This window comes from Mobula hypostoma, chromosome 6 (assembly GCF_963921235.1).
Source record: "Mobula hypostoma chromosome 6, sMobHyp1.1, whole genome shotgun sequence".
NCBI classification, from domain to species: domain Eukaryota; kingdom Metazoa; phylum Chordata; class Chondrichthyes; order Myliobatiformes; family Myliobatidae; genus Mobula; species Mobula hypostoma.
This window is the reverse complement of record NC_086102.1, coordinates 110,066,247-110,203,035: the sequence shown is the minus strand read 5'-3', so window position 1 is coordinate 110,203,035 and position 136,789 is coordinate 110,066,247. Positions and strand designations below refer to the sequence as shown.

Sequence of the window (136,789 nt, the reverse complement as noted above, 5' to 3'; positions counted from 1 at the left end):
TGCCCTCATCCAGCTCTGGAAGCCTTGTCAAATGAGATGAAGACTACAGTTGTCTATCAATGCACAAATGTGGGAAGGCCTCCACATTGTCTTGTGGTAGTGAAAAAGATTGCCAAGGAAGTCAATGGCAGGAGGGAGGCCAAGGACAGGGATGTTGTGTTGCAAAAGGTTAATGGCCTAGCATGTATGGGTAAGCAAAAAATTCTCGAGGAACTCAGCAGCATCTATGGAGGGGAATAATTAATCGACGTTTCAGGTCAAAATCCTTCATTAGGACTGGAAAGGAACCGGGAAGAAGCCAGAATAACAATGCGAAGGGAGGAAGAGGGCAGGTGATTGGTGAGGCTAGATGAGGAAGAAGGCGGGAGGGTTAATCGTCCCTAATACACCCATCCATCTTCCCCACCTCACCTGGATCCTCTCCTTACTTGCTGAGATCCTCATACATTTAGCAGGTGATGTAATTTGCAAGCATAGATAAACACTACAGGGCATAACTTTAAGGTGCAAAAGGGAAAGTTTAAAGGAGATGTGTGGATGTCTGGAATGGTCTAACAAGCTGTTCCAACTCCTGTACTTGATACCTTGGTTCATGAAGGCCAATGTGCCAAAAGCTTTCTTTACAACCCTATCAACCTGTGATGCCACTTGCAATGAATTACAGACCTGTATTCCCAGATCGCTTTGTTCTACCTCACTGCTCAGCGCCCTACCACTCACTGTGTAAGACCTACCCTGGTTGGTCCTCCTAAAGTGCAAAACCTCGCACTTGTCTGCATTAAATTCCATCTGCCATTTTCATCCCATTTTTCCAGCTGATCCAGTTCCCTCTGCAAACTGTGCTAGTCTTCTTCACTGTCCACTGCGCTTCCCGTCTTGGTGTCATCCATAAGCTAGCTGATCCAGTTTACCAATATCATCACCCAGGTTGTTTATATAGAGAACAGACAACAAAAGAACCAGCACCAATCACTACTAGTCACGGGCCTCCAGTCAGAGAGGAAACCATCTACTACCACTCTCTAGCTGATAATCCAATTACTACCTCATCCTGAATACCAAGTGATTGAACCTTCTTGCCCAGCTTCCCATATGGGGTCTTGTCAAAGGCCTTGCAAAAATCCATGTAGTTGTAGACAACGACCACTGCCTTGCCTTCATCAACTTTCCTGGTAACTTCCCTGAAAAACTTTGTAAGATTGGTTAGACATGACCTACTCTTCACAAAGCCATGTTGACTATCCCTAATCAGTCCCTGCCTATCTGACTACTTATATATCTGGTCCCTGAGAATTCATTCATTCATTACGTATCATATCAGGTGGGCAATCATGGTCTTGACCATGATTGTTCTTGACAAATTTTTCTGCAGTAGTTTGCCATTGCCTTCTTCTGGACAGTGCCTTTACAAGATGGGTGACCCCAGCCATTATAAATACTTTTCAGACATCCTCTGCCTGGCATCAGTGGTCGACCAGAACTTGTGATATGCACCAGCTGCTCATACGACCGTCCACCACACGCTCCCATGGCTTCATGTGACCCTGATCAGGGGGCAAAGCAGGTGCTACACCTTGTCCAAGGGTGACCTGTAGACTGGCAGAGGGAAGGAGCATCTTTCTCCTTCTAACACCACCCCCCACAGACCCTTAAAATATCTTCCAATAGTTTAACAATGTCAGACTCATCGGCCTATAATTTTGTGGTTTAAAGCCTTTCTTGAACAATGGAGCAACATTAGCTGTCCTCTAGTCCTCCAGCACCTCACTCATGGCTAAGGACATTTTAAATACTTCCGCAATGACCAGTATACAAGAAGCAGCAATAACAATTCTTTTTCCATCCCTACCCACCATCCACACACAGACAAGCCTCCGCCCCCAGAGAGGCCTCCTGAAACCATCCCTGTTGTTGTTAAAGACTTGAGACCTGCAACATCCATCTGACAGAGATATCTCTGCAAGACGTTTCTGCTTTTGGAGAGTTTCATAAATATTTAATTTCAACATTCTGAGTCTAATCTGATAACCACCCCTTGCTCCATAAAAGGTTTGAGTTCTGCTGTGTTGATTGATGATAGAGCAATTATGACCTATTTCCTGGAGGAACGCGTCCCATACGCTTGATCCAAGATATGTTGATATCTAATAGCAATCCAGAGCAGTGGGATTTGTTTTTTCTACTTTCTAATGTTCCTCTTTTCTTACTGTCTAAGATAAACCACCACGGTGGCTAACAGCCCGCTGGCCATATTAACTCTTTGAACTCATAGAACAGTTCCGCAGATTACAGGCCCTTCCAGCCCAACGAGCCCAAAGTGCCCAATTACCCCTCATGTGATCAATCAACCTACTTGTTCTTTGGCATGTGGGAGGAAACCAGAGCACCTGGAGGAAACACGTTCGGTCACAGGGACATTGTACAAACTCGTGAGTGGCAGCAGCGGGAATTGAACCAGAGTCGCTGGCACTGCAGCAGCATCACGCCAACCGCCATGAAAAGGTACTCACAGATAATTGGAGGAGGGGGTAGGGCGGACGTGAGAGAAACACAGTTGTGTACAAGTTCTTGTAACCACAAAGTCCGCTCAGTGCTAATACTGCAAGTACCACGCCAAAGAGCAGAGAACGTGGAACATTATAGCACAGTGGAGATCCTGCAGCCCAAAATGTTGTGCTGAAATTATAAGCTACTCCAAGAACAGTCCAAACCTTCCCTCCCACACAGCGCTCCATTTTGCTATCATCCATGTGCCCATCTCAGAGTCTCTTAGATGTCCCGAATGTACCTGCCTCTACCACAACTCCTATTAAGGTGCTCCATGCACCCACCACTCCGTGTAAAAAAGACTACCTCTGATATCCTTCTATACTTTCCTCCAATCACATTAAAATTATGTCCTTTTGTATTAGCCATTTCTGCCCTGGGAAAAAGTCTCTAACTATCCACTCAATCTATATCTCTTATCATCTTATTAAAACACCTCTCACCCTCCTTCTCTCCAGAGGGAAAAGCCCTAGCTCACCCAAATTTTCCTCATAAAACATGCTCTCTAATCCAGACAGCATCCTGGCAAATTTCCAAAGGGGATCGCAGGGAGGGGGGTGGTCCTAACCAGTACTAGAAAGGTATACCTAATAAACTGATCATTGAGTGTAGATCCATAATTCCTTGAAAGTGGCATCACTGGTAGATACGGTCATAAAGAGAGCTTTTGGCACATTTGCCTTCATAAATCAAAGCACTGAGTACAGGTGTTGGAATGTTATGTTGAAATTGTATTAAACATTGATGTGGCCTAATTTGGAGTACTGTGTGCAGTTCTGGTCATCTATCTACAGAAAAGATGTCAATAAGATTGAAAGAGTGTAGAGAAAATTTACAAAGATGTTACCAGGACTTGTTACAGGGAAACATGAGGGGGATTTTCTTCACTCTTGAGGTTGGTGTGAGTGTGGAATGAACTGCCAGCAGAAGTCGTGGATGTCAGTTCAATTGTACCATTTAGGAGAAATTTACCAAATCTTAGTTATTTGTGAATACGCCGGATGCAGCAGTCAGACCAGAAGGATTTACAATTTTCAGAATGGACCGAACTACTGACTCTGATAAGGCAAAAGGAGATGAGTGTTTTACGGTCAATACTCCCATGTGGCGGTTATGTCAAATTTGAAACACATAATGATTAAGTATAGACCATTCTATTTGCCTTGGGAGTTCTCATCTGTGATCCTGACCACAGTTTATATACCACTGGCAGCAAACTAAAAGCAAGCACTCACTGTACCACAGGATGTCCCTGCAGACAAGAAACAGATCATCATGACGCATTTCAAATTATAGTCGGAGATTTCAACTAGGCCTGTGTGAAGAAAACCCTGCTCAGTTATCACCAGCATACAACCCATTGCACCAGAGGTCCCAACACACTAGACCACTGACAACACGCTGGAGGAACTCAGCAGGTCAGGCAGCATCCTTGGAAAAGATCGGTCGACATTTTGGGCCGGAACCCTTCGTCAGGACTGTAGGGGGAAGGGGCAGAGGCTGCTGCCCGACATTCTGAGTTCCTCCAGCGTGTTGTGAGTGTTGCTTTGACCCCAGCATCTGCAGATTATTTTGTGTTTACACTAGACCACTGCTACACCACGATAAGAATGCCCACCGTTCCTCATCCAGACTACATTTTAGTAAATTGGATCACTTGGCTGTTCTCCTCCTGCCTGCATTTAGCCTTTCACTCAATGTCAGCAACACCAAGGAACTGATCATCGACCAGGAGAGGCAAACTAGAGGTCCATGAGCTAGTCTTAATCCGAGGATCCAGGTGGAGAGGGTCAGCAACTTTAAATTCCTGGGTGTCACTATTTCAGGGGACCTGTCCTGGACCCAGCACATGAATGCAATCACAAAGAAAGCCCAGCAGTGCCTCCACTTCCTCAGGAGTGTGCGGAGATTCGTCATGACATCAAAAACCTTGACAAACTTCTATAGATGTGTAGTGAGAGTGTACTGACTGGCTACATCATGGCCTGGTATGGAAAATCCTACAAGAGCCAATGGATTCGGCCCAGTACATCACAGGTAAAACCCTCCCAACCATTGAGCACATCTACATGAAACGCTGTTGCAGGAAAGCGGCATCCATCATCAGAGATGCTCACCACCCAGACCATGCTCTGTTCTCATTGCAGAAGTTACAAGAGCCTCAGGAATCTCACCACCAAGTTCAAGAACAATTATTACCCTCAACCATCAGGCTCTTGAACAAAAGGGGATAACTACACCCACTTGCCCATCCACTGAGATGTTCCCGCAACCAATGATCTCACTTTAAGGACTCTTAATCTTGCTATTTCATGTTCTCGTTATTTATTGCTATTTATTTATATTTGCACATGCATAGTTTGTTGTCTTCTGCACTCTAGTTGATCTTTCCTTGATTCTGTTATAGTTACTATTCATGGATTTGTGGAATAGAAAATGTATCTCAGGGTTGTATGTGGTGACATATATGTAGTCTGATAACAAAATTTACTTTGAACTTTGGAATTTCTATAGGTACACGATGGGAGGGGTATGGAGTGCTTGGGTCCAGGTGTAGGCCGATGGGACTAGGAAGATTAGTAGTTTGGCACAGACTAGATGGGCCGAAGGGCCTGTTTCTGTGCTGTAGTACTCTATCATTCTATGACTGTAGGCTTAATATCACTGAAATATGGTGTGAAATTTCATGGCAACAATAGAGAGCAAGATATAAAAATCTATAAGATCATAAAAGGTACAGTGAGGTGGTGCTCTTGGGTTCATAGACCATTCAGAAACCTGATGATGGAGGGTAAGAAGCTGTTCCTAAAACACCGAGTGTGTTTTTTCATGATCCTGTACCTCCTGACAGCATATCCCGGATGGTATGGACACTGCCCTCTTGACCATCACCTCGATGGTGCGGAGAATTACCCATAACGGAGCTGGTTGAGTTTACAATTCTCAACAGCTCTACCCTCTCTTCACTCATGACAGCATGGCGAGGCACGGCTCAAATATCATCTATAAATTTGCCAATGACACAACTGCTGTTGGCAGAATCTCAGATGGTGACAAGGAGGTGTACGGGAGTGAGATAGATCAGCTGGCTGAGTGGTGTCACAACAATGTTGCACTCAACGTCAGTAAGGCCAGGGAGTTGGTTGTGGACTTCTGGAAGGGGAGGTGGAGGGAACACGCGGCAAGGCATCAGCCGTGGAAATGGTGTGTGATTTCAAATTCTTCAGTGTCAACATCTCTGAAGATCTACCCTGGGCCAACATATTAATGCAATCACAACAGCTGCTATTTTTCATTAGGAGCTTGAGGATATTTGGTATGTCACCAAAGGTTCTAGTACATTTCTACAGATGTACGTGGAGAGCATTCCAACTGGTTGCAACACCGTCTGGTATGAGGGCCCCACTGGAGAGGATCAGAAAAAAGCTGCAGAGGGTTGCTGATTCAACTGGCTCCCTCACAGGCACCAGCCTCCTCAGCATCAGGGACACCTTCAAAAGGTGATGCTTCACAAACGTGACACCCATCATTAACAGCCCCCATCAACCAGGCATGCACTCTTCATAATACTGTACTAGCATCAGGGAGGAGGTACTGGAGCCTGAAGACACACACACTCGTTTTAGGAACAGCTTCTTCCCCTCTGCCTTCAGATTTCCGAATGGACATGAACCCATGAACACCACCTCACTATTTTTGGCTTTCTTTTTACACTATTTACTTAATTTATACTTATAACCATATAACAATTACAGCACGGAAACAGGCCATCTCGGCCCTTCTAGTCCGTGCCGAATTCTTACTCTCACCTAGTCCCACCGACCTGCACTCAGCCCATAACCCTCCATTCCTTTCCTGTCCGTATATCTATCCAATTTGACTTTAAATGACAACATCAAACCTGCCTCGAACACTTCTGCTGGAAGCTCGTTCCACACAGCTACCACTCTGAGCAAAGAAGTTCCCCCTCATGTTACCCCTAAACTTTTGCCCCCTAACTCTCAGCTCATGTCCTCTTGTTTATATATTTACTGTATGTCTTTTTGTGAGTTAGAGTTCCTCTTTTGTATTGCACTGTACTGCTGCCACAAAACAACAAATTTCATAACATACGTCAGTGGTAATAAACCTGATTCTAATTCTCTTGCCGGTCCTGTGCATTGGGCTCTGACTGGTGAAGCAGCCGGTCAGAGTGCTCTCCACAGTACATCTGTAGAAGTTTGCTAGAATCTTCAACGATGCCTCTCAATAATAAGCAAATGCTTTCAGAGGCTGGTTAAGAGACCTTGACCTTGAACCTGCCTTGTGCAGCTGGATCCTGGACTTCCTGTCAGATCGCCAGCAGGTTGTAAGAGTGGGCTCCCTCACCTCCACCCCTCTGACTCTCAATACAGGAGCCCCTCAGGGCTGTGTACTGAGCCCCCTCCTTTACTCCGTTTACCCATGACTGTATCGCCACCCACAGCTCCAATTTGCTAATTAAATTTGCCGATGACACTACATTGATTGGCCTAATGTCAAACAATAACGGGGTGGCCTACAGGGAAGAAGTCATCACCCTGACACAGTGGTGTCAAGAAAACAACCTCTCCCTCAATGTCACAAAAACAAAGGAGCTGGTTGTGGATTACAGGAGGAATAGAGATGGGCTAACCCCTGTTGACATCAATGGATCTGGGGTTGAGAGAGGAAACAGCTTCAAGTTCCTCAGCATCCTCATCACCGAGGACCTCACATCGTAAGTATATACCAGCTGTGTGGTGAATAAGGCACAACAGCACCTCTTTCACCTCAGATGGTTGAGGAAGTTTGGTATGGGCCGCCAAATCCTAAGAACTTTCTACAGGGGCACAATTGAGAGATTCTGACTGGCTGCATCACTGCCTGGTTTTGGAACTGTACCTCTCTTAATCACAGGACTCTGCAGAGAGTGGTGCGGACAGCCCAGTGCATCTGTAGTTGTGAACTTCCCACTATTCAGGACATTTGCAAGGACAGGTGTGTAAAAAGGGCCTGTAGTATCATTAGGGACCTGAATCACCCCAACCACAAACTATTCCAGCTGCTACCATCCAGGAAGCAGTACTACAGCATAAAAGCCAGGACCAACAGGCTCCAGGACAGCTTCTTCCACCAGGCCATCAGACTGATGAACTCACACCGACTTGAGTGTATCTCTATTACATTGACTGTTCTATTTATTATAAACTATTGTAAATTACTATGATTGCACATTGCACATTGAGATGGAGACGTAACGTAAAGATTTTATTCCATATGTATGTGAAGGATGTAAGAAATAAAATAAATTCAATTCAAATCTCCTCAAACTCCGAATGAAGTTGAGCTGCTGGTGTGTAATCTTTGTGATTCCATCATTATGTTGGGCAAAGGATAGATAGTCTGAGATTTTCCAGTTTAAGGTAACCCATTTCCTTTTGTCCCGCCGTCTCCCCCTCCTTCCCGCCATCCGCCCGAGCCGTCTCCCCATCCGTCCCACCATCCGCCCAGGCCATCTCCCCATCCGTCCCACCATCCGCCCAGGTCCTCACCCCTTCATCCCGCCGACCACCCGGGGAGTCTCCCCCTTCATCCTGCCGTCTCACCCTCCATCCTGCCGACCACCCGGGCCGTCTCCCCCTCCGTCCCGCCATCCACCCGGGCCGTCTCCCACTCCGTCCCGCTGTCCACCCGGGTCTTCTCCCCCTCCGTCCCACCGTCCACCCGGGCCGTCTCCACATCCGTTCCGCTGTCCACCCGGGCCGTCTCCCCCTCCATCCCGCCGTCTCCCCCTCTGTCCCGCCGACCACCCGGGCCGTCTCCCCCTCCGTCCTGCCGACCACCCAGGCCGTGTCAGCCTCCGTCCCGCCATCCACCCGGGCTGTCTTCCCCTCCGTCCCGCCATCTCGCCGAACACCCGGGCTGTCTCCTCCTCCATCCCGCCGTCTCACCCTCCGTAGCGCCGAACACCCGGGCCAACTCCCCCTCCGTCCCGCCATCTCGCCGTCCACCCGGGCCGTCTCACCCTTCATCCCGCCGTCCACACGGGCCGTCTCCCCCTTCGTCCCACTGTCCACCTGGGGTGTCTCCCCCTTTGTCCCACCGTCCCGCCGTCCACCCGGGCATCGTTCTCCCTCCGCCCCGCCGTCCACCCGGGCAATCTCCCCTTCCGTTCCGCCGTCCACCTGGGTCTTCTCCCGCTCCATCCCACCGTCCACCCAGGCCGTCTCCCCCTCCTTCCCGCCATCCACCCGGGCCGTCTCCCACTCAGTCCCGCGGTCCACCTGGGCCGTCTCCCCCTCCGTCCCGCCGTCCACCTGGGCCGTCTCCCACTCCGTCCCGCCATCCACCCGGGCCGTCTCACCCTTCGTCCCGCCGTCCACCTGGGCCGTCTCCCCCACCGTCCCGCCGTCCGCCCGGGGTGTCTCCCACTTCGTCCCGCAGTCCACCCGGGGTGCCTCCCCCTCCGTCCCGCCGTCCACCCGGGCCGTCTCCCGATCCATCCTGCTGACCACCCAGGACGTCTGCCCCTCCATCCCGCCGTCACCCCCTCTATCCCGCCGACCACCCGGGCTGTCTCCCCCTCCGTCCCGCCGTCCACACAGGCCGTCTCCCCCTTCGTCCCACTGTCCACCCGGGGTGTCTCCCCCTTCGTCCCACCGTCCCGCCGTCCACTCGGGCTGTCTTCCCCTCCGTCCCACTGTCCCGCCGTCCACTCGGGCTGTCTCCCCCTCCGTCCCGCCATCTCGCCGTCCACACAGGCCGTCTCCCCCTCCATCCCGCCGTCTCCCCCTACGTCCCGCCAAACACCCGGGCCGTCTCCCCTTCCGTCCCGCCGTCCACCCGAGCCGCCTCCCCCTCCGGCCCGCCGTCCACCCAGGCCGTCTCCCCCTCTGTCCCGCCGTTCACCCGGATCTTCTCCCCCTCCGTCCCGCCATCCATCAAAGGGTATCTCCCCCTCCGTCCCGCCGTACACCCGGGCCGTCTCCCACTCCGTCCCGCCGTACACCCGGGCCGTCTCCCCCTCCGACACGCAGCCCATACGGGTCGTCTCCCCCTACGTCCCGCCGTCCACCCGGGCCGTCTCCCCCTCCGTCCCACCGTCTACCTGGGCCGTCTCCCCTTCCGACCCGCCATCCACCCGGGTCTTCTCCCCCTCCATCCCGCCGTCCACACAGGCCGTCTCCCACTTCGTCCCACCGTCCACCCGGGGTGTCTCCCGCTTCGTCCCGAAGTCTTCCCCTCCGTCCCGCCAAACACCTGGGCCGTCTCCCCCTCCGTCCCGCCATCCACCCGGGCCATCTCCCCCTCCGTCCCGCCGTCCACCCGGGCCGTCTCCCTCTCCATCCCCCACCGACCCGCCATCGACCAAAGGGTATCTCCCCCTCCGTCCCGCCATCCACCCGGGCTGTCTTCCCCTCCATCCCGCCATCTCGCCGAACACCCGGGCTGTCTCCTCCTCCATCCCGCCGTCTCACCCTCCGTACCGCCGAACACCCGGGCCAACTCCCCCTCCGTCCCGCCATCTCGCCGTCCATCTGGGCCGTCTCACCCTCCATCCCGCCGTCCACACGGGCCGTCTCCCCCTTCGTCCCACCGTCCACCTGGGGTGTCTCCCCCTTTGTCCCACCGTCCCGCCGTCCACCCGGGCGTCGTTCTCCCTCCGTCCCGCCGTCCACCCGGGCAATCTCCCCTTCCGTTCCGCCGTCCACCTGGGTCTTCTCCCCCTCCATCCCACCGTCCACCCAGGCCGTCTCCCCCTCCTTCCCGCCATCCACCCGGGCCGTCTCCCACTCAGTCCCGCGGTCCACCTGGGCGGTCTCCCCCTCCGTCCCGCCGTCCACCTGGGCCGTCTCCCACTCCGTCCCGCCATCCACCCGGGCCGTCTCACCCTTCGTCCCGCCGTCCACCTGGGCCGTCTCCCCCACCGTCCCGCCGTCCACCCGGGGTGTCTCCCACTTCGTCCCGCAGTCCACCCGGGGTGCCTCCCCCTCCGTCCCGCCGTCCACCCGGGCCGTCTCCCCATCCATCCTGCTGACCACCCAGGACGTCTGCCCCTCCATCCCGCCATCTCCCCCTCTATCCCGCCGAACACCCGGGCTGTCTCCCCCTCCGTCCCGCCGTCCACACAGGCCGTCTCCCCCTTCGTCCCACTGTCCACCCGGGGTGTCTCCCCCTTCGTCCCACCGTCCCGCCGTCCACTCGGGCTGTCTCCCCCTCCGTCCCGCCATCTCGCCGTCCACATGGGCCGTCTCCCCCTCCATCCCGCCGTCTCCCCCTACGTCCCGCCAAACACCCGGGCCGTCTCCCATTCCGTCCCGCCGTCCACCCGAGCCGTCTCCCCCTCCGGCCCGCCGTCCACCCAGGCCGTCTCCCATTCCGTCCCGCCGTCCACCCGAGCCGTCTCCCCCTCCGTCCCGCCATCCACCAAAGGGTATCTCCCCCTCCGTCCCGCCGTACACCCGGGCCATCTCCCACTCCGACACGCAGCCCATACGGGTCGTCTCCCCCTACGTCCCGCTGTCCACCCGGGCCGTCTCCCCCTCCGTCCCACCGTCTACCTGGGCCGTCTCCCCTTCCAACCCGCCATCCACCCGGGTCTTCTCCCCCTCCGTCCCGCCATCCACACAGGCCGTCTCCCACTTCGTCCCATCGTCCACCCGGGGTGTCTCCCGCTTCGTCCCGCCGTCTTCCCCTCCGTCCCGCCAAACACCTGGGCCGTCTCCCCCTCCGTCCTGCCATCCACCCAGATGTCTCCCCCTCCGTCCCGCCATCCACCCGGGCCATCTCCCCCTCCGTCCCCCACCGACCCACCGTCCACCCAGGGTATCTCCCCCGCCGTCCACCAGGGCCATCTCCCCCTCCGTCCCACTGTCCACCCGGGCCGTCTCCCCCTCCGACCCGCCGTCCACATGGGTCATCTCTCCCTACGTCCCGCCGTCCACCCGGGCCGTCTCCCCCTTCGTCCCGCCGTCCACCCAGGTTATCTCCCCCGCCATCCACCAGGGCCGTCTCCCCCTCCGTCCCGCCGTCCACCCGGGCCGTCTCCCCCTCCGTCCCACCGTCCACCCGGGTCTTCTCTCCCTCCGTCCCACCGTCCACCCAGGCCGTCTCCCCCTCCATCCCACCGTCCACGCGGGCCGTCTCCCCCTCCGTCCCGCCATCCACCAAAGGGTATCTCCTCCTCCGTCCCGCCGTCCACCCAGGCCGTCTCCCACTCCGTCCCGCCGTCCACCCGGGCCGTCTCCCACTCCGTCCCGCCGTCCACCCGGGCCGTCTCCCACTCCGTCCCGCCGTACACCCGGGCCGTCTCCCACTCCGTCCCGCCGTACACCCGGGCCATCTCCCCCTCCGACACGCAGCCCATACGGGTCGTCTCCCCCACGTCCCGCCGTCCACCCGGGCTGTCTCCCCCTCCGTCCCGCCGTCTACCTGGGCCGTCTCCCCTTCCGACCCGCCATCCACCCGGGTCTTCTCCCCCTCCGTCCCGCCATCCACCCAGGCCGTCTCCCCCTCCATCCCGCCATCCACCCGGGCCATCTTCCCCTCCGTCCCGCCGTCCACCCGGGCCCTCTCCCCCTCCGTCCCGCCATCCACCCAGGCCGTCTCCCCCTCCGTCCCGCCATCCACCCGGGCCATCTTCCCCTCCGTCCCGCCGTCCACCCGGGCCGACTCCCCCTCCGTCCCACCGTCCACCCGGGTCTTCTCCCCCTCCATCCCACCGTCCACGCGGGCCGTCTCCCCCACCGTCCCGCCGACCACCCAGGGTGTCTCCCACTCCGTCCCGCCGTCCACCCGGGCCGTCTCCCCATCCATCCCGCTGACCACCCAGGACGTCTGCCCCTCCATCCCACCGTCTCCCCCTCTGTCCCGCCGCCCACCCGGGCCGTCTCCCACTCCGACACGCAGCCCATAAGGGTCATCTCCCCCTACGTCCCGCCGTCCACCCGGGCCATCTCCCCCTCCGTCCCGCTGTCCACACAGGCCATCTCCCACTTCGTCCCACCGTCCACCCGGGGTGTCTCCCGCTTCGTCCCGCCGTCTTCCCCTCCGTCCCGCCAAACACCTGGGCCGTCTCCCCCTCCGTCCCGCCGTCCACCCAGGCCGTCTCCCCCTCCGTCCCCCACCGACCCACCGTCCACCCAGGGTATCTCCCCCGCCGTCCACCAGGGCCATCTCCCCCTCTGTCCCGCTGTCCACCAGGGCCATCTCCCCCTCCGTCCCGCTGTCCACCCGGGCCGTCTCTCCCTTCGTCCCGCCATCCACCCAGGTTATCTCCCCCGCCGTCCACCAGGGCCGTCTCCCCCTCTGTCCCGCCGTCCACCCGGGCCGTCTCCCCCTCCGTCCCACCGTCCACCCGGGTCTTCCCTCCCTCCGTCCCGCCGTCCACCCAGGCCGTCTCCCCCTCCATCCCACTGTCCACCCAGGACGTCTGCCCCTCCATCCTGCCGTCTCCCCCTCTGTCCCGCCGACCACCCGGGCCGTCTCCCCCTCCGTCCCGCCGTCCACACAGGCCGTCTCCCCCTTCGTCCCACCGTCCACCCGGGGTGTCTCCCCCTTCGTCCCACTGTCCCGCTGTCGACACGGGCCGTCTCCCCCTCGATCCCGCCGTCTCCCCCTCCGTCCCGCCGTCCACCCGAGCCGTCTCCCCCTCCGGCCCGCCGTCCACCCAGGCCGTCTCCCCCTCCGTCCCGCCGTTCACCCGGATCTTCTCCCCCTCCGTCCCGCCATCCACCAAAGGGCATCTCCCCCTCCGTCCCGCCGTACACCCGGGCCGTCTCCCACTCCGACACGAAGCCCATACGGGTCATCTCCCCCTACGTCCCGCCGTCCACACAGGCCGTCTCCCACTTCGTCCCACCGTCCACCCGGGGTGTCTCCCGCTTCGTCCCGCCGTCTTCCCCTCCGTCCCGCCAAACACCTGGGCCGTCTCCCCCTCCGTCCCGCCATCCACCCGGGCCATCTCACCCTCCGTCCCGCCGTCCACCCGGGCCGTCTCCCCCTCCATCCCCCACCGACCCGCCGTCCACCCAGGGTATCTCCCCCGCCGTCCACCAGGGCCGTCTCCCCCTCCGTCCCGCTGTCCACCCGGGCCGTCTCCCCCTCCGACCCGCCGTCCACATGGGTCGTCTCTCCCTACGTCCCGCCGTCCACCCGGGCCGTCTCCCCCTTTGTCCCGCCGTCCACCCAGGTTATCTCCCCCGCCGTCCACCAGGGCCGTCTCCCCCTCCGTCCCGCCGTCCACCAGGGCCGTCTCCCCCTCCGTCCCACAATCCACCCGGGTCTTCTCTCCCTCCGTCCCACCGTGCACCCGGGCCGTCTCCCCCTCCATCCCACCGTCCACCCGGGCCGTCTCCCCCACCTTCCCGCCGTCCACCCAGGGTGTCCCCCACTGTCCCGCCGACCACCCGGGCCATCTCCCACTCCGTCCCGCCGTCCACACAGGCCGTCTCCCCCTTCGTCCCACCGTCCACCCGGGGTGTCTCCCCCTTGGTCCCACCGTCCACCCGGGCCGTCTCCCACTCCGTCCCGCCGTACAGCCGGGCCGTCTCCCCCTCCGACACGCAGCCCATACGGGTCGTCTCCCCCTACGTCCCGCTGTCCAACCGGGCCGTCTCCCCCTCCGTCCCGCCGTCTACCTGGGCCGTCTCCCCTTCCGACCCGCCATCCACCCGGGTCTTCTCCCCCTCCGTCCCGCCATCCACCCCGGCCGTCTCTCCCTCCGTCCCGCCGTCCACCCGGGCCGTCTCCCCCTCCATCCCCCACCGACCCGCCGTCCACCCAGGGTATCTCCCCCGCCGTCCACCAGGGCCATCTCCCCCTCCGTCCCGCTGTCCACCCGGGCCGTCTCCCCCTCCGACCCGCCATCCACATGGGTCATCTCTGCCTACGTTCCGCCATCCACCCGGGCCATCTCCCCCTCCGTCCCACCGTCCACCCGGGTCTTCTCCCCCTCCGTCCCGCCGTCCACCCAGGCCATCTCCCCCTCCGTCCCACCGTCCACCCGGGTCTTCTCCTCCTCCGTCCCACCGTCCACCCGGGCCGTCTCCCACTCCGTCCGGCCGTACACCCGGGCCGTCTCCCCCTCCGACACGCAGTCCATACGGGTCGTCTCCTCCTACGTCCCGCCGTCCACCCGGGCCGTCTCCTCCCCTCCGTCCCGCCGTCTACCTGGGCCGTCTCCCCTTCCGACCCACCATCCACCCGGGTCTTCTACCCTTCCGTCCCGCCGTCCACACAGGCTGTCTCCCACTTCGTCCCACCGTCCAGCCGGGGTGTCTCCCGCTTCATCCCGCCGTCTTCCCCTCCATCCCGCCAAACACCTGGGCCGTCTCCCCCTCCGTCCCGCCATCCACCCAGGCCGTCTCCCCCTCCGTCCCGCCATCCACCCGGGCCGTCTCCCCCTCCGTCCCACCGTCCACCCGGGTCTTCTCTCCCTCCGTCCCACCGTCCACCCAGGCCGTCTCCCCCTCCATCCCACCGTCCACGCGGGCCGTCTCCCCCACCGTCCCGCCGTCCACCCAGGGTGTCTCCCACTCCGTCCCGCCGTCCACCTGGGCCGTCTCCCCATCCATCCCCCTGACTACCCAGGACGTCTGCCCCTCCATCCCACCGTCTCCCCCTCTGTCCCACCGACCACACGGGCCATCTCCCCCTCCGTCCCGCCGTCCACACAGGCCGTCTCCCCCTTCGTCCCACCGTCCCGCCGTCCACACGGGCCGTCTCCCCCTCGATCCCGCCGTCTCCTCCCCTCCGTCCCGCCGTCCACCTGGGCCGTCTCCCCTTCCGACCCGCCGTCCACCCGTGAAGTCTCCCGCTTCGTCCCGCCGTCCACCCGGGCCGTCTCCCCCTCCGTCCCGCCGTCCACCCGGGTTTTCTCCCCCTCCGTCCCGCCGTCCACCCAGGTCTTCTCCCCCTCCGTCCCGCCGTCCACCCGGGTCGTCTCCCCCTCCGTCCCGCCGTCCACACGGGGTGTCTCCCCCTCCGCCCCACCGTCCACCCGGGGTATCTCCCCCTTCGTCATGCAATCCCGCTGTCCACCCGGGTCGTCTCCCCCCTATGTCCCGCCGTCCACCTGGGCCGTCTCCCCCTTTCGTCCCACCGTCCAACCGGTGTGTCTCCCGCCTCATCCCGCCGTCCACTCGGGCTGTCTACCCCTCCGTCCCGCCATCTCGCCGTCCACACGGGCCGTCACCCCTTCCGGCCCGCCGTCCACCCAGGCCGTCTCCCCGCCGTCCCGCCGTTCACCCGGATCTTCTCCCCCTCCGTCCCGCCATTCACCAAAGGGTATCACCCCCTCCATCCCGCCGCCCACCCGGGCCGTCTCCCACTCCGTCCCGCCGTACACCCGGGCCGTCTCCCCCTCCGACACGCAGCCCATACGGGTCGTCTCCCCCTACGTCCCGCCATCCACCCGGGCCGTCTCCCCCTCCGTCCTGCCGTCCACACAGGCCTTCTCCCACTTCGTCCCACCGTCCACCCGGGGTGTCTCCCGCTTCGTCCTGCCGTCTTCCCCTCCGTCCCGCCGTCCACCCAGGCCGTCTACCCCTCCGTCCCCCACCGACCCACCGTCCACCCAGGGTATCTCCCCCGCCGTCCACCAGGGCCATCTCCCCCTCCGTCCCGCCGTCCACCAGGGCCATCTCCCCCTCCGTCCTGCTGTCCACCCGGGCCGTCTCCCCCTTCGTCCCGCAGTCCACCCAGGTTATCTCCCCCGCCGTCCACCAGGGCCGTCTCCCCCTCCGTCCCGCCGTCCACCCGGGCCGTCTCCCCCTCCGTCCCCCACCGACCCACCGTCCATCCAGGGTATCTCCCCCGCCGTCCACCAGGGCCATCTCCCCCTCCGTCCCGCCGTCCACCAGGGCCATCTCCCCCTCCGTCCCGCTGTCCACCCGGGCCGTCTCCCCCTTCGTCCCGCCGTCCACCCAGGTTATCTCCCCCGCCATCCACCAGGGCCGTCTCCCCCTCCGTCCCGCCGTCCACCCGGGCCGTCTCCCCCGCCGTCCCACCATCCACCCGGGACGTCTACCCCTCCATCCTGCCGTCTCCCCCTCTGTCCCGCCGACCACCCGGGCCGTCTCCCCCTCCGTCCTGCCGTCCACACAGGCCGTCTCCCCCTTCGTCCCACCGTCCACCCGGGGTGTCTCCCCCTTTGTCCCACTGTCCCGCCGTCGACACGGGCCGTCTCCCCCTCGATCCCGCCGTCTCCCCCTCCGTCCCGCCGTCCACCCGAGCCGTCTCCCCCTCCGGCCCGCCGTCCACCCAGGCCGTCTCCTCCTCCGTCCCGCCATTCACCCGGATCTTCTCCCCCTCCGTCCCGCCATCCACCAAAGGGTATATCCCCCTCCGTCCCGCCGTACACCCGGGCCGTCTCCCACTCCGACACGCAGCCCATACGGGTCGTCTCCCCCTACGTCCCGCCGTCCACCCGGGCCGTCTCCCCCTCCGTCCCGCCGTCCACACAGGCCGTCTCCCACTTCGTCCCACCGTCCACCCGGGGTGTCTCCCACTTCGTCCCGCCATCTTCCCCACGTCCCGCAAAAACACCTGGGCCGTCTCCCCCTCCGTCCCGCCGTCCACCCAGGCCGTCTCCCCCTCCATCCCGCCATCCACCCGGGCCATCTCCCCCTCCGTCCCGCCGTACACCCGGGCCGTCTCCCACTCCGACACGCAGCCCATACGGGTCGTCTCCCCCTACGTCCCGCCGTCCACCCGGGCCGTCTCCCCCTTCGTCCCGCCGTCTACCTGGGCCGTCTCCCCTTCCGACCCACCATCCACCCGGGTCTTCTCCCCCTACGTCCCGCCGTCCACACAGGCCGTCTCCCACTTCGTCCCACCGTCCACCCGGGGTGTCTCCCGCTTCGTCCCGCCGTCTTCCCCTCCGTCCCGCCAAACACCTGGGCCATCTCCCCCTCCATCCCGCCGTCCACCCAGGCCGTCTCCCCCTCCGTCCCGCCATCCACCCGGGCCATCTCACCCTCCGTCCCGCCGTCCACCCGGGCCGTCTCCCCCTCCATCCCCCACCGACCCGCCGTCCACCCAGGGTATCTCCCCCGTCGTCCACCAGGGCCGTCTCCCCCTCCGTCCCGCTGTCCACCCGGGCCGTCTCCCCCTCCGTCCCGCCGTCCACCTGGGCCGTCTCCCCCTCCGTCCCACCGTCCACCCGGGTCTTCTCTCCCTCCGTCCCACCGTCCACCCGGGCCGTCTCCCCCTCCATCCCACCGTCCACCCGGGCCGTCTCCCCCACCGTCCCGCCGTCCACCCAGGGTGTCTCCCACTCCGTCCCGCCGTCAACCCGGGCCGTCTCCCCATCCATCCCGCTGACCACCCAGGACGTCTGCCCCTCCATCCCACCGTCTCCCCCTCTGTCCCGCCGACCACCCGGGCCATCTCCCCCTCCGTCCCGCCGTCCACACAGGCCGTCTCCCCCTTCGTACCACCATCCACCCGGGGTGTCTCCCCCTTCGTCCCACCGTCCACCCGGGCCGTCTCCCACACGATCCCGCCGTACACCCGGGCCGTCTCCCACTCCGACACGCAGTCCACACGGGTCGTCTCCCCCTACGGCCCGCCGTCCACCCGGGCCGTCTCCCCCCCTCCGTCCCGCCTTCCACCAAAGGGTATCTCCTCCTCCGTCCCGCCGTCCACCCGGGCCGTCTCCCACTCGGTCACGACGTCCACCCGGGCCGTCTCCCACTCCGTCCGGCCGTACACCCGGGCCGTCTCCCCCTCCGACACGCAGTCCATACGGGTCGTCTCCTCCTACGTCCCGCCGTCCACCCGGGCCGTCTCCTCCCCTCCGTCCCGCCGTCTACCTGGGCCGTCTCCCCTTCCGACCCGCCATCCACCCGGGTCTTCTACCCCTCCGTCCCGCCGTCCACACAGGCTGTCTCCCACTTCGTCCCACCGTCCAGCCGGGGTGTCTCCCGCTTCATCCCGCCGTCTTCCCCTCCATCCCGCCAAACACCTGGGCCGTCTCCCCCTCCGTCCCGCCATCCACCCAGGCCGTCTCCCCCTCCGTCCCGCCATCCACCCGGGCCATCTCCCCCTCCGTCCCGCCATCCACCCGGGCCATCTCCCCCTCCGTCCCGCCGTCCACCCGGGCCGTCTCCCCCTCCGTCCCACCGTCCACCCGGGTCTTCTCTCCCTCCGTCCCACCGTCCACCCAGGCCGTCTCCCCCTCCATCCCACCGTCCACGCGGGCCGTCTCCCCCTCCGTCCCGCCATCCACCCGGGCCATCTCCCCCTCCGTCCCGCCGTCCACCCGGGCCGTCTCCCCCTCCGTCCCACCGTCCACCCGGGCCGTCTCCCCATCCATCCCCCTGACTACCCAGGACGTCTGCCCCTCCATCCCACCGTCTCCCCCTCTGTCCCACCGACCACACGGGCCATCTCCCCCTCCGTCCCGCCGTCCACACAGGCTGTCTCCCCCTTCGTCCCACCGTCCACCCGGGGTGTCTCCCCCTTCGTCCCACCGTCCCGCCGTCCACACGGGCCGTCTCCCCCTCGATCCCGCCGTCTCCTCCCCTCCGTCCCGCCGTCCACCTGGGCCGTCTCCCCTTCCGACCCGCCGTCCACCCGTGAAGTCTCCCGCTTCGTCCCGCCGTCCACCCGGGCCGTCTCCCCCTCCGTCCCGCCGTCCACCCGGGTTTTCTCCCCCTCCGTCCCGCCGTCCACCCAGGTCTTCTCCCCCTCCGTCCCACCGTCCACCCGGGTCGTCTCCCCCTCCGTCCCGCCGTCCACACGGGGTGTCTCCCCCTCCGCCCCACCATCCACCCGGGGTATCTCCCCCTTCGTCATGCAATCCCGCTGTCCACCCGGGTCGTCTCCCCCCTATGTCCCGCCGTCCACCTGGGCCGTCTCCCCCTTTCGTCCCACCGTCCAACCGGTGTGTCTCCCGCCTCATCCCGCCGTCCACTCGGGCTGTCTACCCCTCCGTCCAGCCATCTCGCCGTCCACACGGGCCGTCACCCCTTCCGGCCCGCCGTCCACCCAGGCCGTCTCCCCGCCGTCCCGCCGTTCACCCGGATCTTCTCCCCCTCCGTCCCGCCATTCACCAAAGGGTATCACCCCCTCCATCCCGCCGCCCACCCGGGCCGTCTCCCACTCCGTCCCGCCGTACACCCGGGCCGTCTCCCCCTCCGACACGCAGCCCATACGGGTCGTCTCCCCCTACGTCCCGCCATCCACCCAGGCCGTCTCCCCCTCCGTCCTGCCGTCCACACAGGCCTTCTCCCACTTCGTCCCACCGTCCACCCGGGGTGTCTCCCGCTTCGTCCCGCCGTCTTCCCCTCCGTCCCGCCGTCCACCCAGGCCGTCTCCCCCTCCGTCCCCCACCGACCCACCGTCCACCCAGGGTATCTCCCCCGCCGTCCACCAGGGCCATCTCCCCCTCCGTCCCGCCGTCCACCAGGGCCATCTCCCCCTCCGTCCTGCTGTCCACCCGGGCCGTCTCCCCCTTCATCCCGCAGTCCACCCAGGTTATCTCCCCCGCCGTCCACCAGGGCCGTCTCCCCCTCCGTCCCACCGTCCACCCGGGCCGTCTCCCCCTCCGTCCCCCACCGACCCACCGTCCATCCAGGGTATCTCCCCCGCCGTCCACCAGGGCCATCTCCCCCTCCGTCCCGCCATCCACCAGGGCCGTCTCCCCCTCCGTCCCGCCGTCCACCCGGGCCGTCTCCCCCGCCGTCCCACCATCCACCCGGGACGTCTGCCCCTCCATCCTGCCGTCTCCCCCTCTGTCCCGCCGACCACCCGGGCCGTCTCCCCCTCCGTCCTGCCGTCCACACAGGCCGTCTCCCCCTTCATCCCACCGTCCACCCGGGGTGTCTCCCCCTTTGTCCCACTGTCCCGCCGTCGACACGGGCCGTCTCCCCCTCGATCCCGCCGTCTCCCCCTCCGTCCCGCCGTCCACCCGAGCCGTCTCCCCCTCCGGCCCGCCGTCCACCCAGGCCGTCTCCTCCTCCGTCCCGCCGTTCACCCGGATCTTCTCCCCCTCCGTCCCGCCATCCACCAAAGGGTATATCCCCCTCCGTCCCGCCGTACACCCGGGCCGTCTCCCACTCCGACACGCAGCCCATACGGGTCGTCTCCCCCTACGTCCCGCCGTCCACCCGGGCCGTCTCCCCCTCCGTCCCGCCGTCCACACAGGCCGTCTCCCACTTCGTCCCACCGTCCACCCGGGGTGTCTCCCACTTCGTCCCGCCATCTTCCCCACGTCCCGCAAAAACACCTGGGCCGTCTCCCCCTCCGTCCCGCCGTCCACCCAGGCCGTCTCCCCCTCCGTCCCGCCATCCACCCGGGCCATCTCGCCCTCCGTCCCGCCGTACACCCGGGCCGTCTCCCACTCCGACACACAGCCCATACGGGTCGTCTCCCCCTACGTCCCGCCGTCCACCCGGGCCGTCTCCCCCTTCGTCCCGCCGTCTACCTGGGCCGTCTCCCCTTCCGACCCGCCATCCACCCGGGTCTTCTCCCCCTACGTCCCGCCGTCCACACAGGCCGTCTCCCACTTCGTCCCACCGTCCACCCGGGGTGTCTCCCGCTTCGTCCCGCCGTCTTCCCCTCCGTCCCGCCAAACACCTGGGCCATCTCCCCCTCCATCCCGCCGTCCACCCAGGCCGTCTCCCCCTCCGTCCCGCCATCCACCCGGGCCATCTCACCCTCCGTCCCGCCGTCCACCCGGGCCGTCTCCCCCTCCATCCCCCACCGACCCGCCGTCCACCCAGGGTATCTCCCCCGTCGTCCACCAGGGCCGTCTCCCCCTCCGTCCCGCTGTCCACCCGGGCCGTCTCCCCCTCCGTCCCGCCGTCCACCTGGGTCGTCTCCCCCTCCGTCCCACCGTCCACCCGGGGCTTCTCTCCCTCCGTCCCACCGTCCACCCGGGCCGTCTCCCCCTCCCTCCCACCGTCCACCCGGGCCGTCTCCCCCACCGTCCCGCCGTCCACCCAGGGTGTCTCCCACTCCGTCCCGCCGTCCACCCGGGCCGTCTCCCCATCCATCCCGCTGACCACCCAGGACGTCTGCCCCTCCATCCCACCGTCTCCCCCTCTGTCCCGCCGACCACCCGGGCCATCTCCCCCTCCGTCCCGCCGTCCACACAGGCCGTCTCCCCCTTCGTACCACCATCCTCCCGGGGTGTCTCCCCCTTCGTCCCACCGTCCACCCGGGCCGTCTCCCACACCGTCCCGCCGTACACCCGGGCCGTCTCCCACTCCGACACGCAGTCCACACGGGTCGTCTCCCCCTACGGCCCGCCGTCCACCCGGGCCGTCTCCCCCCCTCCGTCCCGCCTTCCACCAAAGGGTATCTCCCCCTCCGTCCCGCCGTCCACCCGGGCCGTCTCCCACTCCGTCCCGCCGTACACCCGGGCCGTCTCCCCCTCCGACACGCAGCCTATACGGGTCATCTCCCCCTACGCCCCGCCGTCCACCCGGGCCATCTCCCCCTCCGTCCCGCCGTCTACCTGGGCCGTCTCCCCTTCCGACCCGCCGTCCACCCGGGCCGTCTCCCCCTCAATCCCACTGTTCACCCAGGACGTCTGCCCCTCCATCCTGCCGTCTCCCCCTCTGTCCCGCCGACCACCCGGGCCGTCTCCCCCTCCGTCCCGCCGTCCACACAGGCCGTCTCCCCCTTCATCCCACTGTCCACCCGGGGTGTCTCCCCCTTCGTCCCACCGTCCCGCCGTCCACTCAGGCCGTCTCCCACTTCGTCCCACCGTCCACCCGGGGTGTCTCCCGCTTCGTCCCGCCGTCTTCCCCTCCGTCCCGCCAAACACCTGGGCCGTCTCCCCCTCCGTCCCGCCATCCACCCAGGCCGTCTCCCCCTCCGTCCCGCCGTCCACCCAGACCATCTCCCCCTCCGTCCCGCCGTCCACCCCGGCCGTCGCCCCCTCCGTCCCCCACCGACCCACCGTCCACCCAGGGTATCTCCCCCGCCGTCCACTAGGGCCATCTCCCCTTCCGTCCCGCTGTCCACCCGGGCCGTCTCCCCCTCCGACCCGCCGTCCACACGGATCGTCTCTCCCGACGTCCCGCTGTCCACCCGGGCCGTCTCCCCCTTCGTCCCGCCGTCCACCCAGGTTATCTCCCCCGCCGTCCACCAGGGCCGTCTCCCCCTCCGTCCCGCCGTCCACCTGGGCCGTCTCCCCCTCGGTCCCACCGTCCACCCGGGTCTTCTCTCCCTCCGTCCCGCCGTCCACCCAGGCCGTCTCCCCCTCAATCCCACTGTCCACCCAGGACGTCTGCCCCTCCATCCTGCCGTCTCCCCCTCTGTCCTGCCGACCACCCGGGCCGTCTCCCCCTCCGTCCCGCCGTCCACACAGGCCGTCTCCCCCTTCATCCCACCGTCCACCCGGGGTGTCTCCCCCTTCGTCCCACCGTCCCGCCGTCCACTCAGGCCGTCTCCCACTTCGTCCCACCGTCCACCCGGGGTGTCTCCCGCTTCGTCCCGCCGTCTTCCCCTCCGTCCCGCCAAACACCTGGGCCGTCTCCCCCTCCGTCCCGCCGTCCACCCAGGCCGTCTCCCCCTCCGTCCCGCCGTCCACCCAGACCATCTCCCCCTCCGTCCCGCCGTCCACCCGGGCCGTCGCCCCCTCTGTCCCCCACCGACCCACCGTCCACCCAGGGTATCTCCCCCGCCGTCCACTAGGGCCATCTCCCCTTCCGTCCCGCTGTCCACCCGGGCCGTCTCCCCCTCCGACCCGCCGTCCACACGGATCGTCTCTCCCTACGTCCCGCTGTCCACCCGGGCCGTCTCCCCCTCCGTCCTGCCGTCCACACAGGCCGTCTCCCCCTTCGTCCCACCGTCCACCCGGGGTGTCTCCCCCTTTGTCCCACTGTCCCGCCGTCGACACGGGCCGTCTCCCCCTCGATCCCGCCGTCTCCCCCTCCGTCCCGCCGTCCACCCGAGCCGTCTCCCTCTCCGGCCCGCCGTCCACCCAGGCCGTCTCCTCCTCCGTCCCGCCGTTCACCCGGATCTTCTCCCCCTCCGTCCCGCCATCCACCAAAGGGTATATCCCCCTCCGTCCCGCCGTACACCCGGGCCGTCTCCCACTCCGACACGCAGCCCATACGGGTCGTCTCCCCCTACGTCCCGCCGTCCACCCGGGCCGTCTCCCCCTCCGTCCCGCCGTCCACACAGGCCGTCTCCCACTTCGTCCCACCGTCCACCCGGGGTGTCTCCCACTTCGTCCCGCCATCTTCCCCACGTCCCGCAAAAACACCTGGGCCGTCTCCCCCTCCGTCCCGCCGTCCACCCAGGCCGTCTCCCCCTCCGTCCCGCCATCCACCCGGGCCATCTCGCCCTCCGTCCCGCCGTACACCCGGGCCGTCTCCCACTCCGACACGCAGCCCATACGGGTCGTCTCCCCCTACGTCCCGCCGTCCACCCGGGCCGTCTCCCCCTTCGTCCCGCCGTCTACCTGGGCCGTCTCCCCTTCCGACCCGCCATCCACCCGGGTCTTCTCCCCCTACGTCCCGCCGTCCACACAGGCCGTCTCCCACTTCGTCCCACCGTCCACCCGGGGTGTCTCCCGCTTCGTCCCGCCGTCTTCCCCTCCGTCCCGCCAAACACCTGGGCCATCTCCCCCTCCATCCCGCCGTCCACCCAGGCCGTCTCCCCCTCCGTCCCGCCATCCACCCGGGCCATCTCACCCTCCGTCCCGCCGTCCACCCGGGCCGTCTCCCCCTCCATCCCCCACCGACCCGCCGTCCACCCAGGGTATCTCCCCCGTCGTCCACCAGGGCCGTCTCCCCCTCCGTCCCGCTGTCCACCCGGGCCGTCTCCCCCTCCGTCCCGCCGTCCACCTGGGTCGTCTCCCCCTCCGTCCCACCGTCCACCCGGGTCTTCTCTCCCTCCGTCCCACCGTCCACCCGGGCCGTCTCCCCCTCCATCCCACCGTCCACCCGGGCCGTCTCCCCCACCGTCCCGCCGTCCACCCAGGGTGTCTCCCACTCCGTCCCGCCGTCCACCCGGGCCGTCTCCCCATCCATCCCGCTGACCACCCAGGACGTCTGCCCCTCCATCCCACCGTCTCCCCCTCTGTCCCGCCGACCACCCGGGCCATCTCCCCCTCCGTCCCGCCGTCCACACAGGCCGTCTCCCCCTTCGTACCACCATCCACCCGGGGTGTCTCCCCCTTCGTCCCACCGTCCACCCGGGCCGTCTCCCACACCGTCCCGCCGTACACCCGGGCCGTCTCCCACTCCGACACGCAGTCCACACGGGTCGTCTCCCCCTACGGCCCGCCGTCCACCCGGGCCGTCTCCCCCCCTCCGTCCCGCCTTCCACCAAAGGGTATCTCCCCCTCCGTCCCGCCGTCCACCCGGGCCGTCTCCCACTCCGTCCCGCCGTACACCCGGGCCGTCTCCCCCTCCGACACGCAGCCTATACGGGTCATCTCCCCCTACGCCCCGCCGTCCACCCGGGCCATCTCCCCCTCCGTCCCGCCGTCTACCTGGGCCGTCTCCCCTTCCGACCCGCCGTCCACCCGGGCCGTCTCCCCCTCAATCCCACTGTTCACCCAGGACGTCTGCCCCTCCATCCTGCCGTCTCCCCCTCTGTCCCGCCGACCACCCGGGCCGTCTCCCCCTCCGTCCCGCCGTCCACACAGGCCGTCTCCCCCTTCATCCCACTGTCCACCCGGGGTGTCTCCCCCTTCGTCCCACCGTCCCGCCGTCCACTCAGGCCGTCTCCCACTTCGTCCCACCGTCCACCCGGGGTGTCTCCCGCTTCGTCCCGCCGTCTTCCCCTCCGTCCCGCCAAACACCTGGGCCGTCTCCCCCTCCGTCCCGCCATCCACCCAGGCCGTCTCCCCCTCCGTCCCGCCGTCCACCCAGACCATCTCCCCCTCCGTCCCGCCGTCCACCCGGGCCGTCGCCCCCTCCGTCCCCCACCGACCCACCGTCCACCCAGGGTATCTCCCCCGCCGTCCACTAGGGCCATCTCCCCTTCCGTCCCGCTGTCCACCCGGGCCGTCTCCCCCTCCGACCCGCCGTCCACACGGATCGTCTCTCCCGACGTCCCGCTGTCCACCCGGGCCGTCTCCCCCTTCGTCCCGCCGTCCACCCAGGTTATCTCCCCCGCCGTCCACCAGGGCCGTCTCCCCCTCCGTCCCGCCGTCCACCTGGGCCGTCTCCCCCTCGGTCCCACCGTCCACCCGGGTCTTCTCTCCCTCCGTCCCGCCGTCCACCCAGGCCGTCTCCCCCTCAATCCCACTGTCCACCCAGGACGTCTGCCCCTCCATCCTGCCGTCTCCCCCTCTGTCCCGCCGACCACCCGGGCCGTCTCCCCCTCCGTCCCGCCGTCCACACAGGCCGTCTCCCCCTTCATCCCACCGTCCACCCGGGGTGTCTCCCCCTTCGTCCCACCGTCCCGCCGTCCACTCAGGCCGTCTCCCACTTCGTCCCACCGTCCACCCGGGGTGTCTCCCGCTTCGTCCCGCCGTCTTCCCCTCCGTCCCGCCAAACACCTGGGCCGTCTCCCCCTCCGTCCCGCCGTCCACCCAGGCCGTCTCCCCCTCCGTCCCGCCGTCCACCCAGACCATCTCCCCCTCCGTCCCGCCGTCCACCCGGGCCGTCGCCCCCTCCGTCCCCCACCGACCCACCGTCCACCCAGGGTATCTCCCCCGCCGTCCACTAGGGCCATCTCCCCTTCCGTCCCGCTGTCCACCCGGGCCGTCTCCCCCTCCGTCCTGCCGTCCACACAGGCCGTCTCCCCCTCCGTCCTGCCGTCCACACAGGCCGTCTCCCCCTTCGTCCCACCGTCCACCCGGGGTGTCTCCCCCTTTGTCCCACTGTCCCGCCGTCGACACGGGCCGTATCCCCCTCGATCCCGCCGTCTCCCCCTCCGTCCCGCCGTCCACCCGAGCCGTCTCCCCCTCCGGCCCGCCGTCCACCCAGGCCGTCTCCTCCTCCGTCCCGCCGTTCACCCGGATCTTCTCCCCCTCCGTCCCGCCATCCACCAAAGGGTATATCCCCCTCCGTCCCGCCGTACACCCGGGCCGTCTCCCACTCCGACACGCAGCCCATACGGGTCGTCTCCCCCTACGTCCCGCCGTCCACCCGGGCCGTCTCCCCCTCCGTCCCGCCGTCCACACAGGCCTTCTCCCACTTCGTCCCACCGTCCACCCGGGGTGTCTCCCACTTCGTCCCGCCATCTTCCCCACGTCCCGCAAAAACACCTGGGCCGTCTCCCCCTCCGTCCCGCCGTCCACCCAGGCCGTCTCCCCCTCCGTCCCGCCATCCACCCGGGCCATCTCGCCCTCCGTCCCGCCGTACACCCGGGCCGTCTCCCACTCCGACACGCAGCCCATACGGGTCGTCTCCCCCTACGTCCCGCCGTCCACCCGGGCCGTCTCCCCCTTCGTCCCGCCGTCTACCTGGGCCGTCTCCCCTTCCGACCCGCCATCCACCCGGGTCTTCTCCCCCTACGTCCCGCCGTCCACACAGGCCGTCTCCCACTTCGTCCCACCGTCCACCCGGGGTGTCTCCCGCTTCGTCCCGCCGTCTTCCCCTCCGTCCCGCCAAACACCTGGGCCATCTCCCCCTCCATCCCGCCGTCCACCCAGGCCGTCTCCCCCTCCGTCCCGCCATCCACCCGGGCCATCTCACCCTCCGTCCCGCCGTCCACCCGGGCCGTCTCCCCCTCCATCCCCCACCGACCCGCCGTCCACCCAGGGTATCTCCCCCGTCGTCCACCAGGGCCGTCTCCCCCTCCGTCCCGCTGTCCACCCGGGCCGTCTCCCCCTCCGTCCCGCCGTCCACCTGGGTCGTCTCCCCCTCCGTCCCACCGTCCACCCGGGTCTTCTCTCCCTCCGTCCCACCGTCCACCCGGGCCGTCTCCCCCTCCATCCCACCGTCCACCCGGGCCGTCTCCCCCACCGTCCCGCCGTCCACCCAGGGTGTCTCCCACTCCGTCCCGCCGTCCACCCGGGCCGTCTCCCCATCCATCCCGCTGACCACCCAGGACGTCTGCCCCTCCATCCCACCGTCTCCCCCTCTGTCCCGCCGACCACCCGGGCCATCTCCCCCTCCGTCCCGCCGTCCACACAGGCCGTCTCCCCCTTTCGTACCACCATCCACCCGGGGTGTCTCCCCCTTCGTCCCACCGTCCACCCGGGCCGTCTCCCACACCGTCCCGCCGTACACCCGGGCCGTCTCCCACTCCGACACGCAGTCCACACGGGTCGTCTCCCCCTACGGCCCGCCGTCCACCCGGGCCGTCTCCCCCCCTCCGTCCCGCCTTCCACCAAAGGGTATCTCCCCCTCCGTCCCGCCGTCCACCCGGGCCGTCTCCCACTCCGTCCCGCCGTACACCCGGGCCGTCTCCCCCTCCGACACGCAGCCTATACGGGTCATCTCCCCCTACGCCCCGCCGTCCACCCGGGCCATCTCCCCCTCCGTCCCGCCGTCTACCTGGGCCGTCTCCCCTTCCGACCCGCCGTCCACCCGGGCCGTCTCCCCCTCAATCCCACTGTTCACCCAGGACGTCTGCCCCTCCATCCTGCCGTCTCCCCCTCTGTCCCGCCGACCACCCGGGCCGTCTCCCCCTCCGTCCCGCCGTCCACACAGGCCGTCTCCCCCTTCATCCCACTGTCCACCCGGGGTGTCTCCCCCTTCGTCCCACCGTCCCGCCGTCCACTCAGGCCGTCTCCCACTTCGTCCCACCGTCCACCCGGGGTGTCTCCCGCTTCGTCCCGCCGTCTTCCCCTCCGTCCCGCCAAACACCTGGGCCGTCTCCCCCTCCGTCCCGCCATCCACCCAGGCCGTCTCCCCCTCCGTCCCGCCGTCCACCCAGACCATCTCCCCCTCCGTCCCGCCGTCCACCCGGGCCGTCGCCCCCTCCGTCCCCCACCGACCCACCGTCCACCCAGGGTATCTCCCCCGCCGTCCACTAGGGCCATCTCCCCTTCCGTCCCGCTGTCCACCCGGGCCCGTCTCCCCCTCCGACCCGCCGTCCACACGGATCGTCTCTCCCGACGTCCCGCTGTCCACCCGGGCCGTCTCCCCCTTCGTCCCGCCGTCCACCCAGGTTATCTCCCCCGCCGTCCACCAGGGCCGTCTCCCCCTCCGTCCCGCCGTCCACCTGGGCCGTCTCCCCCTCGGTCCCACCGTCCACCCGGGTCTTCTCTCCCTCCGTCCCGCCGTCCACCCAGGCCGTCTCCCCCTCAATCCCACTGTCCACCCAGGACGTCTGCCCCTCCATCCTGCCGTCTCCCCCTCTGTCCCGCCGACCACCCGGGCCGTCTCCCCCTCCGTCCCGCCGTCCACACAGGCCGTCTCCCCCTTCATCCCACCGTCCACCCGGGGTGTCTCCCCCTTCGTCCCACCGTCCCGCCGTCCACTCAGGCCGTCTCCCACTTCGTCCCACCGTCCACCCGGGGTGTCTCCCGCTTCGTCCCGCCGTCTTCCCCTCCGTCCCGCCAAACTCCTGGGCCGTCTCCCCCTCCGTCCCGCCGTCCACCCAGGCCGTCTCCCCCTCCGTCCCGCCGTCCACCCAGACCATCTCCCCCTCCGTCCCGCCGTCCACCCGGGCCGTCGCCCCCTCCGTCCCCCACCGACCCACCGTCCACCCAGGGTATCTCCCCCGCCGTCCACTAGGGCCATCTCCCCTTCCGTCCCGCTGTCCACCCGGGCCGTCTCCCCCTCCGACCCGCCGTCCACACGGATCGTCTCTCCCTACGTCCCGCTGTCCACCCGGGCCGTCTCCCCCTTCGTCCCGCCGTCCACCCAGGTTATCTCCCCCGCCGTCCACCAGGGCCGTCTCCCCCTCCGTCCCGCCGTCCACCTGGGCCGTCTCCCCCTCGGTCCCACCGTCCACCCGGGTCTTCTCTCCCTCCGTCCCGCCGTCCACCCAGGCCGTCTCCCCCTCAATCCCACTGTCCACCCAGGACGTCTGCCCCTCCATCCTGCCGTCTCCCCCTCTGTCCCGCCGACCACCCGGGCCGTCTCCCCCTCCGTCCCGCCGTCCACACAGGCCGTCTCCCCCTTCATCCCACCGTCCACCCGGGGTGTCTCCCCCTTCGTCCCACTGTCCCGCCGTCCACACGGGCCGTCTCCCCCTCGATCCCGCCGTCTCCCCCTCCGTCCCGCCAAACACCCGAGCCGTCTCCCCTTCCGTCCCGCTGTCCACCCGGGCCGTCTCCCCCTCCGGCCCGCCGTCCACCCAGGCCGTCTCCCCCTCCGTCCCGCCGTCCACCCGGAACTTCTCCACCTCCGTCCCGCCATCCACCAAGGGGTATCTCCTCCTCCGTCCCGCCGTCCACCCGGGCCATCTCCCCCATCCGTCCCGCTGTCCACCTGGGCCGTCTCCCACTCCGTCCCGCCGTCCACCCGGGCCGTCTCCTCCTCCGACACGCAGTCCACACGGGTCGTCTCCCCCTACGTCCCGCTGTCCACCCAAGCCGTCTCTACCTCCGTCCCGCCGTCCACCTGGGCCGTCTCCCCTTCCGACCCGCCATCCACCCGGGAAGTCTCCCGCTTCGTCCCGCCGTCCACCCGGGCCGTCTCCCCCTCCATCCCGCCGTCCACCCGGGTCTTCTCCCCCTCCGTCCCGCCGTCCACCCGGGTCGTCTCCCCCTCCGTCCCGCCGTCCACACGGGGTGTCTCACCCTCCGTCCCGCTGTCCACCCGGGCCATCTCCCCCTCCGCCCCACCGTCCACCCGGGGTATCTCCCCCTTCGTCATGCAATCCCGCTGTCCACCTGGGTCGTCTCCCCCCTATGTCCCGCCGTCCACCTGGGCCGTCTCCCCCTTTCGTCCCACCGTCCAACCGGGGTGTCTCCCGCCTCATCCCGCCATCCACCCGGGTCGTCTCCCCATTCGTCCCGCCATTCACCCAGGGTGTCTCCCCCACTGTCCCGCCGTCCACCCGGGCCATCTCCCCCTCCGACCCGCCGTCCACACGGGTCGTCTCCCTCCTACGTCCCGCCGTCCACCCGGGCCGTCTCCCCCTTCGTCCCGCCGTCCACCCAGGGTATCTCCCCCGCCGTCCACCAGGGCCGTCTCCCCCTCCGTCCTGCCGTCCACCCGGGCCATCTCCCCCTCCGTCCCGCCGTCCACCTGGGCCGTCTGCTCTTCCGACCCGCCATCCACCCGGGACGTCTGCCCCTCCATCCCGCCGTCTCAGCCTCTGTCCCGCCGACCACCCGGGCCGTCTCCCCCTCCGTCCCGCCGTTCACACAGGCCGTCTCCCCCTTCGTCCCACCGTCCACCCGGGGTGTCTCCCCCTTCGTCCCACCGTCCCGCCGTCCACTCAGGCCGTCTCCCACTCCGTCCCGCCGTCCACCCGGGCCGTCTCCCCCTACGTCCCGCCGTCCACCCGGGCCGTCTCCCCATTCGTCCCGCCGTCCACCCAGGGTATCTCCCCCGCCGTCCACCAGGTCCGTCTCCCCCTCCGTCCCGCCGTCCACCCGGGCCGTCTCCCTTTCCGACCCGCCATCCACCCGGGAAGTCTCCCCCTCCGTCCCGCCGTCCACCCGGGTCGTCTCCCCCTCCGACCCGCCGTCCACCCGGGTCGTCTCCCCCTCCGACCCGCCGTCCACCCGGGGTGTCTCCCCCTCCGTCCCACTGTCCACCCGGGCTGTCTCCCTCTCCGTCCCGCCGTCCACCCGGGTCTTCTCCCCCTCCGTCCCGCCGTCCACCCGGGCCGTCTCCCACTCCGTCCCGCCGTCCACCCGGGCCGTCTCCCCTTCCGACCCGCCATCCACCCGGGAAGTCTCCCCCTCCGTCCCGCCGTCCACCCGGGTCGTCTCCCCCTCCGTCCCGCCGTCCACCCGGGGTGTCTCCCCCTCCGTCCCACCGTCCACCCGGGCTGTCTCCCCCTCCGTCCCGCCGTCCACCCGGGTCTTCTCTCCCTCCGTCCCGCCGTCCACCCGGGCCGTCTCCCACTCCATCCCGCCGTCCACCGGGGCCGTCTCCCCGTCCGTTCCGCCGTCCACCCGGGCCGTCTCACCCTTCGTCCCGCCGTCCACCCGGGGTGTCTCCCCCTTCGTCGCGCCATCCCGCTGTCCACCCGGGTCCTCTCCCCCTACATCCCGCCGTCCACCCGGGCCGTCTCCCCCTTTCGTCCCACCGTCCACCCGGGTCGTCTCCCTCACCGTCCCGCCGTCCACCCGGGCCATCTCCCCCTCCGTCCCGCCGTCCACCCGGGCAGTCTCCCCCACCGTCCCGCCGTCCACCCGGGGTATCTCCCCCTCCGTCCCGCCGTCCACCCGGGCTATCTCCCCCTCCGTCCCGCCGTCCACCTGAGTCGTCTCCCCCTCCGTCCCACAGTCCACCTGGGCCGTCTCCCCCTCCATCCCGCCGTCCACCTAGGGTATCTCCCCCTCTGTCCCACCGTCCACCCAGGGTATCTCCCCCTCTCTCCCGCCGTCCACCCGAGGTATCTCTCCCGCCATCCACTTTTCCCATCCCCTTCCCCCATAACCCAGACATATCACCCTCCACCCCCTGGTCCTTTCAGGGTAGAACACACATACCAATCCACCCGGGTTATTTCTCTCTTGCTTCACCTTTACTCCATCTCCCCCCCCCCCCGACCCTCCCCACACCCGGTTCCATCTGCTCATTCCTCCAGCCATCACTTCTCTGTCCCTTGTCTCAACTTCACTCCCTCACTCCTTTCACCATAAGACATAGGAGCAAAATTGGGCCATTTGACCCGCTAAGTCCACTCTGCCATTCCATTATAGCGGATTCATTATCCCTGTCTATTCCATTCTCCTGCCTTCTCCCTGTAACCTTTGGTGCCCTTACTAATCAAGAACCTACCAACCTACACTTCACATATAACCAGTGACTTGGCCTCCACAGCTGCCTGCGGCAACAAATCCCACAAATTCTCCAACCTCTGTCTAAAGAAATTCCTCCTTATCTTTGTATTCTGAGGTTGCACCCTCTACACTCTCCCACTATTGGAAACATCCTCTCCACACCCACTCTGTCCAGGCCTTTCAATATTCGATAGGTTTCTATGAGATCCCTCCTCGTTCTTCTAAACTCCAACATGTACAGGTCCAAAGCCATCAAATGCTCCTCATATGTTAACTCTTTCATCCCCAGGATAATTCTTGTGAACCTCCTCTGGACCTTCCCCTGTCACAATGTGCGCTGGCAATGTCGGAATCCTAGTGCGGAGGAAAGACAGACTTTGATGTAGAGACGGCGACCAAAGTTTATTCATAAAAATTCCAACGGAACATTGGCTGTCTACACCGTTAAGATGTATCATTCTCAAAACTAGGACCCTGCAATTAGTGCTAATCGGGCTTCACTTAAATAATACAAGTAATATGGAATCCAAGAGCCTAACAAAATAAATTTAACAAGTTTAAACAGTAAGTACCAGGAGACCGCATTACAAAGAGCGAGTCCCTCAAGAAAAAAAACAAGCAACAATTAACCAATTCATGTTCGCTCAATAATCTCAGAATCCAGTGCTCTCCTTCTCCCCACACAAGACTGAAGAGCCCATTGTAACAATGCCAGCACATCCTTTTTAGATAAGAGGCTGAAAACTGCTCAAAACACCCCAACTGTGGTCTGACCAGTGGCTTATAAACCTTCACTCACACACCAGGGACAATTTACGGTGGCCAATTAACCCAACGACCAGCATATTGCTGGGATGTGCGAGGAAACCAGAGCACCCAGAGGAATATCACGCGGTCACAGTGCAAATTCCACACAGACAGCGCCCGAGGAAGGGATCGAACCCAAGTTATCAAAACTGTGGGGAAGAACTCTACTCATTGTGCTATCCTGGTTCTTCTTTGTCACAAGATATTTCAATAAGATCAAACAAATAAGAAGTATAAATAGTTTTATTAAGTTATCAAAAAATATATTCACCCCAGACACAGACTCAGTTGATTCCCAAACTCCTGGTTTTGACACCGGCACCCAGACCCTTGATTCCAATGCACTGTACGCAGGGGCAAGTTGAGAGAGTGACCTCCTGTCAAACTAGGAACAAAAACTAACCAGCTAGTCTGCCCCTGTACAATTCAGAACACATCAAATCTCAATAAATAACATTTCAAAAGAGAAATGAACAAATACAATACATGTCCAGTAGCAGATACAGGAAATCTGAAACAGTAACAGACAAATTCAGCTGGTCAGTCAGCATCTGTGGAGAAGGAAACAGAGGCAACAGGGACCTGAAGGACAACGTCTTAGAATGATAAGTGTGGGAGCAGGCCTTTCACCCCCCCCCCCCCCCACTTGTCTATTCTGACTCTGCTGTGCAGTGAGCTGGTACCGTCTCCATGCGTTTGGGCAGTAGACCTCTAAACTTCGTCTGGATATCGGGAATGAGCTGAGGCAGGTACATTAACAACTACTGGGACAGGTACATGGTGCCTAGATTAGACGGTATGTCCCATGAGGATAGGTTGGATGAGCTAGGTTTTCCTCTCTGGTGTAGAGGTGGTGGGAAGCGACTTGACAGAGATGTACAAGATGATAGGAGGCATGGATAGAGTGGACAGCCAGAGACCCTTTTCCCCAGGATGGAAATTGCTGATATGAGGGGCTTAATTTTAAGGTGAAGGGAGGAAAGTATAGGTTGGACAGCTGAGGTAAGTTTGTGTTTTTTTTTTACACAGAGTGTGTTGGTTGTGTGGAACACCCTGTTGCTGGTTGTGTGATGGCAGAAACATCAGGGACATTTAAAAGACCCCGTTGTAAAACAGCAAAATGCTCCATAGAAGTTTCTAGACAACGTACACACACATAATGCAGGAGGAACAAAGCAGGTCAGGCAGCATCTATGTGGGGTAATAAAAAGTCGACATTTCGGAGTGAGAACCTTCATCAGAGCTGGAAGGAAAGGGGGCCAGGTGCTAAGCAGGTCGGGCGGTGTCTGTAGAGGGAAAAAACAGAGCTAACCCCTGTGCTGTTGACCTCAAACGGGAACTCCCGTTCCCTTTCCACAGACACTGACCGGCCCGCTGGTCCACCGCACCGTTCTGTTGCTGTTTCGGGAGTTGAAACGATTGCACCAAAATTGTACAGTACACCGCAAGACCTCGCCAACGTGACTGACGGTGCCCCCGTCCTCCTGTGGCGGACGCCGGACAGAGAATACCCCTGATCTTCTCGGCACCGTGGGATCCCGGGCGGGGCGGGTCGGGAACGGAGCGAGAGTGGGGGACAGCGAAGTGAGGTTTTACCTGAGCTGCGGCCCTCACCCGATCCCTGTATGTGCGGCAGCACTGCCCCCCGTCGGCGCGGCCGGGACCGGTGGGGGGCGTGAACCCCCGATTTGCTGCATGGGAAACGCCGCCAGGCCCTCGCCCAGCCGCCGTCGGGCCCGGGCGGAGACTTGAGTCCACACCCGGAGGTACTCCTTGTTACTGAGGGCCAGCACGAAAGGGACGAGGGCGGCACTACTGATGCCCAGGCAGGACAGGATGATGTGAGTGCGGAGTCCCCCGTCCGGCAGCAGGAAGCGGGCGTGCAGATGGAAGATGTAGGGGAGCCAGCAGAGGAGGAAGATGAGGAGGAAGCCCGTGACGCTGCGGGCATACCTGAGATTGAGCCGGTGCTCCAACACCGACGCCGGGTCCCCTCCTCGCTCCTGGGCGCACTCCATTCGCCTCGCACCTCCCTCCGTGCTCCCTGCTCCCCCCTTCTCGCTCCTGGCGCCTCGCACCGCCCTGCATTGCCTCTGAATGTCCCGCATCTGCCTTCGGGCCAGGCGGAGGAGGCAAGCGCTCATGGTGCATGTGATTAGGATGGACGGCATCAGCAGACCGTAGACTTCCAGATAGATGTACTCCTGCGTGAAGACGTAGCTGAAGTGGCAACAGCTGGGCTCCTCCCGCTCCGGCCAGCAGTTCCAGCCCAGCAGCGGTAACGAGGCGAAGAGCAGGGGCAGCAGCCAGACGGCCAGAATGGCCGCGGGGGCGCGTCGCCGCAACCAGTCGCCATGCCGCAGCGGGCGCGCGATGTAGAGGTATCGGTCACCGTGCACGAGCACCAGGTTGGCGAGGAGGGAGAGCACGGTGAAATTGGGGAAAAGGTGGACGAAGAAGCAGAGGAGAGGGGAGGCGAGCGGCCGCTCGGGGATCATAATGGGCAAGGAGGGCAGCGCGATGCCGGTGCCCAGGTCGGAGAACGCCAGACTCAGGAAGAACCAGTTGGTGGTGGTGTGCAGCCCCCTGTTGGCGAGGATACCCACGATGATGAGGACGTTCCCGGCCACGATGAGGCCGGAAAGTGGTAGCGTCAGCCAGTGGATGAACCCCAGGTGCGAATTCGAGCAGCTTCCGGTGTGATTGGGGCAACCGTACCAGCTCTTGTTCATGGTCTCGCCCGGCGACCGGACCGGCGCTCTCCGAACGGCGGGGACACCGGCTCTCCACAACCGACCGAGTTCTGCGTCTCACGCCGCTCTTCCTCCCGTTCGCGGGCAGCTCGGGTGCAGCCCAACGCTCACGTCTCCAAGGGTTCCCGAGTGTCTGAAGATCTTCCCCTCCGAGAGGTCGCAGTTCCTCTGCGTTCACCCTTCGCCCGGCGTAACACCAGCGTCCGTAAATCAGAGACGGGTGCTTGCCCCGTCTCCCCGATCCGGGATTAGTCAGGGTCTAGTGAAAGGCTGCGTTCCCAAACTTCTGCCGCCGGTGGCCCAATGCGAAGTCATCACGACACGAAAAATAAAAGCACGCAAGAGATTCCAAATAAAGATTTCTCAGCTACTTCAGGTGTCGGTCCCGTTGAACATTCTTGGAACCCGTCCAGATGCAATAGCAGGAGGATGTGATGCTGAGGCTTTATAAGGCAAAGGCCCGACCGGACTTGCGAGCGGCTCGTGGGTCCCTTATGCTGGCATTGGAGAGGGTCCAGGGGGAGTTTACAACAATTATCCTGGGGATGGAGGGGTTAACGCTTGTCGGCTCTGAGCCCGTACTCGCTGGAGTTTAGAAGGAGGGATCTGATTGGTTGGGTGCGTGAAACGCGCTACCGCGGTGATGGTAAGGGCAGATTGATTAGTAGGGACATTTAAAATGCTCTTAGATAGGCACATGGATGATAGAAAATGCAGGGCTCCTTGGGAGGGAAGGGTTAGATTGATCTTGGAGTGGGTTAACAGGTTGGCACAACATCGTGGCTGAGGGACTTGTCCTGTGCTGTCTGTTCTTTGCTCTATGTTCTATGGTCTGATGGACTGGGGTGGGATGGGGGTGTATAATGGGATTAGTGTGACCTGGAGATGGTGGTCAATTTGGCCTCCATGCTGCACCATACTCTAACGCTCTCTGTAGCTGACCGGGGAACCAGTTGTTGCAAATTCTCTTCCGCCCCACAATTTGCCCTGCTCATGACCCATGGACATGGGAATGGGAGATGGCAGAGTTCAGTGACCAGTGCAAGAAGTCTCTCCTCCACTGACTGTGTGAAAGAAATAGATAATCAACGAGGGAGGAAAATGAGGAAATGAGAAACAACGGATAAATATAGAAAGACCACAAAAAACTGTATCAAAGTTCACAGACAACACACACAAAATGCTGGAGGAACTCAGCAGGCCAGGCAGCATCTATGGAAAAGAGTCGACTGTTTTTTTCCATCGATGCTGCCTGGCCTGCTGAGATCCTCCAGCATTTTGTGTGTGTTGCTCAAGTTTCCAGCATCTGCAGATTTTCTCTTGTTTGTCAAAGTTCACAGAAGCCAGCCTCCCCTCCATGGGCTCTGTCTATACTTTTCACTGCCTTGGCAAAGCAGCAGGCATAATCAAAGACCCCACCCATCTCAGACATTCTCTTTAATCCCCCCCCCCCCATGGGGCAGAAGACATAAAAGCCTGAAACCACAAGGGCAGGCTCAAGGACAGCTTCTACCCCACTGTTATCAAACTATCGAATAGTTCTCTCCTGCGGTAAGATGGACACAACCTCACAATCTACCTCTTTATGAGCAAGCACCTCACTGGCTGTCTGAGCTGTACTTCCTCTGCTGCTTGTCTGTTTAGAGAAACAGCACAGAACAGGCTCTTCCAGCCCAAAAAGCTGTGCTGCCTAGCAACCCTAGCCTAATCACAACCTACTGAATCATACACCTTCGGACTGTGGGAGGAAACCAGGGTAAACCCACATGCTCACAGGCAGGATGTACAAACTTTCTTACAGACAGCGTCAGAATTTTCATTTGACACCGTGTTCGGCGCAGACCCTGTGGGCCAAAGGCCCTGTCCCTGTAATGTTCTACGCTCTCTGACTGCTAGATGTACAGAAATGGTGTCCAGTCATACAACAGGCCTTTCTGCCCACTTTAACGATGCTAGCCATCAGATACCCTGGTGGTTTATGAAATTTGTATGTCCATTGTTCATTAAACTAGCAGTGGAAATTAATAATATAATTATTATTAATACAACAGAATTATTCTTGCTAAGAAAATGGCTAAAATGAGGTGATATAATTTTAAATAGATTAGAGGAAAGCATGGGGGAATGTCAGAAGTTGTGAGGTGTGTGGAATGCCCTGCCAAGGTAGAGGCAGATACATTAGGGACATTTAAGAAACTCATAGATAGGCAGATGGATGATAGACAAATAGAACGTTATGTGGGAGGGAAGGTTGATACAAGGCCATGGGCCAAAATGGCCTACAATGTGCTCTAGTGTTCTCTGCTCTTTTCTATAAACAGTCCATCTGACCCAGAGAAAAAAACAGATTTAGATCTTTCGTCTCTTGCCTGCACGTAGGAATTGTTCACATAAAGAGTCTGCAGATGCTGGATTCTGCAGCAACACACAATCTGCTGAAGGAACTGTGGGAGGGGGAGGAATTGTCAACGTTTTGGGTCAAGACCCTGCGTCAGGTCTCAAAGTGGGGAGGGGATAAAGAGGAGAGGGTGAGGGAAATGGTGATGCAGGATCCCGAGGTGATCAGTGGACTGAGGAGAGATGAAGAAGGTGGCCAATGGCGATGGAAAGGTCAAGAGAGGGTAGGGTAAGTGTAAACAGATCACCTTTCACCCCTCCTCAATCAACCAATCATCTTGGGCTCCTGTTTCACCCATGCGCTCGTCTCTTTGTGCTGGAATTGGAATATTATTGTCACATGTGCTGAGGTACAAAGAAAACATTAGCTTTGTCATATGTACAGTGAAATGCATCATTTGTGTCAAATCAAACCAGCAAGTAGACCACACGCTTGAGCACCAACACAGCACGCCCACAACTTATAACTCTGATCGTACGTCTTTCAGATGAGGGAGGAAACCAGAGCACCTGGAGGAAATCCACGTGGTCACGGAGAAAACATACAGTCTCCTTATAGACCGAGGTGGGAGTCAACCCCTAATCCTACAGCTGGCTCTGTAACACAGTTGCTTATCTTGCACACTGTTTGCACAGATCATTTCGTCACACAATGCATTGAGCAGAACAAGGTAAAACAGTAACAGGGTTCTGAATGAAGTGTTACAATTACAGAGAAAGTGCAGTGCAGGTAGACAATCAGATGCAAGGCCACGACTAGGTAGATTGTGAGGTCAAGAGATTTTATTTTCCCCACGAAAGAAATGTCTGTTAGGAGGGGCATAATTAAAGGAGATTGGAGGAAAGTGTAGGGGAAGCTCTTACTGACCCACTGAGAAAATGATGCCTCATACAACTTCATCAACTTCAGCTTGCTGTTTAACATGATCATCCCTCAGAGTCTGGACGGTAAACTCTCCTCATTGGGACTCAACACCCCTCTCTGTAACTGGATCTTGGACTTCTTGACGGAAAGGCCCCAGTCGATCCAAATTGGCAGTGACATCTCGAGCTCCACCACACTGAGCACTGGAAAACCTCCAGGGCTGTGTGCTCAGTCTGCTGCTGACTCGTGAATGCACTGCCAGATCCAGCTCAAACTGCATCATCATGTTCGCTGAAGATGCGACGGTGGTTGGCCTCATCGGCAACAATGATAAGTCAGCATACAGAGAGGAAGCAGAGATGCTTGTGAAATGGTGTGAGAGCAACAACCCGAGTCTCAACATGGACAAGACAAAAGAGATCATTGTGGACTTCTGGAAGGTGCAGGTTGACCACTCCCCATTGCACATCAACGGCTCTGTTGTGGAGAGAGTGAAAGCACGAGGTTCCTTGGTGTGCACATGATAGACTATCTAACCTGCACCCTACTAGTCAAGAAGGCACAGCAGCATCTACTTTTTCCAGAGGAGGCTGAGGTGTGCAAGGCTCCCTGTCCCCATTCTAACAACTTCCTGCAGGAGCACCATCGAGAGTGTCCTGTCTGTCTACGTCATTGTGTGGTACAGAAGCTACAAGGCTTCGGTCTATAAGACCTTCCAGAGGACAGTAAAATTGCTGAGAGGGTCACCAGGGTCTCTCACCCCCTATTTGTGACATTTACCGGACTGTTGCATCAAGTCACCTCTCATTCTCCTTTGTTACAGAGAGAATGCTCAACCCCTCAAAATTGTTATACATCTCTATTTTGTCAATTCTCAGTCTCCTTCACTCCAGGAAATACAGATCCATCCGATCTGATAGATTTATAGAGTCACAGAGCATTATAGCCCAGAAACAAGCCCTTCGGCCCAACTAGTCCATGCTGAACTGCTATTCCTTTCGACTCCTCCCATCGTTGTACTTATTCAAACTTCTCCTAAACGTTGAAATCGAACCCACATCCACCATTTCCACTGGCGTCTCATTCTACACTCTCAACTTCCTCCATCTCTGGTGATGTTCAGGGCTTCCTACATTGTGACAGTAGCTCAGGTTTCACTACTGTCAGTCATGCAAGTCACAACATAGAACAGTACAGCACAGGAACAGGCCATTTGGCCCACAGTGTTGTACTGAACCAGCTAAAAAGACAGTCAAAAGCACCCAAACACGAATCCCTCCTACTTACACAATGTCCATCTCCCTCCATTTTCCTTACATCCATGCGACTATCCAAACATCAATTAAAAGCTTCTAATGTATTTGCCTCTACCACGACACCAGGCAGCACATTCCAGGCATCTACCACTCTCTGAGTTAAAAACTTAATCTCCACCCTCCACCTGCCTCCACACACCTTCAGTGCATGCCCTCTGGTATTAGACATTTCAACCCTGGTAAACAGATACCCTCTGTCCACTTTATTTATGCCTCACGTAATCTTGTAAACCTCCATCAGATCTCCCCTCAGCTTCCAGCAGTCCAGAGAGAAGAACCCATTTATTGAGCCTCTCATGATAGTAAATCAGGCAGCATCCTGGTAAAACTCTTCTGCACCCTCTCCAAAGGATCAACATCCTTCCTATAGTGCAGCCACTTTCAAGGAGCTATGAACTGTACACAATACTCCAGATGTGGCCTAACCGGAGTTTTATAAACTTACAACATAACCTCTTTTGAACTCAGTGCCTCAACACATGAAACCAAGCATTCCATAAGCCTTCTTAACCACCTGATCAACCTGTGTAGCCATTTTCATGGAGCTATGAACTTGGATCCCATGATCTCGCTGCTTAGCAACACTGTTGAGGATCTTGCCCTTAACCATCTACTGTCTCCTTGCATTTGTCCTACTGAGGTGCAACACCTCACACTTATCTGGGTTAAAATCCATCTGCCATCTCTCTGCCCATATCTGTAACTGATCTATATCACGCTGTATTCTTTCCAGTCTTCTACTCTATCCACAACTCCAGTAATCTTGGTATCATCTGCAAATCGACATTTTCATCCAGGTCATTTATGTACATCACAAAGAGCAGAGCCCCAGCACAGACTCTTGTGGAACACCACTAATTACAGACCTCCAGCTCGAATAAGTCCCTTCAACCACCACCCTCCATCTTCTATATGCAAGCCAGTTCTGAATCCAAACAGCCAATTCACCGCAGACTCCATCCATTTTAATCTTCAGGATTAGCCTCCCACAAGGGGCTTTGTCAAACGTCTTACTGAAATCCATGTAGACAACATCCACTGCCCTACCTTCATCAATCTCTCTCATCACCTTGTCAAAAAACACACTCAAGGTGGTAAGACATGACCTGCCATGTACAAAGCCACACTGACTCTCCCTAATTCAGCCATGGGTTTCTAAATGCTCACATATCCTATCCCTAAGAATTTTCACTAGCAATTTTTGTACAATTGAAGTGAGACGCACTGGTCTACAGTTCCCAGGATTTTCCTTTGTTCCCTTCTTAAATAGAGGAACAACATTAGCCAGTCCTCAGGGACCTCGCCTGTGACTAGAGAGAACACCCATGAAGGTACTGGTCAAGGGACCACCAATCTCATCTCTTGCCTCTTTCAATAACCTGGGTAAATCCCATCAGGCCCTGGGGACTTATCCACCTTAATACTCATTAGGAGCCCAAAACTTCCTTTTCCTTGACCTCTAAAAGCCCTAACATAACTATACACTCAACACTGATCTCCTGGTCCAACATATCCTTTTCCTTGTTAAATACTGAAGCAAAGTACTCATTAAGTACCTCACTCACATTCTCCACATCCAAACAAATGTTCCCCACTTCTTCCTTGAGTGGTCCCACCCTCTTGCTCTTGATGTATGTATAGCAGCCGTCCCCAACCACCGGGCTGCGGACCGGTACCGGCACGAGGAAATGATATGATTTGGCGATAGGAGTCTGCTGCACCTTTCCTCATTGCTTGTCACGCCCACTGTTGAGCCATTACGCAAGCGAGGTCATTACCTGCGAGTCATCCATGTCAGCGCGGGAAGGAGATCAACTCCTCGAGCTTGCAAATGACGGCGGGCTGAAAAGTACATTTGACATAACATCTCTGCCGGCATGCTAAATATCCTGAGATAGCCACGAAAGCACTGAAAACATTGCTTCCATTTCCAACATATCTCTGCAATGAATGCAACGAAAACTAAACTGCGGAATAGACTGGACATAAGGAACCCCCTTCGAGTATCACTGTCTCCCCTCACCCCTCGATGGGATCATGTTGTTGCAGGGAACAAATATTCAGCCCAGGGCTCCCACTGATTCAGCGACATTGGTGTGTTGCAATGATTTTATATGTTCATACGGGGAAAATATGTGCTGTGTGTTTAATATCCAAATGTTACTTAAAATGTTATGATGCTGTTGACTTACTTATATAACCATATAACAATTACAGCACGGAAACAGGCCATCTCTGCTCTTCTAGTCCATGCCGAAAGCTACTCTCACCTAGTCCCACCGACCTGCACTCAGCCCATAACCTTCCATTCCTTTCCTGTCCATATACCTATCCAATTTTTCTTTAAATAATATCGAACCTGCCTCTACCACTTCTACTGGAAGTTCGTTCAACACTTACTTCAAGCTCCCCTGTCCTCCCCTGATAATTGCCTTATCTCTAATTCATGCGAGGAAAATATGCGCTGTGTGTTTAATATTAAATTCGTTAGGTAAACCCTTTTAGAAACGAAATTGAGTGTATTAGTCACTTATCACCTATATTCCGGTCGTGATTAACATCCCCCCCCGCAACAGAATCGCCAAAAATGATATGTTGAAAAAATCGGAGCGTACACGTATGCGCACTAGTGCCCGCGCAAAGCTTCATGGTCATTGTAGTCTCTCAGTGTAAACAACGTATTTGGCTCTACCCTTGTCCGTTGGCAACCCTACCCCCGCCCTCCACCGGGTTGGCCGGTCCGCAAGAATATTGTCAATATGAAACCGGTCCGCAGTGCAAAAAAGGTTGGGGACCCCTGATGTGTAGAATGCCTCGGGTTTCACCTTAATCCTACCTGCCAAGAACTTTTCATGGCCCCTCCTGACTTTCCTAATTCCCTTCTTTAGTTCTTTTCTGACTTCTTTATACTCTCATGTGCTCTGTTTGATCCTGACTTTGAAAGCTTTAAAATCTTTTCCCTTCTCTTCGTGACTAAATTCATCACCTCTCTGGACATCCAAGGTTCTCATATCTTTCCTTCCTTCTAAAGAGAACAGACCTTTTCTGTACTCAGTGCTATTGATCTTTAAACACCTTCCTCATGTCTGATGTGGACTTGTCAGATAAAAAGGTGCTCCCAATGAACCCTCTTTAGTTCCTGCCTAATGACCTCGTAATTTGCCGTACTCCAATTTGAGGCTCTCCCGCAAGGTCCATACATGTTGTTTTCTAGAATCTAGAAAGTTAAGGAGTGGTGGTTACTGTTCCCCAGGTCAGTAACTTGGCCAGGCTCTCTTCCCAACACCAGATCCAGTATGACCACTCCTCTTGTTAGATAGTCCACATATCGATTTAAGAAACTTTCCTGGATACACTTAATAAATTCTGCCCCATCTAGACCCCTTACACTAAGAAAGTCCCAGTTTATATAGAGAAGTTGAAATCTTCCATGATAACCACTCTATTTTCACATATTTCCTTAATCTGATGTCCCGGGGGCTTTTGGGGGGTCTGCAGTACAATCCCATCAGTGTGATTGCACCCTTCCTACTCCAACCCAAATGGACTCAGTGTCTGACCCCTCCATAGTGCCTCCCGAGCGCAGCTATGATATAGTCCCTGATGAGATATGCAACTCTCCCCCAACCCCCACTTTTACCTCTTCTATCTTTTCTAAAACTTCACAAACCTGGTATGTTAATCACCCATTCCTGCCCCTCTCTCAGCCACATTTTAGTAATGGCCACAACATTGTATTTCCATGTACCGATCCATGCTCTGATCATTACCCTTACCCATAATACTCCTAGCATTAAAATACGCACACTTCAAACTATCCAACCCATCGTACCTGTTATTTCAATTTTGCCCTTCAATACTTTCCCTTCCAGTCTAGTCCTTCACTTACTGACCTGGTTCCCCGCCCCTGCGAAACTAGTTTAAACTCTTCCTGAGAAGCATTTGCAAACCTCCCAGCCAGGATATTGATTCCCCTCCAGTTCAGATGCAACCCGTCCCTCATCCCCAGAAAAGGTTCCAATGATCCAAGAACTTGAAAACGTGCCTCTGCACCATCTCCTCAGCCACTCCTACCTGCTTTAGCAGTTGGCACTGGGAGTAATCCCGAAATTACTATCTTGGAGGTCCTTCTCTTCCGGCTCTTTCCTAACTCTGGGACCTCTTTCCCTTTTCTGCCAATGTCACTGGTGCCAATATTCACCACAACCTCTGGCTGTTCACCCTCCTCCTTGAGAATATCCTGCAGCCGTTCTGATACATCCTGGATCCTAGCACCCAGGAGGCAACGCACCATACTGGTGTATCTTTTGTGGCCACAGAATCTCCTTTCTGTCTCCTATCAAGCTCCCTATAACTACCACGCTGTCTGACTTTACTCTTCCCTGCCGAGCCTCAGAGCTGGCCACAGTGCCACCAGCCTGGCTGCTGCTGCCACAATCTGATGGGTCAACCCACCCCACCCCACCCTCCCCAGTGGTATCCAAAGAGGTTTTCTTGATGCTGAGGGGAATGGCCACAGGGGAAACCCTGCTCCGACTTCCTAATCCCCTTTCCTCTCCTGATGGTCACCATCTACTGTCTGAAGCCTGTACCCTGGTTGGGACCACCTTTCAGAAGTCTCGCCTATAATGTCTTCAGCCTCCCAAATGACCCTGAGTACATTCAACACCAGCTCCAACTGCTTGGCACTGTCAGTCAGCTGCCGAAGTTGGGTGCGTTTCCCGCAGATGCACTCATCAGTGAAACCTTCAGTTATCCTGAATTCCCACCTCTGACAAGAGGAGCATTCCATCCTGACTACTCTGTACTAAAAAAAAAAGCTTACTTCTTCTTAACTTCTTCTTAACTGTGCCAAAGCCCTACACTCCGACAATGGCCGCTCCGCTTGAGCCTACCCTCCTTTTATTTGCAACTGGGTTTAGGCCTCTGGTGCCAGCACTTTCTGCACCTGCGCAGCCCAAACAGATTGTCCTTGCCCACATCTTCTCCTTTTATCCTCTCTCTCCTGACTTCCACAGGGTTCTGACACCGATACTCACACTCCCAGTCCCTGAGCTACCGATAAAAGACCCGATTTACCTGAGTCTGTTCTTTTTATATTCATACAACAAACCTTTGGTAGGCCACTGACACAGACCTTCCGCACCAAAAAGGCCTGCCTTGCCTGAATCTGCTCCATTGACACTCTCTCTTCCAATTTCTGCAAGGCCTGGCTGCATTCACTCATACTCCCCGCACCTGAGACTCAGGAATACTGTTACACACAGATGTAGCGGATTCTTCAATGCTTTTTCCGTTACAGTTTTGTTTTACTAGTCAAGGTTGTTAGCCCTGAGCTGAACCCTTTAAACTGGAGAACCAGTGGACCACTCTTAGACTGGTCTCTACCCTTTGACTCATTTGTCATGGGTGACCCTACAAAGAGCCAAAGCATAAAGCCCTGACTCCAGTCAACACAGCTCTCCGGGTCATCGAGGCACACAAGCCTCCAAACCCTGCAACAAGATTGTGGTCCTCTTGGAGGATAATTTTCTATACTTCTATCAAATCTCCCTCATTCTCTTTCACTCCAGGTGAAAAAACAGTCCTCACCTGTTCAACCTTTCATTATAACTCAGGTCCTCAAGTCTTGGCAACATCCTTGTACATTTTCTCTGTACTCTTTCAAGCTTATTGATATATTTCCTGTGGGTAGGTGGCCAGAACTGCACACAGTACTCCAGATTCGGCCTCACCAGCTTCAGCGTATCATAGAACCATAGAACACTACAGCACAGAAAGCAGGCCATTCAGCCCTTCTAGTCTGTGCTGAAACTTTATTCCGTTTGTCCCATTGACCTGCATCCAGTCCATAATCCTCCAGACCTCTCCCATCCATGTATCTATCCAATTTATTCTTAAAACTTAAGAGTGAGCCCGCATTTACCATGTCAGATGGCAGCTCATTCCATACTCCCACCACTCTCTGAGTGAAGAAGTTCCCCCTAAAAGGGTTCTAAGACTAAACCTAGTAACTATCGGCCTGTGAGTTTGACATCAGTGGTGGGTAAATTGATGGAAAGTTTTCTTAGAGATGGTATATATAATTATCTGGATAGACAGGGTCTGATGAGGAACAGTCAACATGGATTTGTGCGTGGAAAGTCATGTTTGACAAATCTTATTGAATTTTTTGAAAAGGTTACTAGGAAAGTTGACAAGAGTAAAGTGGTGGATGTTGTCTATATGGACTTCAGTGAGGCCTTTGACAAGGTTCCACACGGAAGGTTGGTTAAGAAGGTTCAATCGTTAGGTATTAATATTGAAGTAGTAAAATGGATTCAGCAGTAGCTGGATGGGAGACGCCATAGAGTGGTGGTGGATAACTGTTTGTCAGATTGGAGGCCGGTGACTAGTGGTGTGCCTCAGGGATCTGTCTGGATGATGGGGTGGTAAATTGGATGAGTAAGTATGCAGATGATACTAAGATAGGTGGAGTTGTGGATAATGAAGTAGGTTTTCAAAGCTTGCAGAGAGATTTAGGCCAGTTAGAAGAGTGGGCTGAAAGATGGCAGATGGAGTTTAATGCTGATAAATGTGAGGTGCTACATTTTGGTAGGACTAATCAAAATAGGACATACATGGTAAATGGTAGAGCATTGAAGAATGCAGTAGAACAGAGGGATCTAGGAATAATGGTGCATAGTTCCCTGAAGGTGGAATCTCATGTGGATAGGGTGGTGAAGAAAGCTTTTGGTATGCTGGCCTTTATAAATCAAAGCATTGAGTATAGGAGTTGGGATGTAATGTTGAAATTGTACAAGGCATTGGTGAGGCCAAATTTGGAGTATTGTGTACAGTTTTGGTCACCGAATTATAGGAAAGATGTCAACAAAATAGAGAAAATACAGAGAAGATTTACTAGAATGTTACCTGGGTTTCATCGCCTAAGTTACAGAGAAAGGTTGAACAAGTTGGGTGTTTATTCTTTGGAACGTAGAAGATTGAGGGGGGACTTGATAGAGGTATTTAAAATTATGAGGGGGATAGATGGAGTTAACATGGATAGGCTTTTTCCATTGAGAGTAGGGGAGATTCAAACAAGAGGACATGAGTTGAGAGTTAAAGGGCAAAAGTTTAGGGGTAACATGAGGGGAACTTGTTTACTCAGAGAGTGGTAGCTGTGTGGAACGAGTTTCCAGCAGAAGTGGTTGAGGCAGGTTCGATGTCATTTGAAGTTAAATTGGACAGCTATATGGACGGAAAAGGAATGGAGGGTTATGGGCTGAGTGCAGGTCGGTGGGACTAGGTGAGAGTAAGAGTTCGACATGGACTAGAAGGGCCGAGATGGCCTGTTTCCGTGCTGTAATTGTTATATGGTTATATAAACCTTTCCCCTTTCACCCTAAAGCCATGTCCTCTCGTATTTATCTCTCCTAATCTAAGTGGAAAGAGCCTACTCGCATTTACTCTGTCTACACCCCTCATTATTTTGTAAATCTCTATCAAATCCCCCCTCATTCTTCTACGCTCCAAGGAATAAAACCCTAACCTGTTCAATCTTTCCCTGTAACTCAACTCCTGAAGACCCAGCAACATCCTAGTAAATCTTCTCTGCACTCTTTCAATCTTACTGATATCCGTCCTATAGTTAGGTGACCAGAACTGCACACAATACTCCAATTTGGCCTCACCAATGTCTTATACAACCTCATCATAACATCCCAACTCCTATACTCAATACTTTGATTTATGAATGCCAGGATGCCAAAAGCCTTCTTTACAACTCTGTCTACCCGTGACGCCACTTTCAGGGAATTATGTATCTGAACTCACAGATCTCTTTGTTCTTCTGCATTTCTCAGTGCCCTACCATTTACTGTGTATGTCCTACCTTGATTTGTCCTTCCAAAATGCAACACCTCACACTTGTCTGCATTAAATTCCATCAGCCATTTTCTGGCCCATTTTTCCAGTTGGTCCAGATCCCTCTGTAACCTTTGAAAGCCTTCCTTACTGTCCACAACGCCTCCAATCTTAGTGTCCCCAGCAAACTTGCTGATCCAATTTATCACATTATTATCTAGATCATTGATATAGACAACAAACAACAATGGTCCCAGCACAGCTCCCTGAGGCACACCACTAGTCACAGGCCTCCAGTCTGATAAGCAGTCATCCACTACCACTCTCTGTCTTCTCCCACACAGCCAATTTCGAATCCAGTTTACAACCTCTCCATGGATACCTAGTGTCTGAACCTTCTGAGCTAACCTCCCACACGGGACCTTGTCAAAGGCCTTACCAAAGTCCATGTAGACAGCATCCACAGCCTTTCCTTCGTCTACTTTCTTGGTAACCTCCTTGAAAAATTCTATAAGATTCGTTAAACACAATCTACCACGCACAAAGCCATGCTGACTTTCCTTAATCAGCCCTTGGCTGTCCAAATACTTGTATATCGAATCTCTCAGAACATCTTCCAATAATTTACCTACTACTGATGTCAGGCTCACCAGCCTGTAATTACCTGGTTTACTTTTGGAGCCTTTTTTAAACAACGGAACAACATGAGTTACCCTCCAATCCTCCGGCACTGCACCAGTGGCTAGGGACATTCTAAATATTTCTACCAGGGCCCCTGCAATTTCTATACTAGTCTCTCTCAAAGTCCGAGGAAATATCATGCCAGGCCCGGGGGATTTATCCACCTTTATTCACTGTAAGGCATCAAGTACCTCCTCCTCTTTAATCTCTATATGTTCCATGACACTACTGCTTGTTTCCCTTCCTTCCATATATGCTATGCCAGTTTCCTGAGTAAATACTAATGCAAAAAAACTGTTTAAGATCTCCCCCATCTCGTGAGGCTCCACACATAGATGACCACTCTGATCTTCTAGGGGACCAATTTTGTCCCTTACTATCCTTTTACTCTTAATAAACATGTAGAAACCCTTCGGGTTTACCTTCACGTTATCTGCCAAAGCAACCTCATGTCTTCTTTTTGCCTTCCTGATTTCCTTCTTTAGTATTTTCTTACATTTTCTATACTCTTCAAGTACCTCATTTGTTCTTTGTTGCCTATACCTGCTATACACCTTAATCCTTTTCTTAACCAGTTCGCCAATATCCCTTGAAAATCAAGGTTCCCTATGCCTGTTAACTTTGCCTTTAATCCTGGCAGGAACATGCAAACTCCAGTACTCAATATCTTTATTTATGAAGGCCAATGGTTCAAAAGCTTTCTTTGCAACGCTATCTACCTGAGACACCACTTTCAAGGAATTATGGATCTATATTCCCAGATCCCTTTGTTTTATCACACTCTTCAATGTTCCACCATTCACTGTACAAACTATTCTAGCTTGTCCTCCCAAAGTGCAACGCCCAACACTTGTCTGCATTAAATTCCATCGGGCATTTTACCAGCTGGTCCCAATCCCATTTCAAGCTTTCATTCTTCCTTATTATTCACTACACCGCACATCTTGGTATCATCCGCACATTACCATCCTTACAAGAGACAGGTGGGAGTCAGCGGGTTTTGTAAATTGGTAAATTGGTTTATTATTGTCACTGAGATACAGTGAAAAACTTGACTTGCATGCTGTTCATACAGAATATTTCATTACACAGTTCATTGAGGTAGTACAGGTAAAGCAACAACAGAATGCAGGATGAAGTGCAACAGTTACAGACACTTTCAACCTCTATTTGATACGGTCAGAAGTTCCCATTTGCTTCAAAAGGGCAACAGTGCACAAGAAGAGCCACGTGAGCTGCCTTAATGACTGTCGTCCGGCAGCACTCACATCTACAGAGATGAAATGCTTTGAGAGGTTGGTCATGACTAGAATCAACACCTGTCTCAGCAAGGACTTGGACCCGCTGTAATTTGTCTATCCCTACAATAGGTCTATGGCAGACATGATCTTATTGGCTCTTCACATGGCCTTGGGCCACCTGGACCGTACAAATACCTATGTCAGGATGCTGTTTATTGACTACAGCTCAGTGTTTTACACCCTTATTCCTACATTTCTGTTAGAAAAGCTACAGAACCTGGGCCTCTGTACCTCCCTCTGCAACCGGATCCTCGACTTCCTAAATGGAAGACTGCAATCTGTGCTGATTGGAAATAACATCTCCACCTCACTGACAATCAACACTGGCACACCTCAGCGGTGTGTGCTTAGCCCACTGCTCTACTTCCCGTGCACCCATGACTGTGTGGCTGGGTATAGCTCAGATGTCGTCTATAAACTTGCTAACGACACAACCATTGCTGGCAGAATTTCAGATGGTGATGAGAGGACATACAGGAGGGAGATATACCAGTTAGTTGAGTGGTGTGGCAGCAACAACGTTGCACTCAATGTTAGTAATACAAAAGAGCAGATAATGGACTTCAGGAAGGGTAAGATGAGGAAACACACACCAGTCCTCATAGAGGGATCAGAAGTGGAGAGAGTGAGCAGTTTCAAGTTCCCAGTGTTAATATCTCTGAGGACCTAACTGATCCTCACATATCGATGTAGTTATAAAGAAGGCAAGACAGTGGCTATATTTCATTAAAAGTTTGAGGAGATTTGGTATGTCATCTAAAACATTCGCAAATTTCTACAGATGTACCATGGAGAGCATTCTAACTGGCTGCGTCGCTATCTGGTATGGGGGTGGGGGGGGGCCACTGTGCAGGATCGAAATAAGGGGCAGAAAGTTTTAAAATTAGTCTGCTCCATCATGGGCACCAGCCTTCATAGTATCCAAGACGTCTTCAAGGAGCGATGCCTCAAAAAGGCAGTGTCTGTCATTAAGGGCCCCCACCACACAGGACATGTTACCATCAGGAAGGAGGCAGAGAAGCCACACGCAAATGTTCCCACAACCTCTATACAGAAGGAGGCACACGTTCAGTGATTCAGGAACAACTTCTTCCCCTCTGCCGTCCAATTTCTGAATAGACTTTGAACCGATGAATACCATCTTACTACTTTTTTAAAATTTCTGTTCTTGCACTACCTACTTAACTATTTTATATATTATATATAAAAACATACACTTACTGTAAATCACAGCTTTTTCCTCTATTATCATGTATTTCATTGTACTGCTGCCGCAAAGTTAACAAATTTCACAACATATGCTGGTGGTTTTAAACCAGATTCTAATTCTGAGAAAGTGCAATGCAGGGAGACAATAACGTGCCAGATCATAAAAAGGTAGACTGTGAGGTCAAGAGTCCATCTTATCATAGTACGGAACCACTCAATAGTCTTATAACAGCGGGGTAGAGCGTGGCCGTACCTGTTTTCAGACTTTTGTATCTTTTACCTGATGGGAGAGGGGAGAAGAGGGGATGTTCAGGGTGGGCGGGGGCTTTGATTTTGTTGGCTGTTTTACTGAGGTAGCAAGAAGTGTAGACAGAGGCTATGGAGGGGAGTCTGCTTCCTGTGGTCTGCTGAGATATATCTGCAGCTCTCTGCTGTTTCTTGTGGTCACCGGCAGTTGCCATACCAAGCCATGGATTTTAGCACAACATCACTTATAAAGGACAAGGCTGTTACTTGTCTCACCACTGGTTTAGTGAATCTGCTACTGGAACTGTAGACTGAATTCTGTTACTATGACGATGACTGTTGTGTCTGTGCACAGCTTCATACGTATCAAATAAAAGCACTCACGCAGGAGATGAAGCTTGCACAGTTCTGCAATGTATTCAGAAAGGCTTTCATCTTTTGACTGTTTCCTTTAGTAAAACCAAAAAAAATCCTCAGCCATTACCAGTGGTTTAGGGCTCAAGTGAGTTTGTAAAATGGTAACAATTTCGTCACTGGTTTTGCCGAGGTCACTAAGTTGCGTAAGAGATTGTACGTTCTTGGGCCCATTCAGCTAAGTAGTGTAGGCCTTCATTTCCTCCTCCACATTTTTCACATTACAATACAGTTCCACCCTCTCCATATCAGACTACCAGCCAATAGTAGGGGACAGAGGGTCCAGTGAGATGGAGGAACTGAGTGAAATACTTGTTAGTAGGGAAGTGGTATTAGGTAAATTGAAGGGATTAAAGGCAGATAAATCCCCAGGGCCAGATGATCTTCATCCCAGAGTGCTTAAGGAAGTAGCCCAAGAAATAGTGGATGCATTAGTCATAATTTTTCAAAACTCTTTAGATTCTGGATTAGTTCCTGAGGATTGGAGGGTGGCTAATGTAACCCCGCTTTTTAAAAAAGGGGGGAGAGAGAAACCGGGGAACTATAGACCGGTTAGCCTGACATCGGTGGTGGGGAAAATGCTAGAGTCAGTTATCAAAGATGTAATAACAGCACACTGGAAAAGCGGTGAAATCATCAGACAAAGTCAGCATGGATTTGTGAAAGGAAAATCATGTCTGACGAATCTCATAGAACTTTTTGAAGATGTAACTAGTAGAGTGGATAGGGGAGAACCAGTGGATGTAGTATATTTGGATTTTCAAAAGGCTTTTGACGAGGTCCCACACAGGAGATTAGTGTGCAAACTTAAAGCACACAGTATTGGGGTTAAGGTATTGATGTGGATAGAGAATTGGTTAGCAGACAGGAAGCAAAGAGTGGGAATAAACGGGAACTTTTCAAAATGGCAGGCAGTGACTAGTGGGGTACCGCAAGGCTCAGTGCTGGGACCCCAGTTGTTTACAATATATATTAATGACTTGGATGAGGGAATTAAATGCAGCATCTCCAAGTTTGCGGATGACACGAAGCTGGCGGCAGTGTTAGCAGTGAGGAGGATGCTAAGAGGATGCAGGGTGACTTGGATAGGTTAGGTGAGTGGGCAAATTCATGGCAGATGCAATTTAATGTGGATAAATGTGAGGTTATCCACTTTGGTGGCAAAAACAGGAAAACAGATTATTATCTGAATGGTGGCTGATTAGGAAAAGGGGAGGTGCAACGAGACCTGGGTGTCATTATACACCAGTCATTGAAAGTGGCCATATAGGTACAGCAGGCAGTGCAAAAGGCGAATGGTATGCTGGCATTCATGGCAAGAGGATTTGAGTACAGGAGCAGGGAGGTACTACTGCAGTTGTACAAGGCCTTGGTGAGACCACACCTGGAGTATTGTGTGCAGTTTTGGTCCCCTAATCTGAGGAAAGACATTCTTGCCATAGAGAGAGTGCAAAGAAGGTTCACCAGATAGATTCCTGGGACGGCAGGACTTTCATATGACGAAAGATTCGATCAACTAGGCTTATACTATTGGAATTTAGAAGATTGAAGAGGGATCTTATTGAAATGTATAAAATCCTAAAGGGATTGGACAGGCTAGATGCAGGAAGATTGTTCCCGATGTTGGGGAAGTCCAGAACGAGGGGTCACAGTTTGAGGATAAAGGGGAAGCCTTTTAGGACCGAGATTAGGAAAAACTTCTTCACACAGAGAGTGGTGAATCTGTGGAATTCTCTGCCACAGGAAACAGTTGAGGCCAGTTCATGGGCTATAGTTAAGAGGGAGTTAGATATGGCCCTTGTGGTTAAAGGGATCAGGGGGTATGGAGGGAAGGCAGGTACAGGGTTCTGAGTTGGATGATAAGCCACGATCATACTGAATGGCGGTGCAGGCTTGAAGGGCCGAATGGCCTACTCCTGCACCTATTTTCTATGTTTCTATGTTTCATTAGCATTATCAAATTCGTCAACTTTCCCGACTGAAGCCATCGCCATGTTATTTTCACTTTAAGTTCAGCACGTCTTTCACTGTTATGCACGTGTCTTTCAGCTTTCTCATGCTGTTTAACCCTCACTGTTTCATTCCATAACTCTCGGTGCAGTTAGTGATATTTTCTGACATTCGGGTTTGTACCTGTCACCAATTTAGAAACATAGAAACATAGAAAATAGGTGCAGGAGTAGGCCATTCGGCCCTTCGAGCCTGCACCGCCATTCAGTATGATCATGGCTGATCATCCAACTCAGAACCCTGCACCAGCCTTCTCTCCATACCCCCTGACCCCTGTAGCCACAAGGCCCATATCTAACTCCCTCTTAAATATAGCTAATGAACTGGCCTCAACTGTTTCCTGTGGCAGAGAATTCCACAGATTCACCACTCTCTGTGTGAAGAAGTTTTTCCTAATCTCGGTCCTAAAAGGCTTCTCCTTTATCCTCAAACTGTGACCCCTTGTTCTGGACTTCCCCAACATCGGGAACAATCTTCCTGCATCTAGCCTGTCCAATCCCTTTAGGATTTTATACGTTTCAATCAGATCCCCCCTCAATCTTCTAAATTCCAACGAGTACAAGCCCAGTTCATCCAGTCTTTCTTCATATGAAAGTCCTGCCATCCCAGGAGTCAATCTGGTGAACCTTCTTTGTACTCCCTCTATGGCAAGGATGTCTTTCCTCAGATTAGGGGACCAAAACTGCACACAATACTCCAGGTGTGGTCTCACCAAGGCCTTGTACAACTGCAGTAGTACCTCCCTGCTCCTGTACTCGAATCCTCTCACTATAAATGCCAGCATACCATTCGCCTTTTTCACCGCCTGCTGTACCTGCATACCCACTTTCAATGACTGGTGTATAATGACACCCAGGTCTCGTTGCACCTCCCCTTTTCCTAATCGGCCACCATTCAGATAATAATCTGTTTTCCTGTTTTTGCCACCAAAGTGGATAACCTCACATTTATCCACATTAAATTGCATCTGCCATGAATTTGCCCACTCACCCAACCTATCCAAGTCACTCTGCATCCTCTTAGCATCCTCCTCACAGCTAACACTGCCACCCAGCTTCGTGTCATCCGCAAACTTGGAGATGCTGCATTTAATTCCCTCATCCAAGTCATTAATATATATTGTAAACAACTGGGGTCCCAGCACTGAGCCTTGCGGTATCCCACTAGTCACCGCCTGCCATTCTGAAAAGGTCCCGATTATTCCCACTCTTTGCTTCCTGTCTGCTAACCAATTCTCCATCCACATCAATATCTTACCCCCAATACCGTGTGCTTTAAGTTTGCACACTAATCTCCTGTGTGGGACCTTGTCTAAAGCCTTTTGAAAATCCAAATATACCACATCCACTGGTTCTCCCCTATCCACTCTACTGGTTACATCCTCAAAAAATTCTATGAGATTCGTCAGACATGATTTTCCTTTCACAAATCCATGCTGACTTTTTCCGATGATTTCACCGCTTTCCAAATGTGCTGTTATCACATCTTTGATAACTGACTCCAGCAGTTTCCCCACCACCGACGTTAGGCTAACCAGTCTATAATTCCCCGGTTTCTCTCTCCCTCCTTTTTTAAAAAGTGGGGTTACATTAGCCACCCTCCAATCCTCAGGAACTAGTCCAGAATCTAACGAGTTTTGAAAAATTATCACTAATGCATCCACTATTTCTTGGGCTACTTCCTTAAGCACTCTGGGATGCAGACCATCTGGCCCTGGGGATTTATCTGCCTTCAATCCCTTCAATTTACCTAACACCACTTCCCTACTAACAAGTATTTCGCTCAGTTCCTCCATCTCACTGGACCCTCTGTCCCCTACTATTTCTGGAAGATTATTTATGTCCTCCTTAGTGAAGACAGAACCAAAGTAATTATTCAATTGGTCTGCCATGTCCTTGCTCCCCATAATCAATTCACCTGTTTCTGTCTGCAGGGGACCTACATTTGTCTTTACCAGTCTTTTCCTTTTTACATATCTATAAAAGCTTTTACAGTCAGTTTTTATGTTCCCTGCCAGTGTTCTCTCATAATCTTTTTTCCCCTTCCTAATTAAGCCCTTTGTCCCCCTCTGCTGAACTCTGAATTTCTCCCAGTCCTCAGGTGAGCCACTTTCTCTGGCTAATTTGTATGCTTCTTCTTTGGAATTGATATTATCCCTAATTTCTCTTGTCAGCCACGGGTGCACTACCTTCCTTGATTTATTCTTTTGCCAAACTGGGATGAACAATTGTTGTAGTTCATCCATGCAACCTTTAAATGCTTGCCATTGCATATCCACCGTCAATCCTTTAAGTGTCATTTGCCAGTCTATCTTAGCTAATTCACGTCTCATACCTTCAAAGTTACCCCTCTTTAAGTTCAGAACCTTTGTTTCTGAATTAACTATGTCACTCTCCATCTTAATGAAGAATTCCACCATATTATGGTCACTCTTACCTAAGGGGCCTCTCACGACAAGATTGCTAATTAACCCTTCCTCATTGCTCAAAACCCAGTCCAGAATAGCCTGCTCTCTAGTTGGTTCCTCGACATGTTGGTTCAAAAAACTATCCCGCATACATTCCAAGAAATCCTCTTCCTCAGCACCTTTACCAATTTGGTTCACCCAATCTACATGTAGATTGAAGTCACCCATTATAACTGCTGTTCCTTTATTGCACACATTTCTAATTTCCTGTTTAATACCATCTCCGACCTCCAATTTGTGTCTGAGCACAACCATATATATATTAAATAAATGCACGATGGCTCTAACTGGTGTATTCCATTGCAGCGAGAGAGAGAAAGCAATGCACTTGCATAGATAATAGCCCATGCACAGACAATTAATCAATACGTACTGCTGGGGGTGGGGGGCGGGGTCATTGCTCTCTAAGAGAAATAGATCCATACATTGCAATGACGTTGTCCAGAGGCAGGAAAGGATGTGAACCGTCATCTGGGCCTTAAAAAGAAATGGTCTGGAGGCTTCAGATGTCCTGGATGTAATGGACCCAATGTCCTTCTGCCATAATCGACAAAGGACGTGTAATAGAATATAGGGAAGGGTGGGGGTGACATACGGCCAGGGGTTTGGTGCATCGGGGTGGCAGGTGGAGAAACCAGCGATGGGGCATTGTTGCAGGGGGTTGTGATTCAGTCAGCTCCATCACTAGCACAAGCCTTCCCACCATAGAGAACGTCCTCTAAAGGTGAGGGCTCAAGAAGGCAGCCTCACCATATAGAACATGCCCTTTTCTCATTACTACCATCAGGGAGGAGACACAGGAGCCTGAAATCACAATTCAGGAAAAGCTTCTTCCCCTCCGTTGTCAGATTTCTGAATGGACAATGAACCCATGAACACTACCTCACTATTTTACTCTTTTTTCACCATTTATTTAAATATTCTTACCGTAATGTATAGTAAGTTCTATGTACTGCAGCGTACTGCTTCTGCAAAATGACAAATTTGGTGATAATAAATCTGGTTTTGATTCTGTTCTGACTTGATAAACCCAGGACAGGAGCGAACTGTCAGGGTAGGGCAGCTCAGGAGTGGAGCTCCTGTGGGAGACGGGGAGGTAGGCGCTGGTCTGGTCACAATCCCACGGCCTCCAGTCATTTACAGAGCCGGCAACAGCATCTGGTTTATCTCACTGTCACAAGGCTCTGGCGAGATATCCGGTGAGGGCTGACGTGAGTAGGAGCAACAGCATTATCAGCCGCCCATCCCCAAGCACGTCACAACCCGTGATTCAGAGTCGAATTCACGAAAGGTTATGGGGAGAATGGGGTTGAGAGGGTTAACAGATCAGCCATGAAGGAATGGTGGTACACACTCGATGGGCCAAATGGCCTAATTCTGCTCTTATAGGTCACATGAGTGTAACTGGGCAGCATGGTTTCGTTGGTCCAGATGGGCCTGTACCGTGCTGTATCTCTAAGTTAAATTAAATAGAATTAAGTTATTCAGCCCTCTGAGTCTGCTCAAGCTTTCTATCATGTCTGATTTATTAACCCCCTCAATCCCATTCTCCTGCCTTCTCCCCGTAACCTTTGACACCTTTACTAATTAAGAACCTATCAACCTTCTCTTTAAATATACCCAATGACTTGGCCTCCACAGCCGTCTGTGGCAATGAATTTCAGTCAGTTTGGAACGGCAATATCTCCTCCTGTGTCTCCATCAGCACAGGTCATCACAAGGCTGTGTGATTAGCCCCCCGCTCTACTCACTTTACACATGTGACTGTGAGGCTAAACACAGCTCCAATGCCATATTCAAGTTTGCTGATGAGGCCACTATCATATAGGCTGAATCAAAGGTGGAGATGAATCAGCCTATGGCAGGGAGATTGAAAATCTGGCCGAGTGGTGGTGCCAAGGCGACAACCTCTTTCTCAATGTCAGCAGGAACAAGGAATTGATTATGACTTCAGGGGATGGAAACCAGAGGTCCATGAGCTAGACCTCATTGGGGGATCAGAGGTGGAGAGGGTCTGCAACTTTAAATTGTTCGGTGTTATTATTTTGGAGGACTTGTCCCAGGCCCAGCATGCGTGCAATTAGGAAGAAAGCACTGCAGCATGTTTGCTTCCATAAGAATTTGTGAAGGTTTAGCATGACACCTAAAATTTTGATGAACTTTTATAGATGTGTGGTGGAGAGTATATTGACTGGCTGCATCACAGCCTGGTATGGAAACACTAATGCCCTTGAATGGAAAATCCTACAAAAAGTAGTGGATACAGCCCAGTCAATCAGTATTGAACATATCTAAACTAAATGTTGTCACAGGAAACTAGCATCCATCATCAGGGACTCTCACCACACTGGACATGCTCTCTTCTCCCTGCTGCCATCAGGAAGAAGGTACAGGAGCCTCAGGACTCACACCAGCAGGTTCAGGAATAGTTATTACCCCTCAACTATCAGGCTCTTGAACCAAACAGGACAACTTCACTAGCCCAATCATTGAAATGTTCCCACAACCTATGGACTTAATTTCAAAAACTGTTTATCTTTCTATTTGTATTTGCGTTTCTGTCTTTTGCACACTGGTTGATATGGTATGGTCGTTCACTGATTCTTTTATGGTTAATACTCTAATATTGAGTATGCCTGAAAGAAAATGAATCTCAGGGTTGTATATGGTGACACAGATGTTCTTTGATAACAAATTTACTTTGACTTTGACTTTTGAATTCCACGGATTCACTATCCTCTGGCTAAAGAGATTTCTTTTCACCTCTGTTCTAATGGGACAGATCTTTATTCTGAGGCTGTGTATCTCCGCTCTGGAAACCTGGGTTTAATCTCAACCTCCAGAGCTGTTCCGCGTTCTCTCTGTCACCATGTGGGCGCCCCCCAGGTCAAACACAGAAACATTGAACATCTCAGCACAGGAATAGGCCCCTCACCCCAGCCAAAGTAAACTACCTCAATTGTAAGAACAAACTAAAAAAAACCCCACAGCTTTTGAAATAACGGGCGGGAAAGAAGGCAGGAGAATGGTGTTGAGAGGGAAAGTAAATTGGCTATGATTGAGTGACAAAGCAGACCCAATGGGCTGAATGGCCTAATTTCTCTCCTATGTCTTATGGTAATCGTTATACTTGACCCTGAACTGGTCAGAGTGAGGACTTATTTATTATTTATCTGGAGATACAACACGGAACAGGTCCTTTCAGCCCAACAAGCCATACCACCCAGCAACCCCTCTGTTTAATCTAATTACAGAACTATTTACAATGACCAGTTAACCTACTAACCTGATGTGTTAAACATTGAGATAAGTTTTATTTCTCAAGTGCACATTGAAACATCTAAACACACAGTGAAATGCAGCCCTTGTGACAACTCAGATCAGCGAGGGTTCTGCTGCAAGCAAGTATCACCATGTTTCCAGTGCCAACATAGCATGGGCATTACTAACCTTAACCTGTACGTCTTTGGAATATGGGAGGAAACCCTTACACTCATGGGAAAGACCTACAAACTTCTTACAGAGGATGCCAGAACTGAAATCTGAACTCCGATGCCCCTAGCTGTAATACTGTTGCACTAACCGCTACACTATCGTCTCTAATAATACTCTTCAGAAGCTCCAAGCACAGCACACATAGCCACCACTGAAGGTCAAACAGACAGGGCACCAAGACAACCTGTTCATCATTCTCAGGGATTCCTCACCATAGACACCAGACACGTCCTTGTGCTTACCTCCAAGAAAATATATGTAGATTATTTTGACTTACTCTCATTGTATATATTATATATTGATAAATTGTTGTAATTTATCACAAGAACATATATCATTACAGGTTCTTTGGTCCATGATGATGTGATGATCTTTTAACCTACTCAAGGTCAATCTAACACTTCCCTCCTACATACCCCTCCGTTTTTCTATCACCTATGTGCCCATCTAAGAGTTTCTTAAATGTCCCTAATATATCTATCAAAATGCTCCTAATGTAGCTATCTCTACTACTAACCCTGGCAGCACATTCCATGTACCCAACACTGTGAAAAAAGACATCTTGATATTCCTCCTATTCTTTCCTTCCAACACCTTAACATTATGCCTCCTTATGTTAGCAATTTCTATGCTGGGAAAAAGTCTCTAGCTGTCCACTCGATATAAGCTTCTCATCAACTTGTACACCTCTATTAAGTCACCTCTCATCCTCCTTCACTCAAAAGAGAAAAGCCCCAGCTCACTCAACCTGTCCTCATAAAACATGCTTTCCAATCCAGGCAGTATCCTGGTAAATCTCCTCCACACTCTCTCTAAAGCGTCCACATCCTTTCTATAATGAGGTGACCCAAAATGAACACAATATTCTAAGTGTGGTCTAATCAGAGTTTTATATAGCTAAAACTCTACCTCACATAAAGTTAAGGATATCTAAGTGGCCGATTTCCCAAAGACTCAGAAAGTTCTTCAAGTTGTTTCTTCATGTGTCAACTTTTGGGACAGTTTGACCCCCACGGGAGACCAGAAGCAAATAACAATGTGCAATGTAAGATGGCCATTTCAGCAGCCACTAACAGAAGAACATAAGGAGTAGGGTATGCAGTCGCTCAGACAGAAGGTATAAACACCTGAAAGAACATTCCACCAGGCTCAAGGCCACCTTCCACCCTGCTGAATAATGAATGATCCCCCAATCTCACAATCTACCTCTTTCTGGCCGTGGACATTATAGTCTAACTACACTGCACTTTCTCTGCAATACTTTATTCTGCATTGTTAGTGTTTTACCTTATTCTACCTCAATGCACTGTGTAGTGGTCTGATCTGTATGAGCAGTATGCAAGACAAACTTTTCATTGTATCATGGTACATTCTCTCTTCTCCCTTTCTCCATCAGACAAAAGGTACAAAACCCTGAAAGTACATCCGACCAGGCTCAAGAACAGCTTCTACCCCACTGATATCAGACTATTCAACGGTTCCCTAGTACAGAAAGACCTCACAATCTACCTTGCCCCTTATTGTCTCCCTGCACTACACGTTTCCTGTAACAATTTATTCTGCAGTTTATTATTGTTTTCTTCTGGGCAGATGGGGCTGATCAGCCATAGTCAGCAGCTTATCTATCAGAAGGTAAGCTCTGATCTCAAACCACCAATACCTTGTGGCTCTATCCACTTCAGGAGTAAATCCCGAGGAAAAATCTGGAGCTGGATTCCCTAAGGCAGCCCTATGATTACTATATTCCAGAGGATTAGAAAATTACAAGTGTCACTCCACTCTTTAAGAAGGGAGGGAGGCAGAACAAAGGAAATTATAGGCCAGTTAGCCTGACCTCAGTGGTTGGGAAGATGTTGGGAGTCCATTGTTAAGGATGAGGTTTCAGGGTATTTGGAGGCACATAATAAAGTAGGCCAACGTCAGCATGGTTTCCTTAAAGGGAAATCTTGCCTGACAAATCTGTTAGAATTCTTTGAGGAAATAACAGGCAGGATAGACAAAATAAGAGTCAGTGGATGTTGTTTACTTGGATTTTCAGAAGGTCTTTAACAAGGTGCCGCACAAGAAGCTGCTTAACAAGATAAGAACCAATGGTATTACAGGAAAGATATTAGCATGGATAAAGCAGTGGCTGACTGGCAGGAGGCAGAGTGGGAATAAAGTGGCCTATTGTGGTTGGTTACCAGTGACTAGTGGTACTCTGCAGGGACTGGTGTTGGGACCGCTTCTCTTCACATTATATGTCAACAATTTGGATAACAGAATTGATGGCCTTGTGGCCAAGTTTGCAGACAATACAAAGATAGGTGGAGGGGCAGGTAATGTTGAGGAAGAAGAGAGTAAACAGAAGGATTTAGACAAATTTGGAGAATGGTCAAAAAGGTGGCAGATGGAACATAGTGTAGGGAAGTGTATTGTCATGCCCTTCAGTAGAAGGAATAAAGGAATGGACTATTTTCCAAACAGGGAGAAAATTCAGTGCAAAGTGACTTGGGGGACATTGTGCTGTCTTTAAAGAGAGTGAACCCTCGCAAGGCAGAAGGTCCCAATGGAGTACCTGGTAAGGCTCCGAAAACCTGTGCCAACCAACTAGCGGGAGTATTCAAGGACATTTTCAACCTCTCACTGCTACGGGCAGAAGTTCCCACTTGCTTCAAATAGTCATCAATTATACCAGTGCCAAAGAAGAATAATGTGGGCTGCCATAATGACTATTGCCCGATAGCACTCACATCAACAATGATGAAATGCTTTGAGGTTGGTTATGACTAGACTGAACTCCTGCATCAGCAAGGACCTGGACCCACTGCAATTTGCCTATCGCCACAATAGGTCAACGGCAGACGCAATCTCCATGGCTCTTCACACAGCTTTAGACCACCTGGACAACACAAACACCTACGTCAGGATGCTGCTCATCGACTATAGCTCAGCATTTATTATCATCATTCCCACAATCCTGATTCAGAAGTTGGCAGAACCTGGGCCTCTGTACCTCCCTCTGTAATTGGATTCTCGACTTCCTAACCTGAAGACCAGTCTGTGCGGATTGGTGATAACATGTCCTCTTCGCTGACGATTAACACTGGCACACCTCAGGGGTGTGTGCTTTGCCCACTGTTCTGCTCTCTGTATACACATCACTGTGTGGCTAGGCATAGCTCAAATACCATCTATAAATTTGCTGACGATACAACCATTGTTGGTAGAATCTCAGGTAGTGATGAGAGGGTGTACAGGATTGAGATATGCCAACTAGTGGAATGGTGCCGCAGTAGCAACCTGGCACTCAATGTCAGTAAACCGAAAGAGCTGATTGTGGACTTCAGGAAGGGCAAGACGAAGGAACACATACCAATCCTCATAGAGGGACCAGAAGTGGAGAGAATGAGCAGCTTCAAGTTCCTAGGTGTCAAGATCTCTGAGGATCTTACCTGGTCCCAACACATTGATATAGTCATAAAAAAGGAAAGATAGCAGCTATACTTTATTAGGAGTTTGAAGCGATTTGGCATGTCAACAAATACACTCAAAAACTTCTGTAGTTGTACTGTGGAGACCATTCTGACAGGCTGCATCACTGTCTGGTATGGAGGGGCTACTGCACAGGACCGAAAGAAGCTGCAAAAGGTTGTAAATCTAATCAGCTCCATCTCGGTACTAGCCTACAAAGTACCCAGGACATCTTTAGGGAGTGATGTCTCAGAAGGACAGCATCTGTTATTAAAGACCTCCATGGCCTTTTCTTACTGTTACCATCAGGTAGGAGATACAGAAGCCTGAAGGCACACACTCAGTGATTCAGGAACAGCTTCTTCCCCCACTGCCAACCGATTCCTGAATGGACTTTGAAGCTTTGGACACTACCTCACTTTTTTAATATACAAATTTGTTTTTGCACATTTTTAATAATCTATTCAATATACATAAATTCCTTATTTATTATGTTCTATTTTATTTATTATTATTTTTCTCTATCTGCTAGATTATGTATTGCATTGAACTGCTGCTGCTAAGTTGACAAATTTCACATCACATGCCGGTGATAATAAACCTAATTGATTCCCTAAAGGTTATCTTGCAGGTTGAATTAGTGGTGAGGAAGGCAAATGCAATGTTAGCACTTATTTTGAGAGGACTAGGATCTAAGAGCAAGGATTTGATTCAGAGGCTTTATAAAGCTTTGTCATACTGCACTTGAAGTACTGTGAGCAGTTTTGGGCTTCTCAGCTAAAAAGAATTGCTGGCATTGGAGAGGTTCCAGAGTAGATTCATGAGAATGATTCTGGGAATGAAAGGGATTACGCATGAGGAGTGTTTGATGGCTCTGGCTAGTACTTACGGGTTTAGAAGAATGAGGGGCAACCTTAATGAAACATCAAATGTTGAAAGACTTAGAGTGGATGTTTCCTATAGTGGGGGATTCTGGGACCAGAGGGCACATTCTCACAATAGAGGGATGTCCATTCAGAACAGAGATGAGGAGACATTCCTTCAGCTAGAGGGTGGTGAATCTGTGGAATTCATTGCCACAGACACCTGTGGAGGTCAAGTCACTGGGTATATTTAAAGCAGAGGTTGATAGGTTCTTAATTAGTCAGGGTGACACAGGTTATGGGGAGAGGTCAGGAGAACGAGGCTGAGAGGGATAATAAATCAGCCATGATGGAATGGTGGAACAGACTTGACAGCCCATGTGGCCTAATTCTGCTCATTTGTCTTACGATCTTACGGTAACTCCTGTGGTGCTGCTGGTACTAAACTGTATCTGTCTCTGTTGTTGCTTTGGATTCATCAGCTGTGTGGAGAGGGGGAGCCTGCTACATGGGCAACAGCTTGCTCTCCATATCCTACTGCCCCAGCTTGTATATCAACTTTGACCGCTAGGACCCAACATCCATGGTTGAGCCCAACCAATGGACTGCCTGAGTGCATATTGTTTTCCTTTGTACTACCTCAATGCACCATGTAATGAATTGATCTGTACAGACAGTTTGCAAGACAAGTTTTTCACTATACCTTGGTACATGCTCTCTAAATCAGCGTGTTGTCTGGATTAGAGGGCGTGACTTATGAACATTAGGTTGAGTGAGCTAGGGCTTTTCACTTTGGAGTGGAGGATCACCTTTGCGTCTGGCTCAGCTACTAAGCCTGGCAAAACCATTTCTACTGACAGGAGATGGGGCAAAGGTAGGTTACTGGCATCTTAAAACCAATCACTTCAGGCAGATGGGGCTCGTCAGCCATGTTTGGCAGCTCATCTGGAAGAAAAACTCTAAAACCTCTGCTGCCTTGAGGTAATACACCACTTCCACTGACAGCTCGTTCCACACTCTCACCACCCTCTGAGTGAAGGGAAACCCCCCCACCCCCATCCCAGCTTTGTACTCAAGCCTTTGATTTATGAAGGACAATGTTATTCCAAATAGCACTAGAAACATAGAAAACATACAGCACAATACAGGCCTTTCGGCCCACAAAGCTGTGCCAAACATGTCCCTACTTTAGAACTACCTAGGCTTTACCCATAGCCCTCTTTTTCTAAGCTCCATGTAGCCATCCAGGAGTCTCTTAAAAGACCCTATCGTTTCCGCCTCCAGCACCATTGCCGGCAGCTCATTCCACTCACTCACCACTCTCTGCATAAAAATCTTACCCGACATCTCCTCTGTACCTCCTTCCAAGCATTCCGATACTGGTTTACTTCACTTTGTTTTTAAGATGTTACACAGGACAATAACCAATTTTCCAATGAACACAATAAGTTCCAAGAACTGCCACCAGCCAAGTCTAGGCCAGGGATTGGAGCCTGGCAGCCCAAAGGCAGGCTGTCCTGCGATTGGAGGCCTGTCTGTCTGTGTGAGGGGGCGGGTGGAAGGGAGGGAGGTAAAGGGTTTGTGTTGGTGTTGTTCTGCTCAGGCATGCTGTGTTGGCAACATTTGCGGGCTGCCCCCAGTACATCCCTGGGTGTGTTGGTTGTCAATGCAAACACGTTTCACTGTACAGTATGTCTAAATGTATATGTGACAAAAGATGAATCTCTGTACAAGAGGCACAGATCAAGTGGACAGCCAGAGACATTTTCCCCCAGGACAGAAATAGCCAATAACAAGGGGGCATAATTTTAAGGTGAATGGAGGAAAAGTACGGAGGGGATATCAGAAGTAAGTGTTTTTCTTGCACAAAGTTGTCAGTACGTGGAACGTTCTGCCAGGGGTTATGGTATAGGCAGATACATTAGAAACGTTTAAGAGATTCTTAGATAGACTTATGGATGATAGAAAAACAGAGAGCTACACACGGGGAAGAATTAGATTAATCTTAGAGTAAGTTAAAAACTCAGCCCAACAGTGTGGGGTCGAAGAGATTCTACTTTGCTGTGAAGTTCTATGAAGCTGAATTACAACCAGGCAAGTTTAAAAGGAGGACTGGTCGAGAGGCTGGTGAGTGAATAGAGGGGGTAGCAAGCATCACCTGACAAGTCAGCTGCTGAATCTTCGGGATTTCAACATGGTTGAATCACAGATCACTGGATCTTTACTGACCAAAGCAAATATAAAATCTTCTTGACAATATTACAGATAAATGCATCTCGTTATAACTTGGCTAAATCACTCATAAAATACTGATTTTATTTAGAGACACAGCAAGGTAACAGGCCTTGTGGCCCAACGAGCCCATGCCAACAGAACAGGTAAGATATAGAGCCAAGCTCACTGCACACTGCCTTATCAAACATTCCTCAGTGGAAGTCCCTTTATGAGATTCTCCTTCCCATGTACATCAGGGACCTGGGGTGAAAGGCTGCTGCAAAGAGTGATGTCCTGTAACAAATGTATTAGTTTGTACACGGATCTCCCAGCTGCAGCTGGAAGAGACCATGTACCACATGTACATGGAGTATTTGGGTTGCAGCCCCTATTCACATACCCGGGGGGGGGGGGGGTGCACTACTCGGCTTCTGGTTGGATTTCACCTGCGGTCATCTAGTATGGAGGGGGGCCTAGATGTCCAAGTAAGGTTACCTATTGGTGGGTCCTGGAAGTGTGTAGCAGAGGGTTCTGCCCGGGAGGACTGCTGGCAATGGCACAAGCATATGTCTGTGCCCAGGTAACCATGGAGAGGGATCACACAGTGTCCACAGTAGCACTGATGCATTCCGGGACTGATGGGTGCTGCAGGGGATAAATGCTTGATGGGGAAGGGGAATATTTTCATTAAGTTTGTATTAATGATTGTGTTAGTCACTCTAAATATCTCTGTGTTTGGCATAGTATTGTAGAATATAATTTGTAATAAACGTAGATTTGTAACAAACATGGTCAGCTACAATGCAAGTTAAGCGGCAGTAATTGTCCCTTCAAACTCTCATTTACATCGAGCAGTGTTGGGAACTCCAGCCTCAACGGTACAAAACGAACTTGCACACCAGTACCCCTCAGCTGCTCGCCAAACCTGGTTTCTGTCATGCCATCTTCCTTTTGGAAATAAAAAGCACAGAGAGGTTTTATTTTTCCTTTTATAAAAGTCAGTCAGAAAAGATAGTGCCCTTTGTCACATCTCAGGCTGTTAGGTGTGCAACAGCCGACTCTGAGATGGAGCTTAAAGACGAGGAAGCCCATCTACCGATCCGGCCGCTGGAGGTAAAACACTTTCGCTGTCCGGTCCCCTGAAGCGCTGACAACCACTGATGCCTCCCTGTCGGAGTTAAAACAAAAATGAAAGTTAGAGGAGGAGGGTGGGGCATTTGGTATACAACTTGACGAAGCGGGTAGCAAGACTATGAGGAAGGACAAGTAATGATAGGGCAAATTTGCAGTCAGTGAGATGAGAGTGTGACAAGAGCCAAAATTTAAAAAGAGCGATGAACACAGAACTGAAGATGTTGTATTTGAATGCACGCAGTATACAGAATAAGGTAGACGATGGTGTAACTCAGTTAGAGATTGGCAGGTATGATGCTGTGGGCTTCTGTGAGTCATGGTTGAAAGAAGATTATAGCTGGGAGCTTAACATCCAAGGATACACATTGTATCGAAAGGACAAGCATGTAGGCAGAGAGGGTCTGGTGGCTCTGTTAGCAAAGAAATCAAATCAAATCCTTATCAGAGAGGTGACACAGGAATGAAGGATGCAGAATCCTAGTAGGTAAAGTTAAGGAACTGTAATGTTATAAAGACCCTGATGGGAGTCATATGCAGGCCTTCGAACAGTGGACAGAATGTGGGCTACAAATTACGACAGGAGATAGAAAAGGCGTTAAATAAAGGGAATGTTGCGATAATCACAGAGGATTTCAATATGCAGATAGATTGGGAAAATAAGGTTGGTGTTGGATCCCAAGAGAGGGAATTTGTAGAATGCCCACAAGATGGCTTTCCGAGCAGTTCACGGTTGAACCCAAGGGAACGGTAATTCTGGATTGGATGTTGTGTAATGAACCAAATTTGATTCGGGAGCTCAAGGTAAAGGACCCCTAAGGAAGTAGTAATAATAATATGATAGAATTCAGTCTGCAGTCTGAGAAGCCGAAGCTAAAACTGGATGTATCAGTATTATAGTGAGGTAGTTGCAGGCACATGACAAAATAGGCCAAAGTTAGCATGGTTTCCTTCAGGAGAAATCTTGCCTGACAAATCTATTAGAATTCCTTGAGGAAATAAAAGGCAGGATAGACAAAGGTGAGTCAATGGATATTGTTTACTTGGATTTTCAGAAGGTCTTCGATAAGGTGCTGCTTAACAAGTTAAGAGCCTATTGTATTACAGGAAGTGTACTAGCATGGTTAGAAGATTGCCTGACTGGCAGAAGGCAGAGAATGGGAATAGAAGGGTCCTTTTCTGGTTGGCTGCCACCTGTGGTGTGCCACAGGTTCGGTATGGGGATCGCTTCTTTTCATGTTATATGTCAATGATTTGGCTGAAGGAGTTGATAGCTTTGTGGCCAGGTTTGCAAGCGATATGAGGATAGGTGGAGGGGCAGGTAGTATTGCAGGAGTTAGGCCGAGGAGATGAATGAACAAGTAAGTGGCAGATGGAAAAAAAAGTGTAGGGAAGAGCATGGTGGTGCACTTTGCCAGAACAAATAAAGGTGTGGACCATTTTCTAAACGGGGATTTAATTCAAAAGTCAGAGGTGCAAAGGGACTTGAGAGTCCTTGTGCAGGATTCCCTATAAGTTTATTTGCAGACTGAGTCGATGGTAAGGAAGGCAAGTGCAATGTTAACATTCATTTCGAAAGGATTAATAAGGAAAGATATAAAGCTGAAGCTCTCTAAGCCAGTGGTGAGGCCTCACTTGGGAGTATTGGGAGCAGTTCAAGGATTCAAGGATTCATCTTTGATTCTGGATGATTATGCTGCAGTTGTTACTGACTTCATTAAAACCTGTGTGAATGAGTGTGTGCCTACAAAGACTTACTGTACATTCCCAAACCAAAAGCTGTGGATGAACCTGGAGGTATATCATCTGCTGAAGGCTAGATCTGTGGCATTCAAGTCTGGCAACCCAGGCCTGTACCAGAAAACTAGATATGATTTGTGGAGGGCTATTTCAAGGGCGAAGGGACAATTTCAAACGAGGTTGGAGGCGACATCAGATGCACGGCAACTCTGGCAGGGACTGCAAGACATTACTTCCAACAAAGTGAAACCCAATAGTATGAATGGCAGCGATGCTTCACTACAAGATGAACTCAACGCCTTCTATGCACGCTTTGAAAGGGAGAACACTATGACAGCTGTGAAGATCCCTGCTGCACCTGATAACCCTGTGATCTCTGTCTCAGAGGCCGATGTTAGGCTGTCTTTAAAGAGGGTGAACCCTCGCAAGGCAGAAGGTCCCGATGGAGTACCTGGCAAGGCTCTGAAAACCTGTGCCAACCAACTAGCATGAGTATTCAAGGACATTTTCAACCTTTCACTGATACGGATGGAAGCTCCCACTTGCTTTAAAAAGGCAACAATTATACCAGTGCCAAAGAAGAATAATGTGGGCTGCCTTAACGACTATCACCCTGTAGTACTCACATCGACAGTGATGAAATGCTTTGAGAGGTTGGTCATGACTAGACTGAACTCCTGCCTCAGCAAGGACCTGGACCCATTGCAATTTGCCTATCGTCACAATAGGTCAACGGCAGACACAATCTCAATGGCTCCTCACACGGCTTTAGATCCCCTGGAAAACACAAACACCTATGGCAGGATGCTGTTCATGGACTACAGGTCAGCATTTAATACCATCATTCCCACAATCCTGATTCAGAAGCTGCAGAACCTGGGCCTCTGTACCTCCCTCTGTAATTGGATCTTCAACTTCCTAACTGGAAGACCACTATCTGTGCGGATTGGTGATAACATATCCTCCTCGCTGCCGATCAACATTGGCACACCTCAGGGGTGTGTGCTTAGCCCACTGCTCTACTCTCCATATAAACATGACTGTGTGGCTAGGCATAGCTCAAATACCATCTATAAATTTGCTGACGATACAGCCATTGTTGGTAGAATCTCAGGTGGTGACGACAGGCCGTACAGGAGTGAGATATACCAACTAGTGGAGTGGTGCCGCAGCAACAACCCGGCACTCAGCGTCAGTAAGATGAAGGAACACATACCAATCCTCATAGAGGGGTCAGAAGTAGAGAGAGTGAGCTGCTTCAAGTTCCTGAGTGTCAAAATCTCTGTGGATCTAACCTGGACTCAGCATATTGATGTAGTCATAAAGAAGGCAAGACAGCGGCTATACTTTATTAGGAGTTTGAAGCGATTTGGCGTGTCAACAAATACACTCAAAACCTCTATAGCTGCACTGTGGAGACCATTCTGACAGGCTGCATCACTGTCAGGTATGGAGGGGCTACTGCACAGGACCCAAAAAAGCAGCAGAAGGTTTAAATCTAGTCAGCTCCATCTTGATACTAGCCTACAAAGTACCCACGACATCTTTAAGAAGCGGTGTCTCAGAAAGGCAGCGTCCATTATTAAAGACCTCCAACACCCAGGGCATGCACTTTTCTCACTGTTTCCATCAGGTAGGAGATACAGAAGCCTGAAGACACACACTCAGCGATTCAGGAACAGCTTCTTCCCCCCGCCATCCGATTCCTAAATGGACCTTGAAGCTTTGGACACAACTCCACTTTTTTAATATACAGTATTTCTGTTTTTATCTCCTGGGTATGAGGATAAACTACGTGCAGCTGTGGAGCATTTGCTTTGGGTAATGAGGTTACCATTAACCACAGCTACCTCCAGGTCACCCTTAGGCAAGGTGTAGCACCTACTTGGGTTACAGTGAAGCCACGGAATGCAGGTGCTGGATAAAGCAGAAGGCAAGTTGTGAGTAACACAATCAATGGTTCCTGCTCCTCTTTTCTTTTTAAATCTTTTTATTAATTTTTCAAAATTATGAAGTCAATAACAAAGTTGGTACAAAGAGATTGAGTTCCTGCTTCTCAGACGCTGAGCAGTAGATCCTTTTAATAGGACAATGGTCAGGGTCACCTGTCTTGTAAAGACACTGCATTGGAAGCAAGCAAGGGGAAGCTACTTCTTGTATTTTATCCCTAGTACAACCATGGTTAATACACACACAAATGTAAAAGACAACAGCGTAAATGGCAGCCCACTTCTAAATAGTGCAGACACCTCACTCGGTACGGGATATCATGTAAACAGACAGGTGAACCTGGATCGTCATACCACTACTGTCTGCAAGAACAAGAGACAGCGAATTACCACTTGCAATGTTCAAACCCTGCACCAAGCTGGGAAGTTAGAAAACGTAAAATTAGAAATGAAGAGGCTAGAAGTCAGCATCCTAGGCCTGAGTGAAATAAGATGGAAAGGCACTGGAGTACTCCAATCAGACGACTACAGGATGATATACTCTGGTGGAGATAAACATGAAAAGGGTGTTGCGATCATCTCAGACAAAGAAACATCCAAGAGCCTGCTAGGATACTGGCATATCACAGACAGAATGATGCTAATCAAACTAAAAGAACAACAAAACATCTCTATCATCCAAGTGCATGCACCCACAATGGGAAGCTCAGAGGAAGAAATTGATGCCTTCTACCACTCCCTAGACAAAGCACTAGAAGAATGCAAATCACAGGAAGCCATCATAGTCATGGGCGACTTCAATGCAAAAGTTGATGAAGGAAGAGAAGACCATATCATTGGAGACCAGGGACGGGGAGAAAGAAATGAAAGAGGAGTAAAGCTTATATCATGGTGTAAAACAAACAATCAGATAATCACCAAGAAGGAAATGGACATGGAGAAGCCCAGATGGGAACAACAAAAATCAAATTGACTACATAACAATCAATAACAGATTCAAAAACTCAATAACTCAATCTAGAAGCTACCCTGGAGCAGACTGCAAAATGAAAATAAAGATGAGAAAATTAAAGAAACCAAAAAGATCAGAACCACTGGATTATCAACAACTACAAAACAACCCTCATCTGAAAACAGAATACACAATCAAGGTGAAAAACTGTTTTCAATTGCTGCAGGGTGAAGGAGGCAAATCTTCCTGGGACATACTGAAGGAATCCATGGTTGTAGCTGCAAAAGAAACCATCCCATGAAACGAACGGAAAAGTAAGAAGAAATGGATAACTGAAGATATAATACAATTGATGCAACAAAAACAGACCATCAAACCAAGAGACAGTGAAGAATACAACCAACTTGATAAGACAATAAAAAGAAAATGCAGAGAAGCTAAAGACAGGTGGCTAAATGAGAAATGCTCAGAGATAGAAATGCTACAAACCCACAACCCTACAACCCTGGAACAAAGTTGATGCACAATAAGATTAAAGAACTAATGGGGAAATTACTTTGCTCAACAAGTGGATACATCAAGGCAAAAGATGGCAGCTTAATTATGAACAAAGAAGAAATCCTAAACAGATGGACAGAATATATAAAAGAACTTTTTGAAGACCAAAGAGGAGAAAAACCGAACATAAAGAAGAATCTTGAAGGACCTAGCATTCTAAAATCAGAAATTTGAGCGGCCATAAATAAAACAAAACATATCAGAGCAACTGGTCCAGACAACATCGCGGTTGCAATGATACTGGCCTTAGAAGATTTTGGAATAGAGAAAATAACAGAAATAGCAAAAGAAATCTATGATCATGGGGAGATACCTGATGATTTAAGTAAATCAGTGTTCATCACACTTCCAAAGAAAGAGGGAGCAACAGAATGTGAGTTACATCGTACAATAAGCCTGATGAGCCACGTGGCAAAAATTATTCTCAGAGTCATCATGATGAGAGCAAGACGCTGTATAAAACCAGAAATCAGTAAAGAACAATGCGGCTTTGTGGAAAACACTGGAACCAGAAATGCAATTTTCATGCTACGGATGATCTGTGAACGAGCCATCCAGGTACAAAAAGACATCTACCTATGTTCCATCGACTACACAAAAGCTTTTGACACTGTCAGACAGCAAGATCTTCTGGAAATGCTTCAAGAACTTGACATAGATGGGAAAGATATACATTTCTTAAGAAACTTATACTGGGACCAAACAGCATCCATCAGAATAGAAGAGGTGAGTGAGTATGTGAATATCATGAGAAGAGTCAGGCAAGGTTGTGTCTTTTTGCCAGACTTATTCAACCTGTATAGTGAAAATATCTTGAGAAGTATCAAAGACATCAAAAGATTCACAATTGGAGGCCATAATATAAATAACATCAGATATGCTGATCGTACTAATAGCTGACTCAGAAAACAAAACTTCTAGAACTACTCACTATCGTGGCAGCAGAAAGTAATCGCAGAGGCCTCTCAATCAACACCAAGAAGACAGAAAGCATGGTCATCTCCAGAAAGACAAACATCCCACAATGTGTGATCAAGATTGGAAATACAAACATCAAACAAGTCAACAAATTCAAATATCTTGGCCCCCTAATAACAAGTAATGGCAGGTGCGACACAGATATCAAATACAGAATAGCAATGGTGAAAGAAGCTTTCCAAAAAATGAAGACCATATTAACAGACAGACAGATGAGCACGTACACAGAATACTGCAGTGCTACATTTATTCTATCCTGACTTATGGAAGTGAATGCTGGATCATTTCCCCAGCAATGGAAAAGAGACTAGAAGCAGCTGAATTATGGTTCTGCAGGAGAATGTTAAAAATATCATGGACCACACACACATCAAATGAAGAAGTTCTCAGAAGAGCCCAAGCAGTTCGATCACTCATACCAACAACAAGAGAAAGACCACTCAGATTCCTGGGGCACATCCTGTGGAAAGATGAACTAGAAAAACTCATACTCTCTGGAAAGATTGAGGGGAGCAAACCTAGAGGAGGACCTTGGCTTATGTACATCAAAAGCCTAGCCAGGTGGCTACACATTGAGGAAATGGAAATAAATCATCCAAAGAACGAGGGATAGATCTGTATGGAAAACCATGGTCACCAAAATCCGCATCGGATATGGTACCTAGACAGACAGACATTTCTGTTTTTGCACATTTTTAAAAATAATCTATTCAATATACATAAATTACTTATCAATTATGTTTTATTTAATTTATTTTTTTTTCTCTCTCTCTGCTAGATTATGTATTGCATTGAACTGCTGCTGCTAAGTTAACAAATTTCACGTCACATGCCAGTGATAATAAACCTGATTCTAATTCTGAGTTTTGGGCCCCATATCGAAGAAAAGATGTGCTGGCATTGAAGAGGGTCATGAGGAAGTTCACAAGAATGATCTCAGGAGTGAAAAGGCTAACCTATGAGAAGTATTTGATGGCTCTGGGCCTGTACTCGCTGGAGGGGGGTGCGGATCTCATTGAAACCTATCGAATATTGAGAAGTGTAAACAGAGTGAATCTGGAAAGGATGTTTCCTATAGTAGGTGTGTCTAGGACCAGAGGACACAGCCTCAGAACTGAGGGACATCCATTTAGAACCAAGATGAGGAAGAATTTCTTTAGTCAGACACTGGTGAATCTGTGAAGACAGATGAGCAGCCCAGTTCATTTGAGCAAATTTAAGATGGAGGTTGATAGGTTCCTGATTAATTAGGGCATCAAAGGGTACAGAAGGCAGGATAATGGGCTTGAGAGGGATGATAAATCAACCATGATGGAATGACAGGATGTTGGCAGGACTACAGAGCCTGTGCCCATCTATTCATCCCTCCATCTATCTGTCCAGAGATACAGCACGGTAACAGGGTCTTCCGACCCAATGTACCCCCACCACCCAATTACACGCATCTGACCAATTAACCTACCGACCCATACGTCTTTGGAATGTAGGAGGAAACTGAAGAAAGCTCACAGTCACGGGGAAAACATCCAAACTTCTTACATACAGCAGCAGATTTGAACCCCGTACACTGGTGCTCAGAGTCGTCCCAAACAGGGAGAGGTTTATTCTTTGGAGTGTAGGATAACAAGGGGGCAATGTTTAAAAATGAACTAACTAAAGAAATAAATTTATTTAGAAATATAGCAAGGAACAGGCCTTTCCGCACCAAACACCGAACCCACTTATTTAACCCTAGCCTAATCACAGGAGAACGTCTAATGACCAATTAACCCATCAAATAGTGCATCTTTGCTCTATGGGAGGAAACTGGAGCCCCCAGAAGAAACCCACGGGCTCACTGGAGGAATGTACAAACTTCTTACAGAAGACATTGGAAATGAACTCTGAACTTTGATGCCCAAGCAGTAATTGCGCTAAGCTGCTATGCCGCCGTGACACCCCATTCACCTTATCAATGAGAGGCATTGATAAGGTGGATGGTAACAGTCCTTGTCCCAGTGTAGGAGAGTCCAGAATTAGGGTGCATAGATTAAGGTAAGAGGAGAAAGGTATTAAAAAGGACATGAGAGACAACATTTCCACACAGAGGGTGGTGAATATATGGAACAAGTTGCCAGAGAAAGTGGTTGAGGCAGGTACAGTGGCATGCAAAAGTTTGGGCACCCCGGTCAAAATTTCTGCTACTATGAGTAGCTAAGCAAGTAAAAGATTAACTGATTTCCAAAAAGCATAAGGTTAAAGATGACATATTTCTTTAATATTTTAAGGAAGAAAACATTTTTATTTCCATCTTTTACAGTTTCAAAATAACAAAAAAGGAAAAGGGCCTGAAGCAAATGTTTGGGCACCCTGCGTGACAATACTTAGTAACACCCCCTTTGGCAAGTATCACAGCTTGGAAACCATTTTTGTAGCCAGCTAATTCTTTCAATTCTTGTTTGGGGGATTTTTGCCCATTCTTCCTTGCAAAAGGCTTCTAGTTCTGTGAGATTCTTGGGCCGCCTTGCATGCACTGCTCTTTTGAGATCTATCCACAGATTCTCGATGATGTTTAGGTCAAGGGACTGTGAGGGCTATGGCAAAACCTTCAGCTTGCACCTCTTGAGGTAGTCCATTGTGGCGTTTGAGGTGTGTTTAGGTTCATTATCCTGTTGTAGAAGCCATCCTCTTTTCATCTTCGGCTTTTTTTACAGAGGGCGTGATGTTTGCTTCCAGAATTTGCTGATATTTAATTGAATTCATTCCCTCTACCAGTAAATGTTCCCCGTGCCACTGGGTGCAACACAAACCCAAAACATGATCGATCCACCCCTGTGCTTAACAGTTGGAGAGGGGTTCTTTTCATGAAATTCTGCACCCTTTTTTCTCCATATATACCTTTGCTCATTGCGGCAAAAAAGTTCTATTTTAACTTCATCAGTCCACAGGACTTGTTTCCAAAATGCATCAGACTTGTTTAGATGTTCCTTTGAACCTTTTGAGTATAACAGTATCAATGAAGAAGCTTTGAAGAAATACATGGAGAAGTGAGGCTTAGAGGGATATGGGCGAAATGCAGGGAACTGGGAATACCTGGGTTGGCATGGCCTGGTTGGGCTGAAGGGTGTATATCCATGCTGTATTGATCTTTGACACGATGAGAATTTGGGAAATGGGAAAATAAACTGAAATCCAACACCACAACTGGACAAACTACCAGGGAATAGAAAGGGATTGACAGGAAGCAAAGTGGTGGGTGAGAGTACAATGTGGGAAAAGTATAAGGGACCCACACTGAATCACAGTCAGTTTGGAATGGTTCCAAAACAATGAGGGGCCAAAGGTTGTGGGACAGAGCTAACCACTAAAAGCTCATGGATACATATGGATGTATTAGGAAGTCTGATGGAATGTTGGTCTTTAGCTCAACTGATCTGGAACAGGAAAGTGCAGAAAGGATATTTCAGCTGTACACAGCCTTTCCAGCTCACGGAGCCACGCTGCCCAGTAACCCACCTATTTAAACCTAAACTAATCACCAAACTACTTACAATGGCCAAGTAACCTACATTTTTGGACTGTGAACAGAAACCAGAGCACCCAGAGGAAACCCAAGTGACCAACGGAAGAACATACAAACTTCTTACAGACAGCAATGGAATTGAACTCCAATACCCCTAACTATAATAACATTGGGGAGGGAGGAGGGTGGGAAACAAAGCCACCAAATTTGTTTGCGGCCTCCAAGAGAAAGATCAAGAGGCAGGCAAGGGTACCAAAAGAAAGTCATCACAACTTAAAAATTAGCCTTGTCACATGTACATTGAAACCACAGAGTGAAATGCGTCAATGACCAATACTGTCCAAGGATGTGCTGAGGGCAGCTCGCAAACGTCACCACACTTCTGGTACCAACAGAGTATGCCCATTTCTGACCCATATGTCTTTGCAATATGTGTAGGGAGGGGGCGGCGTTGAAATAAGACCACACAAATAAAACCCACGTGGTCACAAGGAAAACATAAAAACTCTTTACAGATAGGAAGAGATACTGACCCCTGATCTTCCAGTCGCTGGACCTGTAAAGCGTTAGGCTGACTGCTAAGGTACCATGCCACCTTACATTCTATATGAAGTAACTGCCTTTGGTTCTGGGCATCCACGGGGGTGGGGGGGGGGGAGGGAAGGGGGTTGCAGGGCAAAAGAAAATCACCAGATCGGTAAGTACCCTCTAAGACAAAGATCAAGAGATGGGCCAGAGTGTTAAAAGCAAGTGAGTAGCGGATTAGCCGTGATTTAATAAACAAGCAAGATGGTTTCAAGGTTTGCAAGATCTCATCATGTTCATGTTTCACTTGGCGTCTCCCTCATCTTTACAATCACAGGTAGTGGGTGAATGTGAACAATAATCAAATTATAGAACTACAGCACAGAAACATCTCATTCTGCTCATCAAATCTGTACCAAACTATTAACTGCTTAGTCCCATTGACCATAACTCTCTGTACCTGTCCAAATTTAACAAATGTCGCTATTGAACCCACATACCCCACTTCCACTGGCAATTTGCTCCACACTCTCACCACCTTGTCATTAGGAGGTAGTGACCATAATATGACAAATTTTAATCTACAATTTGAGAGGGAGAAGGGAAACTCGGAAGTGTCAGTATTACAGTTGAACAAAGGGAACTATGGTGCTATGAGGGGGGAGCTGGCCAAAGTTCAATGGAACAACACCCTAGCAGGGATGACAGTGGAACAGCAATGGCAAGTGCTTCTGGGAATAATGCGGAAGGTGCAGGATCAGTTCATTCCAAAGAGGAAGAAAGATCCTAAGGGGAGTAAGAGGAGGCCGTGGCTGACAAGGGAAGTAATGGACAGTATAAAAATAAAAGAGAAGAAGTATAACGTAGCAAAGACGAGTAGGAAGCTGGAGGATTGGGAAACTTTTAAAGAGCAACAGAAGGTAACTAAAAAGGCAATATGCGGAGAAAAAATGAGGTATGAAGGTAAACTAGCCAAGAATATAAAGGAGGATAGTAAAAGCTTCTTTAGGTATGCAAAAAGGAAAAAAATAGTTAAGACCAAAATTGGGCCCTTGAAGACACAAACGGGTGAATTTATTATGGGGAACAAGCAAATGGCAGACGAGTTGAACAGGTACTTTGGATCTGTCTTCACTAGGGAAGACACAAACAATCTCCCAGATATAATAGTGGCCAAAGGACCCAAGGTAATGGATGAACTGAAGGAAATTTATATTAGGCAGGAAATGGTGTTGGATAGACTGTTGGATCTGAAGGCTGATAAGTCCCTGGGACCTGATGGTCTGCATCCCAGGGTACTTAAGGAGGTGGCTTTAGAAATCGTGGACGCATTGGTAATCATTTTCCAATGTTCTATAGATTCAGGATCAGTTCCTGTGGATTGGAGGGTGGCTAATGTTGTCCCTCTCTTCAAGAAGAGAGGAAGAGAGAAAGCAGGGAATTATAGACCGGTTTGCCTGACGTCGGTGGTGGGAAAGATGCTGGAAGTCAATTATAAAAGATGAAATTACGACACATCTGGATAGCAGTAACAGGATTGGTCCAAGTCAGCATGGATTTACAAAGGGGGAATCGTGCTTGACTAATCTGGAATTTTTTGAGGATGTACTATGAAAATGGACAAGGGAGAGCCAGTGGATGTAGTGTACCTGGACTTTCAGAAAGCCTTTGATAAAGTCCCACATAGGAGATTGGTGAGCAAAATTAGGGCACATGGTATTGGGGGCAGAGTACTGACATGGATTGAAAATTGGCTGGCTGACAGAAAACAAAGAGTAACGATTAACGGGTCCCTTTCGGAATGGCAGGCGGTGACCAGTGGGGTACCGCAGGGTTCAGTGCTGGGACCGCAGCTGTTTACAATATATATTAATGATTTAGATGAGGGAATTAAAAGTAACATTAGCAGATTTGCCAATGACACAAAGCTGGGTGGCAGTGTGAAATGTGAGGAGGATGTTATGAGAATGCAGGGTGACTTGGACAGGCTGGGTCATTGGGCAGATGCAGTTTAATGTGGATAAATGTGAGGTTATCCACTTTGGTGGTAAGAACAGGAAGGCAGATTATTATCTAAATGGAGTCAAGTTAGGAAAAGGGGAAGTACAACGAGGTCTAGGTGTTCTTGTACATCAGTCACTGAAAGCAAGCATGCAAGTACAGCAGGCAGTGAAGAAAGCTAATGGCATGCTGTCCTTCATAACAAGGGGAATTGAGTATAACAGCAAAGAGGTCCTTCTGCAGCTGTACATGGCCCTGGTGAGACCACACCTGGAGTATTGTGTGCAGTTGTGGTCTCCAAATTTGAGGAAGGACATTCTTGCTATGGAGGGAGTGCAGCGTAGGTTCACAAGGTTAATTCCTGGGATGGCGGGACTGTCATATGTCGAAAGATTGGAGCGGCTGGGCTTGTATACTCTGGAATTTAGAAGGCTGAGAGGGAATCTTGTTGAAACATATAAGATTATTAAGGGATTGGACACGCTGGAGGCAGGAAGCATGTTCCCACTGATGGGTGAGTTCAGAACCAGAGGCCACAGTTTAAGAATAAGGGGTAGACCATTTAGAATGGAGTTGAGGAAAAACTTTTTCACCCAGAGAGTGGTGGATATACGGAATGCTCTGCCCCAGAAGGCTGTGGAGGCCAAGTCTCTGGATGCTTTCAAGAAAGAGATGGATAGAGCTCTTAAAGATAGCAGAATCACAGGTTATGGGGATAAGGCAGGAACTGGATACTGATTGTGGATGATCAGCCATGATGACAGTGAATGGCAGTGCTGGCTCGAAGGGCCGAATGGCTTACTCCTGCACCTATTATCTATTGTCTGTTGATGTTTCCCTCACACTGCCCTTAAATATTTCACCTTTCACCCTTAACCCATAACCTCTAGTTCTAATCTCACTCAACCTCAGCAGAAAAAAAAACTGTTTGCATTTACCCTATCTGCACCCCTTTAAATGTGTATACCTCTCTCTCTGCACAGTAGCATAGTGAATACTGTATCACTTTACAGCATCAGTTGTAAGATTGGGGTGCAATTCCCACCAGTGTCTGTAAAGTTCAAAGTTCAAGGTTGAAAAGCAAATTTATTATTAAACTACATGTATGTCATCATATACAACCCCGAGAATCATTTTCTTGCAGGCATTCACATTAAATACAAGAAAGACCACACCCAACGGGACAAACAACAAATATGAAAAATACTAGAAACTACAAATAAAAGAAAAATAATAACAATAAAAAATAAATAGGCAATAAATATTGAGAATGTGAGATGAAGAGTCCTTGAAAGTGAGTCTGCCGTACCTTCTCCCTGAGGACAGCAACAAGAAGACAGCGTGGCTTGGATGCTGGGGTCCTCGATGATGAGTGCTCTGTGTGGATGTGCTCAACGGTGAGGAGGGCTTTACCCATGATGGACTGTGCTATATTCATTGTTCTTTTGCAAACTTTTCCATACAAAGGCATTGGTGCTTCCGTACAAGGCTGTGATACAACCAGTCAATATACTCTCCACCACCACACATCTCTAAATGTTTGTCAGAATTTTAGATGACATGCCAAATCTACGCAAACTTCTAAGGAAGTTGAGGAACTGTCGTACTTTCTCTGTAATGTCACTTTCGTGTTGGATCTAGGACAGATCCTCTGAAATGATAACACCAAGGAATTTTAAATTGCTGACACGCTCCACCTCCGATTCCCCAATGAGGACTGACTTTTGGACCTCCAGTTTCCTCCTCCTGAAGTCAATCATCTCCTTGGTCTTGCTGACATTGAGTGAGAGGTTAGGTGTTATGACACCACTCTAGCAGATTTTAAATCTCCCTCCTATACGCAATTCATCACCATCTTTGATTCAGCTAATGACAGTGCTGTCATCAACAAACTAGTGAGTACAGCAGGGGCTAAGCACACAACCTTGAGGCGCACCTGTGCTGATGGAGATTGTGGAGATGTGGTGCCAACCAGAACTGACTGGGGTCTGCAAGTGGGGAGATCGAGGATCCAGTTACACAAGGAGGTATTGAGGCCTAGATCTTGAAGCTTATTGATTAGTTTTGAGGGGATAGTATTTAATGCCGAGGCTTCAATATAGCATCTGCTATGGAGCTGTTGTGACGGTAGACAAACTGGAGTGGATCCAGGTCACTCCTCAGGCAGGAATTGATATGTTTCATCACCAACCTCTCAAAGCACTTCATCACAGTGCTACTGGACGATCATCATTGTGGCAGGTTACCACCATTTTCATCAGCAGTGGTATGATTGAAGCCTGCTTGAAGCAGATGGGTACCTCAGATCACCAAAGCACAAGGTTTAAGATATCAGTGAACAATCCAGCCAGTTGATCAGTCTTTAGTACTCCGACAGGTACCCCTTCTGGGCTGGAGACTTTCCATGGGTTGACCCATCTGAAGAACGATCTCACATCAACCTTAGAGACTGAAACCATAGGGTCTTCGGGGTGTGGAAGTTCTTTAAGCAAGCCTTAAAGGAATTGAACTCATCAGGGAGCAAAGCCTTTTTCACATCTATATCGCTTGGCTTCACTTTGTATGGGGTGATCACTTTCCAGTTCTGCCACAGCTTTGAGCATCCTTCAGTGATTCAAGTTTGGTCTGAAATTACCACTTTGCTCTCAAGTTTGTACTTTCTCCCCATGACCACGTGGGTTTCCTCCCACATTCCAAAGATGTATGGGTTAGGGTTAAAAAGTTGTGGACATGCCTCGTGGGTGTACAAAGTATGGCAACACTCGTGGCCTACCACCCACCCTCCCCAGCCAGCAATGTGCATTATTTGTTTACCTTTTCTATTATTTGCATGATTTAATCTCCACCCGCGCCCCCCCCCAACACATTAGATGTTTGACAGTCTTTGTGTGGGGTTTTTCATGGAGTCTATTGTGTTTCCTTGTATTGTGGCACTCTGCAAGAAAATCGCAAGTTTGTACATGGTATACATACTTTGATAACAATTGTACTTTGAGAAACTTAGTGAGAGTGTATTCCATTGGAAAACCTTTCCAAGAGAAGCTAGGCTGGATGAGCACATGGTTGAAGAATCGGAGAACAGCAGAGGTCAGAAGGGGAGCAGTAAGAGACGGACTCACTGAATTCCTGAAGAGAAGATTTAAACTTCCTTACTCTGACTCTTTGACCACGTGCTCATCCAGACTCACTACAACTTTCAGATTGTACTCTCTCCCCTCCCCTTACCTTCTTATTCTAGCCCCTACTCCCTTCCTTTCCAGTCCTGACAAAGGGTCTCAGTCTGTAATGTCAACTATTATTCCTCTCCATAGATGCTGCCTGACCTGCTGAGTACTTCCAGCATCGGCAGGATCTCTTGTGCTTATCATGTATCTCTCCAAGTGTCTTTTAAAAGTTGTTATAGATGCTGCCTTAACCACTACGTCTGGTTGCTACACTACCCTTTGTGTAAACAGCACCACACACAAAATGCTGGAGGAACTCTGCAAGCCAGGGACCATCTACTGGGGTGTGGGGGAGGACTAGTGGCATTTCAGGCCAAGATCCTTCATCAGGACTGGAAAAGAAGGGAGAAGAAGCCAGAATGGGAATGCTGGGAGAGGCCAAGGACAAGCTGGAAAATGACAGGTAAGACCAGGTGAGGGGGTGAAGTAAGAGCAGCAGGTGATAAGTGGAAGAGGTAAAGAGCTGAAGAAGAAGTAATCTGATAGGAGAGGAAAGTAGGTCATGCGAAAAAGGGAAGGAGGATGGGCACCAGGGGGAAGTGTTGGGCAGGAAAGGGGAAAATAAGGGGTGAGAGGGGAGCCAGAATGAGGAATGGAAAAAAGAGATAAAGGGGTGGGTGAAGAAATGACCAGAAATTAGATAAATTGATGTTCATGCCATTTGGTTGGAATATGAGGTGCTGCCTCTCCAACCTGAGAGTGGCCTCATCGTGGCAGTAGAGGAGGCCACGGACAGTCAAGTGGAATAGGAATGGGAATGGGAAATAGAATTAAAATGGAGAGGGGAAGATAGGTGGGTGGCTGAGGTGATAAGTGAGACCAGAAGAGGGGAAGGTGCGTGGGTTGTTTTACATCTTTTGTATAAAGCAAGCTGCCAGAGGAAGTGACTGAGTCAGGTACAACAGTATTTAAAAACCAATTGTGTAGTTACACAGAGGGTGGGGCTTGGTGGGATATTGGCCAAACACAGCAAATTGGGATTAGTTGTGTGGCACCACTGTCAGCATGGACTAGCTGGGTCAAAGGGTCTATATCTATGCTGTAGTGCTCTAAGACTGAGGTCAATCCTCTGGAATATAAACAGAAAATGCCAGAAACACTCAGCAAGTCCGGCAACATCTGTGCAACTTCAGAAGTTAATGTTTCACTTTTAAGGTCCTCTTTACTCCTGCTCTTGAATTGAGCTGTAAAATTGTTACTTTTTTTCTTATAATTTAATGTTTCTATGCTTGCTTCTATTTTTATACATTCACCTATATACAGTGAATTTTCCAGTAATTACAGTACACTTGCATCTATTTACTAGAAACTTTTTAGTTTCGGTAGCAGGTATCACAATACTTGAATTTTATTAGATAACAGTTATCAATGAAATTTCTGTTATCCTTAGTCTGGTATGAGAAGTCCGCGACTACTTTTTAGTTGGCTCTTTCTTTGCTTTTGCATTAAGTTATACGCCTCATTCTTGGCTTCCGAAGAATCTTTGGATTGCAAAAACATTGCTGAGTGCTCCCAGAAATTAGTTTCCAGCATCTGCAGTGTTTAATTTTCAAACTTTCAGTGGAGTTTTGTCAATGCAAGTTCCAAAGGCATTATCTCTTTAACTTCATAATCATTGCTATGCCGCAAAATAAACTCTTGACGTCACAAAATTCTTGGGCAACGTCACTCAGTGGGACACAAAAGTTGAGACAACTTTTTCCAGTGAAAGACATGAAGCAGTCATGCTTACTAATAAGATGCTTCAAATGAATCACGCTCAGTAAAAGCCACAAGCAGGAAAAGCAGAAGAATATTGACGTGAAAAATTTCTCAATCTGCAAATGCATCCTGATCTGCTGAGTGTTACTCAGCATCCAACCTTACTTAGAAGGGTTCATAAATATTTCAATACAATTATAACACACAGTTGAGCAAGTTGTGGATTTTCTGGCTGAGCAAGCTAGGGGCTTTCTCTTTGGAACAAAGGAGAATGAGAGGTGACTTGACAGAGACTTTTGTCTCTACTTTTTGACTCTACTTTTCGTGATTTTTATTAACGACCTGGATGTGGGGGTAGAAGGGTGGGTTGGCAAGTTTGCAGACGACACAAAGGTTGGTGGTGTTGTAGATAGTGTAGAGGATTGTCAAAGATTGCAGAGAGACATTGATAGGATGCAGAAGTGGGCTGAGAAGTGGCAGATGGAGTTCAACCCGGAGAAGTGTGAGGTGGTACACTTTGGAAGGACAAACTCCAAGGCAGAGTACAAAGTAAATGGCAGGATACTTGGTAGTGTGGAGGAGCAGAGGGATCTGGGGGTACATGTCCACAGATCCCCAAAAGTTGCCTCACAGGTGGATAGGGTAGTTAAGAAAGCTTATGGGGTGTTAGCTTTCCTAAATCGAGGGTTAGAGTTTAAGAGTCGCAATGAATAAAACTCTGGTTAGGCCACACTTGGAGTATTGTGTCCAGTTCTGGTCGCCTCACTATAGGAAGGATGTGGAAGCATTGGAAAGGGTACAGAGGAGATTTACCAGGATGCTGCCTGGTTTAGAGAGTATACATTATGATCAGAGATTAAGGGAGCTAGGGCTTTACTCTTTGGAGAGAAGGAGGATGAGAGGAGACATGATAGAGGTGTACAAGATAATAAGAGGAATAGATAGAGTGGATAGACAGCGCCTCTTCCCTAGGGCACCACTGCTCAATACAAGAGGACATGGCTTTAATGTAAGGGGTGGGAAGTTCAAGGGGGATATTAGAGGAAGGTTTTTTACTCAAGAGAGTGGTTGGTGCGTGGAATGCACTGCCTGAGTCAGTAGTAGAGGCTGATACACTAGTGAAGTTTAAGAGGCTATTAGACAGGTATATGGAGGAATTTAAGGTGTGGGGTTATATGGGAGGCAGGGTTTGAGGGTCGGCACAGCATTGTGGGCCAAAGGGCCTGTACTGTGCTGTACTATTCTATGTTCTATAGATCTACAAGTTGATAAGAGGCATAGAACCAGTGGACAGCCTGAGACATTTTTGCAGGATGGAAATACATAATATGAAGGGGCATAATTTTAAGGTAACTGGAGAAAAGTATAGAGGGAATATTAGTGGTGAGTTATTTTTATTTTTAGAGAGTAGTAGGTATGCACAATACCCTGATGGGGGTGGTGGTAAAGGCAGATACATTAGGGACATTTAAGAGACTCTTAGATAGGTGCATGGATGTAGAAAAATGGAGGGTTATGTAGGAGGGCAGGGTTAGATTGACCTTAGAATATGTTAAAAAGTCAGCACAACATCATGGGCTGAAGGGCCTGTAATGTGTTGTACCGTTCTATGTTCTGTTTTGGGTTTTGAAAATCAGGGAACTGGATACTCAGCTTCTTCATTGTCATACCTCAATTAGCCAGAAATGCAAACATTTCCTCCTTTCTTACCATTAACACAAGTGCACCTATTCTCTATTCTCTATACACTCATGACTGTGTGGCTAAGCGTTGCTCTGATGCAATCTTCAAATTCAATGTCGATATTACTGTTGTTGACGAATCACTGGTGGCAATGACCCAGTTTACCAGAGCAAGAAAGGCACATGGATGACAGAAAACTGGAGGGCTATGTGGGAGGAAATGGTTAGATTGATCTTCGAGTAGCTTGAAAAGTTGGTACAGCTTTCCTGCGCTACGCAGTGGTGGTGGCGGAGGCTAGTGGGGATAAGCTCCCACTACCTATTAAGTGCTCCCAATCGCATGTATCTCAGGTAGCCTCAGACAATCAAGTTCAGTTTCTAACCTTCATGCGTGTCTTAGCTAGTAAGGGCAATGGAACCGTTGCTATTGATGGGCAGCTCACAGTGGAGAAGAAAGCTCAGATCTCATACCTCCACTGCCTTACATCTATACCTACTCATGGGGGAGACTTTGGGAGGAAACCCTGAGGGAAAAAAATCTGGAGCTGAAGTCCAAAGGCAGTCACTGAGTCCAATGCTGACTGTCAGCTCCTGGGACAGTGCTGGTGCCAAGCTATATCAATCTCTGCTATCCCTTTGGATTCATTAGCTGTGTGGAAAGAGGCAGTCTGCTGCATGGGCAACAGCTTGCTCTCCATATCAATCTGCCCCGCTCGCGTAGGATGCAACATCCACGGTTGACCCTGACCAGCAGAGGGACTCAAATTACTGCGGTATTAACATATTAGATGACCTATCCTGAGCCCTGTGAAGAGACACAAACATAAAGAGAGCATGCCAGGATCTTTCTTAGGTTGAGGAGGTTCAGCTTGTCACTGAACACTAACCAACTTCTATATATGTACTGCTGTAGGTATCCTGACTGGTTGCATCATGGTCTGGTAGAGCAATTCGAGTGCACAGGAATGTAAGAAACTGCAGAATAGTGGATTCAACCCAGTATCTCACAGGCACATCCCTCCTCACCATGGGATAGTACCTACGGAAGCTCCTGGGAAGGCAACATCTCCACCATCTCTCACAGTTCCCAGAAGCCTAAAATCCCACACCACCAGGTTCGGAATCAGCTACTTCCCTTCAACCGTTTGGTTCATGTACCAACTAGCAAAACCCCATCACTACAGTTTAACAATGCTGATCACTTCCACTAAGATTGACCCCCCCATTTGTGCTTTTTCATATAAAAATTGTGTACAACTATTTTACTATATAAACTATTTTACTTGTTTACTCGATGCTTTCATTCTGAACGCTACTTATCTGATGCTCTGTGCCTGGGATGTTGCTGCAAATAAGGTTTTCTTTGAACCTGTGCACTCACAGACTTGTGCATCTGACAATAAACTTGACTTTAACTTTGATAGAGAAGGTTTAGGAATATGAAGAAAATGTCAAAGTACCTTAAAAGTAGTTAATGTACCTGTCTTAACAACTTCCTCTAGAAGTTCCTTCCATGGCGAGAACTCATCGTCACAATGCATCTGAAACTCGGCAATCTCACTCAACCTCATCAACCAAACAGACAGTATTGGGGATGCATAAATTAGCAACCAGGGTGCCCAACAGTTCCCCTTGACCCGTGGCACGGAATGAGTTAGAACGCCCTCTCAACTTTCTCTACAGATTTACAGAAAACAGGTTGTGCAATGGTACAGCGCTGGCCAGAACCAAACAATGAAATAGAACCATTGAACCTGCCAACCCGAGGATTCCTCGAGGTGTTGAAAGTGACCTCGGCTTCATAAGTGCAGTCAAGAACCATCTTTGAGGATTATGAGACCATACGTGATTGGTCAATCCACTAACCAGAATAGTATAAAGGTAGTTTGCTGAACACCAGCTCTGTCCCGACTAACATTCAAATTCCAATCTGAATCCTTGACAATGTAATTTGCTCTGTTGTGCTCATCATCTTTGCCTTTGTGTGTTGCTACCATTGTTCCATTCGTGTCAACTCGCTGCCGTCGTCAACATCTGATAGGCATTCCCAGTTTGTGTTTTTATTTTAATTTAGCCCTGTTAATGATGGATAAATACGTATGGCGCAATCTCTATGAGTCTGAAGGTGGTGAGGCCTTGAATTCTAATCCCGCTAAGAAACAGAAACTACAGGAAGTGCGTCAATATAATGTTACATACCTGGTGTACGGTTTTATTCCGTTCCCATCAGATCAGCGACACCCCATGCGTCTAATTTGTAATACTTTACTGTCTAATCAAGATTGCAGGAACACTTCCGTAAAAGCACCCTGAAAAGGCTACTTATGGTATACTCAGTTCCAGGAGATGAAAGAAGCATTTGAAAAGTGTTGCACACTCGAGTCATTTGCCAAGAAAGCTAAGAAAAAATTACCATTATAGTGATCTCATTGCTTCTTATAACATTTCTAAAATGATGGCAAAGTGTGGAAAACCTTATACAGTTGGTAAAAGATTAATAATCCTTGCTATATCAGAAGTGCTCACCACTGTTCCCAAAATAGATACCAGTATTTTGAGTAATAACTCTGTAGCTCGTCATATTAACGAAATAAGTGAAGACATTGAGTATCAACAGGCACAGAGCTACAAAAAACAGAATTTGAGATACAACTGGATGAGCCAACTGTTCGAGACAGAGGCATTGCTAATGGCATATGTACGGTTTATCAAAGATGGAAAAGTTTATGAAGAGATACTCTTTCATAAAAAGTTAAAAACAAATACAAACGTTTGTATTAATGGAGAATCAATCTACAATGAACTCAAATTGCATATTGAGGATAAAAGCATTCCAATCAGGAACATGATTTCTTGTGCAACAGATGGAGCATCCTACATGACAGGTCACCATGCTGGTTTAATGGCATTTATGAAAAAAGAAATTCCGGGTCTGTTCACAATCCATTGTGTAATTCATCATCAACACCTTCCAGTCAAAAACCTCAGCCATCAACCTTTTTCAAGAATGACTTTTTCAAGCTATCAACAAAATTAAAGCTCATCCATTAAATACAGGTGTCTCCCACTTTTCGAACGTTCGCTTTACAAAACCTCACTGTTACGAAAGACCTACATTAGTACCCTGTTTTCGTTAACAGAAGGTGTTTTCACTGTTACGAAAAAAGCAGCGCGCGAAAAAAATCAGCGCACGCCCCGAGCAGCCACTCTCCCCCAGATTCGGAACAGCATTCTTGCCGGCGTTGCTTTAACACGTGCCTGTGAGCAGCCGTTTGCAAGATGAGTTCTAAGGTATCGGAAAAGCCTAAAAGAGCTCGTAAGGGTGTTACACTTAGCGTAAAACTAGACATAATTAAGCGTTTTGATCATGGTGAATGAAGTAAGTACGAAGTCAGTTTGGCTTGTGGAAGCTGATGAAGATGGTGTTGAAGAGGTTTTGGCGTCCCATGACCAAGAACTGATAGATGAAGAGCTGATGGAACTGGAAGAGGAAAGGATAACAATCGAAACCAAATGAGTAATGATAAAGTACGACTTTAATTTTGAAAGGGTACGTAGGTTTAGGGCATGGTTTGAGTGCTTACAAAGAACTGTATGATAGAAAAATGCGTGAGGCTCAGCAGTCAAGCAAGCCTTCCACATCAGCCACAGCAGACGACGAACCTCGACCTTCAACATTGAGGCGGGCAGTCATAGAAGATGAGCTGCCTGCTCTAATGGAAACAGACGATGATGAGATGACACCTCAGTGTCCCACCACCCTGACCCCCAGGCCGCGGACAGATACCGATTCACGGAGAATACAGCGGTAGCCGGGAGACACACAGCACATCTTTAAGAAAAAAGCCGAAATAAACATGCTAATTAATTAGGTACCGCCCAGCACGTAATTGTCGGCCCAGATCAAAGGTGATGCAATCGGCAATCGCCTCTGATCTGGGCCAACAATTACGCGTCGGGCGACACCTAATTAATTAACACACATCAAAGTTGCTGGTGAACGCAGCAGGCCAGGCAGCATCTATAGGAAGAGGCGCAGTCGACGTTTCAGGCCGAGACCCTTTGTCAGGACTAACTGAAGGAAGAGTGAGTAAGGGATTTGAAAGCTGGAGGGGGAGGGGGAGATGCAAAATGATAGGAGAAGACAGGAGGGGGAGGGATGGAGCCGAGAGCTGGACAGGTGATAGGCAGAAGGGGATACGAGAGGATCATGGGACAGGAGGTCCGGGAAGAAAGACGGGGGGGGGGTGACCCAGAGGATGGGCAAGAGGTATATTCAGAGGGACAGAGGGAGAAAAAGGAGAGTGAGAGAAAGAATGTGTGCATAAAAAGGAGTAACAGATGGGGTACGAGGGGGAGGTGGGGCCTAGCGGAAGTTAGAGAAGTCAATGTTCATGCCATCAGGTTGGAGGCTACCCATACGGAATATAAGGTGTTGTTCCTCCAACCTGAGTGTGGCTTCATCTTTACAGTAGAGGAGGCCGTGGATAGACATGTCAGAATGGGAATGGGATGTGGCATTAAAATGTGTGGCCACTGGGAGATCCTGCTTTCTCTGGCGGACAGAGCGTAGATGTTCAGCAAAGCGGTCTCCCAGTCTGCGTCGGGTCTCACCAATATATAAAAGGCCACATCGGGAGCACCGGACGCAGTATATCGCCCCAGTCGACTCACAGGTGAAGTGATGCCTCACCTGGAAGGACTGTTTGGGGCCCTGAATGGTGGTAAGGGAGGAAGTGTAAGGGCATGTGGAGCACTTGTTCCGCTTACACGGATAAGTGCCAGGAGGGAGATCAGTGGGGAGGGATGGGGGGGACGAATGGACAAGGGAGTTGTGTAGGGAGCGATCCCTGCGGAATGCAGAGAGAGGGGGGGAGGGAAAGATATGCTTAGTGGTGGGATCCCGTTGGAGGTGGCGGAAGTTACGGAGAATAATATGTTGGACCCGGAGGCTGGTGGGGTGGTAGGTGAGGACCAGGGGAACCCTATTCCTAGTGGGGTGGTGGGAGGATGGAGTGAGAGCAGATGTACGTGAAATGGGGGAGATGCGTTTAAGAGCAGAGTTGATAGTGGAGGAAGGGAAGCCCCTTTCTTTAAAAAATGAAGACATCTCCCTCGTCCTAGAATGAAAAGCCTCATCCTGAGAGCAGATGCGGCGGAGACGGAGGAATTGCGAGAAGGGGATGGCGTTTTTGCAAGAGACAGGGTGAGAAGAGGAATAGTCCAGATAGCTGTGAGAGTCAGTAGGCTTATAGTAGACATCAGTGGATAAGCTGTCTCCAGAGACAGAGACAGAAAGATCTAGAAAGGGGAGGGAGGTGTCGGAAATGGACCAGGTAAACTTGAGGGCAGGGTGAAAGTTGGAGGCAAAGTTAATAAAGTCAACGAGTTCTGCATGCGTGTAGGAAGCAGCGCCAATGCAGTCGTCGATGTAGCGAAGGAAAAGTGGGGGACAGATACCAGAATAGGCACGGAACATAGATTGTTCCACAAACCCAACAAAAAGGCAGGCATAGCTAGGACCCATACGGGTGCCCATAGCTACACCTTTAGTTTGGAGGAAATGGGAGGAGCAAAAGGAGAAATTATTAAGAGTAAGGACTAATTCTGCTAGACGGAGCAGAGTGGTGGTAGAGGGGAACTGATTAGGTCTGGAATCCAAAAAGAAGCGTAGAGCTTTGAGACCTCTCTGGAGACAGCTTATCCACTGATGTCTACTATAAGCCTACTGACTCTCACAGCTATCTGGACTATTCCTCTTCTCACCCTGTCTCTTGCAAAAACGCCATCCCCTTCTCGCAATTCCTCCGTCTCCGCCGCATCTGCTCTCAGGATGAGGCTTTTCATTCTAGGACGAGGGAGATGTCTTCATTTTTTAAAGAAAGGGGCTTCCCTTCCTCCACTATCAACTCTGCTCTTAAACGCATCTCCCCCATTTCACGTACATCTGCTCTCACTCCATCCTCCCACCACCCCACTAGGAATAGGGTTCCCCTGGTCCTCACCTACCACCCCACCAGCCTCCGGGTCCAACATATTATTCTCCGTAACTTCCGCCACCTCCAACGGGATCCCACCACTAAGCATATCTTTCCCTCCCCCCCTCTCTCTGCATTCCGCAGGGATCGCTCCCTACACAACTCCCTTGTCCATTCGTCCCCCCCATCCCTCCCCACTGATCTCCCTCCTGGCACTTATCCGTGTAAGCGGAACAAGTGCTCCACATGCCCTTACACTTCCTCCCTTACCACCATTCAGGGCCCCAAACAGTCCTTCCAGGTGAGGCATCACTTCACCTGTGAGTCGACTGGGGTGATATACTGCGTCCGGTGCTCCCGATGTGGCCTTTTATATATTGGTGAGACCCGACGCAGACTGGGAGACCGCTTTGCTGAACATCTACGCTCTGTCCGCCAGAGAAAGCAGGATCTCCCAGTGGCCACACATTTTAATGCCACATCCCATTCCCATTCTGACATGTCTATCCACGGCCTCCTCTACTGTAAAAATGAAGCCACACTCAGGTTGGAGGGACAACACCTTATATTCCGTATGGGTAGCCTCCAACCTGATGGCATGAACATTGACTTCTCTAACTTCCGCTAGGCCCCACCTCCCCCTCGTACCCCATCTGTTACTCCTTTTTATGCACACATTCTTTCTCTCACTCTCCTTTTTCTCCCTCTGTCCCTCTGAATATACCTCTTGCCCATCCTCTGGGTCACCCCCCCCCCGTCTTTCTTCCCGGACCTCCTGTCCCATGATCCTCTCGTATCCCCTTCTGCCTATCACCTGTCCAGCTCTCGGCTCCATCCCTCCCCCTCCTGTCTTCTCCTATCATTTTGCATCTCCCCCTCCCCCTCCAGCTTTCAAATCCCTTACTCACTCTTCCTTCAGTTAGTCCTGACGAAGGGTCTCGGCCTGAAACGTCGACTGCGCCTCTTCCTATAGATGCTGCCTGGCCTGCTGCGTTCACCAGCAACTTTGATGTGTGTTGCTTGAATTTCCAGCATCTGCAGAATTCCTGTTGTTTGCACCTAATTAATTAGCTTGTTTATTTCAGCTTTTTTCTTAAAGATGTGCTGGGTGCATCCTGGCTACCGCTGGATCCCTGCATGCTTTGCGGCAATGTATCAGTCAGCAGCCTGGAGGGTGGGGGCCACTGCACCACCCCAACCTCCGATGACTCAGCCTAACACACCATCAGTGTGCTCTGCGCTGTCTTCCCAATTCCAGTAAGTGATACTACACTGTACATACATTATTTCTACTTTATATAGGCTGTGTATTTTTACGTGTTATTTGGTATGATTTGGCAGCTTCATAGCTTCAAGGTTATTGGAGAGCGCTTGCGTGAGATTTGCTGCCGATGGCCTTGCGCATGTTTCTGCCAAGAGCGCTTGCGTGAGATTTTCGCTACGGAGAACAGTTCAGGCAATGATTGTGGAAAAGTATTTCTACTTTATATAAGCTGTGTATTTATCATATCATTCCTGCTTTTACTATATGTTAATATTATTTTAGGTTTTATGTGTTATTTGGCATGATTTGGTAGGTTATTTTTGGGTCTCCGAACACTCACAAAATTTTCCCATAAAAATAAATGGTAATTGCTTCTTCGCTTTACAACATTCCAGCTTACAAACCATTTCATAGGAAAGCTCTACCTTCGGATGGTGGGGGAAACCTGTAGTATAATATTTCATCAGTTATGCCAAGATAATTATTAAGAGTTTGAATGCTTGCTTCTTAACACTGAAGTGCATTGGCTGTCAAAAGGCTGCTGCTTAAAACGTTTCTTTGATCTTTTTGACACTGTGGTTGAATTTTTGCTGCAAGTCAATAAGAGTTTGGGAAACAAGAATAAACCTCTATATGAAGCTGTGGCATACCTAGCCGAACTGTATAATAAAATGAACATTCTAAATATGAAACTGCTGGGTGATAATTTCAATTTAATCCAGGCAAAAAGTGTGGTGTCCACTTTTATCAGAAAATTGGAAATATAAGCATAATATTGGGAGAAGAATGTTCTCACAGTTCCCCGCATGGCAAGTATGGCACTCTCTTTCACAGACGGTGATTTGCAAGAGTACTGCTTACATCTGCAGTCACTGAAGAAGGATTTTCAGAATCGTTTCAAGGATTTGAACGATCTGGAAATTCCAGACTGGGTAATTAACATAAGTTCCGGTGTATAAGCCGACCCAGAGTATAAGCCAATCCCCCAGTTTCAAGGTTAAAAAAGTGACTTTTTCATGTTACCTTTGTATAAGCCAACCCCTTTTGTAGAGGTTTTTGATTTAACCCGAAAAGATTACAAGATCTTACATGCCGGTACTCAGCTTTGCCGGATCCGGAACCTGGAAATTTTGTGAACCAGTACCTGATAAGAAAATAGGCCTACACATTATAGAGCGTTATGAGCGAATTCTTAATAAATATATCAGGGAGGTAAGTTTTGGATTAGGTTCCCAATGGTAAAGAATCCTCTGAAATGTAACCCCCGTGAAACCATTTAGCACCCATCATAATCTCGTTAAAACATAACACGGGGTGGTAGGATCAGTACCTGTACTCAGTATTGAGTTTGCGACCACCATGTACAAAAGATTAAAACAAATGTGATATGATGCTGGCTTCAAGCTGAAGGTTGTTGATTTTGCTCAAGGAATGAATAATTCTGCAGCTGCTAAGAAGTTTAGTGTAAACAAGAAACAAGTGAGAGAGTGGAGAAAGGCAGAGGACACGCTGAGGGAAATGCCAAAGACAAAATGTGCAAACTATGGGAGAACATGTCAGTGGCCAGAACTGGAAGAAAACGTTTTAGAGTGGGTGAATCGCCAGCGATCATCTGGATACATTGTTACCAGAAAAATGATTCGAGTTCAAGTGTTGAAATGGGCCGAAAAACACCCTGAGGTCAGCGAAAATTTCGAAGCTACGTGATTTATGAACAGATGTGATTTTATGTTGAGATAAAAAACAAAGATTGCTCAGAAGTTGCCAAGCGACCTTGAGAATAAGATTACGGCCTTCCAATCATTTGTAATCAAGCACATTCTTACCCACTCTCACTGACTGGTAACATGGACAAGATACCAATGTTCTTTGATTTTGCTGGCAACCACACTGGCAATCAGAAGGGGGAGAAAACAGTCCTTGTCAAAACAACTGGACACGAGAAGCAACATTTTACTGTTGTGTTAACGTGTGTGGTTGATGGGACCAAACTACCACCAATGGTGATTTCTAAAAGGAAAACATTCCCAAAGAAAGAAAAATTCCCGTGGGGTGTTGTTGTTTACATTCAAGAACACGGCTGAATGGACGAAGCAGATTGCTTGAAGTTGGTTAAAGAGGTGTGGCGTCGACATCCTGAAGGTTTCAGTAAGGAAAAGTCACTACTTGTCTGAGACATGTTCAAAGCGCACTTGTCAGGTGAGACAAAAGCAGCATTGAAAGCTGAAAATACGGACATTGCAGTCATCCCCACTGGTTTGACGTCCGTGCTCCAGCCACTAGATGCGAGTTTAAACAAACCATTCAAAGAATTCTTGCATCGACAGTGGAACGAATAGATGATGTCTGGAAATCAGTCATTCACTCCAGTGGGAAGTATGAGGGCCACATCTCTAGCTACAGTTTGCGAGGGGGTAGTGCAATCGTGGGAGGAAATGAAGGCTGAGTGCGTTGTGAAGGCCTTCAAGAAGTGCAGCATCAGCAATGCTTTGGATGGCACTGAAGATCATTTACTTTGGGAAGAAGACGATGGAGATTTGGCATCCCGTAAAGCTGCAAATGACGGTGTTGAAGCAGAAATTGACAATCCTTACGATGATATGGTGATTGCCAAAGAATGGGACGCGATTTTCGGAGAGTCAGATAATGAAGAGTGCAAGGGTTCCAAGCTCTGAACGTTTGACGACAACAGTGTGTACAAGTAAATTGAGAAACAGAATGTGTTTTGTAGATCTTTTCTTTTGTGTAGATTTCATAAGCGTTTGTATTTTCTTTTGTATTTGACTCAAAAACAGCCAATAAATACGACCTGTCTTCCGTGTATTCGTTTTTCCAAAGTTGGCACCCTCTGTATAAGCCGACCCCCTAATCTTAGGACCAAAATTTAGGGCCAAATTCTCCGCTTACACACCGGAATTTACGGTAACCCATTTCTCTGCCAGGTGGAACAACAGGAAGCGAGCTTGCAAGAAGTTGTTACTGGAATTCAGAATGATGCAGCAGAAAAAATGCATTTCAAAAATGTCAACTTTTGTGGTATGTGGTTACACTGTTATAAAATTTCCTGGCCTTTGGAGAACAGCCAAACTGCTCTCCATTACATTTCCATCCTTCTATCTTGTTGAAAGAGGCTTCAGTGCAGTGAACCAAATACTCACAAAAACAGAAACTACTTGTACATTGTTATACATGGGTACTTGAGGCTTTTGCCTTCACAACTTAAACCAGATATTTCAACTCTTGCTGAAAACCATCAAGCTCAAGGATCACATTGATATCAAAGCTGCTGTACAGCGCACAGGTAGTGTGTAAGCTAGGTTTAAAGATAAAAATTTAAAACAGAATTTTAACAGAATGTTAGCATATGGTAGACATGTTTTTACACTAGAGGGGCATCAGAAAGTATATTGTGCCTAAGAAGAGTATTGGCAAGTATGAAGATGCTTTAGAGGGGGTGTTGGCAAGTATGAAGGTGCTTTAAAGGGGGTGTCGGCAAGTATGAGGGTGCTTTAAAGGGGGTGTCGGCAAGTATGAGGGTGCTTTAGAGGGGGTGTCGGGCTAAAAGAGGTTGGGAAACACTGCATTAGATCTTTCCCTTCTCACCCCAAAGCTATGCCCTTTAGCTCTTAATTCCATAATTCTGGGGAAATGTTAGTGCATATTCACCCTATCCATGCCCCTTATGATTTTATACACCTCTTGAATATCATCCCTCAGTCCTCCAAGTTAGAGTCACAGAGGACTATGCACAGAAACAGGCCCTTCAGCCCATCTAGTCCCTGATGAACTGATATTTTGCCTTGTCCCATTGACATGTACATGGACTATAGAACTCCATACCCTCCTATCCGTGTATCTATCCAAACTCCTTTTAAATGTTGAAATTGACCCACATTCACCACTTCTGCTGGCAGCTCGTTCCATACTTGTACCACCTTCTGAGTGAAAAAGACCCCCTCCAGTTCTTGAGGTCTAGCTCTGATCTGTGACCCAACTTCAGTAGAAAAATGATTGCATTTACCCTATCCATACCCTCAAAATTTTGTATGCTTCTATTGAATTTCTCCTCATTCTCCTGTGCTTTATGGAATACAGTCTTAACCTATTCAACCTTTCCCTGTAACTTAGGCTCTCAACATCCTTGTAAATTTTCTCTATACTCTTTTCAATCTTATTGATATCTTTCTCATAGGTAGGTGCCAGATCTGCACGTAACACTTTAAATTTAGCCTCTTGTACAACTTCTCCTGTACTCAAAACTTTGATTTATGAAAGCCAATGTGCCTACCGCTACAGTACCCATGACGCCACATTCAAGGAATTATAGATCTGTATTTCCAAGTTCCACTGGATGAAGTCCTAGCCTTCAACAAGCCAAAATTTTCCCTCAGTTCAACTGAAGTAGCAGCCCCCAGTCTCCAGTCCAGCTCAAGAATCACTGCCACATTTCAGTATGTGTGCACATGTTGGGGAGTGTAAATGCTATGTCTTGGTGGTGAGAAGATGAAGCAGAGACAGATTCACTCACTTGTTCACCACAAAGTCCAGGATTTCTGCCGCGTGCCCACAGCATTCATTTTCCATCCTTCCCGATCGGGCGTCCCAGATGCGCACAGCCCCGTCGAGGCTTCCCGTGTATATAATTGGTGAGTGTTCCTCCCACAGCAACTGGACAATGCCGGCCTAACGGATGGGAGAACTGGTCAGTGAGCCTGCACCTCAAGTCCTGGGTCAGATGAAACACTCCAGACACTGATGAATCTTAAAACACAACAGATACTGAAGATACTGGAAATCCACAGTGACCCACACAGAATGTTGGAGGAACTCAGCAGGTCAGACAGCATCTATGAAAGGGGAAAAATAAGTTGAGCTTTTGGGCCAAGACCCTTCATCAGGATCTTGTTGGATAGTGAAAAAGGATCTAGTGCTTTCCAGGCGTATATGACAAATAAACTCTTCTCAGGCTCCAGGCAGAAACAGGTATCAATCATAACCAAGGTTAGAATGACAAGTTTCATCCCTGATGAAGATGAGAAGAGTGTTTATTCATCTTGTTGGATAGTGTTAATAGCTATAGAACAAAGGCTGGCAGATGACAGGATTCGGAGGAACAGAGAGATCTTGGGGTCCACGTCCATTGATCCCTCAAAGTTGCCAAACAAATTGATTAAGAAGGTGTATGGTGTGTTGGCATTCATTAGTTGGAGAACAGAGTCCAAGGGTTGCGATCTAATGTTGCAGCTCTACAAAACTCTGGTTAGACTACACTTGGAATATTGTATTCATTTCTGGTCCCATCATTATAGGAAGTATGTAAAAGATTTAGAGAGGGTGCAGAGGAGATTTACCAGGATGCTGCCTGGATTAGAGAGCATGTCTTATAAAGATAGGTTGACTGAGCTAGGGCTGTTCTCTTTGGAGCAAAGGAGGACAAAAGGTGACTTAATAGAGGTGTACAAGATGATAAGAGTCATAGATTAAGTGGATAGCCAGAGTGTTTTATCCCCCTCCAGGACTTTAATCGCTAATAGCAGGGAGCAAAATTTTAAGGTGATTGGAGAAAATGGTAGGAGTTTTAGAACACTACAACACAGAAACAGGCCCTTTGGCCCATGTAGTCCACGCCCAACTATTACTCTGTAGGAGGTACGTCAGAGGTAAGATTTTATACAGAGTGGTGGGTGTGTGGGACGCACTGCTGCTACGTGTGGAGGTGTGGTGCTAGAAGCCATTTAAGAAATTCTTAGATAGGCACATGATGAAAGAAGAATGGAGGGCTATGTGGGAGAGAAGGGTCAGATTGATATTAGAGTAAGTTAAAAGGTTGGCACCACATTGTGCGCCAGTTAGGTAGGTAGGCAGCTGTGGATCCCAGGGGATCATGGGTTTGCACCTCTGGTGGACTGTGTCCTCCCCAGGGTGCAAGCCTGGGTGGGAAGATTTGAAGAACTGGCTGTTGCCTATGCAATGGGTTCCCCCTCTCCACGTCACTGATGTAGTCCAAGGGAAGGGTTAACGCCGATACAGCTTAGCTCCAATGTCATCGCAGAGGCTGCCAGAGTGAAGTTTTAAACAACATCAAGCTGCCTTAGGGAACCCAGCTCCAGATTTCTTCCTCGGGGTTTACTCCCGAAGCTTTTCCCATGGATGGGTATGGCCGCAAGGCAGCGGAGGTTTAAAATCAGTTTTCCTTCTCCTACGCAAGCTGCCATCCAAGGCTGACGAGCCCCACCTACCCAAAGGTGGGCCAAAAGGGTCTGTGATCTATTCTATGTCTCATGCAGCCCCTTAATCTCTGATGTTCCAGAGAAATACTTCCTCTAGTAATTAAGGGTGTTTCTCCAGTGTCCCACAGCTGAAGTGTACACAGAAGAGTCCCCACTCACGTACACGAAACACTCACCCAGAATGGAAAGGGCAGACACAGTGTCTGAAGAACTCGTTTACCTGAAGCTGCCATTTGTGTCGAAGTGTCTGTGACGGAACATCCCAGATCCCAATGGTACCGTCCAGATAGCCAACGGCGATTAATGGAAGTCTGCGGGAGCCAAACAAAGATAACTAAAGTTCAAGAAAGATTCTAATGTTGATTTAAAATAGAATTTTAAGTGGGCATCACTAGCAAGGTCAGCATGCTTCACCTGTCCTTGAATCGCCTGGAGAAGACAGTGGTGATCTGCCTTCTGGAATCATTGCACACAGAGAGAAGTTACCCATTATTCACCCCACTACCACCACTGCCATTGGGGAGTACATTCTGCACTCCGTCACCGCGATACCCTGAGGTGAGTGAGCATACTGCAGCACAGTCCAGGCCTTCTGGCCCACCGTGTTGTGCCGATTTACTAACCTACTCTAAAATCAATCCAACCCTTCCCTCCTACATAGTTCTCTATTTTTCTATCATCCATGTGCCTACTTAAGAGTCTCTTAAACATCCCCAATGTATCTGCCTTTACCACCACCCCTGACAGCACGTTCCATGCTCCCACCATTCTCTGTGTAAAAAAAAAACTTAATCCCTTCCCCATACTTTCCTCCAGTCACCTTAAAATTATGCCCCCCCCCTTCATATTAACCCTGGAGAAAAGCCTCTGCTGTCCACTCTATTTATGGCTTTTATCATCTTGCACACCTCTATTAATTTACCTCTCAACATCCTTTGCTCCAAAGAGAAAAGTCTTAGTTCGCTCAACATATCCTCAACATGTATAGAGGTACACAGAAAAAATGTTTTTCCTGATCCCCATGCAGAACATTTCACCATATCACTGCATTGAGGTAGAAGGGAAAACAGTAACAGAATGCAAAGGGAAGTGTTAGTTACAGAGAAAATATTGTGCCAACAGTCAGTAAGGTGCAAGGCCATAAATGAGGTAGATTATGAGGTCAAGAATCCATCCTCTCATACTACAGGACCATTCAATATTTCCCTGCAGTCCTTGAGCCTAATGGCTTTTGTACCTTCTGCCCAATGGGAGGGGGAGAAGAGACATGTTCGGGATGGCTGAGGTCTTTGATTTTGCTGGCTGCTTTACCAAGGCTGTGAGAAGTATAGACAGAGTCCGCGGAGGGGAGGCTGGTGTCAGTGAATGATTATAAATACAATATTCAGAGCCTTGAGCTGAAACATCAGTCATCCTGTTGCCTTCACAGATGCAGCTCGGCCCGCAATTAGATCTTTATATAATAAGTTGGCAGCTCCAGGAGCAGGAATGAGATGGTCTGGGATGATAAGTTTCCCTGGGCCTCCAGCAATTATAGAGGCAACTGCAAAGATTAGCCAGCTCTGCTCTTTCGGTTAATAAAGCTTCAAAAAGGCGATGCCTCAAGAATGCGGCATCCATCATTAAGGACCCTCACTATCTGGGACTTGCCCTCTTCTCATTACTACCATAAGGGAGGACAGTACAGGAGCCTGAAGAGACACTCTCTCAACATTTTAGCAACAGCTTCTTCCCCTCCACCATCAGATTTCTCAATGGTCTGTGAACACTACTACATTTTTTCGCTCTCTTTTTGTACCTTGTTTTTAAATATTTCTTTTTGTAATTTATAGGATGCTTTATGTACTGCACTGTACTGCTGCCACAAAACAATAGTATCACGTCAGTGATAATAAACCTGATTCCAAAGTCTGTTCCAAAAAAGGAGTGCCGATTTGTCTGTGAAAGGGCTAATCGTGTTTTCTGCTCAGTAAATAGTAGGCTGAGTAATGTCCTATTGTATATACAGCAGTCGATTTATCTCCTGTGTGAATGGCTGGTCTGTCTACTATAAAACAAGTTTGAGACGTACAGGCTTGGCTTGGGAAACTGTTGGGTCAGGCAGAGAAGTGATTGATTTTCCCAATCTTTCACAGTTGTTTTAGACGTTCCATCATCCTCCATCTATGGTGCTAAGTTTGAAAGCTGGAGGCCGAGAAATGGAATTCCACTGTGGAAAGCTCTGAAGGTGAATTCCATATATTGTATCATCTACAGTCTTATATACTGCTGCTGCAAAACAACAAATTTCACAACATAATAAATCTATTTTTGATTCACCTGATGAACTAGTAGTGAGAAAGAGCATTAAGGATGCAGAAGGATCTCAGGGTCCAAGTTCATAGCCCCCTGAAAGTGGCTACAGGTTGATAGAGTGATTAAGAAGGCATATAGCAGGAGAATGGGGTTGAGAGGAATAATAAATCAGCCATGATGGAATGGTAGAGCAGACTTGATGGGCTGAATGGCCTAATTCTACTCCTTTGACTTATGCCTTATTAACCATGTCTTAAGAAAGCAGAGTCATAGTGAATGATTCACATCATTATTGGGCAAGGCAGAAAGTGATTGATTTTCCCAAACTTCCAGTTGTTCCAGAAGTCCCACCATCCTCCATCAGTTCAGTTATTCTCTTGGTTGCCATGGGCCCTTTTCTCCATGCTGCACAGAGACCCTAATCCTGTTGGAATACTGAGGACAAAGGACAATCATTAATACAGAACATGTGACTTACACATTACAGAATCCCACAGACTCCACAGAATTGGAGTTACTTTCTGCTTCCTCCATTTGTTCTTTCTCTACGTGATCACTTGCGCTGTTTGGAACTGAAAAAACACCAACCACCTGTGGAAGACACAATGAGATGGTGACCACCAAGTTAAAAATAAAAGTATGTACAGTGGCATGCACAAATTTGGGCACCCCGGTCAAAATTTCTGTTACTGTGAATAGCTAAGCAAGTAAAAGATGAACTGATTTCCAAAAGGCATACAGTTAAAGATGATATTACTTTAATATTTTAAGAAAACTTCTTTATTTCCATCTTTTACAGTTTCAAAATAACAAAAAAGGAAAAGGGTCTGAAGCAAAAGTTTGGGCACCCTGCACGGCAGTACTTAGTAACACCCCCTTTGGCAAGTATCACAGCTTGTAAACACTTTCTGTAGCCAGCTAAGAGTCTTTCAATTCTTGTTTGGGGGATTTTTGCCAATTCTTCCTTGAAAAAGGCTTCTAGTTCTGTGAGATTCTTGGGCTGTCTTGCATGCACTGCTCTTTTAGATTAGACTAGATTAGATTATGAGGACACGCAGTCCTCTTTTATTGTCATTTAGTAATGCATGCATTAAGAAATGATACAATATTCCTCCGGTGTGATAACACAGGGCAGACCAAGACTGAAAAGCTAACAAAAACACATAATTATAACATATAGATACAACAGTGCAACAATACCGTAACTTGATGAAGAACAGGCCATGGCACAGTAAAAAAGTTCGAAGTCTCTCGAAAGTCCCACATCTCACGCAGACGGGAGAAGGAAGAAAACTCTCCCTGCCATGCCCGACCACAGTCCAACTCTGAGTCATCCGAAAACTTCGAGCTCTGATCAGCCCTCCGACACCGAGTACTGAGCACCATCTCTATCCGAACACTTCGACCTCAGCCTCGGTCACAAGCAGCAGGCAAAGCCGGGGATTTTGGGGCCTTCCCTCCAGAGATTCTCGATCGCACAGTAGCAACGGCAGCGAACTAGGCATTTCAGAAATTTCTCCAGATGTTCCTCTGCTTCTCACGCCTGTCTTCATCAAATCAGAATTGTCCACAGCCTCTACTTAACAGATACGATATCATTTCACCGGAGAGCTGCGCGCGCTGCGTCGTGCTGTCATCTTCTCCTCCCGCCTCTTTTGAGGTATATCCACAGACTCTCGATGATGTTTAGGTCGGGGGGCTGTGAGGGCATGGCAAAACTTTCAGCTTGCGCCTCTTGAGGTAGTCCACTATGGATTCTGAGGTGTGTTTAGGATCATTATTCTGTTGTAGAAGCCATCCTCTTGTCATCCTCGGCTTTTTTTTTTACAGACAGTGTGATGCGTGCCTCCAGAATTTGCTGGTATTTAATTGAATTCATTCTTCCCTCTACCAGTAAATGTTCCCCATGCCACTGGTTGCAACACAAGCCCAAAGCATGATCGATCCACCCCCATGCTTAACAGTTGGAGAGGTGTTCTTTTCATGAAATTCTGCACCCTTTTTTCTCCAAACATACCTTTGCTCATTGCAGCCAAAAAGTTCTATTCTAACTTCATCAGTCCACAGGACTTGTTTCCAAAATGCATCAGGCTTGTTTAGATGTTCCTTTGAACTTTTTGAATAGAACTTTTTGGCCGCAATGCCACTGTATATGTTACCATATGCTACCTTGAGATTAGTTTCCTTGCAGGCAATTACAGGAAAATAAAGAAATACAGTAGAATTTATGAAACATTAACTATAAATAAGACTGATAACAACCAATGCACAAAAAAAGACAAAGTGAGCAAATAATTTTTTAAAAATGTAAATAACTAAGTTATAGAGCCATTGGTCCTTAGTGATTCTATAGGTTGTGGAGTCAGTTCAGCATTGAGGTGAGTGAAGTTATCCACACTGGTTCAGGAGCCTGATGGTTGTAGGGATGTAGGTATTGTAACTGCAATGCAAGACAGCGAGATGAACAAGTCACTCCTGCTTTTCTCCAGCAGCATTTCACGTCCTTGGGGCATTCCAAAGGCAGTTTACGGCAAATACAATACAGCTCTATAAAACCCTGGTGAGATCACACTTGGAATATTGTGCTCAGTCTGGTCCGAGGCCCACCACGTTCCCGGAGACCCGCGGGCTGCTACCGTGCCTGAGAGCTTGGAGTCGCGGCCCATTCCGACCAGCACCTCTCCAGAGCAGACGCCCACACAGAAGTGATGTCAGAGACCTCAAGGTGCTCCAGACGCTTCCCCGGAATGACCACCGTAAAGCCCCGTTGGTGGCCATCCACAGCCGCCAGAAGTGAGGCCTCTGTCACTGACCTCGGAAATCAAGCCCGAGGCTCGGCTGGAGCAGAGGCCTCCGCAACCGTGACTCAGCTCATGGATTTGTTTCAGCCAGGAGCCCGGCCCTCCGGGATTAAGTGTCGGCTTCAGGGCCCGACCCAATCAACAGCCCGGGCTCCCAGCAGCTGGAAGTGGGAGCGGAGCCTCCCCTGTCACTCGACGCGACCCGCCGATCGATCCCCATGGGACGCGTCCACCAACCTCAAAGAGCTGCCAACGACACACGGCATTGACAGAAACCTGGAAAGATGCACTATTTACCGAGGAAGCATTGGAAAAGAGCTGGGCTCCTGGTCAGATTGAAGCTGAGGGGCTTCAGGGCCCCTATGCCCACCATTGTACTAGCTAATGTGCAAGCCATAGAGAACAAGGTGGATGATCTTAAAGGGAGACTCACCTACTGCAGGGAGATGCAGAACTGCTGTGTATTCTGTTTCACCGAGACCTGGCTCTCCCCACCACCCCTGACTGTGCCATCCAATCGGGGAGATTTGCGATCCATCCGACGGACATCACCGTGTCTTCGGGCAAGACGAGGGGAGGTGGTGTCTGCTTACTGATCAACACTGCGTGGTGCTCGGACACAGTGGCACTGACAAGTTCCTGCAGCCCGGTCCTGGAACACCTGTCGGTGAAGTGTCGCCCCTACTATCTGCCATGGGAATTCACCTCGGTCATACTGACAGTGGTCTACATTCCCCCCTAGGCGGACGTGGAGTGTGCTCTGAACATATTGTATGCCAACATCAGTGAACTTGAGACCAGGTATCCGGAGGCTTTGCTCATTACAGCCGGGGACTTTAACCAGGCCAACCTCAAAAAGGCGCCGCCAAAGTTATACCAACATGTCTCCTGCCCCACTAGAGGTCCGAATATACTTGACCACTGCTACACAGCAGTCAAGGATGCCTACCGTCCTGTCCCACGACCTCACTTCGGAAAATCGGACCATCAGGCCATACACCTCCTCCCGGCTTACAAACAGAAACTGAAGCTGAAGGTCACGATGTCAAAAGTGGTGTCACGTTGGATGGAGGAAAAGGATGAGGTCCTCCGTGACTGCTTGGAATCGGTGGACTGGTTAGTATTCAAGGACTCAGCAGCTAACCTCCATGAGTATGCCTCAGCTGTTACGGACTTTATCTGGAAATGAACAGAGGACTGTATGTCTCGCAAGACGATCCGGGTATTCCCTAACTGGAAACCTTGGATGAATTATGAGGTCAAGTCCCTTTTGAAGGCTAGAATTGCGGCTTTTAGGTCCGGGGATACCAGTCGCTACACGGAATCCAGGCGTGAGCTCTGGAAAGCCATTAAGGGCACCAAGAGGCAATATCGAGCCAAGTTGGAAGCCCAGGCTAACCAAAGGGATGCCAGTAGACAATGGCAGGTTCTAAATGAGATCACTGGGCGCAAAGAAAAGGCTGGGAATATCAGTAACTGTGGCGCTTCTCTTCCTGACAAACTTAACGTATTCTACGCAAGATTCGAAAAGAAGAGGAGCATCCCACTCCCTCCAGATGAACCGGACCTGGTGGCATCGAGATTCATCGTCACCGAGGAGGATGTTAGAAGGGCCTTCCTGAAGATAAATCCAAGGAAGGCGACGGGCCCAGATGGCGTCCCGGGACGGGTTCTCCGGGCCTGTGCAAGCGAGCTAGCTGGAGCGTTTGCTGACATCTTCAACTGCTCTTTGCTTCAGTCTAAGATCCCCTCGTGTTTTAAGAAGGCAACAATAATCCCGGTGCCGAAGAAGAGCAAGGTGGCATGCCTGAATGACTATCGACCTGTGGCTCTGACATCAATTGCTATGAAGGGCTTCGAGCGATTGGTTATGGCACACATCAACCACAGCCTACCAGTCAACCTCGACGCTTTGCAATTCGCCTACCGGAGCAAAAGGTCAATGACAGATGCCATCTCTCTGGCCCTACATCCCTCCTTAGAACTCCTGGAGAATAAAGGCAAATACGTAAGGCTCCTTTTCATTGACTACAGCTCTGCCTTTAATACCATCATTCCAAATAAACTGATTCCTAAGCTCCGGAACCTGGGCCTTAGCACTCAGATCTGCAGCTGGATCTTCAACTTCCTTACAGACTGGACCCAGGCTGTAAAAATAGGGAACAAGCTCTCCTCTACAATCACTCTGAGCACCGGTGCCCCACAAGGCTGTGTACTCAGCCCCCTGCTGTACTCACTGTACACCCATGATTGTGCAGCCAAATTTCCATCAAACTCAATATATAAGTTTGCTGGTGACACAACAATTGTAGGCCGTATCTCGGGTAATGATGAGTTTGAGTACAGAGAGGAAATTATGAACCTGGTGGCATGGTGCGAAGACAATAACCTGTCCCTCAACGTCAGCAAGACGAAGGAATTGGTTGTTGACTTCAGAAGGAGTAGCGGACCACACAACCCCATTTACATCGGTGGTGCGCAAGTGGATCAGGTCAAAAGCTTTAAGTTCCTCGGGGTCAATATCACAAATGACCTGACTTGGTCCAACCAAGCAGAGTTCATTGCCAAGAAGGCCCACCAGCGCCTTTACTTCCTGAGAAAGCTAAAGAAATTTGGCCTGTCCCCTAAAACCTTCACTAATTTTTATAGATGCACCATAAAAAGCATTCTTCTAGGGTGCATCACAACCTGGTATGGAAGTTGTCCTGTCCAAGACCGGAAGAAGCTGCAGAAGATCGTGAACACAGCACAGCACATCACACAAACCAATCTTCCGTCCTTGGACTCACTTTACACCGCACGCTGTCGGAGCAGTGCTGCCAGGATAATCAAGGACATGACCCACCCAGCCAACACACTTTTCGTCCCTCTTCCCCCCGGGAGAAGGCTCAGGAGCTTGAAGACTCGTACGGCCAGATTTGGGAACACCTTCTTTCCAACTGTGATAAGACTGCTGAACGGATCCTGACCCGGATCTGGGCCGTACCCTCCAAATATTCGGACCTGCCTCTCAATTTTTTTTGCACTACCTTACTTTCCCTTTTCTAATTTCTATTTATGATTTATAATTTAAATTTTTAATATTTACTATTGATTTGTACTCCAGGGAGCACAAAGCGCAGAATCAAGTATCGCTGTGATGATTGTACGTTCTAGTATCAATTGTTTGGCGACAATATAGTGTAAAGTATAAAGTGTGCCAAATTTTCCACACTATCTTTAGAGCACAACTCGTAGTGTTGTGAGATGGTGAGGGCAGTGCAACTAACAATGCTTATAAAACTTGTACAGTGATTGGATCTTAATCATGAAGGCTACTTGTTCCATGAGGAGTTTACCATTCCCCCCCATCAATTAAATACTGTGTCTGTGTCTCCTGACTGACGCTGGGGTCAATGTGCTGTACTGTTTGTTCCATGTTCTAAGCTCAATGCATTAATCAGCAGCCAGTGCCATCTGCTGGTTTCATTCATGTAGTACTTCCTGGACACTAAAGAGCAACTCCTACTGGGCTCAGCTGGTCTGTGTCCATGTTTGGGGTTCAGGTGCTCGTCTGGGTCTCCCTTCCACCATCCGAGATATTTACCCAGGCAGCAGCATGCGCAGGGCCCTTAGCACTGTCAATGATCCGCCCCATCCATCTAACAATCTCCGACTCCCTGTCATCAGGCAGGAGGGAGTGAAGCATTAGGACAAGACCCTCAGGCCATGAGCCTACTGAACTCCCTACCACCACCCACGGTCTCATCACTGATGAAGCGCCAGTAGTGTTATACTGTTTACTTTTTAAACTTGTGCCATAAAAGTACTTTATTTGTAATCTGGTTGTGTGTGTAAAATATGTACTGTGTTGTGCACCAAGGTCCAGAGGAACGTTGTTTTGTTTGCCGGTGTCCATGTGTACACGATAAACTGAACTTGAACATCTCATCTTCACTTATAATGTCTATTATTCTATTCAGTTCTCCCTCGCATTCAACCAACTTCACTTCAGATCCAACTTTGCTGATCATCTTAGAGATTCGCTTTACTTGTCACATTACATCAAAACATCCAGTGAAATGCATTGTTCGAGCCAATGACCAGCACGGTTTGAGGACTGTGCTGGGCAGCCTGCAAGTACCACCATGCTCTGTACACCAAAATAGCATCCCCACAACTTACTAACCCGAGCCTAGCACATCCTCTTCTCATTGCTACAATCAAGGAAGAGGTACAGGAGCCTGAAGACATACACTCAATGTTTCAGGAACAGTTTCTACCCCTCCACCATCAGATTACTGAACAGACAATGACCCCACGTACACTACCTCACAAAACCCACGTGGCCATGGAAAAAATGTGCCAACACCTTACAGATAGTGGCAGGAACTGAACCCCAACCTTACACAATACTCCAAATTCAGCCTCTCCAATATCCTGTACAACTTCAACCTAACACCCCAGCTCCTGTACTTGTACAGATGGGATGCTAATCAAAGTTTTTCATTGTACCTTGCTAAATATGACAATAATAAACAAATTTTCATCCCCACCACTCTCTGATCAAGAAGTTTCATTGATTTCATTCAATGTTATAGTTAGGATCCCCAGGAATGAAATTCCCTAAAGATACAACAGTTTCAGTTTAACTATCTTATCAAACCCATTTATACATTTTAAGGACATCCTTCACATCTTCAACTCTGCCATATGTCCCAAGCCCGGCTGTAAAAGGAGGATTGTTCGGCTTGGGGCCAGCAACTCCATCCTTTAAAAACTCAGAGCTACAGAAATGCCAACAGAAGCTCCAAAGATCTCATCCCTGGGGGATCTTTATTGATGGGCTACACCCAGGGACAACTTGAACGACTGGCCCAGGACAGAGGAGCTGGCGAGCTGCTGTCGGCCACCTATGCCCCAAGAGAGGTGATGGGTTTAGAGAAAGTAAAGAATTATGCCTTCATTCTACCCAAGTATAAACACCCTTATTAAAATCACGGAACTATGTCACAAAGGAGAACATTCTGTCCTCCAGGATTTTCTGCCTCTTTGAAAAGATACTCTCCAATTTAGTCACAGAACATAGAACAGAATAGCACAGTACAGGCCCTTCAGCCAACAATATTGTGCTGACCTTTTAACTTACTTTAACCTTTGAACCTACTCCAAGATCCATCTTCATCCCTCCTACAAATCCCTCCATTTTTCTATCACTCATGTGCCTATCTATATGCTCTTAAATGATCCAAACTCATCTCCCTCCACCACCATTCCTGACAGGATACTTCCACATACCCACCACTCCGTGTAAAAACAACTTACCTCTGACACTCCCCCCATACTTTACACCAATCAGCTTATAATTATGTCCCCTTGTATTAGCCATTGACTGGGAAAAAAGTCTATGACCATCCATTCGATCTATACCTCGATTGATGTTGTACAACTCTATCAAATCACCTCTCATCCTCCACTCCAAAGAAAAAAGCCCTTTCGTATCTGCAACTACTAGCCCCTGGCAGGGTGCTCCATGCACCCACAACTCTATGTAAATAACTTACCTCTGACATGCTCTCTAAACTTCCCTCCAATCACCTTAAAATTACGCCTATCATATCAGTAAGTTTTCAGATTGGCAGGATTACCTTTCCCGTGAGGGGGTTGAGGAGTTTGGCGGTACAGTCGACAGAGCCTGTCAACACTAGGCTCCCACTGTCATTGGCACCGATGCAGGTCAGAGGCCCCTGGTGACTGTCCTGACCTAGAAACAGAGGAAGAGTATGAGAAACATGGTTCACACAGACAACTGATTGCCGGAGGAGGCCAACGTGAACAGCATCTCCACCACGATAAAGCAGCAGCAACTCTGATGGACAGGTCATGTCAATTGGATACCTAACTCTCCAAGCAAATCCTTTTCTCCCAGTTGAAGGAAGGTGAGCAAGTTCCTAGCGGGCAAAGGAAACGCTTCAAAGATAACATAAAAATCAGCCTGAAGAAATTCAACATTACATCTAAATGCTGGGAAGTCAATGCACTCAACAGATACACCCGGAAGAAATCTGTTTAGGAGGGATCTGCCCCACATGAGAACGACCTCTGCCGTGCTGAAGAGAACAAGCGGCAGCTGCAAAAGGAAAAAATGAGAAACCACAAAAACCAACCATTAACCACAGCCACCACTTACTCATATTCACACCGCACCAGAACATGTGGATCCCACATCGGCCTCTACGGCCCACCCCTCCGCTGAGGACCCACCAATCGAAAATCCCTTAGAAAAGCATCAGACTTGACTCGAGTGATCACATTACCACTACATACAACTGACTGGCACGTCTGCCCAAGGAGTGAAGCACAGGGACAGGAGAGGGTAAAAGAATGGAAAACTCTCAGAATACAATTAGAGACTTACAGCCACCAAACTTTCAGTTTGGTGAACGTATCTGTGAAGTTTTCGTGACTCTCCCGCTCTGACACTAATGCTCACCAGTCTGTGCAGATCAATAATAACATCTCCTCCTTGCTAACAATCAACACAGGGGCACCTCAAGGACAGATGCTCTACTATCACTACACCCATGACTGTTGCAGGCACAGGTCGAACGCCATCTATAAATTCACCATTGACACAAATGTTATTGGTAGAATTGCAGATAGTGACAAGGAGTGAGACAGATTGGCTGGTTGAGTGGTGCTGGAACAATGTTGCATTCAGCATCAGTAAGACCAAGAAAATGATTGTGGACTTCAGGAAGGGGAAATCGGGACACACCAGTCGAGAACAAAGGGTCAGTGATGGAAAGGCTGAGCAGCTTCAAGTACCTGGAAGATCTATCCTGGGCTCAACATATTGATGCAATTACAAAGAAGGCACATCAGCCACTATTCAATAGGAGCCTGGGGAGATTTGGTGAGTCACTGAAGAATAGCAAAATTCCACAGATGTATGTGGAGAGTGTTCTGACTGGATGCATCACCACATGGTAGGGGCGGGTACTAAAGCACAGGATTGGGAAAAGCTGCAGAAGGTTGTAGACTAAACCATCTCCACCATAGGCACTAGCCGCCCCACCACTGAGAACATCTTCAAAAGGCGTGAAGGATCCCCACCACCTAAGACATACCCTCTTCTCATTACTATAATCAGGGAGAAGGTACAGGAGCCAGAAGGTGCACACTCAACATTTTAAGGTAACAAACACAAAATGCCAGCGTCTACAAAATTTCATGTTTCTGCTCAATGTTTTAGGAAGGTCTGTGAACCCAGGGTGGATACGGACATGGACAATATTTTGCAATTTTTGCACTATTTATTCTATATATTTTTATTGTAACTGACAGTATTTTATGTATCAAACTATACTGCTATACCTTATTGCTAATACACCTGATTGTTACAGAAATACAAAAATATCAGCATACAATTAGAGACCTCTAGGATTAGCTTGCCTGAACCTTCCCTTCAAATGCTGTCTCTTACCCAACGCTCCCCACTTCTTCATTACTACTCCCCCACTGTGAACACAAAATGCTGGAAGAACTGCTGATCAGATTCAGATTTATTTATCAGCCAAGAGTCAGAGGCTGTGGTTTTTGTTATACAAGGGGGTTGATGCAGAATGGGGCAGGGATTTGTAATGTGACTGAAATGTATGTCTGCTTGATACAATATTACATCAAAGTCATCATTAAAATTTTCCCACAACCTATGGACTCATTTTCAAAGACTCATCTCATGTTCTCAATATTTATTGCTTAATTATTTATTATTATTATTTCCTCCTTTTTGTATTTGCAGTTAGTTGTCTTTTGCACACTGGTCGAACGCTCAGGTGGGTCTGGTTTTTCATTGATTCTATTGTGGTTATTATTCTATAATGAATTTATTGAGTATGCCTGCAAGAAAATGAATCTCAGGATTCTATATGGTGACATAAATGTACTTCCATAATAAATTTACTTCAAACTTTGATCAAAGCAGTATATTCCTCTTAAAATCTAACAAATAAATCTAATTAATTCTAATGAAAGGCCTTAAAGCAATAAGTGTTTTAGTTTACAGTTGTTCACAGTGAGGCACCTCAAATGGTGGGAAGGAACTTCCTACCACCCACTCATGCCTCAAATAGTCAGACTCCTCCAATTCCTATTTAGCAATGGGATCTGCTCCTTCCAACTCACATCAAGCTGGTGAATCCCTCCTCTCCTTCCATCTCCTAACTATGGGACCCTTCCCCAGTGATACCAAAGGCTAAAAACACAACTACATCCAAACAAGACACTGTCGTCTTCGAGGTCAGAGAAGACAGGATAGCAATTCCTGTTCAATCCCAATCCAGGGAGGTACAGAGGGAGACATTAGATTCAGAACTTATTATCCATCGGTGAGCTCGCTTCTACTGCATTACCTTTGAAAACGTGGAGTGGTGTGCCTTGCTTCAAATCCCAAACCTTCACCGTTCCATCTTCATAACCAACAACTGCTCGTTTACCTGTAGGTACAGTGTGAGGTTACACAAAGAATAGGACAAGTAAAATTTAGTTACCCACTGTGTGTGAATCTGCCACCATCTGCTAGAATCCCAACTAAAGCACATACAGATAGGACACAGGTGCTCCCGGTGTGGCCTCCTGTATATCGGTGAGAACCGACATAGATTGGGAGACCACTTCACGAGCACCTATGATCCGTCCACCAGAAAAAGTGGGATCTCCCAGTGGCCACCCATTTTAATATCACTTCCCATTCTGATACGTCAGTCCATGGCCTCCGCTACTGTTGCGATGAGGCCACACTCAGGTTGGAGGAACAACACGTTATATACTGTCTGGGTAGCCTCCAACCCGATGGCATGAACATCTATTTCTCAAACTTCACCATCCTCCATTCCCTTTGCCCTCTCTCACCACATCTCCTTGCCAGCCCATCCTGTCGTTCTGGTGCTCCTCCTGCCTTTTCTCTCTTCCAGGGCCTCCTGCCTACCCCTTCTCCAGCCCTGTGTCACTTTCACCAATGAACTTCCCAGCTCTTAATTTTACTCCTCTCCCCTCCCGGTTTCACCTATCACTTTGTGGTTCTCTCTCCTTTCCCCCACCTTTTAACTCTACTCTTCATCTTTTTCTCTACAGTCCTGCTGAAGGGTCTCGGCCCGAAACATCGACTGTACTCTTTTCCATAGATGCTGCCTGGCCTGCTGAGTCCCTCCAGCATTTTGTTTGCATTGCACCCTTCCTCCTCCCGCGTTCTCACCATCAGCAAGAATCTTGCCGCAGGTTGCTTGGCAGCCAGTGCCGGGCAAGGTTTTGCATTCTCCACTGGGAATCTTCCACAGCCAGCAGCTCCCCTCATCCGTGCCAGCCAGCAGCACATGGGCACAGGGATGCCAGGCAACCCACTATGAAAGAAAGAAAGAAAACAGCAAGGGTCATGGGTCTAGAGAATCTTTTGTACACTGATAAGCACAAAATAAACCCAAAGAAAAATGTGTCCAACTCAAAGTTCAAATCAAATGTATTATCAAAGTACATATAGTACTATGCAAAATTCTTGTACTATGCAAACACATATAGATAGATAGAGAGAGCTAGGGCCCCTAAAGCTTTTGCACAGTACAATATTTGTAAATGTGGAGCGGAGAACAAGCTTGTAAATCTGGTGGGAGCAAAGGGTTGGGAATGGTGAAGGTTGTGAGACAGGTGGCAGAGAAGGAGTGGCAGGGGTGGGGGGGTGGCACAGATGCAGACACACCCAGTCCTGAGGCACCAGGCAAGGTCATTTGACCCCAAATAATTGGTTTATTGATAGTTACAGAAGGACTCTATCATGCTTCCCACTCCCTCCCCTCCCCTTCCCTTTTTCCCTACCATGATTCCCCTCTCCCTGCCTCCTTCCCACTCTCCGTCCACAGCAGAGACCTAAGTTGTCTAAGACTTTTGCACAGCACTGTATATATCACCATATTCAACCCTGAGATTCATTTTCTTGTGGGCATTCACAATAAATACAAAGTAACACAATAGAATCAATTAAAAACTGTGCACAAGACAGACAATCAATGTGCAAATAGCAACAAGCTACAAATACAAAAAGAAAAGAACAAAATAATAACAATAATAAGAATAATACTTAGATTACACTGCCTAGGACAGAAGGGGGAAAGAGGAATAACAGACATAAAAAATCTACACGACAGTCAGATAAAACTTGTAAGGATACACTTACATCAACGAAAACAGGAATCAACACTCTAAGCAAGCATATGCAATTCTGAAAAGAAGTACGCACCACTAAACTCAAATTAGAGCACAACCGTGAAAAATGAAGACATTATCACTATAGAACAAAGAGTTAACTGATGGAAGAGCATGACCCTCCACGGAAGACATCCCCATGATCTGAGCAGACTAGATGTTGACAAGGAATCGTTGAACGCCTGGCTCAGAGTTGGAGACCTCTACCCAGAAACAGAAGGTTCCTTGTGGCAATACAGGACCAGGTGGTAAACACAACAAGTTAGCACATCTTACAAAGACAGGCTGAGCAAGCTGGGACTTTTCTTTTTGGAGTGAAGGAGGATGAGAGTCAACCTGATAGGAAGTATAGTTTTAAGGTGAATACAGGAGAGTATAGAAGGGATTTTTAAAAAAATAACACAGAGATCTTAAAAGGATATCTCAAATTGAATTTTGCAACTGTATTTAAATCAGACAGACACAGGGTCATTGGAGGCAAAGCAGTAGTGAGGTCATGGACGATATACAGATTATCGATGAAGAGGTGTTTGCTATCTTAGGGTGGATAAATCACCAGCCCTGAAAAGGTGTTCCTCAGACCCCGTGGCAGGCATGTGCAGAACCCTAGCAGAGGTATTTAAAAGGGATGAGCTGCAGGAGGATTGAGAATAACTAACATTGTTCTGTTGTTTAAGAAAGGCTCTTAAGAATAAACCAGTCAATGAACCTGATATCAGAGTGGCTAAGCTATTAGAAGATACTCTAAGGAAATAAATATTTATGTATTTGGATAGACAGAGACTGATTAGCGATAGTCAACATAGCTTTGTGAGTATCAGGGTGAAAGAGTGCAGAGAAAATTTACAAGGATAATGCCAAGACTTGAGGAACGGTATTAAAGGAAAAGGCTGAATAGGTTAGAATTTTATTCCTTAGAAAGTTGAAGAATGAAAAGATAGTTGATAGGGGTATATAAAATTAAGAATGGTATAGATAGGGTAAATGGAAGCAAGCTTTTTTTCCACTGAGGTTGTGTGAGACTCCAACTAGAAGTCATGGGTTAAGGGGAACTTGAGGGGAAACTTCTTCAATCACAGACTGGTGAGAGTGTGGATCGAGCTGCAAGTGAAAGTGGTGAATGTGGGTTTGATTTCAACACAAGAGAAATTTGAATAGGTACATGGATGGAGCAGTACGGAGGACTACGGTCTGGGTGCAGGTTGATGAGACTCAGAAGATTAATAGTTCAGCACAGACTAGAAGGGCTGTAGTGTATTGTGACTCTATGACCCTAGTGGTCGGTGCATGGAATTTCCTGTCAGGAAGGGTGTTAGATGCAGTTACAGTACATTAGGAATATTTAAGAAACTCTTGAGATAGGCACATGGATGATGAAAAATGGAGGGCTACATAGGACAGAAGGGTTAGATGAATCTTAGATTAAAGGTTGGTGCAGCAGTGTGGGCCAAAGTCCAGTACAACTGTATAGCATTGAAGTTCCATACTGATGGGTATGGGTATGTAATTATACATTTACATACCCATACCCATCAGTATGGAACTTCAATGCTATACAGTTGTAGATCAACCCCACCAGTACTGTACCAAAGGACCATACAGAAGAACCCACTTCAGACCTGCGCTGTAACTCTATGTTATACCTTGACAGACCTTTGCCAATACTGTACCCCTGTAAATACAGTGTTAGACCTTTGCCCAGTACGAATGCTATACAGTGACAGACTTGTATGTACCTACACGATACACAGCATTTCCAGATGCTGGAAATCTTGAGCAATACACACAAAATGCCGGAGGAACAAGCAAGTCAGACAGCACTCATGAAGAGGAACAAACTGTGAATGTTTCAGGCCAAGACCCTTCATCAGGTCTGAAATGTTGACTGTTTATTCTCTCCCATACATACTGCCCGATTCGCTGCCCTCCGCCAGCATTTTGTGTGCACAGTAACAAGCTGTATGCCCAAGCACTGCTCTCCAATTGCTCTTTTGACAGCTTTAAATTAGGTACTGTGGGCATTAGGTACCTGCAGGTCGCCTACTTCAAATGACCAAATTTCCTCCTTGGTTTCGACTTTCCAGACTTTGATTAAGCCGCTCATGTCTCCCGTTACAAGCAGAGCCGAATCGTAACTGAAGGAGGCGGAGATGACAGAATCATTGTGGCCTATGTGAGAGATGAAATCCAAATCAACAAATAACACACCAAACAACTGCTGTTACCCAGAAAGGGAGTCATCATCCGTCTCAGCACCACCCATAATGCTGATCCATTTTAATCCCACCTGCCTTCACATAGCTACACAACAGTGTAGTAGAGTCGGCCTTCCTTATCCGCGAGTTCCGCATGCGCGAATTCAACCAACCGCGAATCGAGAAAACCTGGAAGTGCTCTTCCAACACTTGTTGTTCGAACATGTACAGACTTTTTTTTCTTGCCATTACTCTCTAAACAATGCAGTATAACAACTATTTTACCTATCATTTACATTGTATTAGGTATTATAAGTAATCTAGAGATGATTTAAAGTATACGGGAGGATGTGCGTAGGTTATCGTGGATTGGGATCGGAAAAAAAACGGAAGTAAGTGGGAACAGGTACATCCGGTATTATTTACCGTCAGTTAGTCAAACGTTTGTCTTAGTATATAGTATATATTTTACCTTACTATGCATATAAAACATGTAAGAAACGTATGTTTCAGCACCGGGCTCGGAAACGGAAATTCTCCAGTTCAATCCAGTGATAGACCGCTCCTGAGTGCACTGTCCATCCCTGCTGGGTTGATGTGGAGAATCGAGAATCAAAAACCCAAAACCCCAAAACCCAGTAATTAAACCACTGCGTTGCTTAGTAATAATTGTAGCTTTCATCGGGGCACGGATTTTCTCACTTTATCCTTTAAAATTGTTCCGATCGTTGACCGACTGTAGCCTAATGCTTTTCCAATGACCAATGGCGTTTCACTTCTTTTCAATCGCTTTATTATTTCCATTTTATTTTAAATCGCGATTGTGATTATTTTCATGAACAGAAGCACTGCAGATTCAGAGCTCTACCGCGGGGTCCTAATGTCCACCGCATTGAGACAGGTTGAATAAGGGACTTGAGTATCCGCGTTTTTTGGTATCCGCAAGGGGGCCCAGAATCAATCCCTCGCAGATAAGGAGGGCCAACTATAGTTTGTGCATTGCATTACAGTGACAGCCAGCGGTCATTGATCCAGGTTCAAATTCCACCACTATCAGTAAGGAGTTTTTACATTCTCCCCATGACTAGGTGGGATTGCTCCCACATTCAATAGACGTATGCATTAGGGTAAGTGAGTTGTGGGAACGCTGTTGGCACCGGAAACATAGCAACACTTGCGGGCTGCCCAGCACAATTCTCACTGATTTGATTTGAAACAAACGTCACAGTTCACTGCATGTTTTGATGTACACGTGACAAATAAAGCAGTACAGTGCAACACATTTTAAAAAGTTACCATAGGTAACAAAAAGATATATATATATAATAAATAAGTATGGCAAAAAGAAAGCAAAGTGGTGATGTACTGTTCACGGGTTCATGGACCATTCAGAAATCAGATGGTGGAGGGGAAAAAGCTGCTCCTAAAACACAAGTACGTGCCTTCAGGCTCCTGTACCTTCCCCCTGATGGCAGTAATAAGAAGATTAAGAGGAGGTAGAAAGGCTTGTCAAATGGTGTGAGCACTACATGTTAAGTCTCCATAAGGAGATGATTGTTGACTTCAGGAAGGAGCAGGTCAACTTTTCTTTGTACATCAAAGGCCCTGCCGTGCGGAGTGAAGAACATAAAGTTCCTTGGTGTGCATTCAACGGATGATCTCACCTGGACCCAGAACAAGTCTTCATTAGTCAAGGCATCTATACTTTGAGAAGATTGAGGAATTCCAGCTCCCTGCCCCCATTCTAAAAACTTTCTACAGGACATTGACAGTGTCCTGACTGGCTGCATTATTTTGTAATTCAGAAGTTGTAAGGCAAGACACTACAGAGGATAGTATAAACCACCGAGAGTACCACCAGGGTCTCCCTCACCTCTATTTGTGACATTTACCGGAAACATTGTATACAATGGGCCCAAAACATTCTTAAGGATCCTTACCACCCATTTCACAATCTCTCTGACCCACTACCATCAGAAGGAGATACAGGAGCATCAGGACTAGGACTGTCAGACTGGGTAACAGCTTCTTCCCTCAGAATGCCCTGTCACCAATGAGGTTTCATCACGAGGACAGTGAGCTGTTTACCTGTGCTGCAAACTACATGCACTTTGATTTACATTTTATTAACTTGCTCGTGATATTTTGTTTTATGTGCTGTGTGTGACATATGCTTTGTGGGCGCAAGCGGCAGAGAGGAACGTTGTTTTGTTTGGTTGTATATATGTACTGTCAAATAACTTGAACTTGAGGATGGTGTAAGTACTTCAGGGCAGTTGCCACCTTCTTGAAGTACTGCACTTTGAAGATTTCCTGGATGGTGAGGAGGATAGTGCTTATGATGGAGCTGGCTGAGTTTACAACCTTCTGCAACTTTTTCCAATCCTGTGCATTTGCCCCTGTATACCAGATAGTGATGCAACCAGTTAAGAATGTTCTCCACTGTTCATCTACATAAATTTGTTAGAGTCTTTAGTGATAAAACTTACCTTGCAAATCACCTTAAACTTTCCTCTCATTTTAAACCTTCCCTGTGGTACTTGAGATTTCCCACCCTAGTAATGAAATTATCAAACTGCAATCTGGCTATTAGCTCAGTGAGCCTGTTACCTGTACACACCAACAGCACTTCACCATCACTCACTCTCCACACGTAGGCCATATCGTCTTCGCCACCAGACACGGCCAGCGTGTTGGTCTTGGGGTCCAAACTCAAGCAGAATACAGCCTCTGAAAAGAACATTAGGCTTACATTAGGCTTACCGTGAATCACGGAGTTTTAGAGACTATGTGCTATTGAAACTCAGAAAGCTGTTGTCCTTTACAGTTCAAAAGGGGGGAAATGGTGGAAATTTCAGCAGTGCAAGGGCTAAAATAGTGTGCAAACAGAACAGAGCATGGACACTTTGTACAGCTTTTGAGTTACCTGCTTAAGAGACACGGCATGGAATGAGGCCCTTTGTACCTCGCCACCCAGCTACCCACTGATTTAACCCCAGACTAACCATGGAACAATTTACAATAAACAGTACGTTTGGAAACTGAAGCACCTGGAGAAAACCCACACACACATGGGAAGGAACGCACAAACTAGCTTAGAGGACACTGAAATTGAAGTCAGACACACAAGCTGTAATAGAGTCACGGCAACTGCTACACTACACGGTGCCCCGTAAATACCACCAACTGTAAAGCAGAAGGAGGAGGCCATCTGGCCCATCGTGCTATGTGTTCCCATTACGTGGTCTCCCCTACTCTCACACCATTACAGCAGTGTCTCTGATTTCTATGTGTTGAAGTTCCACAAGGCAACAGTCCAGATAAGCTGACAGAGACAGCGTGCAGACATAGTGCAGTCACCTAGTCTGAACAGACCTTGGAAGCTTAACTCCCCTTTGTACAGACTTTCTGTTCAAGCCTTAGAACCAAGGTCACCAGGCATACTAAGACAAAATAAAGATGCAAACAGAGAATTCTACGAATACACACTACTGGACAGTTATTTTACTAATTCTCGCATATTATTGGCCTTTAGCTCATAGGTATAATTGGTTAACACCGAAAACACATATTCTGAATCATATTCAAATATGCAAATGACAGATTTGAGAATGCGGCAAGTTTCTAATGGATCAAAATTTGCATACAACCGGTCAATTTCTGTATACAAATGGCATTTCTTTGTTCATACTTTAAAACAGATAGGACCCATGCTTGTCTCCTTGTGCACAAGTAAATAAGTGTGATTGAGGAATGAGTGCAATTGTTCAGAGTCCAGAATGATGCTATGGATACCGCTTCCCCACCGACTGCTGCATGATCCTCACTTAGTTTAAATGTGCGTCTAGACAACATTAGGGAAACACCCTTAAACCGAATCAGAGGATCCTAAAAATAGTGAATAGATTCAGATTCATTTACTTGTCATGCATACATCAAAGATACAGTGAAATACATTGCTTGTGTTAACAACCAACAAACCTAAGGATATACTAGGGATAGCTCGCAAGTGTCGTCAACACAGCATGCCCACTATTGGATTAGACTGTTTAAATGTCACTGTCTCTACAGCTTAACAATTTATACCTGCTAGTATTTTTACAATACTTATATACATGAACTGTTCAGTATGTTTCATTTTATTTATATATATTTCTCTCTCTCTCTCTCACACACACACACACACACACACACACACACACACACACACACACGTAGCTGAGTTATTCTGGCTCAGTACTTCCGTTCCATTAGTTTTTTTTATGTTTTGGAGTTACAAAACATTACAAGGTGATTATATAAAAATTAAAAGCAAGCATATAAAAATTAACTACAAGATGAATAATAATTCTACACCCTAATCTAGAAGGAAACAAAGTTAGGAGGCCTTAGATAGTAGGAAATCTTTCCCCAAAACAAAAACATTAAAAAGCTGTTGACATAATTTTAGGATAAGGAGAAAGGGATTCGAGGGTAGAGTTCTGTGCCCAGAGGGCAATGCAAGCCTGAAACACATTGCCTGAGGGGGTGATGGGGGCAGAGGGACTCTCATGGCATGGAGGTATCTAGATTAACCCTTAAAATGGCAAGCCAGTAGTTTATAGAAAAGTAGGATTAGTATAGGTAGGTACTTGATAGCTAGCATGGACTGGATTGACTAAATGGATTGCATCTTTACTTGTGATTCTTAACTTTATTAACCAAGGGTTGAAGAGACAAATAGTCCTCGGCACAATGGCCAATGAAATTTGTGTCTTATCTCCACTGCTTATTTATTTTATTTTATGTATCTAGATACAGCGTGGAACAGGTCCTTCAGGCACAACGAGTGCGCCACCCAGCAACCCACCTATTTAACCCCAGCCTAATCAAAGGATAAGTTACAATGACTAATTAACCTACTAACCCGTACATCTCTGACTGAGAGGAAACCAGAGCACCCAGAGGAAACCCACACGGTCACGAGAATGTACAGACACCTTCTGGACAGTGCTGGAATTGAACTCTAAACTCCAATCTTCTCTGGGGCACCACAGTTGCACAGCAGCTAGTGCAATGCATTACAGCACTAGCATTCAGGGAATCAATTCCTGCTTCTATCTATAAGAAGTGTGCATGCTCTCCTTGTGACTGTGTGCGTTTTCTCCTACATTCCAAAGATGTACTGGTTAAGGTTAGTATGCTCTGTTGGCACTGCAGGCTGTCCCCAGCACACCTACAGACTGACACAAACAACGCATTTCACTGTATGGCTCGATGTTTCATCGTTCATATGAGAAATAAAGATAAAAGACAAAGGTAAGAATTAGCTTTAACAAGGGGGAGGTCACTTATAGCTCTACCATCCTCAAACCTGTTTTGAAGCAATTCCGCGCACACAATTATTCTCAGCCCACAAACTACCCTCCCCAGTGAAGGGAGGAATTGAGTAAGCCTCGTAAAGTTGTTCAATTACTCGTGTGTCTGGTGAAAGTGAGATCGCTGTCATCCTGGACCACCTCCATGCTCTCATTGTCCTCGTCCTCTGTCTCCCACCCGGCATCATCTTCTGCTTCCTCCACCTCATCAACGCAGTCACCTGTGGAAGTGGATACATTTAAACATCAGCCTGAGTTATTTCACCTTTCCACAGCCAAAGGCGCCTGCCTGTATACCATCGCATCAAATCAGCCCGCACCAATCCTGTGAACCCCTGCATATATACAAGGCCAAACTCAGAGACACAAGAGACGTTGCAGATGTTGGAAATCTGAAGCAACACACACACACACAAATGCTGGTGGAACTCAGGTGGGGAATAAAGAATCGATGCTTCAGACTGAGACTCCTCATTGGGACTCCATATCATGAGTCTCGGTCTGAGATGTCAACAGATGCTGCCTGACTAGCTGAATTCCTCTAGTATTTTGTGTATGTTATTCCCCAATAAGAAACACCTCTCAGCATCTACCTTATCATTCCTGCTCAAAACTATACGCCTTTCAACAGGATAAGACTTCAAAGGAGTTTGAGTAGATTTGATATATCACCAAAGACTCTGACAAATTTCTACAGATGCACAGTGGAGAGAATTCTGATTGGTGGCATCACTGTCTGCTCTGGAGGCTCCAATGCACAGGAACAAAAGAAGCTGTGGAGTGTTCAAAGTAAAGTTATTATCAATGTACGTATAGATCACCATATACTGTCTTGAGATCCATTTTCTTGCAGGCATTCACAGTAGAAAAAATGAAATACCATAGAGTTTTACAAAAAGAGACAAGGTCTGACAACCAATGCGCAAAAGGCAAAACTGTGCAATTAAAAAGTAAAACTGAGCCCTTGAAAACGAGTCTGTGGAATCAGTACAGAGCTGTGGTGATTGACGTTACCCACGTCTGTTCAGGAGCCTCTATGGTTGCAGACACTGGAGCACCCAGAGGGAACCCCGCACAGTCACCGGGAGAACAAACTCTTTACAGACAGCGCTGGAATTGAACCCGTGTCACTGGCTCTGTAATAGTGCTACACTAACCGCTATACCATTGTGCAACCCATTTATCATTATTATAGTGAAATAATGTTAGCGTAACATTATTACAGCTCAGACCCTCAGAGGAGCTCAGAGTTCAATTCCAAAGACATCTCAAAGAAATCTGTACGTCCTCCCCATGAAATGCGTGGGTTTTCTCTGGGTGATCCAGTTCCCTCCAATGGTCTAAAGACTAACAGTTACTGATGGTTAACTGGTCAAAGTAAATTGTCCCACGATTAGGCTAGGCCCTATTCTGTGCTGTAGCTCAATAAACAAAAACAAACAATTCCTGAGCCAGGTAATGTGACACCAAAGTCTCCTGTAACTTCTTTCAAATGGTAGTAGTAAGAAGAGAGCTGGGCCTGGATGGTGGGGGTCCTTGCAGATGGATGCTACCTTCTTGTGGCAGCACTCCTTGTAGATGTGCTCGATGATGGGAATGGCTGGGCCTGTGATGGATTGGCCTTCATCCACTGCTCTCTGTAGGCTTTTCCTTTCTTGGGCATTGGTGTGGCCATACCAGGCCACGATGTAACTAGTGGGGGTGCTCCCCACTGTGCATCTATAGAAGCATGTCAAAGTTTTGGTGGGCTTATTGAATCTGCACAAACTTCTAAGCAAGTAGAGGTGCTGTCACTCCTCCTTTGCAATGGCACGTACGTGCTGGCCGTAGGATCTCCTGATATTTTGTGTGTTTTGCTTGGATTTCCAGCATCTGCAGGTTTTCCCGTCTTTCTCCTCACCCTCACCCTCCTCCCGGCCCCTCACACCCCTCATCTCAGGCATCAGCACCTCCTCAGCCCACCATGACCTCTCACATCCCTCATGACCGGCTCCTTAACCCCATGAACCCTCACCCCACCTCCAAGCCAGCCACCGACAGCCGGGTCACTCACACCCCTCATCCTCTGGCCTTACCTGCCGCCCCTTCACCTTCGTTCAGCTCGATCACCTCCACAATCTCCTCGCCGTCGTGCAGCTCCACGTGAGAACCCGGATCCTCTTCCGTCATCTTCACCCGGTTTATACTAACTAGTGAGTTAACTAACAGGCAAAGTAACACCGACCCGGAGCTTCACGCGTGCCAGGAGCCAGGCCAAAGACCGACCCACTCTGAGGAGGCGCGGCATGTAAACGTATGAATGACAGCGGGAGTGGCCAATAACAGACGGGCATCGGAATGACGTCACGTGGGACAGCCAATTACTATCGGAGAAGGCGGTTGGTCATTGCACGTTGCCCTTTGACAAGGCGCTTGGGATCTTGGAGGATCAAGTTGTTATCGGTTGGAAAATCCTCTTCCAGCAGATTCCTGTCCCGTAGACGCTGTGCCTCATCCCCTTCCTGCATTAACGCCTATCTCTCTGAAGTAAGGTCCGAGAAACGGCAGTAGGGCCCGCTTTAAACTTGTGTTTACTCCCGAGATAGACTACCATGACCATGAAGCCTTGCGCGGGCGGGTGTGCGCGCATGCGTGTACGTGCCGGGGCGAGGCACGCCGGGATCGAAGAGGAGCAGGATGGCGGTGGGTTGGAGGAGCGGCTCGTTGGCGAGAGGTAAACTCTAGGTCGTTCACCGCGGCAGGAACTCAGCCGGCTAGGCAGAAAAATGGTCGAGGTTTTGGGCTGAGTGCCTGCAGTGGCATTGAGTGTAGAGAAGGAGATGACCGAGGGCTGGCAAGCAATGCCAATAAGTCTATTGCCAAATAGCTTATTGACATTCAGGATTGTTTAATGTCATTTCCAGTACACAAGTGTAAAGGAGAATGAAATAATTGTTACTGCTGATCCGAAGCTGTACAGAAAAATCAGAGTAGGATCAAGAACCTAATAATGAAAAAAATACATATATAGCTTACATACATAGATCAATTGCATGTCTCTATGTCCAGGAGTGTCTGTACATGAGGTGACTCTGACAGGAAATGATAAAGTACTAATAGTTGGGGTAGTGGAGGGGTGGGTTAGTGAATGGAGGTGTTGATCAGCCGCACTTCTTGGGGAAAGTCTCTGTTTTCGAGTCTGCTGGTCCCGACGTGGATGCTGCGTAGCCTCCTTCCCGATGGGAGTGAGACAAACAGTCCATGAGCAGATGGTGGGATCCTTCATGATGTTACTGGCCCTTTTCCAGCACCTTGCTCTGTATATGCCCTTGATGGGCTGGCGATGCTTTGGGCGGTTTTGACTACCTGTTGTAGAGCTTCCTGCCTCCTGCAGTGCATTTTCCGTACCGAGCAGTAATGCTGCTTGCTGGGATGCTCAGTACTTCATATCTGCAGAATGATGTGAGTGTAGATGTGCAAAGTCCAGCTCTCTTCAGCCTCCTCAGTAGAGGCATCGGTGAGCTTTCTTGACTGTGTAGGATGAGCTCTGGTACCATGAGCGGTTGTCTGAGATGTGCATTCCCAGGAGTCTGAAAATGCTTGCAGCTTCCACTGCTATGCTGCCAATGTAAAGGGAGGTGCGAGTTCTGAAGTCGATAAGACTATAAGACATAGGAGCATTCAATAGTTTCAATGAGATCCCCCCCTCCCCCCATTCTTCTAAACTCTAAACTCCAGCAAGTACAGGGCCAGAGCCACCAGACACTCTTGTTACCCTTTCAATTCCGGGGATCATTCTTGTGAAAATAATTGTTGTGATGCGTCCAGTGTGGTAGTGTAGTGGATTAGTGCTGGTCGCGCTCACTTTCAGCTTCCACTGCTGGCTAGCAGTCTTGCAAAAAGGAGAGCTGAATGTGTGAGCTTCTCCCTGCCAGTACACAGCCAACAGCAAGCCTCATGTAGTGCCGCCTCGCTGGCGACACACGGAAATTCACCTCCTTTCGGACTCAGGCTGAACTGCAGGGGACAGGGAGGAGGTCTGGCCCCTGCACACGTAGCACGCAGGCGCACCTGTGTGTGAATCGAGACCCAGGTCCCCCAGCCGTGGGTAAATAGTCCCAATGCTTTGTGGGCAGCCTCGAGAGAGATGTGGATTGTGAGCGTGGTTACAGTGAAGGGTGGCTTCAGCGCTTCAAGCAGTGACATGCTGTAAAAAATTGTGCAGTGTGTGATTAAAAATGGTCAGCAGACAAAATTGCTGGCGAGTTCACTAAGTTAGTTTCTGATGAAAATTAAATTTAAAATTTAAGGATGAAACTGCCTTGTATTGGCCTATTAACCTGATTTTTAAAATATGGAATACAATACTGCCGCACTTTATAAAATGCCAATCTACTATAGCTAAAATCATCCTTTTCCCTTTGGAGGGAAGGAGGATGAGAGGTGACTTGATAGATGTGTTATCTATCAGGCATAGACTGAGTGGATAGCCAGAGATTTCTTCCTGTAGCAGCAATGGGTCCCGTGGCAGCAGGGGACATAATTTTAAGGTGACTGGAGGAAAGTTTCGGGCCGGGGTGGTGGCAGAGGCAGACACAGTAGGGACATTTAAGAAACTCTTGTGTATGAACATGGATTATAGAAAAAAATGGAGGGTGATGTAGAAGGAAAGGATTAGATTTATCTTGGAGTAGGTTTAAAGGTCAACACAACATATTGGGCCGAATGGCCTGTACTGTGCTGTTATATTATAGAGTCACGGAACAGTACAGCACAGATAGAGGCCCTTTTTATTGAAGTGCAATCGTGAACAATAGCCCGAACAGAATGCTGATCAAGTCAACTGGCTCCCAAAGAGAACTCTGATAGGCCAATCAGATGGTTCACTGCTGCTCAGCGGTAGAACAGGCACAAGGGTCACTAGCCCTGGACCCCAGAAACACAGCTGAGCAGAGCGGCGGAGGTATATGCTATGCGTGACCTGATCTGAAAGCATCATGTTGACTCATAACAGATCGTGTTCACAGTGGAACAGCTTAGTCAAGGATGGGGTGATCAGCACTGATAGACAAATTACACCTCCACTACCCCTTTGGACCAGTGAGTCCTCACCAACCATGGTGTCCACCCAGCTCGTCTCAATTTCCTGTGTTTGACCCATTTCCCTCTGCCCTGCCCCTGTCTGTACCTATCCAAGTGTCCCTCAAATGACACCATTGGTCTCTTTTCAACCCCTTCATCCAGCAAGTCTTTCCGTAAACTCACCATTGTGGGCATGTTATGTTGGCACCAGAAATATATGGCGATACTTAGTGATTGCCCCCAGCTCATCCATGGGTTGTATTAGTTGTTAACAAAGTGACACATTTCACAGTATGTTTCTATGTGCTGTACTGTGGTGAATAAATAAATCTGAATCTTTTGCGTGGGAATTAAGACCCTGGTTTCAGATCGAACAGTCACTTCCAGTGATCATACGGGGCGCCACGGTAGCGTAGCGGTCAGTGCAGCGCTATTACAGGTGGTGTCACTCTGCTTTTCGGAGTCAATTCCAGCACTGTTCTGTAAGGAGTCTCTGCATGCGCTCCCCATGGAATGCATGGGTTTTCCCCCGATGCTCTGGTTTCCTCCCACTGACCAAAGGCGTACTGGGTAGGTTATTTGGTCATTGTAAATTGACCCATGCTTGGATCGGGATTTATCAGGGTTGTGGGGTTGCTGGGGCGACCTGGCCAGAAGGGCCCACTCCATGCTGTATCTCTAAATACAGGGGTCCCCAACCTTTTTTGCACCACGAACCAGTTTAATATTGACAATATTCTTGAGGACCGGCCAATTGGTGGGTGGGTGTTAATCACGACCGGAATATAGGTGATAAGTCAACTAAGTCACTATAAGTGATTAATACACTCAATTTCGTTTCTAAACGGGCTTATCTAACAAATTTAATATTAAACATACTGCGCATATTTTCCCCGTATGAACATATAAAAGCATTGCAACACACCAATATCGCTGAATCAGTGGGAGCCCTGGGCTTGTTTTCCTGCAACAAGACGGTGCCATCAAGGGGTGATGGGAGACAGCGATACTCGAAGGGGGTTCCTTTATTCCGCAATTTAGTTTTCGTTGTATTCATTGCAGAGATAGGTTGGAAATGGAAGCAACGTTTTCAGTGCTTTCCTGACTATCTCAGGATATTCAGCCTGACTTTAATCCAGAATGCTGGCAGAGATGTTATGTCAAACATACTTTTCAGCCCGCCGTCATTTGCAAGCTCGAGGAGTTGATCTTCTTCCCGCGTTGACATGGATGACGCGTGGGTAATGACCTCACGTGCGTTCAAGTTCCAACAGTGGTCATGACAGGGAATGAGGAAAGGTGCAGCTAACTCATATCGTTTCGTACCGCCAAATCATATCATTTCCTTGCGGCCCAGTACTGGTCCATAGCCCGGTGGTTGGGGACCACTGTCTAAATACATAAATAAGACTTTCTGCCATAAAAAAGTGCTGGAGGAACTCAGCAGGTCAGGCGGCATCTGTGGAAGGTAAACAGTTGATATTTCGGACCAAGACCCTTCTTCAAGACTCCTGTCCAAGTCCAAGCCTTGGCCCCAAACATTAACTGTTTATTCCTCTCCATAAACGCTGACTGACCTGCTGAGTTCCTCCACCATCTGTGAACTGTGTGTTAGTCTGAATTTCCACCATCTGCAGAATCTCTTGTGTTTATGAAATTCAACCATGGTTTGACCTCTTATTCCTTGCCTCCTTCACAGGCTGTTGGTCTTTCTGCTGGCTCCAGAGCCCTGCCACTGCCTCAAGAACAGTCCTGCAGGCCCGCAGTCACCTGGCAACGGGACCGCAGCCACGCGGCGCCAGACCTATCCACTGTCACTGTGGCAACAGGCCAGCACTGCAAGCAGAGCAGCATCCCGCAGGGCCCGAGTGCAGGCGCCCAGAATACATCCCACAGCGCAAAGCCAAGAATCCGATGGGAAAGATTGGGCTGGCCTGGTGAGGTTGGGAGGGGTGTGGGTCAGTAGCTGGGTGTGGGGCGGGGGGGAGGCATCGGTTATCATGGAAGAGTACAGCACAGGAAGAGGCCCTTCAGCCCACAGTGTTGTGCCGAACCAAGTATATTAATATTCAAACACCAAGTACATTAATATTCAAATGGCCAACTAATCTAAATCCCTTATGCCAACACAATGGCCATCTCCTTCCATTTTCCTCCCTTTCATGTGTCTATGTATCTAGAAGTCTCTTAAATGTCCCTACAGTATCTGCCTCTACCACCACCCAGGCAGTCTATACCACTCTCTGTGTAAAAACTTGCCCCTCACATCTCCTTTGAAACGATACCTTCTCACCTTAAGTGCATGCCCTCTGGTATTAGACATTTCAACCCTTGGAGAAAGATACTGTCTGTGTACTCTATCATAATCTTATGAACCTCTATCAGATCTCCCCTCTGCCTCCACCCCTCCAACCCATTCGCCCAACTGTTTGTTATAGCACATGCTCTCTAATCCAGGCAGCATCCTGGTAAACTAGTTCTGCAAACCTCTTCGGTTCTTTGCCTTTGTTCTCCCTTCCCCCGGTTCCTTTCTAGTACACTGGAAATGCTGGTGATTGTGAGGGTCTCACGTTACAGTCACTCTGACCGAGCCAGCATGTCTTATGGGAGATTGCCTGTTGAAAATTTACTATCAAAGTACATGTATGTACGTACTAGCCTAGTATATAAGAGCGTATTTTTTCAGCAATATAATGAAGAACCCCACCCATCCTGTTGATCGACTGTTCGTTCTTCCACTCCCATCAGGGGGGAGGCAATAGATAATAGGTGCAGAAGTAGACCATTCAGCCCTTCGAGCCTGCACTGCCATCCTGAGATCATGGCTGATCATCTACTATCAATACCCGGTTCCTGCCTTGTCCCCATAACCCTTGATTCCCCTATCCATAAGATACCTATCTGGCTCCTTCTTGAAAGCATCTAGAGAATTGGCCTACACTGCCTTCTGAGGCAGTGCGTTCCACACCTCCACAACTCTCTGGGAGAAGTAGTTCCTCCTAACTCTGTCCTAAATAACCTACCCCTTATTCTTAAACCATGCCCTATGGAACTGGACTCTCCCAGCATCTGGAACATATTTCCTGCCTCTATCTTGTCCAATCCCTTAATAATCTTATATGTCTCAATCAGATCCCCCCTTAATCTCCTTAATTCCAGCGTGTACAAGCTCAGTCTCTCTAACCTCTCTGCGTAAGACAGTCCGGACATCCCAGGAATTAACCTAGTGAACCTACGCTGCACCTCCTCCACAGCCAGGATGTCCTTCCTTAACCCTGGAGACCAAAACTGCACACAGTACTCCAGGTGTGGTCTTACCAGGGCCCCGTACAAATGCAAAAGGATTTCCTTGCTCTTGGACTCAATTCCCTTTGTAATAAAGGCCAACATTCCATTAGTCTTCTTCACTGCCTGCTGCACTTGCTCATTCATCTTCAGAGACTGATGAACAAGTACTCCTAGATCTCTTTGTATTTCACCCTTACCTAACTCCACACTGTTCAGATAATAATCTGCCTTCCTGTTCTTGCTCCCAAAATGAATAACCTCACACTTATTCACATTAAACGCCATCTGCCAAGTTTCTGCCCACTCACCCAGCCTATCCAACTCACCTTGAATTCTCCTAACATCCTCATCACATGTCACACTGCCACTCAGCTTAGTATCATCAGCAAACTTGCTGATGTTATTCACAATGCCTTCCTCTAAATCATTGACGTAAATCGTAAACAGCTGTGGTCCCAATACCGAGCCCTGTGACACCCCACTAGTCACCACCTGCCATTCCGAGAAACACCCATTCACTGCCACCCTTTGCTTTCTATCTGCCAACCAGTTTTCTATCCACGTCAATATCCTCCCCCCAATGCCATGAGCTCTGATTTTACCCACCAATCTCCTATGTGGTACCTTATCAAATGCCTGTAGCGTCCACTCCGGGACCACCAGACTCAAGAACAATTACTTTCCCCAAACCATCAGGCTGATCAATGTCTCCACCACTACTTTATCATTTCCTGTCAGAGTTACCTTACGTACAGAGACTCCTGTTCCTAGCGTCACTTCATGTACGTACAATCGGTCTATGTATACAAGCTAATCTTAAATACTTACTACGTTCTTTATGGATGTTGTATTTTTAATATGCTGCGTCAGATCTGAAATAACAATCATTTCCTTCTCCTTTACTTTGTGTACTGCCGAATGACAATAAATAATCTTGAATGACAAACAACCAATGTGCAAATAAAAAATAATACTGAGAATATGAGTTGTGAAGAGTCTGAAAGTGAACCCTTAGGTCAGAATCTGTTCAGAGTCGGCCATAAGACACATGAGCGGAGTGAGGCCATTCAGCCCATCAAGTCTGCTCCACCATACCATCATGGCTGATCTATTATCCCTCTCAACCACATTTTCCCTGTAACCTTTCACATCCTGACAAATCAAGAGCCTATCAACCTCTATATACCCAATGACTTGGTCTCCATAGCCATCTATCCCAATGAATTCCTTGACTTACCACCTTCTGGCTAAAGAAAATCTTCCTCATCTCTGTTCTAAATGGACATTCCTCTATTCTAAGGCTGTGTCCTCTGGTCCTGGGTGTCCCCATTATAGGGAACATCCTCTAACCATCCACTATATCTAGGCTTTTCAATACTCTATAGGTTTCAATAAGATCCCCTCTCATTCTTATAAACTCCAGTGAGTACAAGGCCTTGAGCTATTACATACTCATCCTGTGATAACCCTTTCATTCCTGGAATCATTCTCGTGAATCTCCTCTGGGCCCTCTCCATTACCAGCACATTTTTTCTTAGATAAGGGGCCCAAAACTGCTCACCATACACCCTAGTGTGGTCTCACCAATGCCATATAAAGCCTCAGTATCACATCCTTGCTTCTATATTCCAGTCCTCTCAAAATGAATGCTAATGTTGCATTTGTCTTCCTTACCATTGGCACAACCTGCAAATTAACCTGCAGGGAATCCTGCATGAGGACTCTGAAGTCTATATGCACGTCTGATTTTTGAATTTTCTCCCCAGTTAGAAAATAATTTATGCCTTTATTCCTTCTACCAAAGTGCATGACCATACATGTCCTCCTACACCTGTCCCTACACCTCCTCTCTTGCCACCATTCAGGGCCCCAAACAGTCCTTCCAGGTGAGGCAACACTTCACTTGTGCGTCTGTGGGGGTCAACTATTGCATCCAGAGCTCCTGGTGTGGCCCCCTCTACATCGGTGAAACCCGATGCAGATTGGGGGACCACTCCGTCCACCACAACAGACAGGATCTCCCAGTAGCCACCCACTTCAACTCTGCTTCCCACTCCCATTCAGATATGTCCATACATGGCCTCCTCTACTGCCATGATGAGGCGAAACTCAGGTTGGAGGAGCAACAACTCATATACCGTCTAGGTAGTCTCCAGCCCCTTGGTATGAACATGGAATTCTCCAACTTCCGGTAATTCCCTCCCCCTCCCTTCCTCTATCCCTCTGTCACTCTGCCCCCTCCCCCAGCTGCCTATCACCTCCCTCTTGTTTCCACCTCCTTCTACTACCCATTGTGTTTTCCCCTATTCCTTCTTCACCTTTCCTGCCTATCACCTCCCTGATTCCCCTCCCCCACCCCTTTATCTTTCCCCTTACCGGTTTTTCACCTGGAACCTACCAGCCTTCTCCTTCCCACCCTCCTCCCACCTTCTTTATAGGGCCTCTGCCCCTTCCCTCTTCAGTCCTGACGAAGGGTTCCGGCCCGAAACGTCGACTGATCTTTTCCACGGATGCTGCCCGACCTGCTGATTTCCTCCAGCGTGTTCTGAGTGTTGCTTTGACCCCAGCATCTGCAGATTATTTTGTGTTTACGTGTCCTCGCCACCGTTGAAGACATCTTCAAAAAGTGGCATTCATCATTAGGGACTCCCACGACCCAAGACGTGCTCTATTCACATTACTGCCGTCAGGGAGGAGAGACAGTTCAAGGTTATTGTTATTCAACTGTATACGGGTAACCTCCAAATGAAATAGCATTCCTCCAGACTAGGATATAACTCACACACACAATGTAGTGTTACCACAAATAAATTAACTTAATAAAATAAATTCCAGAAGATTGACATTTACCATAACGTGCATTTATGACACCAAGTTAAAAAGTACACAGTATAATGCTTCTGGTTCTTCATCCGTCAAGAGATCTGTGTGGTGGCAGGGAGCCAAGTAGTCTCACAGCCTGAGGAAAGAAGCTGTTTCCCATCCTAACAGTCCTTTCCCTAATACTACGGTACCTCCTGCCTGTTGGGAGGGAGGGTGAAAAGAGATTGTTGGATGGATGCGAATGATCCTTTACAATGCTAAGGGCCCTATGTACGCCGCTCTCCTGATAAATGTCTCAGATGGGTGGGAGAGAGCTCTCGATGATCCTCTCAGCAATCGGCACAATCCTCTGGAGGGTCTTGCGGTTGAAGGCACACACTCAATATTTCAGTCTCAGTTTCTTCCCCTCCGTGATCCAATTTCCCAGAGGTCGGTGAACCCATGAAAACTATGTCATTGCTTTTGCTGTCTTTTTGCACTACTTATTTATTTAGGTATATATTTCTTACTGTAATTTATAGCACATTTTATGTATTACACTGTAATACAGAAAGAATAGATAGAAGAATGAGAGGGGATCTTATTGAAACGTACTTGCTGCTGCAAAATAAATTTCACAACGTATGTCAATGATGATAAACCTGATCGCATTTTGATTCTGAAGTTATCCATGCCAGTTCAGGAGCCTGATAGTTGAGGAGTAATAGCTATTTCTTGTTAATGGGGAGGGTTGTGCCCATGATGGAGCTGGCTGAGCCGACACCCTCTGCAGTCTCTTGTAATCCTGGGCTTTGGAGCTTCCCTGTCAGTCTACATACCAAATCTCCATTTGGCCCATTGAGTGCTCTGCCATTCCATCATGGCTGGTTTATTATTCATCTCAACCCCATTCTCCTGCCTTCTCCTCATAACTTTTGATGCCCTCAAACTCCTAATGAAATTTAGGTGCTGGCATGCCTTCTTCGTGATTGCATCAATAGGTTGGGCCCAGGGCAGATGCTCAGAGACTTTGATGCAGTGATTGGGCTGTATTGTCAAGGGGCCAGTCTCTGACACGTAGACAGGGCTGTCCCCCTTTCGCATTGTTTTATTCTGATAGTATTTTACTTCCTGGCTCTGCCGATGATAGTCATCCCCTTTCACTTTGCTTTGTTGCAGGCTAATTGGTCTCCCATCTGGGATCATCACCTTCCTCCTTGCGAAGCGAGAGGTGGACAAGAACCGGCTGAAACAGCTTAAGGTCAGGCAGCGGATGAAGAGTGCCAATGAGGGCGATTATCAAAGTGAGCGTTACAGGCGAGATGTAGAGGAGAATGAGACCAGAGCTGTGAGCAGGTCAACGTGATGGGGGTGGAACCCCTGACATCTTGGTCACCACTTCCCTCCAATGGCTTGGCCAATCTGGCTCTGCCTTTGTCTCCCTCTAATCTCAGGTCCAGTCTCCGGACAACACAGGATCAATGGAGGTGTATGGACAGTTGCCGTTTCAGCCCGAGACCCTTCACCTGGACTCCTCAAAGTTCAAAGTAAATTTATTACACAAGTACTTATATGTCACCTTGAGAAAAACTATACTTAACAAAAATTGATAAAAATCCAATGTGGAAAAGAGGACAAATTGTGAAAATAATAAAGTAAATAAATAATACTGAGTTCTAGAGTTCTTGAAAGAGAGTCCATAGGCCGTGGAATCCATTGAGTGAAATTATCCACACTGGTTCGGGAGCCTGATGGTGTAAGGTAGTAACTGTTTCTGAACTGATGGTCTGGGACCCAAGGCTTGTGTACCTGCTGCCCAATGGTAGTAGGGAGAAAACAGCATGGCCTGGATGGGGGTCCTTGATATGGATCTGCTTTCTTGTGGCAGCGCTGCTTGTAAATGTGCTCAGTGCTGGGGAGGACTTTATCCGTGATGGACTGAGCTACATCCACTACGTTCTGTAGGCTTTTCCGTTCCTGGGCATTGGTGTTTCCATATATGGCAATGATGCAACTAACCAGGATACTCTCCTCTGTGCATCTATAGAAGTTTGTCAAAGTTTTAGATGACATGCCAAATCTACGCAAACTCCTAAGAAAGTAGACGTGCTGTCATGCCTTCTTTGTGGTGGTATTTACGTGCTGGTCCCATGACAGATCGTATGACATGGTGACACCAAGGAATTTAAAATTATTGACCCTCTCCACTTCCGATACACTAACGACCCCCGGTTTCTTGTAATTGATAATTATCTCTGGTTTTGCTGACATTGAGTGAGAGGATGTTGTGGCAAGACTCAGATGGATCTTCAGCCTTTCTTGTATATGCTGATGCTGAACCTTTGATTTGGCCAACAGCAGTGGTGTTGTCAGCAAACTTAAATATGACATTGGAGTTGTACTTAGCCACACAATCGTAGGTGTAAGGCGAGTAGAGCAGGGGGATAGGCACAGAGCCTTGTGAAGCACATGTGCTGATCTGGAAGGGTCTCAACCCAAAACATCTAAAGATTAAAAATTAACTTTATTTGTCACATGTATATCAAAACACACAGAAATGTGTAATTTGTGTCAACGACTAACACAGTCCATGGATGTGCTGGGGCAACCTGCGAGTGTCACCATGCTTCTGGCACCAACGTCGCATGTCAGCAACTTACTAACCCTAACCCGTACATCTTTG

At 49.9% G+C, this 136,789-nt stretch overlaps 3 protein-coding genes across 4 annotated transcripts; 1 reads left to right on the top strand and 2 right to left on the bottom strand.

Annotated features, from left to right (window-relative positions):
* Positions 1-33,856: 33,856 nt before the first annotated feature.
* LOC134347616 (G-protein coupled bile acid receptor 1-like) lies at positions 33,857-37,013 on the bottom strand. The gene has a single exon (XM_063049980.1). The coding sequence runs from the start codon at positions 35,857-35,859 to the stop codon at positions 34,738-34,740; it is 1,122 nt and encodes a 373-aa protein (XP_062906050.1). The 5' UTR covers positions 35,860-37,013; the 3' UTR covers positions 33,857-34,737.
* A 29,049-nt stretch (positions 37,014-66,062) lies between these two features.
* On the bottom strand, positions 66,063-125,384 carry aamp (angio-associated, migratory cell protein). Of its 2 annotated transcripts, none has more exons than XM_063051448.1 (11): positions 125,031-125,329; positions 123,054-123,176; positions 120,209-120,328; positions 117,433-117,572; positions 114,403-114,547; positions 113,561-113,644; positions 110,795-110,910; positions 102,845-102,957; positions 100,292-100,382; positions 98,370-98,524; positions 66,063-67,824 (listed from the first exon to the last, which is right to left on the bottom strand). In XM_063051448.1, exons 1-11 carry the CDS (start codon positions 125,122-125,124, stop codon positions 67,749-67,751), a joined length of 1,257 nt encoding a protein of 418 aa, XP_062907518.1. In that variant the 5' UTR covers positions 125,125-125,329; the 3' UTR covers positions 66,063-67,748. The 2 variants fall into 2 exon arrangements, with proteins under 2 accessions (XP_062907518.1, XP_062907519.1); XM_063051449.1 differs by lacking the exon at positions 66,063-67,824 and adding an exon at positions 70,168-70,304 and having other exon boundaries at positions 125,031-125,384.
* A 138-nt stretch (positions 125,385-125,522) lies between these two features.
* Positions 125,523-135,775, top strand: si:ch73-71c20.5 (DUF4748 domain-containing protein). Its single transcript, XM_063051450.1, has 3 exons — positions 125,523-125,668; positions 129,716-129,953; positions 135,286-135,775. Exons 1-3 carry the CDS (start codon positions 125,632-125,634, stop codon positions 135,470-135,472), a joined length of 462 nt encoding a protein of 153 aa, XP_062907520.1. The 5' UTR covers positions 125,523-125,631; the 3' UTR covers positions 135,473-135,775.
* The last annotated feature ends 1,014 nt before the right edge of the window (positions 135,776-136,789 follow it).

Bases quoted from the DNA above. Each gene is read 5' to 3' on its own strand.
- LOC134347616 (XM_063049980.1), bottom strand. From the start codon at position 35,859: ATGAACAAGAGCTGGTACGGTTGCCCCAATCACACCGGAAGCTGCTCG.
- aamp (XM_063051448.1), bottom strand. From the start codon at position 125,124: ATGACGGAAGAGGATCCGGGTTCTCACGTGGAGCTGCACGACGGCGAG. The intron at 113,645-114,402 runs GTGAGAACGCGG...CTGTACCTACAG, and splicing joins CGGCAAGATTCTTGCTGATG to GTAAACGAGCAGTTGTTGGT. The intron at 110,911-113,560 runs GTAATGCAGTAG...CTCTGTTTCTAG, and splicing joins ACCACTCCACGTTTTCAAAG to GTCAGGACAGTCACCAGGGG.
- si:ch73-71c20.5 (XM_063051450.1), top strand. From the start codon at position 125,632: ATGGCGGTGGGTTGGAGGAGCGGCTCGTTGGCGAGAG. The intron at 125,669-129,715 runs GTAAACTCTAGG...CCTCCTTCACAG, and splicing joins GAGCGGCTCGTTGGCGAGAG to GCTGTTGGTCTTTCTGCTGG. The intron at 129,954-135,285 runs GTGAGGTTGGGA...GCTTTGTTGCAG, and splicing joins GGAAAGATTGGGCTGGCCTG to GCTAATTGGTCTCCCATCTG.